The 143,436-nt window shown below is 44.2% G+C and overlaps 5 protein-coding genes and 1 non-coding gene across 8 annotated transcripts; 2 read left to right on the forward strand and 4 right to left on the reverse strand.

Annotated features, from left to right (window-relative positions):
* The first annotated feature begins 8,719 nt into the window (after positions 1 to 8,719).
* ift38 (intraflagellar transport 38) lies at positions 8,720 to 30,953 on the forward strand. Of its 2 annotated transcripts, none has more exons than XM_088936697.1 (13): positions 8,720 to 8,778; positions 9,303 to 9,409; positions 9,565 to 9,676; positions 10,248 to 10,332; positions 13,012 to 13,191; positions 18,325 to 18,420; positions 19,207 to 19,290; positions 20,993 to 21,126; positions 21,515 to 21,656; positions 22,120 to 22,192; positions 24,574 to 24,684; positions 25,507 to 25,562; positions 29,415 to 30,953. In XM_088936697.1, the coding sequence occupies exons 2-13, from the start codon at positions 9,388 to 9,390 to the stop codon at positions 29,598 to 29,600; spliced, it is 1,281 nt and encodes a 426-aa protein (XP_088792823.1). In that variant the 5' UTR covers positions 8,720 to 8,778; positions 9,303 to 9,387; the 3' UTR covers positions 29,601 to 30,953. The 2 variants fall into 2 exon arrangements, with proteins under 2 accessions (XP_088792823.1, XP_088792824.1); XM_088936698.1 differs by having other exon boundaries at positions 8,735 to 8,788.
* nlrc3 (NLR family, CARD domain containing 3) lies at positions 30,897 to 54,699 on the reverse strand. Its single transcript, XM_088936696.1, has 18 exons — positions 54,642 to 54,699; positions 53,752 to 54,012; positions 51,781 to 53,524; positions 50,978 to 51,064; positions 48,422 to 48,505; positions 47,524 to 47,607; positions 46,543 to 46,626; positions 45,904 to 45,987; positions 45,376 to 45,459; positions 44,745 to 44,828; positions 42,765 to 42,848; positions 42,170 to 42,253; positions 38,988 to 39,071; positions 38,461 to 38,544; positions 37,318 to 37,401; positions 35,004 to 35,087; positions 34,726 to 34,809; positions 30,897 to 34,435 (listed from the first exon to the last, which is right to left on the reverse strand). Exons 1-18 carry the CDS (start codon positions 54,652 to 54,654, stop codon positions 34,345 to 34,347), a joined length of 3,288 nt encoding a protein of 1,095 aa, XP_088792822.1. The 5' UTR covers positions 54,655 to 54,699; the 3' UTR covers positions 30,897 to 34,344.
* Positions 54,700 to 68,916: 14,217 nt separating this feature from the next.
* LOC148818594 (uncharacterized) lies at positions 68,917 to 94,719 on the reverse strand. The gene is made up of 12 exons (XM_088936633.1): positions 94,508 to 94,719; positions 91,217 to 92,119; positions 90,506 to 90,734; positions 90,271 to 90,410; positions 79,966 to 80,546; positions 78,709 to 78,985; positions 78,116 to 78,287; positions 77,509 to 77,690; positions 76,664 to 76,774; positions 74,478 to 74,633; positions 73,466 to 73,559; positions 68,917 to 71,543 (listed from the first exon to the last, which is right to left on the reverse strand). The coding sequence occupies exons 2-12, from the start codon at positions 92,043 to 92,045 to the stop codon at positions 71,474 to 71,476; spliced, it is 2,841 nt and encodes a 946-aa protein (XP_088792759.1). The 5' UTR covers positions 92,046 to 92,119; positions 94,508 to 94,719; the 3' UTR covers positions 68,917 to 71,473.
* Positions 94,720 to 95,827: 1,108 nt separating this feature from the next.
* On the reverse strand, positions 95,828 to 102,906 carry LOC148818595 (uncharacterized). Its single transcript, XM_088937001.1, has 3 exons — positions 102,717 to 102,906; positions 100,506 to 100,745; positions 95,828 to 100,370 (listed from the first exon to the last, which is right to left on the reverse strand). Exons 2-3 carry the CDS (start codon positions 100,720 to 100,722, stop codon positions 99,139 to 99,141), a joined length of 1,449 nt encoding a protein of 482 aa, XP_088793127.1. The 5' UTR covers positions 100,723 to 100,745; positions 102,717 to 102,906; the 3' UTR covers positions 95,828 to 99,138.
* Positions 102,907 to 103,385: 479 nt separating this feature from the next.
* Positions 103,386 to 103,458, forward strand: trnak-cuu (transfer RNA lysine (anticodon CUU)). Its single transcript has one exon. It is a non-coding gene; the product is annotated as a tRNA-Lys (tRNA).
* Positions 103,459 to 104,895: 1,437 nt separating this feature from the next.
* On the reverse strand, positions 104,896 to 115,969 carry LOC148818597 (uncharacterized). 2 transcript variants are annotated; one of them, XM_088937003.1, is made up of 5 exons: positions 114,697 to 115,770; positions 110,200 to 110,248; positions 107,734 to 107,821; positions 106,828 to 106,900; positions 104,896 to 105,518 (listed from the first exon to the last, which is right to left on the reverse strand). In XM_088937003.1, the coding sequence occupies exons 1-4, from the start codon at positions 115,096 to 115,098 to the stop codon at positions 106,843 to 106,845; spliced, it is 597 nt and encodes a 198-aa protein (XP_088793129.1). In that variant the 5' UTR covers positions 115,099 to 115,770; the 3' UTR covers positions 104,896 to 105,518; positions 106,828 to 106,842. The 2 variants fall into 2 exon arrangements, 1 of the variants encoding a protein (XP_088793129.1); XR_016094456.1 differs by lacking the exon at positions 104,896 to 105,518 and adding an exon at positions 108,762 to 108,870 and having other exon boundaries at positions 106,850 to 106,900; positions 114,697 to 115,969.
* Between the last annotated feature and the right edge of the window lie 27,467 nt (positions 115,970 to 143,436).

Below are 143,436 nucleotides of genomic sequence, written 5' to 3' on the forward strand. Positions count from 1 at the left end.
ACTGCTGCTGTTCCCATTCAACACGGAAAATGGATTATTCATGCACTGCCCTAATGAATAACCTTGCTCCGATACCTCCTTCGCGAGCTTTTCTTCTGCTCTCCCCCAAAGCCTTGTTTTTTCTTTCATTCTTAATTCCCTTCGATTTCTGCTGCTTGTTAGAAGCTGTGGTTACATGATCAGTTATTATCTCATTTCGGTACCAACAAAAATCAAAAGAAAAGTGCACTTTGATTGTAAAACCTCTCATTTTTTTTCAATTTTTGACCTTTTGTCTCCACCTCGGTAGAAAATCTTTGCCAAGAAAGACGTTCCTTCCAGGAAGGAAGGATCATTAATGGATCTGCAGCTTTTCCTTTACAAAGACGTCTCATGAGGCACGGTTCTCTCCTCTGACGTCTACTCCCTTTCAAAGCAGAGCTTGCAAAACCATTTCAGAAAACTGCCGCTGTCCAGAAGGACAAGATCTTCAGGATGAGCCCAAACTACAGGGGCGGGCGATTGCTGACGACCGATTTCCTGTTAGTATTCTTGAAGAGGAATTGGGAAGATGGCTTGTGGTAACAAACTTACAAAGTTTTTGTAATGGCTCTCAACGGCGTTCAAGTCTCCTTGCTCTGGTTAATGCAATGGTATCGGGGACAGATGCCTGCTCTCGTCAACTTCCTGTTAGCCCAACGGGGCTATTTACACTCAAGGACGTCTTGAATTTAATTTTCCATTAAGGAAAATGACCCCAATCCCATATCCCACGTTATAGTCCACTGTCGTTGTAACAAGGGATAGGTAAGGGAGTATAGATCCTGTGCAGGACTCAGGAGAGGGAGAGAGAGAATGCCAATCAAATTGCTAATTTGGGCAAATTACCTTTTGCCCAAAATCCTGGGCAAAAGGTAATCCAGGAAACAGGCAAAAAGGTCAGCTAATGGTAGAGGCTACTGAAGAGCAACACTATAACAACCCAAGCCAGGGAGAATGCCAGCGTATTAATTCTTAGTGGATTAAACTGGGGTCCCTAGTACTTGTGGCGATTCTGTGTGTAATAGTGCTGAATGAGATTGCGATAGTGCTGTTCGGTACAGAACTTCTAAGAAGGTTCACACCCTCCCCACATAAACACTGGAGCCCTGTCTTTCGGCGCACTGGACCTGCGTAGGCGCCCGAGAGACAGTGGATAGAATCCAAAAGTCAGAACACCCCCCCCTGTCAAAGCAGCAGGGATGTTAAACACACTGCCCTAACGGCCAGCAGCCATATCACCCTGCAATCCCCTGAAGCTCAGCCAGTGTGAGCCTGGTCAGTACCTGAATGGGAGACCTCTTGGGAAGGTCCATGCTAGAAGAGGTGTTAGTAGGGCCAGCAGGGGGCCCTCACCCTGTAGACTGTGTGGGTCTTAATGCCACAGTATAGTGATGGAGACACTGTACTGTAAATAGGAACAGTCCTTCAGATGAGACGCAAAACCAAGGTCCTGATTCTCTGTGGTCAATTAAAATCCCAGGGCGTTTCTCGTAAAGAGTAGGGGTGTTACCCCAGCGTCCAAATTTCCCTCTGGCCTTTGCCAACCATGGCCTCCTAATAATCCCCATCTCTGATCTGGCTTCATCCCTCTGCTCTCCTCCCCACTGAGAGCTGGTGTGTGGGGAGTGTACTGGTGCACTATGGCTGCCGTCACATCATCCAGGTGGGGCTGCACATTGGTGGTGGTAGAGGGGAGTCCCCATTACATGTAAAGTGCTTTGAGTGGAGTGTCCAGAAAAGCGCTACACAAGTGTAAGCAATTATTATTATTATTACTACAATCCCAGTTAAAGCTAAATCTGCTCTAGGAGTTTAATAGTGTTTGTACCACCTACTTTTCTGCTTTGCAGCTGAATGAAAAGAATTCAACAGCCGCGGCTGCTGCTGTAGCGCAGGGATAGGGAAAGTAAGCTTCACCGGAGAAATTATACCCCCCATCTTAATTTTTTCACGAGTTCTCCATTCTGTTCTTTACGTTGTCTCCTATGTGTTCATGGAACGCATCGATGCGGACTGGAGCCACAAACCACCGTGTGTGTCTTGAAATGATGACTGGGTACTGACATGCGGTCCCGCAACAGGCTGCTCCGTAATGAGTTTTTCTTCTTCAAAGCGACATGCAGAGTTGACACGCCAATTTGCAGGACACCTGGGGAGGGACGCCTGGAGCTGAAGCGTCGACTCTCGGCGGTCGATGACAAAAAGCTCGTTTGCGTCGGTCCCGAAGTCCACCCGGTCACTGCTGGGGTGTCACTGTCGCCCACGGCCCACCTGTCACACCTCGTTAGGCCAGCACGCCTTCATGTTTCACACAGGCGAAAGCCCACGCGTGTGGCGCCGCCCTTATTTTCTGAAGGACAGCTGCGTGCGCGAAAAAAGAAAAAGAAAATTCCACGCTACGCGCGACCGCAGGAGAGCGTTCTGAGAGGAAGTCCAAAGACACGCAACAGCATGAAGATTATTACAGAAAATACTGTAAATAATTACGGAAACAAAGAAAAGAGGGTGCATAAAGTCTGCTGGGCATTGTACAGTAGACGACTTTCGTTCAAAACTGTTATTTAATTTAACTGAAGTGTTAGCTGAAGCTTCAGCGCTCGCCACCTATCTACATATACAGTAGTACGGTCTATTGAATGGAAAGTTATTTCAACGTTTAATTTTTACACGGAGTCGCTTTCTGAACTGAAATTTCTGGTAGTGCGGCATAAAACCCCCGTCTAATTTCCAGGCTTCAGGGACACTTCAGACACGAGCAGCGTGTGATACTTGCGGCTGAAAGCAACCTTCTGGCAAATCAATGCGCTGCTGTGCTGCTGCTGCTTTGTGTCAGTGAAACTGAGGAAAGAAAACGAAGCCTTTTTGTTCTTTTCACTACAACAGCAGCCTGCCGTTTGGATCCGGTAGAGCCCCGGCTCTGCACATTTTAGAGCCGTCCTCAAGCAGCTGCCAAAGGCGGTGTTAATTGTGTGTAACTGAGTCTATAATTGCTTAATTAACCAACTGAACCTTATCTGAAAAACAAAACCCCAACAGATCCTGCCGTTGTCCTGGTCCGGGCGTAAAGACACGCGATTTCAAGGAATCCTACCTATCTGACAGCTACACCAATGTGCTGTATAGCTAAGGTTAAAAATAAAAACACCCGGGGGTGCTCTCGGTCCAAACAGAGCGCAATCAAGACAAAAGCTCAAGTAAAGCGGTGATTTTCTTTTAATTACAAAACGTCTCAAGCTACCATCCATTCACTGATTTCCAGAACTGCATTAGCCTTCGAGTCACAGCCTAACCCAGCAGACCCAGCTTGTGAGACGGCACCCCGAACAGGACCTCATCCCATCTCAGGGCTCATACACGTGTGGTGTGCAGTTCCAGAGACACATCCTGAATATCCTGGGCAGCACGTCTTTGGGCTGCGAGAGGAAACCAGCGCATTCCGAGAAATATACGTATATGAGGGGAACATGCAAACTCCACATAGACATCAAACCCTTCCCAGCAACACTGTTATGGCACCACATCTAAACCCACTACTTCTCCAAAAATACTCTTAGCAAGCCCAAACCTTTGATGAAACCATTAACATGTTTTCTTTTTGGGGTTTTGTCTCACCGCAGTTACTGAATGGAGCACGTTTTCCGTGACCCATACTAAATATTATATTCCCGGGAGTGAATGTGTTCACTGAGCGTTTTGAAAGGAAGAATGAGCCGGATCTTCAGCTGGTGTACGGGTGACACCCCCCCCCCCAAAATGAAGCCTTACTGCACCTGAGCCCTTCTCCGTCACTGTTTAACCGGCACAGATACCCGCATCCCCTGCCTGTGGATTTTATTCCAGAGGAGCTCTCGGTTACAAACTGAAACTTGAATTGACCCACTAATATGACCGATCCAGCGTTTGGTTTTCGGTTCCTAGCTGGTTCTAACTACTGCATTTCGTCCGTTTCGTACGATTTCCGACCTGGAATAGAAAAAAAAATAACTTCCAAAGGTTCCAATCAGTTTAATTCAGGATTTAATTGAGTTAAGAGTTCGGCTGGAGCGAGAGCGCACGGGTGTGGGATTAGCGAGATTGCGTACCCTTGTCACAACATCCCAAATGGGTCAATTAAAAAACCCTGAGAACGTCGTAATTAGTACCAATTAAGTCAATAACCTGTTCAATTAACTCATTTAAGGTTGGGAAGAACGAATGCTCCGTTTCTCTACGCGACGCGGAATAAACATTTTTGACAGTTTCTGAAACACAGATTCCGTATCGACATCCGGTACCAACACACATTCTGATGTAAAAACTGAGTGTTACAGACACTCTTTCGGAGACACGGGTTCGGTACCGAAACTCTTTCTGAAACCCAGATTCGTAGCCGGTATTATCAACACTCTTTCGGTAACATAGGTTCGGTACCGACATCCTTACCGAAAGAGAAATACAATAGAAAAAAATCCAAAAGTTGGAGAACGGGAATGCTTAGACTGTCTGGCTCGTTTTTGCACTGTAGGATTCAGTCTTTGTTTATTGACAGGCAGCGCAGGGCTATAGTATTCACACAGTCTTCCCATATATAAAAAATGAACTATGTAAAAAAACGATTTGAGTTTTAATGCCCGATGTTGTTCCTAAAAAAAAAAAACAAGCTTAAATTTGAGAACTATTTGAATACGCTCTCCAGCGCTCTTAAAACAGAAAGCTAAACCGAACCAGCAACAGAGAAGGGTTCGAGCTCGCGACATTGGGCCGAACCTGTAGCTGGCGGCTCATAACACAGACTCTTGCCGACATGCATTGTATCCCGTTATCAACGTGAATTACTAGTCCTTAGATACAGCGATTCCTTACATTAGACCAACAAGAACACGAAGTCTTTTTGGAACAAGAAAGAAAGATACTCACTAACGCAAGGCCCGCAGACAGAAAGCTCCCAGCCCGTTTGTTCCGGCTGCTGGGGGGTTACCGGCGGCTCTCGCTGCTGATCGCCGGTCCTTGCGGTTCCTGCGAACTTCTGCAACTGCTCAGCTGGAGGAGGGCGCGCACCTGCCTGCCGCCGCGGTGGCCGGTCGTCTCCACCAGAGGGCGGGCTAGAGCCGGCGGGACCGGAGAGCTGAACGCCGAGTAAGCTGGACCCGTGTTTAGTAACGCGAATGTGTTGGATCATCATCATCATTATTAATAATAATGATTTCCGGGCGCATTACATAACCATAAACCTCATTAAGATTCGCCCTATCGCAGTTTGATCAACTTTATTGGAAGCACGGTTGTCTAAGATAAACTAGTCAATAACTGCATTGCGGTTAATTGCGTTTTTCTAAGGACTGACTGCATGCGTGCCATTCGGGTGCTGTTACTTCTTACGGTTTTCCAGAGCAGAGATAACCCCAGGTTGCCCGTTAGTTTTGAGGGAAAACAAGAATAACAAGCGAAAATTCGGAAATAACTTGATAAATTTGTGCAATGAAATGCTATTACAGTACGTCGTGCTTTGGTAAAGAATACAAAACTGTCTGGACATGCCACGTAATTCACATTTTCTGCTGCTGAATTTGTGACAGTTCTCCACAGAATTAAGGGGTAGGTTCCGTTACTGGTAGCAAACATGCCAAGTATCTTTGTTATCATAATGTACAGCAAACTGCCAGTAGCAGGGATACTGGCATGAGTACTGGCAGGATTAAAAAAATATATACATAGTATCCTGACATCTTTTAGTCCATTTGCGTCCCGGGATAGTAATTTTATTTTGCTGGGCCGTGTCGTTAGGGAGAAACACGTCAGAAGAATTGCCAGAAACGTCGAGTTTAATTTTAGTAGCGAAGTAACAGGTAAACTCACTGCGAAGTCAGTATTTGTCTTCGTCTCTCGGGCAGGGTAGCGAAAATTGTTTTGGTTAAATCGGGCCCCCCCGCGCTCCTGAACCGGGGAGCTCGGCTCCTGCTTCTAATTATCTAATTAACAGAGACAGATCAGGGAAAGGGCTCTTCTGCACATCACCACAGAACTGCAGAGGTGATATCAAGATTGTTTGACGTAGACAGTCTGACACAGAGCTCACCCCCGCTGAGAAGGCAAAAATAAAATACCCTTGCCCACGCGAAACCGAAGCGGTGTATATTGGTTGGAACTGTTCTGTTGCCCAAGTTAAGAAAGGTCACAGGCACGATCTACAGCTGGATCTCACTGGTCCTACAGCGTCGCAAATCTTTTAAAGTTTTTCCTTTTGTTTCAGTGTACGAGTTCTGTTCTTGTCCGCAAAAACAAAAATGACGGAAGCAAGTTTGCAAGTTAATCTGTTTTATATAGCGCCTCCAACGAGGCATCATCTCAAGTAGGGCTGGCCCTAGCTCCTGAGAGGCCCTAAGATCTTGGAAAGCTTCCCCCCGACATCACAATTTGCGCAAGCACTACTATTATCCGCCCCCACGACAAACTTACAAACTTATTTTACCATTTAAAACAAATACATGAACCATATAACTAGAAATCTTTTATCAACCATCTTTTAAGAACTTGTAAACTAGAACAAGAGGCACGCATTTTACAAATGAAGAGTGAATCTGTGAACTTTTAGTAAAACACCTCAAGCAGTCTGCGTGTCTAGCTAGAAAATGTAGATTGTCCACCGTTCGCTAGTTACTTGAATCTGACGGACTCCAATCCAAACGCATTATTCATTTACATGAATGACTTGATTCGGCGCACCTCTGTTTTGAGGTTGCTTATCCTGCGCTTCTTTACTGTGCCCGATAGGTACGTGCTTTTGCAAGATGATGTGCGTTTCCCAGTTGGAACTACGTGATTTTAATTTGGAACCATTAAGCAAATGGACAGTTTGCAACACAAGTGAAAGGTCACTTGGAATGTCTCATTACATCTTAGATGTAACGAAAGATTAATAAAATTGATCATCACAACATTTACTACTACGAAATTAAACGAACACCATTTGGTGTAAACCGTCTTTCGGAGGAGACGTTAAACCGAGGTCCTGACTCTCAGTGGTCATTAAAGATCCCCCGGGCATTTCTCGAGAAGAGTAGGGAGTTATCTCGGTGTCCGGGGCAAATTTCTCCCCCCGACCTTTACCGTGGCCTCCAAATTGTCCCCATGTGTGATTGGCTTGCACTTGCCCTGCGATGGACTGGCGTCCCGTCCAGGGTGTACCCTGCCTTGCGCTCATTGCTTGCCGAGTAGGCTCCGGCTTCCCGCGACACCGTGTGGTATAAAGCGGTTTGGCAAATAAAATGACCTGACATTTGGTGTAACAGCGGCCGAAACCGCAATGATATTGCCATTTTACAGCGAAGATGAGTCATTTACTACACATTGACAGCAAAATAAACTTCTACCCTTTTATTCATAACTAATAATATTATAAAGTAATTTTATAACTAACAAACTTTAACAGCCCTAGATTAGCACAGCAGCAACAGAAAGAGCCCCTGGAATTTTTCGCTCACATTTGAAAGTGCCGATTAAAAAGGTTGTGATGCACAATGAGGCCCCAGGTAGTCCCATAGTTCGCCTGCGGCTATGGCCGGCACTGAGCTAAAAAAATACAAAATACAAAATACAAAAAAATAATCATCCAAAGCGATAGGTATCCACAGATTATACAGCAGAAAACTAAACAAATAAAAGCTAGACATAATTGTGTAATAGAAGTTATGATAAGAACATATTGTAACGCTTACGGCCGACAGGCACTGTGTAAGAGCCGGCGTACCAGAGCAGGTGATCTCTCTTTGGCTCACCGGGCTGGGTCCCTGCAGAGTGACGCGGGAGTCCCGGGTTCGAGCCCCGGACGGTGCGGGGCCGACCTAATGGGGCAAGGGCGCCCGCCTGAGCCCCCGTTGCGTTACAATATGTATACTAGGATGTAATATACTGTAACGTTGTCTCCCAATAATTAGGTAGTGACTAACTCAGTATTTACTATCTGTATTACCTACCATTTTGCGCAATTAATTATTAATTTGAAATAAGACCTATCGAGACTGTTTCAGGCTGTATCCATCTTGGCATCCGCTCTGTAATAACTATAAACTCAATCTGGGATTCAGACTGTTCTAGTCCAATTTCTTACATATCCCGGCGTCGCTGTGATCCTGGCTGCCCACTGTTAATCCTGACAAGGGCTTCACACAAAGAAACCCAGACTCGAAAGAAAGAAACGCCCTCGTGTGCACAGTTTCTCCCAGGCAGAAGTTACATAGACAAGAAGTTAGCTCGACGGCTGTTTCAAACTGACCCAGTTGCAGCGGCAGCGGTGAAGAGCTTGTCCGCTTGGGAAAACGGACCGGCGCACTAAGTTGGAGGATGGACTGTTGAGGACTGGGTCCACTTCATCAGACTTCAGTCAAGCCAGAATAAAAGGGTAAGGCAAGTTAAAAATAGAATGAAAATGTAGGAAAGTACACTGAGACCAAAACTAGAAAAAAGCACAGAGAGTGACTTATGAGCACAGCAAAACCGAGCTTACAGTGCGATTTCATCATACAAGTATAAGCTGTTGAGGGAGTGGGAGGAAGGACAGCAGCCTGGGCTCCCGTGGGCTTCATTGGCACTGTACACTGCTCTAAAATGTTCCCCGTCTTCTTATTGTGCTCTTATGAATACTGTGTGCACATGGTTGTGTGCTATTGGGGACTCGTTATGAGGTTTGTCCTCTCCACGCTTCCGTAGCGCTGCTTTGTTTTGGATTCCATAGAGACGGGATAAGCGGTGGAGAAGCTCGCAGGCCAGTTATGATCAATTGTAAGTAAAGGTAACGCTAATATTAATTAATTAGCGTCTTTTTTCCTGAAGGATGCCGAAGAGAAACCCGTCTGTTGAAGTATACAAGCTAGGCACAGACTAGACCGTTTACAAGTAGCATGTAATATATAAAAATAGGGAAAACTAAGAACATTTAGGCACTAAGATATATGCGGTACAGTCTGGCCCTTTGAGGCGACTTTGGTATTTTTCGAGTAACAAATGTACTTTTGATTTTGCCTTCGAAACTGACTTTAAGACATAATTAATGGTTCGCTTTATCGGTCTCCTACGTGGGTTATTCTAAAACGGGACTCGAGTTAAGATTACGAAAGACTGCGAGCGAGACGAGATCAATACAAATCTAAATGATAAAAATGTCAGCCTTGTGTTCTTTGCTATGGGTAAATACGTCTAGAACATGGGAATGGATTCAATTTCTTGCGGTTACGGGCTCCTTATTTCCTGTAACACCGAACAGTCTGAAGGGAGATAGAAATCTTGTGCCTCTTTTCGATTCAAAGGGCTCCCGGGAAAGTCAGTCCGGATCAGCCTGCGAAATAAGTACTTGGAGAAGAAAAGAAAGCTGTCTCAACACAACCGCACACCATGTCTTTCAGAGACCTGAGAAGTAAGTGCTGAGCAGAAATTCCACGTGACCAGTTTTCTTGATTTCTTCAAGTAATCCCTATCCCCATCAAACGCTGGCCCATACGACTCATTTGTTGTCCTTTAGCTAACGGGTCCGCGGATTTGTTACTAAGAATCATTTCTTTGTTTTAACAGATTTCACAGAGATGATGCGGGCTTTGGGGTACACTCGTCTCATTTCAATGGAAAACTTCAGGACCCCCAATTTCACCCTGGTGGCAGAGATCTTAATCTGGCTGGTGAAGAGGTTTGTGCCTCTGCACTGTTAACAGTGGATTTTTACTGTCAATCAGAATGGCAGACGAACAGCAATCCAGGAGCCATATTCAATCTAGAATACTTTTCTGTTGTAGTTCAAGCTCTCGAGAGCTGTGATCTTCCTTCCATCTTTCCTTAAATGATTTTGCAGTATGGGAATAATGTGCAATGATTACTTCAGCTAGCTTCTAATTGCTTCAGCTCCTAAAACACACCAGGAATTTAATAATAATAATTGCTTACACTGATATAGCACTTTTCTGGACACCACTCAAAGCGCTTTACAGGTAATGGGGACTCCCCTCCACCACCACCACCAGTGTGCAGCCCCACCTGGATGATGTGACGGCAGCCATAGTGCGCCAGAATGCTCACCACACATCAGCTCTCAGTGGGGAGGAGAGCAGAGTGATAAAGCCAATTCATAGATGGGGATTATTAGGAGGCTATGATTGGTAAAGGCCAATGGGAAATTTGCCATAAGATTGCCTAATTCAATCCCCGTCCATAGTCTCCTCTCCTGCCCTTTAAGTGTTTTTCTGCATATTTCACACCTGCAGATACGAGCCACACATGGATATTCCCACTGATGTGGATACAGAGACAGACCGGGTTTTCTTCATCAAAGCCGTTGCTCAGTTCATGGTAAGTCTAAACCTGTGTTGGTTCTCTTCAAGTAGCCTTTAAGTGCAATGACTGTAACTAAAACCTTAGTTTAACATCTGCTTGTGCTTTCCCTTTCAGATTTTGCTTTCTGTGCATCATCAAATTTACTTTTCTGCTTAACTCATTATCTTGCTATTATCTGTGCTGTGGATCTGACAACGCTTCTAAAAAAATTGCTCATAGCTTGAGTAAAGTATTCTAATGTATGGCAGCAACTTAAGCAAAATGAGTCATTACTTAGAGAAGGCTTGGAGATTAAAAAAATAGTTTTAGGCTGTGATTCCAGGAACATTCCTTAATCCTTATGAATGATTTATTTTTTGTAAACTAGGGGACAGCAGCTTATGCTAGAATAAATACTTTCATTAATTTACTCTTAGTAAACATAACAATAGTACAAAAAAATGATGTTATAAATAACATTAATGCCATCTGTCTGTTCTAACAGACTGGTATTATCACCCCACTGTCTCTGTATGTGAAAGATAAGGTTTCATGGTGAAACCAAGTCCACAGTCTGACATCTCTCACTGAGGTCTTCAGTCTCTGATCTTTCCTTCTAGACAAGGGAGCTGTGTTCTCTGGCTTCAGGTCCACAGCATTAGACTCTCGAGCTGAACACCTAGGAGAGTGTAGGCTGACCAGTCACAATGGACGGAACATCATTCATGGCCATAGTTGCAATCTGTCAGGTTTCATCAAATTAAAGCCATGCGTTTTTATACTGTAATCACACCCCTTATAGAGTGAGAGAGACCCTGCTAGAGTGGAACACTGCCAAGGCAACAAGGCATGAAACCATGCCTTATACACAGTCCAGGGCCACAGACAGCTGTCATGTTGCTGCAGGAAGACTGAGACATCTGTTGTATATGAGCATGTAAATCCTTACTATGTGATTACAGTGCAAAAACATGAGATTAAAAGCTTGTACAGTCAAGGGAGGTAGACTAAAACAGCTGTGGCTTTTTAGATGGCAAGAATGTACAAAGGTTAAAAAGGATGCTCTGTGCTTGACAACTTGTGATGTATAGGAATTAATAGCAGTAGACCTGCCAAGCAAATACAATTACCTTAACTTGTTTTCAAAAGGAGCTGCTTTGACATGCCATAAGTATAATCTCCTAATGTCTGAGGTGCAAAGCCAAATTCAAAGCATGGGAAACAGACCTCAGAGGATAGAATACAGCAAGAAACCAATTCGAAAGATGAGTGGTTTCAAATAAAATTGTATATTTTTTCTGTTTAAAGCACTGCCTGCTTTTGCTCTGCATAATAGTCCCTGGTGCTCAGAATCTATTCAAGATCAGAATGAATATCTTTAGTGCTTGAATGGACAAAAATAACTGTTACACATCCCCATCATTTCTATTGAACAGCGCTAACAATTTGGTGCTGCAGACCTAAAAGCTTAATGCAGTTTGCAAACAAAAGACATTCTTCAAAAATTCGTTTTTCTATAATTTTCCAGTCACTTGCTGTAAGCCCTTAAGGCAGCCTCCCATACTAGTAGCTGAGTCCGCTCCTAGCTTTGTATTAGTGACACCTGGCCAGCCTGACCAGTCATGTCTCTGTGAAGCCACTTACAGTAAGTCAGCCTTCCTTCCCATTGAACAACATACTGATCAAAAGATCTAATCTGCTTCTGCTTGACAGCAATCATGGGATGTGCGGTCTGTCCTACTGCTTTCGAATGCAACACTGAATATTTTGTATCACTGATATTTTGGTAGGGTAGTACAGCTGTACCTCTTTTAATGAATGTTCTGTTTTTTGAAAATTCAATACTACGAAGTATGTGAATTCTTACCCACATTTCAAATAACGAAAGCCAACTCCGAAACTACACAGAAGCAATATGAAGAAAAATTTCGAAACCTCCGCCCTATGTAGAGAGTGAAGGCGTCATACGATGATAAGACTTGATTCATATTGAGTGTTCGCATCACGTTCCACTAACTAGTGTGGGCGAAAGCAAGCACAGAGTCTACAGTGGCAGGAGAGACTTGCGATACAGTTCACACCATCTTGCTTCGTGCGTTGCTCGCTATTGTGTATGCTCTTACTTTTCGTGTAAGAATATTTGTAGTTTAGACCTTATCATGGACCCTAAAGATTCATGTGCTTACTGAACATTACAATACTGTACGTAGATATGATTAATGATGTCTAACTAGGTAAGCAGTGTTTTCTATTACTAAAAACACAAACCACAGTATAAATGTTAGTTATTATAGTTTCTTTTGTAATTTTTTAATAATAATAATTGCTTACACTTATATAGTGCTTTTCTGGACACTCCACTCAAAGCACTTTACAGGTAATGGGGATCCCCTCCAGCACCACCAATGTGCAGCCCCACCTAGTGAAAAAAGTAAAAGCAGGGGTGATATTTTTGGGGTCCGGAATGGATTGTAATTTTCCCCCATAAGAAATAATGGAAATAGTTTTTTCTTTTTACAAATTATTTCTGTACAAAAGGGTTTCTGGGAATGAATTACATACCTAAAATGAGGTAGGTGTTCTGTGATACAGCTTCATTTAGGGGAAAGAAGTTTTTAAATGCCAAGTGATTAAAACACACATACTCCTAGCAGTAATCTGAGCCATCTGAAACCACTAAGAAGAGTCACTGATCTTAATCTGGTTTTATCACAGGCTACGAAGGCTCATGTCAAACTCAACACGAAGAGATTGTACCAGGCGGATGGGTATGCGGTCAAAGAGATGCTGAAGATCACCTCTGTGCTGTACAGCGCCATGAAGACCAAAGGAATGGCCTCCGGAGATCAGCTGGAAGAAGATAGCAGCAAGTTCAAGTTTGACCTGGGATCCAAGGTGAGGGGGGATGGGGCGCATGAGGAAATTCAGGGCACTTATTCATTCAGCATTAGCTGGCAAACAGCACAATTGGGGAATTAGAATCTTTTTGTAAGGCTCACGAAGAATCATGAAGGTCCCGAAGATCTGAAACAGTGTTAGAAAAAAGTTTCGCCACTAGGTGCATGAGTATGTGAACTGCATTGGTGATTTTTTTTTAATTATACGCTTGTGAACTCTCGGCCATGTACCATAACTAAACAGCAGTTTTGTTCTGAGCACGATTTCTGATGTGATTGATTGATTTTAACGAATTTGGGGGATGTGAACTTAACCCACTCTTAATGAAATCTGTTTCCCTAAACACAGTAGAAACTAAGCAGTGAGGAGGTTAGTTCTTGTCTTACCACAAAACAGTAATTCCTTATACCCAGCCAGGTATCTCTCTTGTAACAGTTTTAAAACTTTTGGCCTATCCTTAAAAAATACTTAGGTCCCTGCCTAACAATTAAAAAAACCCCACAAAAGTTAGGAATCTGAATTCTTAACAATTGCACATATAGCCTTTATTGCTACATACACTACTAGACAGAGGATAAAAGAGCAGAAGGGCAAGAAAAAAGTGACAAATGAATCCAGCAACAAAACAGAAACTCAAGAGTGCCATCTTCCACAGGGTGATACATACTGTATAACAGGGAGAAAGAGCTCACCAAACATGTAGCCACCGAGATTTGTAGAAACAAAGTCCAAACTCCTGTTGTTGAAACTTCAGAGTCAGCTCAGTCCTTAGTTCATTTTCTAAAAGTTTTCTAGAGTAATGAAATAGTAGAGGACAGCTTTTTTTCAGGGAACAGCAGTGTTTTAAGAATGTTTCATCTCTTTGCTACCTAAGCCAAACAAAGAGAAAAAGTTGGATTAACAGAAAATAATGCTGCACACCACACACACATAAAATACGCTCATCAACAACTGATTTCTTGAACTTTCTTCTTAATAGTTTCCCGCTGCAGAGATTTAAACAGCTGTGCTCTCCTTCCAGGAAGTAAGCTCTACCCATAATGCTCTAGCTCAGGTATTTTAAAGAGAAAGTCCTGTTTACTTCTTAAAGGTGCAGTAAGTTAAAAAAAATAAATAATAGGACCAACAGAGAAATGTTTTTTAGACACAAACAATTGACAGTCCTAGCCAGGCCATAATGGTGCACAATAATACTGAAGACCACTTATTTTATGTACCTGATGTTACTTTATGACTGGCGTAAGTGTAGAGATGTCTTGTCGCCTAGTGGACTTGACAGTCTGTCAAGGTTTTAATAGGCTTCAATGTGTCCGCTCCAGTTTACAGTGAGACAGGTGCACATTTCTCTGCTCAGAACATAGTCCTAACAGTAAAACATCCTAAATAATTTATCATTATAAGGCAAAAATCCTTATAAAAGAATTCTGTTTTTACTATCAATATTTAGCTTGTAAAAAAGATCTCCCACCCTTATGATATACTGTTATTAAAGTATAAGCACAAATAGCATTCTAATTTGTGAGATATTATATATCTTTTAAGAATGACTTCATTAAAAGATAAGAGTGTTGAATAGTAGCACATACAGAATATTATAGTAATAGAACATCTGTTTCAGTAAAAATAATTGTTTCCATTGCTGCTTGGCTATTTCATAATTTGTTACAGCCCTTTGATTAAAGGGGAGAAGAGGTGTAGCTGTGCAACGCAGTGACTCTGACACTCTGTGACAGAGGGAATTCGCAGTCACAAGTTATTCGGTTACGAAAATCCTGGAATGTCCCTATCCTCATTTTGAAAAAAAAAAAGGGAATAGCAGATCCTAACTGATGAGTTTATTTTGAGGTGTGAACAGCTTTCTATTGGTTATCTCATGTGTTACTTACAGTAACTGGAATTTAATAAAAGGAAGGACAATGGGAGAGGAAAGAAGCCCCAGATGCATTATAAATAAATAACAAACCATAGCAGCATTCATGAAGCTCCTTTAGAAGAGGAAGCAGTGTCACCGAGACCGCTGTTTTGCTCAAACTCTAATAATATGCATGATCATACGCAGAATACTATGACATGAGCCTTGTGCTGCTGCTGCTGTTTGGTAAAGTGGGCTGAAGCACAGTGGCTCCTGAGGTTGTGCACCGTCACAGAAGATTGTGACTGACTGGCTGAGTGTCTCTGTGGCCTGTTCTTCTTCCTAAGGACAACCCAGTTAATACATTTCCTGGCTTTTGTTTAGAAAGGAGGGCTAAAAGTCCATTACAATTTGAATGTAGATCTCGGCAAAAGGCATGGAGCCACTGGAGAAGTTGGCTGGAAAAGCCTGGTATACTACATGTAGACTGGCCCAACTATCAGTGGTGGCCTGATTATATTACACATCAAAGGACTGATCGATTGTCTCAGCCTTTAAAGAATAATAACTAGCGTATTAGATATTCTTTTTTTACAAATATGATTCTTTAAAAAGATAGTAAGAAAATTATTTTAAGACTGTATTTTTGCGCACACATAAAACCTCGCTACCTTCAGTATGTATACAGGAGCAGTTATAAAGGATAAAATGATCTGTCCTGCATTTGTCTGTTGTCCAGCTGAATGGCCACTGGGGTACTGTGTCAAAATAAAGAGTTTATAATGAGAGGGAAAAGCCTGTGACCTCAGACGCTCTTGGTACTGTGCAGCATTTCCACCAGTGGGACTAGTTTTCAGGATACAGGTCTTAAGCCTGCAGTGAAAAAGACAAAAGATATTGGAATAATTCTATTAAAAAATCTCAATTAAAAATCCCGAATAGATAAAAGCTCCCAGTGGCACATTGTTGAAACAGGGCTCAATAGTAGATTTAAAAATGTGTTGCAAGAAGATAAACAGTACTGTCCTCGCTCTCAGAGGAATGGAAATTGGCTTTCAGACTCGGAAGATAAGGACAAGAGAGATAAACTTTGCTTAGCTACAGTCTGAACTCCTGCTGGTCTACCTTTTTTCCTGATCCTTCTCCTCAGGGTAATAAGACAACTGCAGCAATTACTATGTGTGTTTTGTCAGTGGAGAGTAGTTTGTCAAAACTGCAGGCTACCTGTTGCTTAGAGCTGCTGTGACATTATAGATAAGATTGTGCCTAGTTGTTGTATCTGCTATTGTATTGATATGAAGAGTAGAAGGTCTTCTTATTTTCTCTGGGTTTTTGAATTGCTAAATTAGATGGGAAGGGTGGAGAGGCACAGTAGCTGTTTATTCAGTAAACTAAGAAAATAATCTTAGAAAGAATAATAATCATAAGTAAAAGAGGCCAAATATAGCTGTCTAAAACCGGTGTTTTTGGTTAGTATATGAGAAGCTCTTCTGCAGGAAAAAAATGTAAAGACAGCAGTAGCTTCAGACTTCACTCCAGATCAGCAAAATTGAGTTTTCACTGTGTATGGGGCTTCATTTCTCATATAAAACTCCACAGGTCCATTCCCTCTGCTGTAGGTTAACATTCAATTTATTACTGGTGAGAAAGAAGGCCACACTAAGCACTAAGAACCTTCTTTTTAGTTTATTTTAGATTCAGTTAAAGATGTCAGCATGGCAGCTCATACAGTATTGATCTTTTATTTCTTGGACCATACAAACATTTACTCCGGGAAGAATGCAGGAAATGGTCTAAATAACAGGTTGTTGCAAAAAGAATAGCTGTACGCTCTCATTAACCATTCAAAGGTTTTTTTTTTTTTTAAAAAAGTGAATTCTAAAAGTTTTCAAATAAACCAATTCTTTGGAAACCACAAGAGATAATACATCTATTTGAAAATAAAAGAGCAAATTATTAATAACAATTATTTTACGTCAATAGTAGCTTTGCAAGTGTCACACAGGTTAAAAAAAATAGTGTGAGGAGTCTTGTTTTTAAATTTCTATTTGTGGGATTTTTTTGGGGGAAACTCCCAGTACCACAAGCTGTTTAAAATACCTTGAAGACTTCTTTTATGCAGTACTTTTTTTGTCATTCTGAAGAGGATGGATTTGTGGCATAACTGTGTTCTTTGTTAATGTAATAGCCCTGGCATTCTGGTGTGGTGGGTTTTTCTCAGTTTTAACAGACTAAATTAAATTACAAGTTGCAGATGACCGAATTCCATCAATCCCATGCACAGATTGACAGCAGAGTGCACTCAGCAGCAAATGCTTTTATGTCATAATACTCCAGTGCCTGTGACAATGGAAATGTTCAGATATGTACAGGTATTCCAGAATAGAAGATTGGAGCCCGTTAAGTAGCTTTTTAAAAACGTGAGCTTCCTGCTGGATTTTTGCAAAGGTTATCTGTCACAGTTTTCAGATTTTATATTATTGAGAAACATTTTTCTGCCCGTCATCACTGGCTCCTCTTTTTAGAGAAAATCCCAGCGGTGGGTTTTCTAGCCACTGCAGGTGTGGAATTGGCAGGAAGGCGGAGGAGCCATGAGGAGAAAATTTCCAGTCTCCCCCATCTAATAAGAGAGCCATCACGTCAGCATTAAGGTCTTGTGTTCCCAAGGGATTCGGAGCTCAGCAAGGATTTCAGCCGACCCTTCTGTTCTTGCCTCTGCGAGACACTGCGCGGGGCTCACTTTTAACACCCGCATTCCTCAGCCAAGCAGAAGAGAAACGGGATGAAGCCGGAGGAAGCCGGCCATGGGTTCTGCCGCTGTCTTGCTACTTCCCATCGAAGATGAGCGCTCGTGCCAGAATTGTGATTTATCTCGTTAGAAATCCATGGCCTCTGTGAGAACTTGACCCCCTCAAAAATATGAGTTTTTAACAGCCCCAGGAACTGGGGGCTGAAGCTGCAGTGCGCACAGCTGTGGCTTAGGAATTCGATGCATCTTTTCCAGTTTATAGGGGAAAGACAAAATTTAGACAATCTAATGACCATCTAGCTAATTTGCCTGCGCTGTCTCTCAAGCAGCTTGACATTTTCCTGGCACGTGTTTATTGTAATTACTAGAGCGAGCAAGTACAGAAACAGTAGTAAGATCCTATAAAAGAAGAAGCTTGCCACGAGGAGTGCTAGCAATAATACAGGAGAGCAATGGTCATCATCTCTCTTCAATTGTGTATTTTTGTACTGGCCCTGTTGTTTTTATTATTAATAATAATAATTGTTAGATTGCAGATTTAAAAGCCGCGAGACAGCTGGCGTCAGAGATCACATCTAAAGGAGCGTCGCTGTATGACCTGCTGGGGAAGGAAACAGAGCTGAGGGTGAGTGGGAAGGAGGTGCTGGGGAGGGGCTGGCGCCTGACCCCAGGAATACGTTCTGAAACCATTTGCAGCTCTTTTATGTTTGACGTTGCAACCACTTCAGTGACACTAAGTAGTGGACTTTTTCTGTGTCCAGCAGAGCCTTGGAAATCGGAGCCAACAATCATTTTTAAAAAGGGGTCTGCATCGAAGCCTGCACCGAAATCAGAGCAGGCTTCCTTTGTCCATTTAATGATTCTAAAAGCCACATTACCTTGTGCTCTACTGGTTAATTAATGCAAGAAGTCGGTATAGGAATCACAGCCCTTTTTATACATAGTCCCCCCATTTCAGGGAACCAAAAGTAATTGGACAATTGGCTGCTCAGTTGTTTCTCGGCCAGCTGTGATTCCTATATGGTTCACCCTATATCGACGCAAATACCCTCGGAATAAAGCAGACATTCTGCACTTTAACATCATAGGCATTGTTTTATTTCAAATCCAGTGTGCTGGAGTACAGAGCCAAAACAACAAAAATTGTCATTCTCCAAATACATATGGCCTGCACTATATACAGTATAGTACATGGGTCAATATTACAATTACAACAAATATTTGACACTTTCTGGGATTTCAGTACGGTTTTAAATAATTGTAGTTATTTAAATAATTGAATTTCAATTTTAATTTGAACTTCTTACTGTATAAAGTAATTTGAACAGATTGCCATTGAAGGGCTGATTCCTGACTGTGCCTTTGGTACATGTCTGTAACGTCTGCGACGTCTCTTCCTACCTTCCTGCAGGAAGTGCGGACTGCCGCCATCGCGAGGCCCCTGGAAATAAACGAGACAGAGAAGGCCCTGCAAGCCGCGGTCCGGGAGGTCCTGGTGAGTGCCGAGCTCTTCCAGCAAGCCGTCCTTCTCTCCCACCGGCTGTGAACACTCTCCACACCCCAGAGAGACACGACGCTAGGAGACTGGGATACCCAGTGGCAGAGAGATCTGCAGGCTTTCTGCAAGGACAGATCTATCACCTCTCAAAAACAAAGCAGTGTTTTATGAAGGAGCATTTCCAAAAATACAGTTTAATGCGTTGCATTTTTAAGCACGCTAAGACATGCACAACCTGCATTTCACTATCGGACTAATTGTTTTAGTGCTTCTTGGCGTTTGAGAGTAAGGTGCCTTGTGCTGTGGGGATTACAATCATTTTGCAGACACAGAAGATTAATGAAGAGAGGAGTGGATAAGTGATTCCGTCTCGAGATCGGGGGTGTTGAGTGCAGTTCCTGGAGAGCCTAGAATTTCCTTTTTTGTATAGTTCTTGGCCGCGTAGGTAGTCTAATCAAATTAGACTACCTACGCGGCTAATTAGTCTAATTAAATTACAGTGCAAGAATTTAATGCAAAAATATGCATGTAATAAATGTATAATACTGTACCTTTAACAAAGGAGATGTGTTTGAGTAATCAGTTGTGAAAGACCTTAAGAAGACTTCTGTGTGTCTAACTTGGAAAATTATTAGAAGTAGTCAATAACCTGCTTGGGTTGGAGAAAGAAACAGGATGATCTTAGACCCCTAAAAGAATTAAGTTTTGTGACACAAACTGGGGATCAATCAGTGAACTTGAAAGGTAGTTATTTTAAAATAATGTTACATCTTATTATAGTCCTCTCCTTCACTGTAGTTCCTTTCAAACTGTCCTTGGTGGGTAGGCCATTTATCTTTTGCCACACACACAGGTTTTCTCTTAATACAGTCCATTTACTGAATCAGAGGGGCCAGTTTAACATAATGTCAATGCTCTCAATCTCAGTACTGCTGTCTTTGTAGAACCTAGGGAGCCTGTAACTTTAAAATGTGTCCTTGATAGAACAAAGCAGTGTTCAGCAAATGGCAAACATATAAGTGTTTTAGAACAGCATAACAAGAGAAGCTTGTGTGCTGTTCTTTTTTTATCATACAGGTATGGGTATAGCTGACACAAACTCAAATACTGTCAGGAATTAGTATGTGTCAAAACCTTGAAGTCTTTCACATACAGTAGGAATTAGTATCAAAGTAGCAAAAGAACAGGGAGTTACTCAACAAATAGAGATCACAGCAGCAAGACGTCAGGCAGAAGGAATTGCAGCTTGAATTTGGATTGAGCAGAATAGACTTTGAATATGATTTTATGCAAAAGTGATTGAATTTACCTCGTAGAAGCAAATAAAGAAAGATCAACCTTAAAAATTGTTTTGAATTTCCAGAGAGAACAAACAGCTTGTATTAAGTAATCACAGGGGTGTCCACAGAGTAGAATGAAATTCCTTTACAAGCACTGAGACCTGAATTTCAATTCAATTCAATTTATTTTTATATAGTGCCTTTCACAACAAGGTTGCCCCAGGGCTCTTGAATTTGTTATTGGTAGGTAGGCCAACGTTAGATTTAATCAGAGTGCAAAATCGATATCCATGCTGCCCAGAGAGAATCGATTGGCTTCAGCGGGAGGGGTTATTTAATAAGCCGGTGTTTTCCTGACTTTTGATCCTGACTGTTTCTTTTCTGACTCTTTGTCCTGCTTGTTAATGGTCCCGTGTCAGCACCAAGTCCAGAAGACCAAAGACATGCTGAACAATGTGGCCTCAGATGAGGTCAGCCTGGAGGCCAAGATAGAGAAGAAGAAGCAGGAGCTGGAGAGGAATCAGAAGCGGCTGCAGACTCTCCAGAGTGTACGGTGAGAGCCTGTCACTCACGCCGATAGATACACTAGCACATGTTGGGAGCAGGGCTGAAGCTCATACCAGCATACTGTGAGAGACCTGTACCACAGGAACAGATACCAGTTGCATTGGTGGCCTCTTGTAATCATCCGATATTCCGGTTAGACATGATATAATCATGATCTGAAATGGATTCATTCGTTTTCATTTCCGTATTAGTTATTAAAGAAAGATGTCTGTTGCACAACAGATTCCTTTAGCTAACACAACCTAGCAACGAGTAAGCAGGCAAAGAGCGATCTTATTCCCGCATCATGAGCACAGTTCGTACATTAGCTTTCAGATCTTTTAACAATACTCTCTAGGCTAGTGTATATCCAATTTCCCCTCCACCCCCCTCAGGCCAGCCTTCATGGACGAGTATGAGAAGATCGAAGACGACCTCCAGAAACAGTATGAGGTCTACGTGGAGAAGTTCCGCAACCTGAGCTTCCTGGAGCAGCAGCTGGAAGATTACCATAGGCTGGAGCAGGAGAGGTTTGAGGTGAGGTTGAGATGGAAAGCTTCTGGGAGGACAAATCCAGAAGGGCACCTTTGCACACGTTGGCTCTGTTCATCTAGGTTGGAGGAGTGTTGAGAGGAAGAAAGAATGGTACAAGGATGCTTGTGAAATGAATGAAGCAAATTGTTGAAGAAAAGTCAAGTCTAAGGTACCAAGGAAGAACCATCTAAGGACTGGGCTTATGCTTTTCTGTAGCAAGCACTGATGTGCTGCAGTATTAACTATTGTGATTTATTTTGCTCCCACTCCCATGTCTTCTGCGCCTTTATAGACTCATGGCAACAGGAACATTTGAAGACATCGAAGCTTTCCAGATATTTTCGGTCCTTTGTCAGGGTAGTGGGGTCCAACATATTTCAAAAGATTGTAGATTTCTCCATTTTGGCACATAGTGATCTGGCAGTCAGATATAAAAGTTTCAAGATGCATCCCTCTGATTTTGCAGGAGACTGAAAATACACTGAGACTGATGCAGAACAAGCTGAGAGAGGAGGAGAAGAGGCTGATGAAAAGCGGAGGTAGGACACTCTCAGGATGGTACATAAACACCCCTCATACCCTTCTCACAAACTGTCATTCCGATAATGACCCTGAAACTGCCAAAATGATATTTTCTCTTCATTACTGTTTCCCAGCAGAGCTCCTGTCACTAACAGCTATTTCACTGGTGAAAGTTAAATTACAGTTAAATATTAAGGTTTCTATGGTTTTGCCTTCTGTCTTTCCTTTCAGTACAAGGAGCTGGCTTTACTGAGTAAAGGCCAACACTAAATATTTCTTAGAGAAATTGGAATGAATAAAGTTTTGCTAGATTGAAAATGTCTTGCATTTGCTTATGCCCTGTGCAAGGATGGCACATATAGGAGTTCTAATTGTTACATATTAAAGTTTTTTTTAAAAAAGAAGTTACTAAGCTCTTAGCAGGCAGGTACGGTAACCATACAGTATCCATGCAGTACAGGACCTGTACTCAGTCAGACTGTGGCTTGTGAAGCTGAAATAGACCATGACACGGGTTTTGTAGAGAAAAGGTCACAAGGAAAATAAAAGCTTTAAACAATTTTAAATTATTCCAATCTAAGAAAGTACTAAATAAATGGTAATGTTAGTAAAAGTTATGCTGCCTATAAATGACAGGAAGTCCTAATGTTTTTGTAGCTTCTAAGAAGTGCATAAAGCAGAAAAGGGATTAGGTGGGTTAGCAGTAGCCCTACAAAGACTGAATCACTCTGAATCCTAGTTGAGCTCTGAGGCTGACTCAGCAGACTCGACAGAATGGACTCTTGCCATCTTCCTAGTCAGCTATGACTGAAATCCAAGGACTGGCACACAATAGGAACTGCACCACAGAGGGCAGGGCTAGGATTAGTCAGCCAGGGCTCTCTGTTAGCCCTCAAACTAGATTCCTGGACACCTGCAGGTTTGTGGAGATGTAATTGAGGCTTGTGCCACTCATCCAATTAGAGCGATCTCTCCTGTAGGTCACTGTGGAGCCTAAAGTACAGTATGTCAAAGGGCTTGATGAGTAGGCATGTCAGAGGAGAATGTCTGCCCTTCTTCATTCACCCAGGTGTAGCTCAGGTTTCACTGCTGTGAGCCAAGGTATAAAGAGGTAATTGGTCATTCTAGATGAGAAGGATATACAGTATAATAAAAAATGATACATGCAACCTGAGTTCCTGATATCCTTTAGCTTTCAGTGAGCGTTCACATATTGATTTTGTCTCATTTACATATTACCAGTTGTCCTATCAGTATAAAAATTGCTAGGGTTATGAACATTATATAGTATGTGTAGAAAAGGCAATGGCAAATATTTGAGTGGTAAGAGCTGCTTCTACCTGTGTTTGAGAATAAACATGCTTGTAAAAGCCTTTGGGATAAATATATCCCATTTTTCAAATCCTCAGTGAATAAGCAGAGGGGACAGCAACATTACTTTCCTGCTTATCCCTGACCTGTTTATCAATGAATGACTCACTGCTTTCAATAACATAATGTGGATTGAAAATGTGCAGTGTGCAGATTAAAAACATACAGCATATATTGCAGTTATAGGAAGCTGTTACAGCATTTAATAATGGATGAAAACTGTTGAAATCAGATAGGCTTTGCAAACCCTTCATCCTATTAACACTAAACAAGAGTGTGTGACGTTCCTCTATTTTAATGAAAATGCCATACTTTAATAAGCAGGATTCAGATGAAGCCTATCATTTAAATTGGCGAAAGCTACAGTGAAAATGACATGGCAATTAACGGTAGTGACAGGAAAATAATGCTGTTGCAGTGACTAGTGCAACTGTACATTGAGCATTCTGTGACATTAATTTTCTCTATGACCTGGGAGGCCATTGTGTTCAGATCTCTAGGTCTTCCCTATATTCCGTCTAATGGACAGAAATTCTCTAGCACCTGTCAACAGACACTGCCTGATGTTCCACTGCAAAACATTCTGAGGTGAAATGGCTTGTGAGGCTTTTTCTACAGGTATTTGTTTGCTAAGTGCATGTGTGCACGTATTCCATCAGAGTAAAATGCCATTGGCATCCTGTCATTAACGGTAAATGCCCTTAAGAACTCTGAGTTGCTCTTGTAGAACAACCTGTATGTTAAAACATTCCAAGCATTTCCTACTGGGTCATCACCAGTTGGCAAATCAAAAAATGTCAGTAATTTACAAGATTAAAACTTTATCAGGACGCCTATTAATACCCTGTTCACACTTTGCCTAGGCTAGACTCTGCATGTCTGAACCTCAAAGGTCAAACAACAAGAATGGATACCTGGTACATACTCGTGCACTGAAAACAAAGTATGGGGTATTGGAAAAAATGACCATTATCTTATTCTTCTTATGTTCTTACAGTAAGTACCTCTTTTCTGTGTTACAATCCAGGGAAAGATGAAGACTCGGACATTGAGATTCCAGAGGATGATGGATCAGACAGCGACATAGAGGACCGCAGACCCCCCAAGCCCCGTCCGACCAGAGACATACCCATTCCAGGTACCAAGTCTGGCATTTCCTCTGTCGGCATGAATATTCCTCTGTGAGAACGCCCTTTCAGTGTTGACACCAAGCCTTCTTCTCCACTGATTCTGCAAGAACAGGCTATATTCACAATTCCTAATTGAAAATCCCTATATTTCACTTTTACATCCAAAAAATCCCCATTGGCAGATCCACTGAGCACAAAGAAACTTAAGATAAAAAAACATATTAAGATAGTACTGAAAGATGTTTATTTAAAAAGCAAACACAGAATGTTTGTTCCTTAGGCACCAGTATTGTTATTTCAATAAGTTAACAGTGCAGTGGTATGACCTAAACAATCAGTAAAAAGGGTTTTTCAAACAGTTATTTAAATGTTGTATTTTGCTCCATAATTGCTATTCTCTTTCCTATTTTTATCATTTTTATCATTCTTAGTGTGGCATGCTGCTTTCTACAGTTTTTGCTGATGGGGGACTAATTCATATCAAAGTGTTATGAGTTAAGCTGATTGTTAATAGTCCCTTAAAATCCTGTTATTTTCTATTTTTGCTGGATTAAGTGTCTGGAAGGGGAGTTATTCTTTCTATAGCTGGTACTTTTCTCCTCCTGCATTGCAATTAGAGAGTGAGTCATGCTTCAGAAAGGGCACAGTTTCATTCAGTGGAAAAAGAAAATGCATTCATAAAACAACCAGTCGTCATCCTAGCAAAACGTGACTTTCAAACTCCATTGCAGTTACCTTGACAAAGAAATGTAAAAGGAAAGAGGAGATGTGCTGTCAGCTTTAGAAGCAGCTCTTACTAATACTAATAGTGCTGGTTGTAAACCCCACAGGCAGAGCTGGAGCTCGGATCGTGGGGACGATGCAAGGAGGAGACAGCGAAGACGAGGTGAGAGTGACCATATCTAATTTGTTCCCTCGGAGCACATGTTGAGCCCTGTACACCAGGTGTAACTAATTTTGAGTCCTGAGCTGTGATCCGCCGGCTGTAACTAGGAGTTCCCAAGCAGCAGCCTGCGTTTGGCTGAGCGCCACTGGGGCAGCCTGGGTACCACAACAGCAGCTCGTGGGAGCTTGCCGGGACGTCAGCGAGAGGTCCTCTGTCCCTCCAACCATTACACACTCCTCTGTGAAGCACTGCGAAGCTCCCTAACTAGATGGGCGTGTCAGAGGAGCTCATACACATGCCCTCGTTTTCCCCATCTGGTGTACAGGAGTAGAAGAGGCCGGCCAAGTTCATTACCAGTGTTGCAATGAAGCAGATATGAAATAGAAAAGAGCTGTAATTCCAGATTTTTAAAAAAATGTCCTGTACAGATCTCCACTGAGCCACAGTGGTAAAAACATTTAGAATAGTATAACTGCAGAGACTAAAAAGAATCTGAGATTTTGCTTTTCTACCATACTAGAGTACTTAACCTTAGGACCTTGAATTAAGTATGTTATCTTTGAAAAAGCAGGGATTTCTACGGGCTTAGATAATCAGCATTTTTAGAGAGAGGTTTGAGGCAATGCATGCTGTATGCTTATCAGCTATGATAATGACCTCAAATTCCCTTTCCATACTGTAAGTCAGGTTTTCCTGTTAAAGAAATCAGTTTAGGTATTTGTCTAAGAAACAAGTGGATATTTATCATGTAAATCCTTTTCTGAATGCCTCAGCCAGACAAAAATAAATGTATTCTTGCCGTTCAAGTGAAAAAAATAACTTGGACCTATTCAAACTGGTGCAAAGAAGCACTTCAGAAGCACGCCTCTAGCATTAACAAGGTTAATTGGGAATTTCACCTGTTTCGTCTGAAGGCAAGTATGTGTCAATGCTTCAAAGGGATAAGCTGATATTTCTAACAGGTGATATCGCTCTTCACAAACGTATGAAAAGAAAACAAAAGCCTGGTTATGCACCAGATCTGTTCCATTCTTACGATCAACTCCTGTCATCCTCATCTCTCCTGTTCCTTCCTTTTGCACTCAATTTTTTTTCCTCTCTTTCTGCACCTCGGATTTAAAAGCACAAACTGGCTGCAGTCAATGTCATTCCACACACTTCCACACGGAAAAAGAGAAAGGTTGGTTTTCAGCTACAGGTCAGAGCTTCTAAAGGGCTTCAGTTTGTTCTGATTACTGTAGTCTTCTCCAATTGTAGTGGAGATACGTTACCTGTCCTCTACAAGGAATAGTGCATCTACTGGCTTCAGGGATTCTGGTTAGCACAGTTCTAACTTTACTGATCTTAAAAATGTGTCCCCCTTCTTTAATGTGACTTTCACACTCCAGTTTCAAGATTTACTGTACCTCTTCACTGTTTTTGTTATACAGTCTATGTACTGTATAACATAGGAAATGGTTTATGCAGTACAACATTTTGGCTGCGCCGGAGTTTGGGTTTCATTAGTAATGATCCTAACCGAAGGCGAATACTCAACATATTTAAAATTCAAGGAGCAAAAATTGCAGAGGTCTCAGATCTTTCTTCTTAAGTGCATTTGCAAATCTTATGCAGGAAAAAGTATTTTATGTAACCATTTTTTTTCATGAAACAGCTTTTACATTGTAAGGTTAGCATTTTTTTCCTAGAACAAGAAAAGTAATAAAACATTTGAAATTATAAATACTAAAATTTAACAAGCAAGCCATGTTTTCAGACTTGATTTTTTCTGAATCTTGGAAGAATGTAGCTCATGCCAGCAGCACAAGGCTGTATGATGTTCCCATGTCTGTGATGACAAAAGGCTACAGTGAGAGAGCTTTCACATCTGCCTTTTCTCCTCAGAAAGACTGATGCATAACTTGAAAGCACATTAGAGAAAAATAACATGTAAACCTTCTTTAGAGTAGTCTGATTTTAGACATCAGTATGTGGCGAGTGCGTAGCTTGTCCAGTTGTAGATTGCCGTGTATGGAAATCTGTCTGTCTATACCTGTGTTATTGTATTGTCTATAGACCAGTCTGTACCTGTGTTATTATATTGTCTATCTGTCTGGAACTGACTGAAGAATAACAGATTTCTGACACAGAACAACAGAAAGGGCCCGAATGAGAGTAGCTCCTTAATTTTGTATATTTCATGTCATGCTCATGTACAGTAGTTCTGTACTGCTAGTACTGCCTGTAGTGGGAACAACTCCCCAGGGAAAGGGACAATTCCATTGCCAGTCAAGCCACACGGCTTTGGAAAGTTGGAGGAAACCAGCTCGCCTGGAAAAAGCTCAGTGAACAAGGGGGTGTGAACATTCAAATTACACCAAGATACCCAAGCTGGAATAAAACACAGGGGCAGTTAGATAGTGCTACTAGGGAGAGACTGTGAGACTGTGCCCTTCCTGTTACCTGCAGAAAGAGCTCTCCCTTGCTCTACATAAAGGAGAAGGTATCCTTCAAGCAGTGTTTTTTTGACAAGGTAGTCATCTGGAAATCAGACCAGTAGCAGCACACACTGGAGATTTCTCCCCACAGCTCTGCAAATGGGAAATCTTTTCAAGCTAGAGAATAGTCCTATACACTAATGACCATGTTTGTAGAATAATTAGCCTCTGGGGTATATCAGTGGGCCTAAATTTGGACTCTCTATATTTTAAAGTCTTCTTGCGGTGGTAGTTTTTTTTTCAAATGATTTTCACAGCAGTATAAAGCAAGCTAATTAATATATGCTTGCTCCACATACCCTAAATTTAATTATGTAGGTTTTATTTTTTCATTATTGCAAATTAAGCTTGCAAGTACTATTAAACCAAATAGTGGACTGGAAGTTATTATAGGAACAAAAGCTAAAGCTGAATGAAAATCCCTGGGCAAGGACAAATTTCGCACCACACTGGGTTGCTGCTTTTCTCCTGTTGCCTCACCAAGATTGACACTGTGTTGTTGTTTTCACTGTTATCGATACAATGAATACATTTACATCTTGACCGTAAAACAATGCTGCATACACAGGAATGCTATTGAAGGACTGGATGCTACCATTTCTGAAACAGTGGAAGAGATGGGATAGATTCCACAAGGGATTTTCAATCATGGGGCTTAGTTGAGCAGGATTTCCTGAGAAGGGCTTTTTCAGCAAGTAAAGGTTGAATACCCCTGATCTAAATCCTAAATAATAGAATTTTCTCCACTGTATTAACATTAGATGCAGTACTCCGTAACAGTGTTCACAGACGAGACTTTCTTTGGAAGATGTGATGAAATGATTTTTTCAGTGTTAGACCTGTGATCTCTCAGGAGCTTTAGGCTTCACATACCCTTGTCACACCTGCATTGCTGGTCCAGGCCTTATTGCAAAGTATGAATTGTAAACTTTTTGTGTTATTGTGAAAGCACAATTTACCCCTGTGTCCCTGCTACTTCTTACTGTATATTTAGTGAACTGCTATTGCACAGTGCCACCATCTGGTCAATAGTAATTACAACAAAGGTTTTGGATTCGTAAAACTCCTTGCAAAACCTATTTGACACTGACATTAAGACATAACCTGTTTCAATTTATAAAGATGCTGCTTTTAAAAATACTTTTGTAATGGACATTTTAGCATATGGTTACATCTCTGATTATGTGACTGTGGGTTATTGGTCTCTGAATCCACATCGGGCTGCTTTTTGAAAGTTCCCAGTGCACCTCCTACCACAATAAGGCTGGGTAGTGTGGCCCAAACACCCAGAAATCTTTGCGTAGTCTGTAAAAGATGGTCCGTGCTGCACCTCAGTGCTGCTGGTCTGATCCGTGCTTTCTTGATTGCTTGCCAGGATGACTCTGAAGACAGCGAGATCGATGTGGATGACGATGAGGAGGAGGAGGAGGAGGAGGAAGAGAACGAGGACCTTGATGACGAGAATGACAGCTTAGAGGCCCCCCCACCACCCAAACCCTCTCACCCGCCTCGTGGGGCCCGCAGGGCAGAGCTGCTGGATGAGAGCGACAACGATTTCTGAGCCTTGGAGTGCACCTCGATACCTTGCCCCCACTTCAGGAACTTTCTAAAGCAAAAGTTGACCAACCATGATCCTGGAGATAGGTAGTCCGCAAGCTTTACAGGTCTCCTTCATTCCTATTCACCTGAAATGGATACACATTACAATTGAACAGGCAACTCGTGGAGAACATAACATTTAGATGAACTACTATTAATACTCTAAATTATTTTACTTGCATATCATGATAACTAAATGATGTCATTTCACTTGGTCATGTTTACAAAATCTGCATTCTGAGGGGGGGTGGATTTTAAAAATGTAAATTTTCATCTGGCATTTCAGTTTTGCTGAAAAGTACCAAATGTGTCATGAGACATTCACGTGACTGTCCATCCAGTGGACAAGCATACATTAGACAACACTATGTGTTATGTGTAGTGATTGGCACCCCGCTGTTGTCTCTTTTTTATTGAAAGTGTATATCATTCTAAACGGACATATTGGTTGTGTGTGCACTAAAGGTCAGGAGGCCATATCTTATGACAAATGTGTTCCTTTCGGGTACATGCCTATATTTGTTAGGGCTTTGTTCTTTTTGCCATCACACAATAAACCTAATTGATTCAAGCCTTTTTAAAGTTACATCTGCCACCACAATCCATTCCTTGTGAAATGCAATATCGTTTTTAAGATAAGAGGTGTATATAATTAATACATTAAACAGTACGTTATAGAAAAGCAGGACAGTGAATAATAAAAGGGTCAGAATCATCATAGAAAATTCCATCAGTCACATAATAGTGAAACATGATTCTAGGCACCTTTATAGGTGTAAAAGTTGAACAAACAGCTGTGGAAAACTAAGAAAAGCAAGGGAAAGCAAGGCTCAGAAACACTATAGAACATTGAATCCATTGTTCCAGAGCTTGAAAGAATTAGTATTTCAACAACAGGAGTTGTTGAGCAATAATGCTTGCCTACGATGGTGAGGAGTAAGAGTTTTTACATGAGTTTGAGCTGAATATTATTTCCATAAGCAAAGCTTGTCTGCTTTTTGTATCTACGGCTGCTTGTAGATACGGCTGCATCTTTTTAGTTATTCTTACTAGCTGGTGCAGTTTCCATTCTCTTCCCCAGCATTTTAAAAAGTGACTTGGACCAATTAAAAGTTGACCCACATTTAACTTTTTCCATGGTCTGAGAAGTTTATTTCGGTGGGAACTGCTACCGAGAGCATGTTAAACGTCAGGGCCTAATCGCTTCTCCACAGCTCCCTGGGGACACTGGAGAACTGAATTGTCAGAGTCTGTGTAAAGGGATTTTATTTCCTTTTATTTGTCATTAAAATAAAGATACATTTTTTACAGTGCAGTTCATTTTAAACACTTTCCTCTGCTTATGTTTTTGATGAAAGGGTGTCTTTTGGGCTGTAACAGACCAAAGTAAATAACAGAATAATTAAATATTTAATCAAAACACTTTGCAGACATTTAATCTAAAACAGAATATTTACAAATACAGCCATTCTGAAAGTGAATACCAAACCAAGATACACAAGTATCTAGTCTGTCTAGCAAACTGCACTGTCAGCAGCTGTGCTCAAATCAATACAAACATACTAATTGCCTTTTGCAAGAGAACACAAATGCTGCCAAATCAAACTGCTGAAGTTCATTTTGCAATTAAAGTCATTTCCCTGCACAAAAGCATGTCATTTTAGAAAGAGAAATGAGTGGAGTTTTTTTCCTTTTGTCTGTCATAACATTTAAATAAAATAAATATTTCATCACAACCATAGATAAAAAAATGGGAAAAAAAAACCCACAATATGGCCCCTAAAACACCAACCCTGTCACACACTGGCTAGCAGAAAAAAAGAGTAAGGAAACATCCAGCCTGTCTCACTGCTAAATGAATTCATAAACAATTCATAACTGCCACCATAATAAACAGTGCTGGCTTAGCTTCGTATGTCTGTCCTTTAAGCAGTATATTTTTTTACAATTAGGAATGCCCCGTGCTGTGTTTTTAGAAAAATAGATTGAATAATGTGTGTGGGAGAAGTTTGCGTTGTCCCACTGGCCTTCTGCAGCTCAGTGCCCTGTGTGGTTCTGCTGAGTGTGTTTCTGGTTTCGGGTCAGGCGGCTGTCTCTTTCAGTAGTAGTCTCCCCTGTCCGTGCATAGGAGCAACCATGCACTTTAATTCCCATCCACCAACTTAACCCTTCTAATTACCGACTTCTCTGGTTCTGGCTCAGGGTTATATGAGTTGCTACGATGCCAAGGATGGACAATAACCTCCTTTCTCACTTTATCAAGTCCCACTGAGCTGAACAAGGTCCCCCAGCATAGGTAGCTGCAGCAGGCAGCACAGCCTGGCCACACAGCTGGTAGCTGGCTTCAGGCTCCTCCTGGGTTTCATGCACAGTCGAGCCACTATCAAAGTCATCTGCATGGCAAAATACCTGCCCACAGACACTGGGGATTATAACTGTCTTCTGAAAACAGCCAGTGTCATTGCAAGAGGCTCATAATAGACCGAATACCCTTTGACATGGATATCAAGTCTGGTAGACTCTATATTTACAGTACTAATTAAAGAAGTGGAACAATGGGAAACATCCTGGTAGAACTAATTTAACATCCTGGGGTATGCCACTGGGCATTCTCTGCTTTAAAAAAAACACTCTTCCCAAAGGTATCTTTAATACACTGAAAGCATGAAAAAAAACAGAGGAACAGTAAAATGATGTAAACTAGGGTAAATAAAAGGTCAAACTTTGTGGAAGCAACAAACGGCTACTTTTTTTCCTAAAGGATGTTGTTACCACTTGCTCCTCAGAGCAGTTCATAGATCCATGTGCTAAAGTGGTAGACTGGGCAAAGCTGAGCACTCATCCACATGTATTCACCAAGAGAGGCTTTGCAGTGCGCATTGCTGCATAACCTCTTAACTGCAAATACCACCTGCTTTCACAGTGTGACTGCTATTGATGGAGTCTGCTAGCAGAATCTGTGTGTTACTCTGTACCCATATAGTGGTAGGAGCTGTGAACTCCTGCTGAATTCACATGCTAAACTCTCACCTTCACGCTTGCTTGAGCACAGATGCTTCTCCCTCCCATCTTCTGTACTAAACTCCTGACTGGGACAGAATCTTTATACTAAATTCCCTGATAAGAGAAGTTTTAACTGCTTTCTGAGTCCTGGAGTTTCTTGAGAAAGATACCTCAAAGACAGGGGGGTTGAAGAGACAAGTGTATATAAACTGTGGAGAGCAATATTACAAAGACATCAGATTTTTCTTACTTTAGGCCTAAAGGGCTGATCTTTAGCTGTGAAGGATAAAGGCCAAAATGCCAATAGCCTTATTTCCAAATCTCATCAATCAGCAGTTTGTGAACGGATTGGCTTCAGCAGTGACTGAAGTTGCGTCACTCAACTTGTGCCAGTGTCCATTCTCTCAGGCACGAAAGTGCTGCTTTAATACCTGAGAAGAATTTAGTTATCACGTTTTACAATTAAGGAACAGGTTTGTAACGCGAGATGAAGAAAAAGCAGCTAGGTTTCTGAACTGAACTGGTAGGCTGTGGGTTCAAATCCCAGACAAGACACCCCTGAGGTATACTTCAACAAGAAACGTCAGCCAAAATTGCTCCCGTACCATAACCAGGTGTAAAAAACAGAATGTAAATGTAAGTCACTTTGGATAAAGGCATCAGCCAAAAAAAAATTAATGACAATAAAGATTGTGTTGCTACTATAAGCAGATTGTTTGTCTGTTTACCCATGTTTGATCTCTTGTGAGAGAGAGATTTTTCGTCCTAATTCTTCAAAGCATCGCTGAAATCACTGCAGCTGCTTTACCCACGACACACAGCACGTTTCCTCCAAAAGAAACCAGCTTTTCAAGATACGTCTTTCAACTGGAGTCAACAGCTACACCAGAGAGCCAACGAGACCCTTGAACGACTTGTGTACCACGTGCTTTTTGGGGGTTATGGTTTGCTATTTCAATGGAATTCGTCTTCTCTTTGAGTAGAAATACGTGAAAAGAGTTTGTATGTGGGAAGGCATTTTCTTTCACTTCAAGAATGCAAACCTTGACATTAGATTCCCAGCCCACTCCCACCTCCAACCACACACAAACAGGTGCCTCTAAAGATGTGCCTTTGAGTTCCAAGCTCAGTGAGTAACAGGACATTATTCTGAGATCTGTCATCTGTGCGGATTTCAAGGTTCAGGGTCGCAGTCATCTCTCTATGGCGGGATCCGTTTACGGGTCAGCACCTCACAGTGCAGCCAGAACACCTTCCAAGCTCATTTTTGTGAAGACCCAAACTGAAAGGTGGTAGGATTTGCTCCGGATGCAGTTCGTAAATGTCCCGAGGGCACCCTTTTACTTCCCGTGTACAAGGAGGTGAAACCTCGTGAAAAATGGATCTCCCTTCATACTCATCTTCACCCACTTCACTGCAACGTCCCAAAGTCTTTTTTTTTTTGTGATACTGCTCGTGAGGATTTGTATTAGTTGCATTCGTGCTGTGATGGTACTCCACTGTAAGCTAATTAAAAAGGTCATTCCAGGAAACTCACTGAATGGAGGGCCTGACAGGTCCCTTACCTCCGGCGGGTGAACACCTAGAACAACGCAGCTTAGCTGCCTTTAAAACTGGATTAATATCTTCATCCCAATATGGGAGAACGAGAGGCCAGAAACTTCAGTCAAGGGCAAACAAGAGAGCTTGTTGACCAGCCAGGATCAGATCTCCACCACACAGTCAGGAGAGTTGGATTTGATGGCATCAGAAATGACCTTTGCTCCCGATTCACCTATGCGGTTCCCCTGCAGGCTGTAACAAAGAAAGGACGGCATTATTATTTGTTTTTCTGCTTGATCCGTGCCTTTCTGTCGAGAAGAAGCACACACACCCGCCAAAGGAAACAATTCAGTTTCCAATGAGACTGCAGTGCTCTTGATATAACTTAAATGAGAAAGCACAGATCATTTGTAACCAGGGTGTTACTTTCGCTGCCATATTTCTATGAGTTTTTTCTCTGAATGATTGGCACTGGCTCTGTGCACCTGTGTTCGGGCACAGTACCAACAGCCCTGTTCCTCTGATCCAGTCCTGCCACTTACTTGATGTGGGTGAGCTTGTGGTTTCCAGTGAGGGCTGTGGCTATAAAAATAGCCCCGTCCATTCCCAGAGAGTTCTCCTGCAGACTGTGGACACAAGCGCAGGATTAGTGTGTGTGCGCGTTTGTCCCCGGCTGCTATGCTTTTTTTAAAAGAATAACCACAGGTAATTCCGTTCAAAAGCGGGCAATGAGAGCCGTCCGCGGTGAAATTTGCTTACGGAATGAAGTCAGATTCAGATTCATGAGACAGACCAGGCGTCGGGGCTTGAGGGAGCTTACTTTAAAATCCGGAGGCTGGTATTGATTTTCAGAGCGTTGGACAGTGCCTTGGCTCCTTCCATCCCAATCGAGTTCCCTCGCAGGCTGGACAGAATAGGGAAAGAGCGGACATTATGTCATTTAACCAGCTGAAAGAACGAGCAAGATGGACAGGTAGCCCCCAGAAGCTAAGCTGTATATACAGTATATATAGTACAGTCAGTCTGCAGAAGCATCAGGCAGATCTAGGACAGCACCTTATCACTCATCTCCTTTCAGTTTTCACTGCGTTCAAGCCCTCGCGCACAGTACCTACGTCACCTCATTATCTGACGGAAATGTAATAGTGTTGTGTGGCTCTGAGAAATAAAAAGCTTTAAAACACTTGAAGAGTGAATAACGCATGTCCAGCTGGGACAAGAATCAAATCAATTCTGATAAGCCCAATTATAATAAGCTCCGCAGGAACCCCTTTTAACTCCACCAATCTAAAATTGAATTATCTCAACTGTGAAGCACATTAAAATTTAAGTGTGAAGGATTATTATATATGCTTTGTGGGTGTCTGGAATGAGTTATCCAGGCATACCGCTGAAGTGGATTCTGTGAGGTCTCTCACAGAAATGGCTGGGTGATGAATGAACTACTAATGACCACAGCAAGAAAAAATTAGGGCTTCCGTGGTTTGTAGCCTTTCTACTGGCCTTTGTGGTGGAAGCTGAAACTTTTAAAGACGAAAGAGCCTTTAAATGGTAAAGAATGAAAGCAAGAAACAAACATTAAAGTGTTTTTTTTATATGTAGGAATGGTTCTTTTTTTCCCCAGCTCATGAAAACTTCATTCCGTAAAATTTAACATCTAAGAAATGGAAAAGAAATGTCTTATGTACGGTGCAGGAAATCCTTCCGCCCGCAGAACACTGTAATTGTATTGATGGAATTCTCTTTCCATCATACTGCCTGATGCTATATTAACAGTCAGGGGAGGAAGATCATTCTGGCGAAGGTGGTGAAGGGAGAAAGAAAAAAAAAAGTTAATACAGTACAACCACAAGCCACTAATAACTTCTAAATACAGCCTGGCAACCAACAGTCTGGTTATAGCCAGTTCATGCTTATCATGGTTACAAGACTACCGCCCCTGCACAGAGCTGGGGTGTTTAAATGGAGACCAAGGGCATGTTCTGGGAGTTTCTGAGCTTCAAATGTCAAACTGTATGTCTTGTGAAACTACAATGCCCAAAAACATCATGACTGCAAGGGGCAATTTTGAAGCAGTATTAACGAAATATCGAAGAACACCCTGTCTCTGTAATTACAATCAAGCCTGCCACTCCTCAGAGACGGCAGTAGAATACTTGGCATCACTTTGGGTTGGGCAGTCTCAGTGACTTATAATTAATAATAATAATTGCTTACACTTATATAGCGCTTTTCTGGACACTCCACTCAAAGCGCTTTACAGGTAATGGGGACTCCTCTACACCACCACCAGTGTGCAGCCCCACCTGGATGATGCGACGGCAGCCATAGTGTGCCAGAACGCTCACCACACACCAGCTAATATACACACGTCGAGCCCTGTCAGCATGGCACACAAACTGCAGCGTGATGGCAGCAGGCCAGGAAGTCCCCAGGAATACCACGTAACCATGGGGACAAGAGAAACACACTACAACACGCTACACACAACCACAGCCGCGCTGGCAGTTACTGGTTACCACCAGGATGGAGATTTCAGCCAGGTGTTTCTTCTTTTAGCAGTGCTTTTCGATTTAACATGAGAAACACAAGTGCGAAAATCAAGAAAACCAAGAATGAAAACGTGTATTCATGTTTTTGCTACAGCGCTGGAAAATATGATCTGAAACTTCTTAATATCTGACATCAAACATTGTCCAAGCTGACCGGGGGCTGGTATGGCTTGTGAAAGACCTGCTGGGAGCACAGCGCTGTGCTTCTGCATGAGGCAGCACAGTGCTCCAGTGCTGGAGGAGACACCACGCGGGTCTCCAGCACAGACTTCGCACAGTGCAGACCACAGGGGAGGTGACGCGCTGGGCCGCTGCCCTTCTCCCGACTCCAGGTCTCCAGACATTCGTGTGTTTCACACCCAACACAGTACAAAAGCCCACGTCGGGCATGACCTTTAAGAACAGTCATTTGAGCTTTTTCCGTGGGTCACTTGTTTGACCTTTCTTGTTGCTTGCGGCGTGAGACCTGTGGATGGATGGGCTTAGCTGATGGAGAAAACCTGCAGCCCTCACCCACCTTCTGAGTAAAGCAGAGCGAGAGAGACGGGGGGGGGGGGGGGGGGGGCACCGATGGGTACTTACTCCAGCGTGCGCAGAGTCTGGTTGACTTTCAGGGTGTCTGCTAGGGCGATGGCACCAGCTTTGCCAACTGACACTCCCTGCAGACTTGGAACACAGACAGCCAGATCAGCAAGAGCTTCTACAATCGATCAATTCTCACTTTCATCGGTAAAATCCTTTTATCATCAGCCTTTCCTCTTGATTACCAGTCACATATTCAGTCGAAAGCCTTTGGTGCGATTCTAGGTCATCTTTTCCGCATTGCGCTATTCCTGACCATGCCAACTTCAGCAATCCCACGTGAACAGATTGAAAGAAAGTTGAATTGGGAGGAAACAAGATGGGAAAAGTCTGGTGTTTGCCTAGAATGGTCTACCAATGGACTGTAATAGATCTTTAAAGAGTTGCCATTAGCTTATATAAAATACCTAATTCATTGTTATTTCATTTTTCATTGCTTGAACCCCAGCAAGGTTATTAAAAATCAGGCTTTGCACCTCCCGCACTTAGCATTTGGTTCTGAGAACCTTGTCCTCCTGGCTGCTGTTTGTGTGATGTCACTTTTCTGCCAACTGTGATGGATGAGAAAGTGCCTCTATTTCCACAAGAAGCTGCAGTCGCCAGTTCATTAGCTTTGAGAAGGCCACTGCTGCTTCAAATGCAAGCTGATATCTTGAAAGGGGTAACAAGGTCAGTATTAGGGAGACCATTTGGAAGCAACTGCAAATGAAGTAGTTCAGGGGGGTAGCTGCGTCAGCATGCGTAGTCTGCAAAGGAACAGCCGAAACGTTGTGTTTTCTCTCTTCTCTTTTCAGCAAGGAATAAACTGAAAATTAAGCCGACTTCCACCTGTGATGTTCCTACTAGCCCTGGGTGAATGAGGTGCTTCCTTTGAACAGCCAACAGAAGATGCATCATTAATTAATTAATTGCACTGCAGGCTCACAGGACATTTCAAGCCACAATGAGTCGCTGTTGTGTGACAAGCTGGCAGAATTCAACCCAATCCCCGTATAGCTGGGGGCCTGTACTGGAACGGCTCCTGGACCTTAAATGCTCCAAACACGCACTGCTACTGCTTGAGCCACTTGGGATTGCACTGTGCTATTGTGGTATCGCGGGACGGACAGGGCAGATCGAACCAGGACGAGAATGAACACTTACTAGAGGGAGGTGAGAGCCGTGTTGGTCTTCAGGGCTCCAGCTAGCGCAACCATGCCGTCGTCTCCGATGGCGTTTTCCTGCAGGCTGTGGAGACGCACAGAACACGTAGAGAGAAGAGGCACTACGTCAATGACAGAAGACCAGATTCAGAAAGCTGTGTTTCCCCCCCCCCCCCCACCCCACTGGATGAAGATTTCAAACTGCCAATATCTCAGTGGCTGACCTGTAGCAAATATTGATGGGTGTTGTTCTAGTTAATAAATATGGCCACATTAATGGTCATAATAAAGTTCTTCCGAGTTTCATTAAGATGACGATATTGTTTGATTTCCTCTCCGGTGATCAAGCTGTAAAAGGAAATAACTGGGTTGCTGTTTAGTTTAATTGATTTTAATTAAAAGCAACTGAAGAAATCGCAATTGAATCAGTCCAGAACAAAAGCAGCGCTCAGTAGTGCTGGAAAGCAAGGAGGACCCCGAGCTAGCCCTAATCCAACAGCAGTGCAACACAAGGGCGGGAAGACCTACTCCAGACACTGCAGGGTGCTGTTCGACTGTAGTGCTTGAGCCAGAGCCTTGGCAGCTTTGGATTTGATGAAATTCCACTGGAGGCTGGAAAACAGCAAAGGCAAACAGAAACAGCTGGGTTACGACAACCGAGGCCCATCAGATCCAACAACCCCCCTGTAAGTGTCACTGCTTCCACACAATCAACATCACTGGGGTGTGGGATTAAATTCCGATTAGGGTAATAGATTAAGATTGGGTCTAGTGCTGTAAGCAATTGGGTAGTTGTGACTGGGATTGGAGTTAATGGCTCAAGACATTGTAGGTGCAGCTTACACCACACATAAATTAGAATTTCTTTTATGTATTTTTCTCTTAGCAAATCTATTCACTGTTATTTTATTTCCTGGTCACCAGGGTATCTATAAATTACTGCAGTACTGTGTTGCAATCCAGGCGCGTCCCCTTAAATCAATTTGAGGCTACTAGAAGCAACTGGACGTGCTCTTGGAAAGAACTTGCTCATGATCTTTTTACCCATTGTGCAAAATGGAACCATTTGGGACTTTTAAGAATGGGAACATGGCAACAAAATCTGCAAAAAGATCAATCGATGAATTACAAACAGGTATCCTTTGACTGGACCTATTTAAGTCAAAGACTCAATTAAACAGATCTCTGCCAGCTGCAAGGTAAGAGTGATGAGGATTCTCCAAAGGGCAAACACAATTTGCGGAGTTACCAGGGCAGGGTGGGCATTCAGCAGTTGGGATCTTTGTGGCTTTGGGGAAAACAGCCACTCCTGCAAATGTACATGGCGGCCTCAAGCCTGCAGTGACATCGATGAGAGACTCACTGCTCCTCCAATCTGAACTAACTCTCCTGTAAGGCTCTATGGAGCTCGCAGACAATTGCATAAAAAATAACTCTTGACATGTGAGCACATTAGAAGGGTAAGGCATGTCCACTGCTCTTAATTCTCCCCAAGTCAGTATGACAGCTGTAGCCACAAGTTGAGTTGAGTCATTGTCGATTTCAAATTGAGTGGAGATATCATAAAAAATAATTGTCAATTCTAAATTTTATGTAACGCTAATTTAATTAACAAAAAACAATACAATGTTTTGTGCATAGTTTTGTCTCTACGGTAACTGCAAACCACACTATCAAAGAAGCAGAAGCCACAGGAAATGTCAGGCTAAATTGTGAGACAGCCTTTGACAAACCTCTGGCTCAGCTCAGAAAGTGTGAAACCTTTCTGCTTTCACCTTCACCTGGGTCAGCACTTCTTCCTTTTATATTCTTTTGAGGCACTATAGTTCTGTAGTGGAATATGAAAAAGACACTATTGTGAAGAGAGACCTTTTGATGATCATTTGTTCCAGCAAAGAAAACTATGAAAAACAACTAGGAATAAAAAGAAGTTAAAGAGGTAGCTCTATTTAATTTTCAGCTACTGTTGTGGTTGCTAAATGGCAGCCAGGACTTAACTCCCACACTGAATTCATTAACACTGGATTAAATCGTTACCAGCCCACATGCCACACATATTTTCCAGACCTGATGCTTGTTGTTTATATTAGGTAGATGTATGGGGGCTTTAACAAACATAAGGCCACAGCCAAGTAACGCACTTGGAATTTGTGTGTCATGATTTTGATTTAATCCCTCTCTAGGGTTGCTGAGTTCTCAGATGTATCAACAGAATATCATACAGTATTAATTTTAGATTTTTAAGATACTCATGTGATGCCACGGGGGTAGTTGTCTCCAGATTGGGCATGGTCAGGCTCCCATTCACCCCTGTCACGCTCCTTTAGGATCCTTTTCTCATAAAGCTCAGTTTCTTCTGTCAGTCTCCTCGCAAACTGACCTTTTCACTCTTTTCCTCGCAGGCTATTCTTCTCACAATCCCCTCCAGGATTGTCGTTCTTCTCCACCCCCTCACGGGGTTACTACAGCGGCTAATCTGTTCACTTACATGCGGCAGCACGCTCTTCTAACATTGCCCAGACTAGTAGCGTCTCACACCCGCCACTGTCGTCCTTCAGCTCGGCTCTCTCACAGTAGACCCTCCGCATTCGTCCTCTCACCACTGCAGCTACAGCAAGACTGGGGTCCTGCTGGATCTTTCCCTTCCATGAAGTATTCAGGCTAGTTTTAAACCACTCCTACATTCCTACACCTGCCGTTATTTCCACTTATTCATGTCAGGTGTGGTTTCCACGGCAACACGTCACCCTTAACCTGGGGCTCTGCCCCCCACACCAGACACTCCCTGCATTGCACCACATAGTAATATTTTTCTTAATGTATCTCCATCCTATATGGAATTGCTCATTGTTTCTACACAGCTAGATGAGCCCCTCTGCCCCGCCTACCCATCAGGCCGTTCATCACTGACACGCTGCGAGCTTCACAGAGTTGGACAGGCGAGTTAGCACTCATTGGAGGAGCTTCATGCCTCTGAGTGACATCACTGCAGGCTTGCATTCACCCAGGAAGGCAAAGGAGATACTGTTTTGTAGAAAGCAGACAATGCTCAATGTCAAATAATCCCAACCCTATCCATGAACAGAGGGTCAGCAAATTGCATTCATGTTGGAAATCATACTCAGCTTAAACTCAACTCATTACACCAATTTTCCTTTGCGCTCATCCCCAAGGGCCACAGGGGTCTACAAATTATCATGTATTACCTATGCCTAAAAGAGATGGCTATTTCTAGTCTAGAACAGAGAAGACCATGCATTGCAAAACATGCAAAAGCATTGACAAAATCAACCTGATTACCTACTTACAGAATCAACAGTGATACATGAACCAGAGGTCAAAAGGGGAAATTACAGGGAAGCTTTAAAACAAAGAAACTTAGATGAAGTGCACATTAAGACCAAGAACATGAAGTCCATTTGTACACACAGGCTTGTCTCTGTGTGGAACAAGCTAACCAGTGAAATTGCCAAGGCCGATACACTCACTTCTTGCAGAAACTGCTGGTCGAGTTCCTCAGCTCAATGTGAGTTTTTGGTAGTGGTTGGTTCTAATTATGTCATCGAGCTAATACTGGGCAGATTCAATGTTCTTCACAGGTGCTAGGTATGGCAATCACAAGAGTTAGGATATGATGGCCAGTCACAACACACATGATGTGGGGAACCCCGCCAGGGCCTGTGGCTCAGTTTCTTCATCGGGGTACTTACTGCAAGGAGGTTAAGGCATGGTTCCCCTTAATGGCTCCTGCAATGGCTTTGGCACCCTCGTCGTGCAGGAGATTCGCTGTCAAACTAAGAAGACACAGAGAAAAGGTGGGTAAGACAGACACCCACAGCATAGACGCCCACTTGAATCTCCCGGTGTCCTTCTTCCTCCTGCTTAAGAATTGTATTGCCAACAATCGCTTCCAGATTTAAAAAAACCAACAGCAGCTTCATCTTCATCTGCGCATGAGGTCCTCCTTAAGCTCCACAGCCGAGACTGAAACACAACCAGCTGAAGGCCAGGAGGAAATGTTGCGCTTGATTTTCCCAAGACCTGACCGAGCAGCTGCTGAAATCATACATTTCCATCCTTCCCCTGTGCAATACCAGCTATGAGATATGCAAATCAGAAGCTAATTATGTGCTGAGTATCTTCTGTTTTAGTTAAGGTGATAGTCAACAGCAGACAAAGCCCGTAAGCTTGAATCAACTTCTGAAACGAAATAAGTTACACCTTATTGGTAACTGAGTAGTAAATGAATTAACCAGGCAAGTAGGAATGACTATGGAGCCAGCTGCAGTGAACATGCAAACTCACTCCAGGTTTCTCAGTGTGCTGTTCTCTTGTAGTGCGTTGGCAATCTCCTTTGCTCCCTCCACGCCGATGGAGTTCTCCCGAAGGCTGGAATATGAGAGAGGAAGATGGGACAGAAACGTCATCTCAGTTTCACGGCACAATAATAACATACTGAGACAGTCCTCTCCCTTACCTACAGTACTGCAAATGAGCAAGGCAGTAAATATATAATTCACATTCTGCATTATAATGTATAACATTAAATGTCAAACACCTACCTAGTGTTGATATTTGAAGTTTTCAGGAGCTTCAAAGCAAGAAACAAACTGAAGTGTTTACTGTTTATCTTAAATTAGCTGTGAGACACACTGGTCAAAGGAATTGCCTGGTTAATTAGGTTCTGGGTAAATGATGAAGGGTCATCAACAGTCGAGGAACAGATTATCGAACAGGCAGGTAGACAGAAGAGAGCAGCAGGGAGAAAGAGGAAGAAATTGGACAGAAATACACAAGGAGAGAGAAGGGACAATGCCAGGCGAGAGTTTCTTATCCATATCGTCCATAAAGACCAGATTTGAGTTAAATATTTTAAGCTTGTTAACAGAGCTTGCCAGTACATTGTTTTTAGGAAACTCTGATTTCCTGTATACAGAATCCCTAGGTTAAAAATAGCCTTTCCTGGTTAGTAAATGCATTGTTACAGTAGGTTCTGTATTATAGGTCCCCATTCACTTTGTAGCATTCAGATTTATATAGAGAGAAATGTAATTTTAGGTTGTATTCTGTTTGGTGCAGAAGGTAAGTTTCTCTCTCGTTGACCTGTGTAGGTGTTATATCGCATTTGAATACTTGATAGCAGTCTAGGGATTTTCTGGCTGGTCAGGACGTAGGCCCCTTAGCCACTTGTTTGTACTATAAATAGAGTAACTTGTATGTTGTGTGTTGTTGTTGTGTTGCTATTGTTAATAAATATTTGTTTAACTCAGTATGTCTGACTTATTATTTTTTCAACAAAGCTGTGCCAGGGAACAAAGCACTTTGGTGCCCTTAATTAAACGATCCATTTGGGTTTATTATTGGGTTTATTCTAGGCAAAATCTTTACAGTTTGGGGTCATCATTTATTTAATAAATAAAAATTATATTTATAAAAAAATATATATGAACTGGCTTCATCACTCTGCTCTCCTCCCCACTGAGAGCTGGTGTGTGGGGAGCGTTCTGGCGCACTATGGCTGCCGTCGCATCATCCAGGTGGGGCTGCACATTGGTGGTGGTAGAGGGGATCCCCATTCCCTGTAAAGCGCTTTGAGTGGAGTGTCCAGAAAAGCGCTATATAAGTGTAAGCAATTATAATTAATTATTGATTAACCCTGAAAGATCTACAGTATACAGTATGCTGCGAAACTAACTATTGTAGAGGTTTTGATATGTAGTGAACACTGTGACTTCTGGGAAGGAAAGCTCAGGTGACAGAGAAATCAAAGGATGATGAAGGACACTCCTATTGATCAGAGCTACAGACTAGCTTCACATTGGCGCATCTCTGTAGGGCAAGCACAGAATGCGGACTCAGATGTCGATTTCAACTCAGGTAGAGGGGCAGTTTTCAGGAATTTGCCATTTTCTTGTGTTATCAGTCTGCATGTGCATTGTAAAAGAGTCACACTGTTCTTTCATGGCTCCAGCCTAGTGTGCGGTGACATGAAGCCAACAATGACTAAATTAATTAATCAATAAATAATGCAGGGATTGAACTCTAATGCAGCAGCGCACAGCTTAATTTTGAAAATGAGAAAGAAATCTTAATTAAACGAGTTATTCATGCGTTTACGTTTAAGAGTTAAAGAAAATAACAGCAATTATAACAAATTAATTCATTTATGCTATCAGATTTAATTTTCAAGCCATTTAGTCCAGCAAAATGCATTTAGGAGAGTGACAAAGCACAATGAATTAGCATCAGGTGACCTTTGGTAGAGATCATATAATGGGCACTCACTTGAGGTCAGTCAGTCCTCTGTTGTGCTTGAGAGCCCGTGTCAGCGCCGTGACCCCTTTGTTACTAATGGAATTGCTCCGGAGGCTGCAATCATTGAAACAGAAAAGTGATAAGAGCGAGGCAGGCCTAGCCGAGGTGGGTGTATTATGGGATGTAAGGTATGCCTGCCTTTCATGATTCATACTCTTATCTACTGTGAATTATGTTCTTGTACAACATACTGGCTTATCATATTCCTAGTTAATGACAGTGCAGTGTATATTTATGAAAGTTACCCTGAAAGGGCCGATTCATGGTTTTGAGACACACAACATAATATACCCATCTGCATATACAATATACTGTCTTGAAGACACTTTTCAGCAAAGACTTCACCCATGAAAAACATACCAGACCAATTCAGATCAAAACAACATCAGCTTCTGCATACCTTTCTAGTCATTAGCTGTTTGGTTTTCCAGAAAACACTGGAAAAAAAACAAGATTTCACACTGAACAACACTAAGGAAAAGCAACGCCAGGGAAACTGAAGTATTTTTGCTCTGACTTTGGTTTTTTGTCACACTTCATGTTGAATATTCATGTTGAATATCACTTGAAAGGAAGAGAAACAGTAATACTCCAGACTCACTGAAGAGCGACAAGGCTGTGGTTCTCCATCAAAGCCTGGGCCAGCGCAGTGGCCCCCTTGTCACCAAGCTGGTTACTGGACAGACTGAAGGGAGAAAAGAAACAAGTGTTACATAAAGGGCAAAATCTAGCAAAATCATTTACTCTCCTTTTTTCCCTTTCAGAAATAAGCTCCTTAATTTTGTTTTAAAAATCTGATTATCACTAGTGCTATGTACAGATTCCTAAGAGTCCTGTTTAAGTGGTTAACCTTGAATCAAATCAATAAACACAGTGCTGTGGCTTTTTCTGTGAACAGTAACTTTAAAAGGAGCAGATGCCTCTGCTGTGATTCGCTGACAGTGTGAAGACATTGAGCAGAATCTGGTATGTGATTGGTTAAGAAGCAGGATAGGGCGGGACAGAGTAGCTGCCTGTCCTGTAATTGGCTCACACCCAAAGAAGGCTCCACAGCCGAAATGTTGTGTTTCCTTTCTTCTCTTTTCAGCAGGGAATACACCTATTTCTTGTTCCTTTGCCTCTCTCTTACATCAGTTCTTTCAGGCTCCGGTTTTTCTTCAACGCCTCGGCAATCCGCTTGCCTCCCTCTGCAGTGATGGAGTTCTTCTGCAGGCTGCCAGACACAAACAGAGGCTCACTCACCATCCAGGCAGAGTGACACAGAACTGCACTCCGGCCTTATCTGAGACATCAGGAAACAAACCTGTCTTCTGACTTAACACAAGAACTAACCAGGACTGCATAAACATATACAGTGCATCAGTAGAGAAGATGAGATGGATATTAGTACCCCAAGAGGCAAAGACAAATAATGTATTGGTTGGCCGAAAGAGGGTTCCAAACACTGAAGATGTGCATGTAACCTATTACAGACATGTCCCAAAAGCACAATTGTATGAGGATAGCTTTCTCATTCAAGAGTGGAAAGATACTTCCAGCACCTGATGGATGTACACATAAACTTAAGAGCTTTAACAGGGTGTTTTCTCTCTAGAAGTTAAAATATGATAAGCATTGACACTGATCCAACTGTAGCATCCTTTCCAACTAACTGACATCACCTATCTAGGTTCTAGGGAAGGTGGAAAGAGACTGTGGCACAGGGAGGAATAGATCAAGGCTCTGTCTATGTTCCTGACATTACAGGCCACCGACAGGAGAAACTCACTGAAGGGTGACCAGCTTGCGATTTGTCATCAGGATCTCTGCAACGCCCTTGGCTCCCTCTTCCCCGATGAAGTTGTTCTGGAGGCTGGAAGAGAACAGCAGAGTGGTGAAGAGGGACTAAAATATACAGGATATCATCTGCCACTGTGCTCCAGAAGCATCACTGAATATCACACAGACAACACAGGAACAATCTCTAAAGCAGTCAAAACTCTAACAGATGTTTGGGTCACCAAAGTCCTCACACCAATTGTTCCTTCAAATCCTCACCAGTTTTGTCAGTCTTCATTGACTTTGTAAGTACCATAGTACTCACAAAGTATTGACTCACACAATGTCAATGAGAAGAAACACTACAGACTGTCTTCATCACTGTCTTTCTCTTGTAGAAATAGTAGAGTAACTGCTACAGTATCTGCAGAGGTACTCCACATCTAAATTCAGAAGCTGTATTTTTGGTTTGGTTAGATTATTTCGTGACAACAAGTATTAAGCCCATCATTTCCATTTTAGGAGCTTTCTCTGTGGTTACACTAACAACAAAGGGATTTTGACCCGTTTTTAGATTTCTGTAGCTTACCACAATAAGTAACATTTAAGTTACTATGTACCTACTGTGGCAGGATGGTAAGATAAGACAAGATGAAGATCCTTGCCTTGACCACATTTCCCAGAAGGCTGTGGGGAATGCTCTACCACCCTTTGTCACCTGACCATTCAGATGAAGATGATTGGCCAGGTGACTATGAAACACCAGGAAGCAGAGGGTCCTGCTGTCTGGAGACAGAGGGCAGATCCTCTGGAGTGTGTTGCACCAGTTGAGGGAGAGAGGAGAGAGGAGGAGCTACTGCTGCTGACGGAGAGCAAGAGCCTGATTAAGTAAAGCAAACTTTGACACTACCGTATGGATGCCAAGCTGGACAGGGAGTCGGAATAAGATGAAGCTGTGACAGAGCAGCTGCAGGGGAGGACGGAGGCTCACCTGAGAGACACCAGGCCCTGGTTGATCTTGAGCGCTTCTGCCAGGGCTTTGGCTCCTTTGGGCCCGATGTTGTTACTGCGGAGACTGTAAGGACAAGCATGGCAATCAAACTGCGATAGGAGCGGCACGAAAGGACCAGCACCACGAACATCCATCACTAACTGGAAATCTTTTCAACCCTCAGACCAGCAGGGGAGAGGTTCTCTTTTTTTGCAGCCAAGCCCTAGTGCAGAGGTAAGTGTCCTAGGCTGTCTGATACAGCTGTCGCTAAAACACTCCAAGCTTTGTAGGTGCCTAGAAATCTAATAAGAACCTATGTTGCACAGCAAAGTAAGTTGATTTCAAAGGTACCCTGCTGCTAATGAGACTACTGTGTGCTACAGCTTCCACATCAGTATCACAATGGACTACTGACACAGCCTGGAATAGAACCAGCAATTTCTGGACTCTATGTCCTATCCTGCACTTCAAGCAGAGACCTCTACTGGTTGAGGCCCCTCAAGAGCCCCCACAGTCTTTGGATTAAGCTGTGTCCCCACTGATCAGGGAAAGCAATGAGTCTGTCACTCCACAGCAACAAAAACCACAGCTGAGATATCTATATTTATGCCCACTACAGAGCCGATGTCTTCTGCGTGGGCTTTAGGCTTCCTAGGGTGCCAATTCTGTATCGGTTACTAGGTGGTTGAGCAATGTCCACTACTAAAAAAACCTTCCAGAAATATCAAACAATTCCAAAACTTGAATGATGTTAGGTTTTCTAAAAACAAAATGTTTCATGGGTCAGACCAGCAATCTGCATTAGTAACAGTGGGGCGGTGAAGTGAGGTTCAACCATTTAGGAAGCGGTCTGTGCTGATCGTCTGCGTCGCTGGGCTGCATCGTGTGTCGTACTCACTCCAGAGCAGTCAGGCTTCTGTTCACCATGAGGGACCGGCTGATGGCCTTGGCTCCTTTGTTACTGATGGCGTTCTCGGCGAGACTGGGGAAACAGCAGAACACACGAGCAGCAGTTAACACCTGTACTGTATACAGGTTCCTTCATACTAGTAAACCTGTGTTTCATCCTCAAGGCTGCAACTCAGTCTGCACTCAAACCAAGCCGGCTGGAGATAACCTGACTGCACTGCCTTGCAGCGCACAGGTGGGCTGAGTAACCAAACCACAATCTACCAAAAGCTAAACCACTCTGTGCTTAGAAAGTTAAAGCTGTTTCACTCTGTTTTATGTTATTTTAAAATCGGCATCCTGAGACAGGGCATTACTGTATCATGCTCAAGAATGGTTCGGACAGAAATAGCATGACAGCTATTTTGGCTCGACGCCATCAAAACAGACACTGGCTTAGGCATAGAACAGCTGAAAAGGGAAAGTCCAAGACCGGAAAGCGTGGCGAGAGATGGCCTATAGAATCGCCAAGAGTCGGATTCGACTGACTGGATAACATCATCATATTTTGAGAACCTGTAGCTCGATTCAGGGGCCAACTGAGCTGGCTGTGCTACAGAGCTGCACAGGAATGGATTGAAATAGCCTCACACTTGGCTACTGCAAAGTGATTATCCCACTTTTCCACTGGTACCTTGGCGCCACTCAAGGACACTTGGCAAAGTGCCTTGTTATTGTCCATACATAGGCTCAGAGAGCTGGTTCTGCAGGACTCCTGCATACAGTACCAACCAGGCTGGTGGTAGGGTGATGGCATATCAGAGACAAGACAGTGCTTTCTCAAACACAAAATGGGTTTTACTTTCACGAACACAAAACAAGTATTTCAGCATGAAGAAAGACCCTTGTCCTTGGCAGACATGGTTTATTCAAAAGAAAACGCTTTAGTTGAAAGACAGGAAAACTGTAAGAAATAAAGGAACGACACGTCTGGAATCGATCACTTTTCTTCACAATTAGAGTAATCAACCTAAATCCCCCCCCCCCTCCTCCATTGACCTTCTGTCAACATTGAGAGAGAGAGAGAGAAATGTTTCTCTGGAGTCACGTTCTGATCTGTCTTGTTTCGCTAGCGCAAAGTGCAAATGGCAGATAACTGTGCACTTTCTGGATATATTTATTTTGTTGGAGGCATAAACCATCATAGCCCATAGCTTTAAAATGTTAATAACCAATAAAACTGACTTCTTAAAAGCCTAAACACTCTACCTGCTGGCTGCCTACTACTATCTCACAATTTTAAATGCATAACTTTAATGGAAAAATAGTGTTTAAAACATCAATGTTTTATTACAGTTAACTATGCATGAGTCATGCTAGTCTTCTTACCAATTACCTTACAGTAGAAAAACAATTGTTCTAAGTGCGATAGCTGTTTGGTATTTGTTTGTCTAGTAACATTGTTGAAGCAAATCCTGATCAAGGTCACAGCTGTAAAGCACTGAATTCATTTGTCTTGATCTAATGACAAAGTGAATTGTTTACTAGGTTCGTGTGAGAATATATGACGTCCGTGAACAGTTTGCTTTGTAAATAATAGAAAATAAGCAAATGCATTTTGGTCTGGAGGTGATTTTAAAATGTGTGGACGTTTCTGTCCCCTGACTACAACTCATTTCAGACCCGCAAATACAGCTGGAGTGTATTATTACAGTCATTAGAAGAGCACACATAACTCTGTCTACTTTCTCCCCAAGCTTGTATTGGCAGGGCAATGTTTCCTAGCCAGTCGTGCAGAATCGGTCCAAGGCAAATCGATGTTTTGACAAATGGCAGCAAGAATGTCAATCATTTCCTTCCCCGAGCTACGAGAATCGTCACACAGCTGTCACAGTCGCCTTCCCGAACCGCACGGAACAGGCGCTTCTCAAAGCAATGAAGGATAAAAAAAAAAAAAACACAATTACTGTATGTTTCAGGTCGCTGGGTGAGCGAAATAACTATATCTCCATCACAAATATACTGTTAATGAGTCAATTTAACCGACTAGGAAGCAGGGATAATGATGTTAAACAAAGAATGCAGCTGACCCCTGTGCTGCTTTCCTTCAGCCTAGCTGAGAGTAAACAAGGTCGTTATTTTTATTCATCAGAATTGTGACACCAGAGGACTTGTAATAAAAAATACAGAGTCTCAGTGGGAGTGTTTTGGAATTCAAAAATGTTTGAAATGTATGACTTTAGATACCTAGTATACTTTTAAAATATGCCATAAATACTCATGGACAACGAACCATAGATGAGGGACAATAATTTCTTACTTCTTGTCTACACTCCAGGATAAATTCATGTTTCTGAGGAAATATTTGCATTTGAAGAACATAACCTTAAGAGGGACTACTGGACAACATTGTGCCCACTTACACCAGCTGATACAGAAGAGCGATGCCTTTCTCACTAGAAATTAGCCTTTTCTAAAGAGATGGCAGTTCCCTTGTTTAGTGTCAACATCTTCAAGAGACCCCAGTACAAACAGGCAGCTCAAAGCAATGAGGGTGAGCTCTGACCTGATCCTCTGGATGTGACAGTCCTTGGCGCTCAGCAAGCTGCCCAGCAGTTCCATGACATCATCCTTAAACTGGTTATTCTCCAGTCTGGAAAAGGCAACACAAACAGATACCAGAGAAGGTGGTACTTAAAACCAGTTGAGGCCCAGCATCACACTTTCATGAAACATCTCTGTAGCTGCGATAAGTTGAGCACCATTTAAATAATGCACCTCCCTTTCCACAGACAGGTATAGACTGTCTAAAGTCTAATCTTGGCCAAAGGTACTGAATGGCTAAATTTCCATGAGAAGTGTTGAAATTAAAGGTCTTTCCCTGACAGTCCTTCATATTGTGCAGTGTGGTGGCTCTGTGGCTAAGGATATGGATAGGCTGGAAGTTGGCCGGTTCATATCCCGCAGCCGACAGAGGAATCCTACTCCGTTGGGCCCCTGAGCAAGGCCCTTAACCCCAACTGCTCCAGGGGTGCTGTATAAATGGCTGACCCTGTGCTCTGACCCCCAGCTTCTCTCCCTGTCTGTGTGTCTCCCGGAGAGCAAGTTGGGGTATGCGAAAAGACAAATTCCTAATACAAGAAATTGTATATGGCCAATAAAGTGATCTTATCTTAAATTGGGAATATGAATACAGGTGTATATTTATTTGCCAGATCCTTTTGTCCAAAGTGACCTCCAATTACCTCTGGTCAAGTTGCAAGGGTTAAAATGACCATATCAATCAACGAGCTCTGTATTGCACGGGGTGTCTTTTTTGGTATAATATACCCCGTCCTCCCACCCCCTACACCCTGCCCATGGGCTTACTTGAGATTGCTGCAGTAGAGGAGCTGCGGCAGCAGGCTCTTGACGATGCTGTAGTTGAGGCAGCTGGACAGGTTGGTCTCCTCTGCGCACTCCTCCGACACCTGCAGCAGGTAGGCCAGCACCGAGCAGTTGACGGTGTTGAGCTTGCCTGCCAGGCTGCCGTTGCGGAGCGACTCCTCCACGGTCCGGGCCAGCTCCGTGTGCTGCAGCTCCTGGAGGCAGTGCACCATGTTGACGGCCCGCAGGGAGATGGTGCAGCCGGAGCTCAGGCTGCTCTGCAGGAAGGAGATGGCGGGACCTCGGTAGCCGTTGTGCTCGTCCCTAGCCAGCAAGAGCAGTCCAGACAGGGGCTTGATCACCTGGGGGGAGAGCAGGCCGGAGAGAAAGCGGACAAAAACATCCAGCTGTCCATCCTCGGATTGCTGGGACCTCTGGAGAGCATTTTTAAAGTGGTTCTGGAAGCCTATTTTGGGCCAGGACATCCCACTCTCCGTGAACAGATCAAATATAGCGCGCTTCGAGGCCGTGTAGTAGTAGGTGGCCGCCAGGTACTCCTGGAGTGTGAGATGGGCAAAGTAATAGACTGTGGAGACTGGGGAGTCTTCCTTTACTAAGATGCGAGTGCAAAGACTGCCTTGTAAGGAGGGCAGGTCAATCCCATAAGCCTTCATGTCTTGCTCGTAGAAGCTGTACTTCCTCTTGATCAGCCCATAAAAGGCTAATCGCCCCAGGCTGCCCATCAGCTTCCGACTGCTCCCGCTGGCTTGTTCAATCTTTAAGGGCTCCTTGTCCTTGGAATCCCCTTCCACCATCATCTTGAAGAAGTGAGAGTAGAGCTCGGTCCACGTTCTGGGCAAGCCATCCTGCGCGTCATTCCTCAGGAGGTGTCCAAGTGTGGAGGCAATGATCCAACAAACGCAGGGCACATAGGACATCACCAGAAAGATCTTGTTGGAGTTCAGGTGGGACCAAATCTGCGAAGGCAGGTCTCCATCCTGGAAAAGCTGGTGTAGGAAATGCTGGATCTCTTTATGTCCAAAACCTTGGATTTCGGTCAACCTGTCCACTAGGCCCCCAGGGATCTGGGCTGCTACTGTGGGCCGAGAGGTCAGCCAGACAGAAGCCTCAGAGAACAAGTTCCCCCGGATGATGTTGGTGATGAGGTTGTCCACAGGGACCTCCTTCTTGGGATCTGTACAAGCCACAGTGTCCGAGAAATCCAGCGGCCACTTGAACTCATCCAGCCCATCAAAAATCAGGAGGACGCGAGGAGTACCACTGAAGATTTGGCTCATGTCAGTGATGTGGGGAAACGTCTGCTTTATCAAGCGCTCAGCAGATAGTTTCTCATAGGCATTGAGTTCCCAGAAGGTGAAGGGAAAGACAAAGTTCACTTCCTGGTAGATCTCTCCCTTGGCCCAGCGGTGGATAAAGTGTCTCACCAGGTTGGTCTTCCCGATGCCCGCCACGCCCACAGTCAACAGGATCCGAGGGGGCATGCTCACCCTGGTGAGAGGCAGCAGCAGTTTGTCCAGGGCCAGCCTCCTGGCATTGTGTCTCCCGGTTCCTCTGGTGGCCTCGATCTGCATGACGTCGTGCTCCTTTTGCTGGAGGTCCGACAGCCCCTCCACCAGCAGCAGGTTGGTGAAGTTGTCAAGTGAAGGCTTGATCGGCAGCAGGCTCTGCTCCAGCCAGGGCCCGTAGCGGCTCTGCAGCACCTCCACGTGCTTCTGCACCATTGGGTCTGAACACAGAAGAGAAGAGACGTCGGTCAAATCCGACCACATTCTGTCAGAAGGCCGAAACAATCCTTTGTGCTTGCGGAGGAGGGTTGTAAGAAATCGGGACACCCGTTTCTCCAGTGAAGGTCACTGTTCAACAAGAATTCTCCTTTTCTGTTGCTTAAAATATAGCTAAATTGAATACCCCATTGTAACAGAGAGCAAACTCCCCTTTGTGAGCCCCACTCACCGTACAGCGTGATGAGAAGGTAGAGCTGGGAGTTGGTGGTCTCAATGAAGGCCTGCAGCGACTCGGAGCCCTGGGGTCCCTTCAAGGCCAGGATGTCGATGACCGTGCGCACCTTCTCAGACACGTGGCCGGCGGCCTGAATCTGGCAGGCCTCGTCCTTACTCAGGAGCTCCAGCTTCCTCATGTGGCTCACGATGTTCTCCAGGAAGGGCCCCGAGATGGACCTCACCAGCTGCTTCCGGTATCTGTTAATCCAAACACCTGCAGAACGCGAGGGGTCAGGCTGGATTCATTTCAAACACGGTCAATTCCCTGTATCTGCGTGGCGAGCGTCATCTCTCAGCTCTTCTGCGAGGTCAGGTAAAACTTTCTCACAGTCGTTAAAATATGTATTTGTTATGACCTTTGTTATTCTGTATTTCACATGTTAAAGACCTTCTCGAGGTCTCTTAACTGTAGCTGGAAATGATATGCAGTTTCCTTATAAATCACAAATCAACACTCAAAAAGAGATCATGGAATGACTGATTAATGTCATGTCATGTCATGTCATTTACCAAACCGCTTTCTACCATGCGGTGTTGCGGTGAAGCCGGAGTCTACCCAAGCAAGCAACGAGCGCAAGGCAGGGTACACCCCGGACAGGGCGCCAGTCCATTGCAGGGCAAGTGCAAGCCAATCACACATGGGGACAATTTGGAGGCCACAGTAAGGGCCGAGGGGTGGAATTTGGCCCGGACACTGGGATAACTTCCTATTCTTCTCGAGAAATGTCCGGGGATCTTTAATGACCACTGAGAGTCAGGACCTCAGTTTAATATCTCATCTGAAAGACAGGTGACTGATTAATACTGTACTGAAAGTACAGCTGACAATTAATAGAAATTTACCTTCCATTTTCATCTTTGTTTATGGGGAGGGAGTGTCAGATTGAAGCTCCAGGGAATGGCCTTACAGCCATGCTATCTTTGCGCTGTGATCCAAACTGAAGGTTCTTCGCAGTTTCTCAGTCACAACTCCTCGCTTAGCCTACTTCCATCGCACTGAAAACAGACACAAAAGCTTTTAAAGCATTACTAACCCAACTGCATGAGGCTGTGTGTTGGGTGTTCCTGTAAAGAGTAATAAAAAAGGATAACGAATTAATAACAGTGGTAAAAAAGGCATGCAGCAGTAGGATGTATAGCTAAAGTGTAGATTTTAAAGCAAGAAGTGTAAAAAATTGTGAAATGTATTCGTGAATGTATTGTGAAATATCATGCACACTTTTGGTCACCACATTACAAAAGTATATCTTTGCTCTGGGTTAGGTCCTGTTTATATACGAAGATCCTACGCCGATGGGTTAAAAGAAAAGAATGTTCTTGGCCTTTAAAAGAGAAGGCTACGAAATCGCTTTATTCAGGTGTTCAAAATCATCAAAGGCACTGACACAGTCAACCCAATGAACTTCTTGGGGATTAACACTGTATCACGAATGAGAGGCCTGCATTTAAGACTGAGAACAAGAGGCGCTGCTTTACACAAGGAGTTGTGGGGGTGTGGAACAAGCTACCCAGCCATGACATTGAAGCCGATACCCTGGATCCCTTCAAGAACTGGCTAGATGAGGTCCTCAGATCAAATGTCTCTAGCAACCAGTGAAGCTATATGGACTGAATGCCCTCCTCTTACCTTCTTTGTATGTATTTTGCTCTTAAGTTTAAAACAGTTCTCAGCCTTCTATTTTCTTTTTTCTAGTTGAAGGAACCGGTTAAATAAAGTGGACCTTCCTAAATAATTGTCCCTGAAAAGACCCACTTCAATCAGGTTATTGCATCTCAGAAAATAGTCCTGGAGAGCAGTAGCGCTTTTGCCTTGTTAAATAATTAAGAAACACAAGAGATCAACTTGGAAAAAAAAAAAAGATGATGGCCGAAACTGTAAGTCATTCAAAAACATGTGTCATATTGCTTGTTACCTAATGGGACAATTGGCTGAAAGGAATTAACAAAATTGTTTCTTGATAATTGGTTTTTACATTTATTGACATTAAAAAAGAACCTATATATAAATTATGGTGTCTTCTTTGCAAAACTTCAACCATCAGTTCTACAGTCTCTTTTGAAAACATTATATAGTGTCAAATTACGCCAATTCAGAAAAGATCATCTGTGGGTGACAGTGCTGGGACTTACAACATGATCGGAAAATAGAGAATAAAGGTAATTTGGATCATTTAATCAATCAAACCCATTTACAGAGAGACCAGAGCTCAGATATTTAATCTTTCTTAGAAGAGTTAAGAGCTAAGAAGCAGACATTTCTCAGAACCTTACAGTTAGAGGAGTAGAGCTAATCTTTGATCTGAAACATCCATTCAAAGCGAGCTGCTATTCAACACCTAAACAACCGAAAGCTTTTTTTTTTTAAATGTCAAATGTCCTTAGGAACACTTTTGGAAAGCGGGTGTGCACCTGCCACTGCTTTTCCAGAAGATGATCAGTTTGGAGATCGAAAGGCCGTGCATTTGAAATGACAGAGCTCACTCGGACCGAGCTGGTCTCGGCAAGTTGTGCGTGCGGCTGTTTAAGGAAAAAAAATATTTCGTATCCCGTCTATCAAATGACTTACTCAAAAAGGAAAAAAAAAAAAAGGTTGGATTCTCTTCAGGAGATAAGGGATGCAAACCTTATTGTTTGCAATTAGAACAAAGAATGGTAAACTGCACCGTTCTCTTGGTTTACAGATGATCGTCTTTCATTGTAATGAGAACTTCAGAGGAAAGAAACATTTGCTAGCCATGAGGGCTAGCCTGTACACATCCAAGGTGTGAATATCATAACCCTGCAGGACCTTTTTCAAAAGCCCCTGTTGCTTATAAGATAACATTTTCTCACATTGGCCTCTGGAAAATTCCAGTGAATCAGATGACGCACTTATTGGAGGGTTATCTTGACAAGATAACGTGCCTCATCAAAAAGGCAGCAGCACCATTCCCAGCTCAGCGGGCACAACTACAAAAAGCTTCTGACCAGCCTGAGCAGTGGCTGTGTGTTCGGGCAGCTTCCTCCAGAGACCTCTCGCCAAACACAGCACAGAAAAGTCTGATTGTGCACTGATCGCCCAGCTCGCCCCAAACCCACAGGAACAGTGTGCTGCGTCACCACGGGCCCTGGTGTCGCTGCGATGCGATGAGAAATGTGTTGTGAGAAGCTGGACAGGGCCAGGGGCCATCTGCCTCTGCATGCCCTAAGAAATCATTAGCTCAAAACATGTGAGCAACAAATCTGCACGGCTCCTGAAAATCAATCAAATCGATCAAGGCTTATTTATCAATGCACGAACAGTACAGCATACAGCGGTGTTGTCGGCAATGAAATGCTTTGTCAGCGAGCTCGTTAAGAGGGATAGAAGAGTAGAAGGACAGGAATTTATAGGGATTAGATTAACATTAGGATACAATAAATCATCCAATTGCAATTTACAATACAATTTACAGGTTGTGCGAAAGTAACACAAGGGTAGGAGGTATTTGCTACTAGCTATATCAGCAAATGCATAGAAGATGTTGTCCCCAGGATTACTGTCTGCACATACCCACATCAACAACCGTGTGTAAATGCTAGTATGCTACTAGCTACTGTATATCAGGGTAAATGGCGAAGTACGAGCTAAACTGAGAGCCTGAACATCCGCCTTCAACTCTGGAGACAAGGACACGTACTGTACAGAAGCTCCAGATCCGACCTCAGAAAAGCCATCAATTCACAGACAATTCCCGAGCATGCACAGTCGGCATTTTCACTCAAGAGGACGGGCGCCAAAATGTAGCACCGTTTTCAACCCGATCCTCTTCGGTGTTAAATAAGCGTTCCAGTTCTGCACGTATTATTTTTTTTTTTTGTTTGGTATGAACTTTGAAGCCCGTGCGTTAACCCTGCGTCTCAAACCGAAACAAAAGCAAAACCAACCCCCCAGTGCGTGCCTTAAAGCTTTTCTGCTGCTCAGTTACGGCCACTCAACACTCTGGAGGTTGCTTTTTGTACAGGAATACCACACCCTGACGTGCTGAACGTACTGACGCCCTTCTGCACGGCAGCTCCAAGCACGACGGGATCCTTAGACAAGACCGGTGCCGACGGTTATCCTCAAGAGAACCACAACGCAGCCGTGAAGAGTTTTGTTTTGATTTTCGTGCACGTCATCTAAAAAAAAAAAATGCTAACGCCAGGCAAAGATCTAAGAGGCATTCTGAAGAAGATCTGTGTTAAAGGTTATTCAAATTTGCAACTTCAAGCAAATTAGTCTCAGCTAATTTGTACACCCCTGTGTGAGCTGACAGGAGAACCAGAGAGTCATTCACTCCCGTAGAAACCCGAAGCACTCAAAAATTCATTTCCTTAACAGAAAGACCCGTGTGCTATTCAAGACGAGCTTTAATGATCTGCAATGGTTGTTCTGTGTTCTGCCTGGACTCGAGAGATACTAAGATCTCTTCTAAGAGTGTCCTGCTTTCAAGGGGCCAGCGAGTCCAGATGCGTTGCAAAATTGTGTTTTCTGCAATGCTGTTCAGCAGGACAATTCAATACAATCCATACAATCTTCTGCATTACACACTTGTCCAGCGTATTAATTATTTGACTGATTATTAGCTGGATCTATAATATTCTGTATAGCAATAGAGGACTGACTACTTTAAAGAACAGCAATAGAGCAGAATGGAGTTGCTGCAAGTTGACGAGCCCTGCAAAACAGAACGACTGCTGTTCTGGAGGGGTTTTTTCGGCTCCTAACCACATGCCCTCAAAGTCATGCGCTAGGTTTGCTGCAACAGCTAGGCAATGCAGGACAAGGCATTGGGATGGACTGGTACTACAGCACTCAACCTTGAGTCTGCAGGATTCAGCACACATGTAACAAATGCGATGTTGAAAAGGGGGGCAGATCTGCCTATAGGTTTTAAAGAGCATTTATGCGGACATTCAAGAAGCAAAACACGGCGAAACGGACAGGTGAGCCTTCAACACCTCAAACAGCAGCCCAGCGCGCCTGTGAATGACAGGCAGCAGGGGTCATGACCTCGTCCCCCCCCCCCGGTGCCACCGCCAGGCCAGTTCATCCACAGGCTGGCGGGCGGCGGGCACGCCGCGCTCTCCCTCGACACAGGCGCCAGCAGAACGAGGCAGAACAAGCTCTGAGGTTAGAGCCGACCGCGACCGGCGCGTCCCTGCACGCTATGCAGCACTCTGCACAGAGGGAAGGCGCCGCCCCCGGCTCGCTGGCGGCTTGCGTCACCACTTCCTGCCGGGGGTTCGAGCGCAGCAGCAGCAACCCTGCGCTAACCTTTCATGAAGGTGAAGCCTGCAGGGAGCAAGTCCGTTACTACTGGTCATCTATCGCGAAAAATAAAATAATTGTTTTAATATAAATATTTCAGGCCTGAATTTAAAAGTAACAGCAGAGAGGCACAGTCTGTTGCATCTACGGTGCGTGGAGTTTTCCTTTCTTATGCCGGCCGTTTCTGTCAAATTCCCTTTACGCAGAGCGCGTAGAGATGTGGAATAGTTTTTAAAAAATTCAAACATCAAATGTTTCGACAACGGGGGAAATCAAACCAAAGGGAACTGGATTTTTTGCACTGCTGTCTAGCAGCACAGCAAGTAAACTTGTTGATGATCATGATCCACAAGTGCAGAATAAAACCGCAGCACCCACGAAGCCAGTTTTTTTTAATGAAGGGAACCAGCAGCACCATTCTTGTGGAGCCTTAAGAACTGAAAGCTGCCTGGTTGCAGATGATGTCCAAGTAAATTAGTAATAAGCAGTAAGTGTTCAATCGCAGGTGATGAGCTGGAAGATGAGTCAGTTTTCTATGAAAAAAAAGCCGCTGGAATCAAAAACGTCTTTCCTGTAGCGCTGCCTAGCAACCTCCAAGACACTTCCAGTTCTTGACATCAAAACAAAGGCACATGGGTAGGAAGGTGTAATTAACGTATTTAGCACAGGCTACATAACTTTAAACCCCACTCTGCTCCTCAATAAGCAGCACAATGACACTGTGACAAAATATTTCAACTTGGGGAAGTCTGGCAGCTGTATAACACGATCCCGTATGTTGGTCCAACGGCTCATCTCACAGTCCAGTAGAAACATCACGGGCAGAGATGCTGGGCTCTGGTGGCAAAAGTATTGCGAATGATCCGATAGTAAGTGGGTGCTTACAAAACGAAGAAACTGGCACAGCAGGCAAAGTCCTATCAGGCTAAAGGCACCTCTGGCCTGTATTAACTTACAGTTAATATCACCTAGCCTGCTCTGCTGACACACAAACATCATCCTTTGTCTCATTTTCTTCAGATTGTGTGAAGTCTATTCCACTGAACGAAATATGAGGGTCTTAAATGTTCCTTAACACATTTAGTTTAAATATATCTTATTAAATCATCATCTTTTCCAAGTTTCGTAAATACTGAGTCACCCCACCACATAACAGTAAAGATTCCAGTTCCATACAGGAGTCACAGCTAAAAGTTACACAAAGAAACAGCGTTTCCCCAACTGCTGGTCATCAGTGAGAGAGCTCTGCGGAAAAGAGCACATACTGTAGTTATAAATGCAGAGCGCCCTTGGGGACTGGAATACAGATGGCCTTGATGAAACAGAGCTGTGGATCTGCTGAAGGGCTGTGCTATTTCAGCCTCATCACGCTGTGCAGAGAGATCGGCTTCTGCAGTCAAGACTGGAAGAGCCGTGTTTTAAACCTCTCCTCAGCGACCTGAAGTGGTTCAGCCAACAGGCTTCCCTCTGTGAAACACAGACATATTCAAGACCTCCTGGAGGCTGTAGAATAATTGAGAAGCATGTTAATGGGGTGCACGTATTCAGTCACCTCCAATTAAAGTCCATTTGTGGAAGATGATTCATTATTTGTATTGTTGCGACGGTCTTAAACAATACTGTTTCGCATAGTAAAATCTGGAAACCTGTATCTTTGATTTGATTCATTAATCAATATTAGTAATATAAACATACTGTAGTAGCAGCATTCATGGTGCTGTCCCAGATGAATTCCAGTAGGATGCAGAGACAAGAAAAGCCCGTTCTTCCTTTTGACCTAAGCTGTTATGGGCATGTGCTGACTGAGGTTAGAGACGTCAGTCGGAGCCAAGATTGTTAGAACTTTGCTGCAAAAAAACTCTCTTGAACTCTTGTTCAGTCAAACCACGACAACTGTAAGGCTGTATGGGACTGCTAGAACATGCACACTACTTGTTTAGCCATTAATTGTTTTACCACGTGAACATATGCATATACCTGCAGACGGCACAGAACCTGCGTTCTTCAGATCCCAAGAAACCAAGAACGCCATCTCTACAAACACAGTGTAAGGGCACAACTGCAAAATAAGAATGGATGCATTTAGTAAAGGAAGGTAGAATATCTGTCTTTGGCAAAAGGCAAACTTTTCCCAACGAAAAAGGATTCCACAGAAAAGCTTGAATTACAACAGAAAAGGCATACAAACACAGTGTTCGACAGAGGGAATCTGGACGTCCTACTGCTCTTGTAAGTGAACTCAGTCCTCCTCACAGTAAGAATCTGCACATCTGAAATAGGGTTTGAACTATGGCTCATATGTGTTTTTCTCAGCTTTTCAGTGTTACCACGACTGGGTGCTACTTTGGCTAAAGCCCTTTGAGTAAAAATAAATCGGACTATAAAAAAAGATTCTGCATGAAAGTGACTAGAGTGTAGACTCAAAGTGCCTGAGTATGACCAAGAATGCAAACAAAGAGGTGCATATTATTAATACACTTAATATTTCTTAGATTTCTTTGGCCCCCTCATTGGCTCTTGTTGGGGGTTTCAGGTTGAAATCCCCATTGATAATTATATTATATATAATTACTGTAGTTTAACTGAGGGGCAGTGTAAAACATTCTGCAGATCCCTGGCCATCCTGGGGCAGCATGTCTGTCTGGAGAGGAAGAAGAGAGGAGAGCATCTGTGTGATAACTGTATTAGGTTGTTAGGATCCAGTATTGTTGCGCTGTATCCAGAATTCAAAAGGCCAGCTATCCATTTTGCTGCTTCTTTGTAAGTATCGAGAGCCACAGAAAATATGGACTCACTCTGTTGCTGTTCCTGAAGTCTTCAGTTACTCTGCAGCAGGCTGTAGGCACGTTTACTCGTCTCTGCATGCTATCCGGTAGTCTGTGTCTTTGCCAAATTGGATTAGAAACCAGTTTGTGTGCTCAACAATGATGAACTAAGGCTGTGCTTCAGATCGTTTAAAATTAATTTTGAACATGAAATTTAAGATGAAATACAATAAAATTTCTACAATACAATGCACCCTTTGAGGACTGCATTGTCACTTTGAATAACTTGATGCACGGAACTCTCTTTCTGACAATGTGGGTTTTTCTTGGTCTCTCCCTTTACATTACAAGAACATGCACTGGGAGTGTTTTCGATGCGGCAAACTCATGGTGCTGTCCCAGATGAATTCCAGTAGGAATCCAGTAGGAGACAAGAAAAGCTCATTCTTCCGTTTGACCTAAGCTGTTATGGGCATGTGCTGACTGAGGCTAGAGACATCAGTCGGAGCCAAGATTGTTAGAACCTACTTTGCTGCAAAAAAAATATCTTGAACTCTTGTTCAGTCAAACCACGACAATATGTAAGGCTGTATGTGACTTGTTTAGCTATTAATTGTTTTACCACATTAACATATGTATATATCTGCAGACGGCAAAGAACCTGCGTTCTTCAGGTCCAAAAATATACAAGAACGCCATCTCTACAAACACAGTGTAAGGACACCACTAAAAAATATGAATGGATGCATTTAGTCAAGATGCTTTTTATTGAAAGCACCAGCTTTTGTATTGAAGAGGAAAGTGTTGGATTCACTGGTTTCAAACTTCAGGGAAGTGCTGGGCACGATTCGGGCTTTTTCAGCTACAAGCAATGGGATGAGTGAAATGAGATGAAGAGTCACCCTCCTGTTAGCTTAACTTCTTCTTATGTTCCTTACTCCCTGCTGTGCTAGATGAATCCTAACAGGCATTTAAAATCAGGACTTTAACAGTTCAGGTCAGACCATGAATATCATGCCTGAGACGGTTTAATCTGGTCCATTCACTCAGGCTTTCACTACAGTTATTGGAAGAAAAGGCAGTCCTGCCCGTTGAAAGAAGAAACAAGAAGCAACAGTTTAGTTGCTCAAGTACATTTTCAATATAAGCTCCACTGCTGCTGGGCTGCATCCCTTTTCAGTCACAAGCACCAGCAAAAGCAGCAATAAAGCACCTTTTAAAAGATACAATAACATCGTTGTTCTCTTAATCGTCAATGCGCTCAATGTCTACCCATGGATTCCAAAAGCTCACCAGCACGCCAGCTCACCAAAAAAAAAAAGATACGATGCTTACAGAGCAAGGATCTTCATGCCTGATTTCACACACTCTTGGGCATTTCAAGTTTAGCATAAAATGTGCAGCATTGCGTGTCATTTTCTTTCATTCTCAGGAATAATGGACAGCAAATGGGGAAGCTGTCAACTGAACAGGACAGGCAGATGCAAAAACAGAATGAATCAAGTTACTCTTCATTCTCTAATCCAATAGTTCACAACCCACTTCCTGGGTGACCCCTGTGTTTGCTGGCTTTTTCCTGCTTTCAGGCCTAGGTATCAAAAATACCTTAGTGAGAGTGTGTACAGCTGACCCTCGGCCTTCTAATTAAGAACGTTAATTAAATGGTGTTGACTGATGATGAACACACACCAGTGGGAAGGACATTGTATCAGACAACTGCCAGGTGAGCCAGTGTTGTTTTTTTCTTCAATCCAAATAGCTATATTTCAGCTCACACACCTCAATGAGGGCAGCCCTATAACTCACAAATTCGCCGAAGGCTCATTTTTAAGAACTGAAAGCACATTTTTAAGCACTGAAAGCAAATTTCAACAAAGCCTCAAATAAAATAATCAATATACAGCACGTTAGCTAGAGATTAAACTCTTGGCCTGAGCAACAAAAACAGAAGACACAAGTGTTACCCAGGATGCGAACTGAGAGTCGCTGTACTGAGCATTTAGGCCTGAGTGCAGGAAAAAAGCCTAGGCAAGCAAATCAATGCAATTAGCACAGGTGATTAATGCTCCACTTAACGAGCAAACACCAGCTGAGACAGAGGTACTCAAGGACTTGAGAACCACTCCTCTAACCCATCCGCGCAAAATATTTTAACTCGTCCAAAAGAATTATTTCATCTCTGCCATGAAGCTGGAGCTGATCCATGTTCAAGTGTGCAGCAGATCCAAAGGCAATCTATATAACTTCCATTCTCCTTTGTCTTTCCATTCAATCCACACCTCACTTTTCTTTCATTTTCTGAGCCTGAAATAGTATAAATAATAGCTTGAAATACATGGGTTCTTAAAGGCTGGCGAAACGCTCTGGGCAAACCAGATAACAGAATCGACAAACCAGAAAAATTAGGTCAAAGTATTTGTTGCGAGTTCTGCACAAGATGTAGTGAACATAAGTGCTGGAAATTGTGGTTTAGAAGAAAACATACACCTTACATGAAGTAAGGGTAACGTCTGCACATGAGCGCCTGGTTAAGGCAAGCAAGCAGTCAAAAGAACATCAATTAACCCCCTTTATATCTTACAGTTTGTATGACTGACATAACTTTTATGCAAGGAGAGCCGAAGTTATAAGTCTTTTTAAGCCCTTAAGAGAATAGCACTTACCCAAACTACTAAATCTGGAGTCTTGAGCAAATTCCAAGGACGAGTGAGTCTTTAATCAAGCTAGCCAGATTATTCCTAAGAATATCGGTCTAGAATGTTTTAGTTTCCTTTTGCCCGTCTTCTAAAAGTCTTTGCTCAGTTTTGCAGCGTGTCAGTCATCCTTCCTCAAGAACGAAAGAGATCCATCTTTAAGGTCAAGTTAGCTCTGAGCCGTCTTAAAAAGAGGAGGAAAGCCGCACTCCTCAGTAAGACTACAGCCCCGTCAGCTGAAGTTAATTCCACAAAGCGCTCCCACACAGAAACACACCAGCAATGTCTGCATAAAAATGGAACGGCATCAAGATAACTCCTGTTCAGAGCAAGCCCTGCGTCATATCTTTCAAAACTGCACCTCTTCCTGTCTCATTGGTTTCTGCTCTCTTCCTGTCGAGTGTCACGGTCCAGAGATTTGAAATTGAAATACTGTCAGCTACTGAACGCTGTGACCTGTGACTTCAGAGAGCTTTTCCTGCATCACGGTTTCTTAATGTAGCCAACTTCAGAATCGTGGACCAAAAGGAACGTCTAGTTTGGACCCCAACACACCTTGCTCGTCTACCTGATTTCTGCCTCCGATGTCTGTCACAAAACAAACAAAGCGAACCCTCACAGAATGCAGATGTTAAGAAAGAGTTGGAGCACATTGGCTGGTTATCATTGTGTCTATGGTGCTGGGTAGTGAGGGGAAAAAATCATGAACTTTTACTATGGTAACTGTGAGCAGTAATTCTACACACTATCGGAGCTTAACATCCCTGTATAGTACATTTACTGATCCTTACTACCCTAGACTATAATAATGCCATGATTTGCCATCTTCAAAACTACAGACAGCGGTGTTACTCACCCACAGAGGCATGATTTACTGTGTTACCATCTTGTTCCACTGTAGGAAAGTTCAGTGAACGCCTGGTAAATAGACAAAAAGCACAGTGAAAATAATGCAGGAATAAATGACTTTTTACCATTCTAAACTATCTCTGGGGACATTACTGAAGGGGGACCTAAAAAATCACTGGCCACATGGTCTGTCTCATTTTGCTTTGAGTTGTACACAAAAACACAATAATACAGTAGTTTCACCTTGTATAGGGAAAGGAGCTTTCAACGCTAATACAGAGAACACCCTGCATTGTCTTAAGAAACTTTAAACGGCCAATGAGAAAGGACCTTGAAAACTTGCCAGTTTGTACTAATTAAGCAAGTGATTGGTCATTAAGTCCAATGAATAAGTGCATAAGTTCTCAGCAGGAATGAAATCACCAAGCCTCTCCAGTCTACAGCTCTCTGCAGGATCTTGGCCTAGTCCTAAGGGAAGCTCCTTGGGAGCAGCTAGAAAAGGGCACCTATTTCCTATCTGCTGGGATCGGGACAGGGACGGGGACAGGGGGACAACAAGAGAGAAAGACTGAAATCCACACCGAGAGGAAGAGAAAGCACCCAGAGAGACAAACTGAGAAAGATTTCCTGCGAGAGTGATTTACAACCCAAACAACAGCCGACCTGCCCACAGGAAGCAGCAGGGCAGGTACGCCTTTGCCTGCTGCCATTTTGACAGACAGAGACATTCAGGAAGGAAGTGTGGCTGACATGACAGCGTCCTTCTGAGCAAGAGAGGACTTTGTGAAATCGCCCCGCGAAGACAGTGACAAAGGAAGTGCTGCAAGTCAGTAAAGAAGGGACACCTGGCAGAAAGCTGCATTTGCAGGTACAGATCTTGAATCAAGACCTGACGTAGCATGTTGTTTGCCTCAAACATTTATAATGAGATCCAAAGAGAAGCAAATCCTGGTAATGCAACCAAAGCCTTTGACTCTGAAAAACCTCTCCTCCATCTCGTCAGTTCCCAGCTGAGGAAGACTTCTTTTCTGGTCTAGGTATCATCCACAGAAGAGTGACAGGATGAAAGACGTTCTCTGTAGGGGAGAGTTGTGGAGATCTGATCAATGGACGGGATACTATTCTAACAGTGTACCCTTGCAATCGAGCAGCCCAGACTGCTAAATAAAGTTTGCCCAACCACATCTAAATATGGCAATCACAGGCGCGCTGCGGTGCAAGCCCCCACGTCAAAACGTGACCCTATCCGCTTTGCTACGTCCAGTAGATGAAACCAATGTGGGTATATCTGCCGGCCCCCTGTCCCCCCCTACAGACTTCAAAGGCAGTCTGATGATGGCAGGCTCGGCAGGCGCCTGCGTGACCCGCCTCTGTATCCCTGTCTGTGCTGCTCAGAGCACAGCGCTGCGTGGCTTCGGGACACTAGACAGGATGCTGACAAACCGCAGGGGCCTCGTCGTGAAGATCAGAGCAGCGCCTCGCACATCGATCAGGCAGCTTCCTTCCTGCAGCTGAGTTAGAAACCAGAGCTCCTCTGAAATCCACCGGCAGTCAGCGACCCCAGTCAGTCCCCAGAACAGGAGGGGACGGCTGGCGCTCGCTGTTTCTTTCCGTTGCGCTGACAGGCAAGTGCCAGATGTGTAAAAATACGAATCTGGGGGAACTCCCGAGCGGATCAACTAATAAAACTCTTCATTGAGACCAACAGTCCAGATATAACTCAGACGCTAGGCTACATCATTTCCTAATTCTAAGAGGGGTTCTTCAATTGTTAATAAAAAACTGGCAGTCAGTCAGGATATCCTTAATTATCTATTAGACAGCATCCTTTGTGATCGTGCCACTAGTAGGAGCTGTAAAGGCCGGCAGAGTGTGGTATAAACATAGACACACCTTGTGTAGTGTCTGGCCAAACTGACACACAGTACAGCTCATCAGAAAGATGAGGGAAATGGAACTGCTGAAAAGCAAAAGCGCTGTAGTTGTGACTGGTTACTAAAGTTACAATAACTTTTTTTCACATCTTCTACAGCCGAGGGTATGAAGACGCCCACAGCCTTGACTGGCTGCTTTTCAGTAATACGATCGCCCACTATCAGTATGCAGAATCAGAAAAGATAACGTACCTCTTCAAACACGGCATTTTCACCAAAGACTAGGTTCTGATCAGAAGGCCTTCAATCAGGGATGATGCTAATTAAAACTGGGGGTTCTCAGTTCTGTCACACATTCCAGAAACACGCTCTTGCAGCTGGAAAATAAAATACAGAAACAAATAATATAATAATAAACTATTTTATATAGCACCTTAAAGGTGGCTTCTCAAAGCACTTTAGAGAACTACAATAACAGCAATGAAAAAAATACCCAACGTATGCACAATGAGAGGAGACAGTAGATGGGGGTACTGAATACAGTAGGAGCAGAGGGGTAAATAACCAGTTAAGTAAAGGCTGTTCTAAAGAAGGTTTTGAGTCTGGATTTGAAGGAGTTTAGAGAAGGTAGGGTGAGTAGGGTGAGAGAGTAGTAGAGAGTAGGGTGATAGTAGCTCAGACAGGTACTGAGGTGCCAAGCCATGCAGAGCCTTGACGGTGAGCATGAGGATTTTGAAGTTGACACAAAACCTGACAGGAAGCCAGTGCAGGGACTCCAGGATAGGAGTAATGTGATCACTTGCACTAGACCTGGTCAGGATTCTGGCTGCCGAATGTTGGACATACTGGAGTTTGTTCAGTGTGGACTTAGAAACCCCAGTGAGTAGAGCGTTACAGTAGTCAATTCGGGAGAAGACAAAAGTGTTGATCAGCTTTTCAGCCACAGTTAGCGATAACATAGGACAAACAAATTAATGTCTATTTTTTAATCCTATTCAAACAACCGCAACAACCCACATGGTTGCTCCAACACGGCCACAAAGCCTACCAAGAAATGTCACAACATGGCATTTTATTTATTGTGTGGGGTGCAACCATAAAACTGCACTTTCTCTCCACTCTTCCCTTCTCCCGATCAAAGGAAAACTCAGAGAAAGATGGATGGATTTACCTCTCGGACAAAGACTATTGACACTCCTGGCTGATCTCGTCCAGTTCCAGCGGAAAGTTTCTCCCAGGACAGATGTGGACACCAGGCCAGCAGTTGGACGAAAGCAGGAGAGATGTAGGGAAATAGCTGAGACAAGGGAGGATCGGACACCCAGCTCTTCAAACAGCCCTTTCTGTACATGTACATAAGCTATAGTATAAAAAGTTTATCATTTGTGCATTTGTAGGGTGACGGTACATAGCACATTTCAAGAATGCAACACATTATGTGCACACTGAATAAGTTATGATATGTCTCATGGGAGCATTTAGTTAATTTATATAGCATCTACCTGCAATGCAGTATGTTAAGAGGAGATTTTGAAAAAAAAATGCTCAGAGTAAATAAGGAGAACTAACGAGCATTTGTACAAGGAAAGCTTAGCTTGTTGTGTAAAGAATTGCTTGCCTGTAAGGAAAAGGTTGCATCCCAAGATAAAAAAAATACACCCAAGGTAAAAACAAATTCTAACAATGTTTATTTTCTTTAAAGGCCGAAAATAAAGAGTTGCAAATCTTCTCCAAGAACGTACACAGAAGGTAATCACAATCAAAATTAAAAACATTCTTTGTTTTCCCCCTGACGTCGGAGTGAGAGGAGGACAGCTCCTCAGCTAGTTCAAATGCATGTAAAACGTTTTGCAACACCGAACTGCCCCCTCCGAAGAAAAAAAAAAGAACAGCCAGCAGGTCAAAGCATAAGGAGGAGCTTAGCACTACAGTAAGACTCGGTACATGAAATTTAATTGCAATCTGTTGCTTAAAAGTAAACAGTGCTAGTGCAGAAAAAAAATCAAGAAATTGCAACTCTGCAGCCCAGGAGCAAAGCAGCAACATTATTTCCCCGATAAAGTCTGCAGCCGACTTCTCAAAACTCTTCCTCAAAACCGAGTTCATCAACAGCTCTTTCAAAACTTTTTGATTTCCACTGTATATGTTTCAAGCTCAGTGGATGGAGATATAAGCATAATCAGTCTCTCCCAGCAGCCCCTAGACTAAACAACCAGTGCTGATCTTTCATGGTTGCCTATGAATCAAGGCCACGTCAGAAATCACCTGGTTTCACGCACAGCAATTAGTGTTTGCAACCGACACCAGAGACTTTTAACATACACAATGCAGTCTAACTTGACTAAACTTACCATTTAAATGTATGCATCTTTTTAGAAAATGAATAATCTGCATGCTGATTAATTTCTTTGCATTATTCGGATTAGCTGATCATTCATGAATGACTATAGTACACTTGAGGAACCTTGTTGCAGAATCATTAAACCACCATATAAATGAGAAAGGTGATCTGGCACAGGTGATGAAGTGATTTAACCTGCTGAATGTTCTGCCTGGTGAAAATCCAGAAAGAAGATCAATCCACTTGTCGTGATTAAAGGCACAGTGCTGCACTGACCAAGTAGTGGGAACTCACTTGCCGTTAATCTGAATACCTTTTCCTCAGGACAGTGCACAGCCTTGTGCTACTTGTGTAACAATGCCTTTCTTAAGAACGTACAGTAACTTTACAAACGAGAGGAGGCCTTTGAACCTATCTAATAGCCTGCAACATTCTGGAGAGATGTGAACGTGACTTAGTCCCAGTTTAACACCTGTAGGAGGACATGTGGCATCTTGGCATCAGAGACCAGTGAAAAGGTCACAGAACCCCAAAACTGCTTCAAAGATCACTTCCACATGCGTTGCAGCTGTTGATGGAAGTACAGCGTGCTTTCCTTCCGGTGGTAGCCACACGTAGAACGAGCCTGCGCCCTTTCAGAGTAAGATGTTAAACCATGTTGATGACAATTCCAAACTGGCATAATGACCTTGTGTCATGTTTGTATAATGAAAAGGTCAGTGCAACTGCTAAAAAAAAAAAATACAGATCGTAGCAAATTCACAAATTTATCAGGGAAATGACAGCTATGAGTGATATTTCTATTGATGATCAGTACTGTATATATATATGCAAATAATACAGATATGATATTTGCATCAAAGCTTCATATTAGGTATATCCAAACATTATCAGAAAGCGATATTCCTGGTAGGCAGTATCCTGGTACCCATCCAGGAAGTACAGGTATCAAGGAGAGACAGAGTTAATTATATTTGAAATTAAGTTTGTATTTTAAGAATTTGGAAACTGATGTTGATTTCATTTTTGTAAGGATGTCAAAGTCATTTAGTGCTACTGAAATCTCGGGCTTCCCTGACAATTCTTCTACAGCTTGAAGGGTTATTAATTCTTTCTCTGTTTCAGCAAAATGCCAGCTGAAACATTTCACTATCTGCTGCTGATAAGACAAGGGGCCTACAGACACAAAGAATGCTTGTTTTAAGAATTATTTTGTGTAGAAGGCCAATTATAAACTACCTGCTTGAAGTAAACACTGATATAGCTTAGTTATGCAGACATCTTCCGATTGAAGCAGACGCTTGCTTAACCAATAGAAATTAATTAAGACTGAAGTTTTTTTTTTCTTTTTGAGACTTAAGCTCCTTGTATTCCTTATCAAGTTAGTGTATAAAAGGTCAGCGGTAACTTTTCTTTTTGGTATCACCTTCCTTATTGCAAGGGGGGTGCTTCTCTTTGGCAAAATATAATACATGCTTCTGCTCAGCAAACAGGTCTCCAGTGGATTTTTACTCTACATGCTAAAATAAAATCAAGGAATATTAGAGCATCTCACTACCTGCACTGCTCATAAAGCTTTGCAAGAGATCCACACCATCTGCACTCCAGGGGTTTAGGTGAAACAGTGTGGATGGGACTGTAAAGCATGAATGTGAACATGTACAGTATACTGCCAGTCCAGGGGGAGACTCTCCACACAGACACACGTATCCATTTTCGGTGCACATGGATCTCAAGTGGTTCTGTCCACCCCCGTTAGAAACGCTGTTGTAGAGAGGAGAGAGATGTTTCCTTTCCTTTCTGTCCTCAGAGCAGAAATCACAAGGAGTGTCCTGTCCTTCTCCAGTGTGTCTGGGAGAGAGGAAACATCCCAGGATAGACCTAAAGATCAAACTCCCCTTCCCCCTCTGCCTGCTCGCTCAGCTCGATGGTGGAGTAGTTGTGGGGATGCCTGTGGAGGAAAAAGCAAACAGTGGAACACTAACAACTTTTTTTCTGGCAAGAACTTCTAGAGGACTGTGAAGGTTGTCGTTTCATTGTTTTCTGTCTGCGAATAGTCCACCTTTTCTGAAAAAAAAACGCTTTCTTAAAATGCTAGGCACTGTGCCACAAGGCGTTTCTCGGCATGTCAGTGCAGTTCAGATCTGAGCTACCTGTGCCCAATCTGATGCTGTTCACACACCTCCACACGCAAGCCCAGGCCCAGTCAACACAAGGAGGGGCCAGATTGACTCATCCTGGCTCTACAATATTACAGGGTTAGGTGTTTATCCCAGAGTTGAGCATGACCAGCTAACGCTACAGTACATTATCTCAACAGCAAACACAGCAGTCCTAGTAAGAGTTAACATGCTGTTGTTTGAGATACCAATATCCATTATGGCCGACCGATCCTTCTCTGCATGCTGTAGAGAATGTGCTTTTGGAAAGGAGGGTTTTGGTAATGGAGCTGGTAACATCTACTTAACAAAGATGGGACTTTATGACGTTACTCCCGCAAGTACAGCCTCTAAATAGAACGCCATTTGGAATGGCACCTATGATGGCTTCACACAAGCTGGCAGTAAAGAGCCCTCTGGCGTTAGAGAATCACGCACTGGGTACAATTACAATTTTGTGATCTTATGCTACAGTTTGGTATTTGATCTGCATCTATCTGTACACTTGCATGTACTTCAGAAGGCACTGCACTTTTAAAGATGCACGATCCTTTATACCCATACATGCTAGAAAAATGCTGATATGCTGGTACTTTGATAGCAATAGATATGAACGATGAGGCTGAATGTATTAAAAACATGTTGTCTTCATACACTGATACTGTGCCCACGTTTATTTCTTGTATAATTTTTATTCCCATTGGTTTTGCCCTTTAAAGAATTGCCTGACTACAGAACAGAACAAGGCAGAGTCCACTGAAGCTGCAAAATGAAATGAAAGTGTTTCGGTTGTGAAAAGGAGACAGGAGAGACAGCGGGAAGCTGACAGCTGAGGACTGGGGCACCTCTGGCAGCTTTCACTTTTAACCAATTTCTCTCGATATCGCAACTCTGGAATTTCTCAGTCAGCACGGTCAGTGCCAACACGCATCACTTTAAATGTTTTGCGAGGTGGAAACAACCTTTTCGTTTTTGACTCGCCCTGTTTCAGGAGCACATATTCTGACATTTTTAATCAGATCATTTCCACCTGCGTTATACACAGATCTCTACACATGCATAAAACTTTAAAAAAAAGAGAATGGATATTGTATCAATGAGTCACATAGATCCAAATATTGCTAAATTCTCAACCCTGTTCTTGGGCAGGAGTGAGCCTGCCCTGGGGCTGCATATTTTCTTTAAAGAGCTATTAAAAGTACTTTTTTTTTCTAATAAAGATAATGTAGAGTCATCTAGGACTCGCTGCCTTTTTTGAGAATAACCAGAAAGGGTTTGGTGACCTAAATGTTTAAAGGCAAGCTAATGTAACATGTTCCCATGATCCCAGATCAGGAACACCTCTGAGCAATCAGACTGCTCTGTCCCAACAAGATCTAAATGCTAAACCTATTAGACAAATAAAATGACTTGTCTTTGGAAAATAGAAAACCATCAGGGATCTTGCAGAGGAGTAACATCAGTATATACTGTACTCTACAGCCTTGCATGAGTCCTAAAATCTTTATGCTAGTTATTAGGTCACAGAATATGCAGGGGAGTTACACTGGGAGAAAGAGGAGCCACAAAAAGCCATCTCTTGAGGTCAAAGAACGGGTCAGTTACTGTAGGTGCACAAGAGGTCTCTTCTTGTGTCATGGGGCAGGGAACAGTTCTAAAACAAGAAACACTGCAACCAGCTGACATCTGCTGCCACGATGTTGGCTGGACTCACCTCTTTCGGTACCAGTAGGTCCCCAGGGCTGCCCCGAGCCCCAGGGTCAAGAGGACGATTATGATCAGTGCAATCTCCCAGCCCAGCCCGGCCTCTGAAGAGGAAACAGCGCACAAAGGGGTCAGAGCTGTAGTTCTCTGCTCCACCTGATCCTGGGGAGGCTTTCCAACCCAGGCCTTCTGCTCTGAAGGCAAGCAAGAGATCTGCAGGTGTGCCCAAATGCCTGGGATCGCCCCATCAGGGGAATCCTACCATACCCCATCACTCACAGACAGACTCAGGAGGAGTCAAGAACATGACTCACTTGAGCCAGTGCTGTCTGGACTGCAGGGCACTGCTACGAGCACAGTCAGTTGGGCGTCCCGCTTTTACAACATATTTTCAATAGCAGGGTAGCTTTCGCCTTATCCAATGCGAAAGTAGCTCTTCAGTACATGGCTTGAACTTTACTTTTCAATAAAGACAGGTATATTTCAATTAAATAATGTTCTCACTGGGCTAAACAAGGAGAAAAGCCCCTGCATGATTGATCGTGACAACTCTTGTGAGAGCTTGCAGTACCACCTAGTGGATGTCTGTAAGTTACAAAAGAGGAATTCAATTGTTGTGAATAATACCCACTGGGTAGAGTTTATTTATTGTAATGCATGCACAGAAGCACTGTTTACCTACTGCAACACCAGTAGCTCAAATGAAAATCTGTGTTATCCTTTACTATGATTTAGATCAACCAACACTGGAAAAAATGTACAAATAATACCCAAAAATAAATTACGATACGTTGTAAATGAGAAGAAACCATACAGCCATCTTGTTTTGTTGGTAGTAAACCTCTGGATGATATTCTTGGATTAATTAGCTCCTGAAAACCAACCAGGGTAAGTGAGGCTGAACGGCCCTCACTTGTTTGCAACCCTTCTGATCTCATCTGTTTGTCTTCTCATTACTAGAGAGGACCACTCTGGGCAATTCTGACAAACAGGCTCAGGAGGCCAGCGAAGCGATGTCTTACTTCTGGCTTGAAACTTCTCCATGGTGACTTCAGTACAGCTGTCTTTCAGCATCAGAGCGCTAGTGGTCTCAAGGATGAGGTCTCTCTGGTCTGCGGACAGCGCTTGGATTTGTCCACTCACATGTAGCAAGCCGTCTTCACAGGAAATGTTTGTCTCTGTTGGTAAAGAAAGCACGTTTTTTTACCACCTCCGTGTGTCACAAAATAAAATTCATTGTGACTGATGACTTAAAACTACGGTATAAAAAAGAGTACAAACAATGAGTGTTTTTTTGCCAGAATCTCATTTGTGCCCATGTCTTTTCTTGACAGTGTTCCTAAATGTATGCTGTTGTTTTGTGGAAAGAGAATAATAATTCCTTAAACTCCACTCAAAGCACTTTACAGGTAATGGGGACTCCCCTCCACCACCACCAATGTGCAGCCCCACCTGGATGATGCAACAGCAGCCATAGTGCACCAGTACACTCCCCACACACCAGCTCTCAGTCGGGAGGAGAACAGAGTGATGAAGGTAATTCATGGGGATTAGATTATTAGGAGGCCATGATTGGTAAGGGCCAATGGGAAACTTGGCCAAGATGCCGAGGTTACACCCCTACTCTTTTCGAGAAATGCCCTAGGATTTTTAATGACCACAGAGAGTCAGGACCTCGGTTTTACGTCTCATCCGAAGGATGGCACCTTTTTACAGTACAGTGTCCCCGTCACTATACTAGAGCATTAGGACCCACACAGACCGCAGGGTGACCACCCCCTACTGGCCTCACCAATACCTCTTCTTTAAGAAGACTCAAGACCTCAAGCGATCATAAATTTACAAGAATCTCTGTGCCTCACAAAGTGATGCCTTACTGTCCAATGATGAGCGTAATCAAACATTGGATCTTCTCAAATACTTCTGGAACACCCCACCAGGACGCCTTCAGAAGTCACAGAAGCACCACTGGTGCACCTCTGAGACCTTACAGCGCCAATCAGAATGTCACCGACGAGACACACCCGTGTGTAATGACTCCTGCACAAGACTGACGGATCAGGACCTCCGCCATCACACAGCAGCTGCAAAAACAGAATGCCATCTAGCAAAAGACTATCATCACCAGGCTCTGTAAACATTTGTGCCTGGGTTTGACACTTGCCTTTGTTTTAGGAGGTCAGGATGCACAGCTTGAAGACTTGAATGATCTAAGAGTGTGTGCTGTTTTAGGAATACATTGCCCATCACAGATTAAGCTATTGTGTTGCATGTCTTCTGCCCTGTCATCATTCCATGCAGATTCTTTTGGGGTGAACCATAGCAAGGTAAAATAAAATGGGGGAAGCTCATCAAGGTGGGAAACACACTGATGAGTGTTGATCTAGACAAGTTGTTCCCAGTACTGGTCCTGGTGTCCCACACAGGAGCCCTCAGTTACACAATCGAACAATTAATTCACTTCAAGAGGAACTGCAGTCCCAGTTTCTCAGACCAGTTATTAAATCTTGTTAACAAAATAGACGGTATTGCAAAAATGTACAAATTGCAAATTAAGCGCAAAATCGCGAACTTTGTGAAAGTTCTGTGAGTCGCCATGTTGTCACTAACCCCTGGTCTGACCATGGGCCAGAGTGCGAGTTCCCACGAGATGTGATGCAATGTGGCCCTTCCTGCTCACTAGTCACTGTAATGACTAATGTGATCACATGCGTACAGGCTGTGCAGCAGACATTCCACCGCAGAAATGTTCCCACGTGAACCACGTGATTTGTCTCAAAGTCGAGAGCAACATTTCTGTTGCCAAAATATGGCGCAGCCCATACATGGAAATGTAGTCTGTTTTGTGATGTAAATTGGAAGTTTTACAAGTTACTGTGTAAATCATACTTTCATAGCAGTTTGAAATGCATGAATCAATGCTGATTCTTTCTATATAAAAATAGCATAACAGCTCCCCTTTAGTAGTAATGGTAATAAAGAATAATTTAATTGATTTTTTAACATGTCGGAGCTTTAACTGATGTATGGAGAGAAAAAAAAACTCCCAAACTTGTGAGTAGAAAGAAAATGCAAATATTCCAATCAAGCAACTTCAATGATCTAATGAGGGTGGGATGGAATGAAAACTAGCAGGTGGGTGGGTCACCACTACCAGGACTGGGAACCCCTGCTCTAGGCTTTTGGGTGCAGAGCGACGCGTCCTCACCCTGCAGGTACAGGCCTGAGATCCCGCAGTGACAGGACTCCTCCAGGAACTGGGCTATCTCACTCTGCGTTTCCCGGAGGCTCTCGTTCTTCTGCCCTGGAGCAGCACAACCTGCAGAGAAAGAGACAACAGCTCATTGTAGGCCGGCCCTCTGGGGAAGACGTCTGTGCCACTCCGGGTTCAGGAGATCTCACTGAATTACAGGGATTTCATTGCTGGAAATCCAAAAAGGTGACAAAACTCCATATTGTACAACTAATGTTGAGTACGTGATGTGAAACAGGGCAAATGCTTGATCCGTCTTTTGTGGTCAAACACAAGTCAGTCACTGTTAATCTCATGCAAACGAATAACAGGTAAAGACAAAGAGGGAGACGCCCCACAGTGCAAATTAAGTTAGCAGAGGTGTGATTTTGATCAAGAACAAATTCAGCAAAAAAAGAGTCCAATTAAACCATTCAAGATGCAACTACAATGAAAGCCACATCAAATAGCCACTTGGCTAAAAGTTAGTCTATGTACTATATTATGAAGAAGCATCTTCCATCACAAGCTATAACAGCCTGCCTAGGGAAACACCAGTTCACACCAGTTCACACCAGTAAAAATAGGCTGAGATCTATTCACATGCACACAGTTCCTTAGGCCTTGGCCAGCAAGGGGCAGGTGGATTATTGTCCATTATGCATGGTACATTCTTGTTGTGCCACCTGCCAGTTACTCCATTCTGATCTAAGAAAGGACGCAAATAATACAGTTTGTGAACACAATTTGTTTTTGTGTTCCTTCCTGCAATTTATTAAGACCAAAAATATTTCAATTGCCACCTGATCAGCTGTATTTACCTGGTACCTGCTGCCAGAACCTGTTGGTCTTGGGCCCGAGACAGAGGACCAACTCACTGGAGAAGCCAGAGGAAGGACAGTGGTTGACCTGCCCTGGGGTCTGGCCTGAGGCAATCCAAACGTGAGGGTTTCTCGCTTCACAGCAGGAACAGCGGCTCAGAGAGACGGGCTCCTTCATTGAGCTGAGAGGCACAGAGAGGGAGGTTTTGCAAGAGCTAGCCTGGATTGTCTCCAATTCCCAGATTCGCCTTTCTTATGAAATTCCTTCAGCAAGGCCAGATTGGTATCCCACAGAGAGAAAACCTGAATGAGCATGCCTAATAAGCCTGCAACTAACATGAACCTTAAATAAGTCTCCGCTAAATTAGCCGATTAAGGAGTCAAATAAGAACATCTGTATGGAAATAAACCTAGCATGAAATAAAACAATTCATCTTTCCAGTTGCTCCTGCTTTGTTGCCAATAGCTTCAATGTTACCCACTCTGTTTACAAATCAGATTTCTGTTCTTGTTTCAAGCATCATCAGCATTTCTAACTGCTATGCCCCCTTATGAACTTATAAACCTTACTCCCCATATGCTTTTCTACTCTTAAGCCAACACTCACCTGAGCACAGACAACATGTGCTGCCCACTGGTGGTGTTGAGCTTCTCCAGCAGCTCCTGGTCCTCGGCGAGCACCACGGCATCTATTAGGCGCACTCGGGCCGTTTGGAAATAGCCTTGGTACAGCGCCACAGCTCTCCATGCCCTAGAGGGGCTGATGGGAAGGGTCTGATCTGGAGAGAAGAGAAGGGGTTTTATGTTCCCGAAAACCGTCGTTCACTCTCAAGCAGCCCGTTTACCTGCATGATTTTGGGTGAAGGTTGTCATAATATCTGTGGTAGATTTGTATCCCCAACGAGGGCAACAAGTGGAGCATCTGGTCCCCTAGACTGCACTCCGGGTGTCTGTGAGGTTAAGTATGGCTATATCACCTTGTCTATGTCGCCAGGCATGCATGTGGGACAATTCTGCATCTGGTTCAAGGGGGCAATCAGTGGCATGATCGTTTGTGTGCACGTGTATGTGCAGATGGCAGCTTTTATAAACCAGCTGGTTTATAAATCTGATACTATTTGTTGCAGGTAAACTTCAACATAATGGGAGAGTCAACAGGAGGTGCTCGGGTAGACATACTGTACGTGAGTGAGAGTTCACCTGCGTTGCTGGTGTTCCCAAGGACATACAGCCCATCAGAGCTGGCCGACCCCTTCAGAGGGACGGCCAGGGGTTCGCCGTTGTGCCCCTGCTCAAACAGCAGCAGCGTCAGGCCCTGCAGCCTGGCGTGGGGGGTCGCCACCAGCTCCACAAAGGCCTCCTGTTGGCTGCTGTTGGTCCAGCTGGCAGCCACCTCGTTAATGACGACCTGGAGAGGGGGCTCAGGAGTTGTGCCAGACCCACAGGCGTTCTTTTTCAAAGGGGTGAGGGGGGTCACCTAGGAGACACGGAGCAGCAGCTCATCAGCACTGCGCTGAGCAGACCACGGGCCAGGCCAGCTGGGAACTTCCCAGTATCACACCCATTTTCATGACATGCAAGAGCGAGCTGCACCAAACTCACAACTAAACTATTCGGGAGAACCGCATAAACCTTCCACGTTGGGGAAAGGCCCACATACTGTACGATACAGCTTTTTCCAAGTTGCCCAAGAATCCTCTCATCTCCTTCCCTTGTTTTTTCAAATAATAAAGCTCATTTTTATTTTATATGGGAGCTTTAAAAGCAATCATCCCAAAGTGCTTCACAGCACACAACATGAAGGTCATGAAAGAAAAGAAGATTCCAAAGCTAAAAAGGTAGCTGTCAGGAAAAGCTGTATTTTTGGCCAGAGTGAAAAGCATTCTGTATGGTCGAGTGGGCCATGTCTTTTGGGATAGTGTTCCAGAGCTTGAGGCACATCAACAAAAGGCCCTGTCACCCACAGAGTTGATGTAAACGGGGGGAGCACATATACCGAGAGACATTACAAATGCGATCAGTGCTGTTGGTTCCAGGAATGGGCAGCACCTTCGCCGTTCGATGGCTCCTAATTGAGACAGCAGGACAAGGCGTTCACCAGCCTCAGTCCTCAAACCCAGAGGCATCGTTTCATGAAACGCATTGGGAGTTACTTTCCTTTCCCAGGTACCTCTAATATCATCGAGCACCCCGAACAACTCATCTTGCGCTCCGCGCCGGCATGGGGGGTCCGAAACTTTTGGGGCCTCCCTTTCCTCCTAACTCCCCCTGCATTTTGGGGGAACCCGACAGCACCCCTCAAAGGATGGCCTTGCTTGGGTCACTGGGTTATTCCGTCTTTCCTTCTGGACGCAACGAGGGCAGAAATACTTCCATGGAGGTAACGGACAGCTCACAGTCTAATGCCTAAGCCAGGAGCCGAATGGAGAGAGAGAGGGGCTGAGCCGCGAGACTCACCTGGAAGGCGGTAAGGTTTGCAGGCAGCAGGCTGCCACAGCGACTCAGAGACTCATCCTCTGAGCTGAAGTCCGGATCCTCCAGGAGGGGCACCTGCCCAGGAGTCAGCGCGTCCCTCAGATTCTGGGCCTCCTTATCGGACCTCAGCCCACGGTACACGATGGCATCCAGCAGACCCTTAGTGGGGATGGCTCCCCCCTCCTTGGGGACGGGAGGCCCCAGGGGGCTGCGGTACAGGGCCACGGCGTCCGGGCCGTTCTGCACGGTGTTGGGCGGCAGCCGGATGGCGGGCCGGGGGCTCATCTGGTGGCTGCCCAGGAGGAAGTACCCCCGGGCGTCGGTGAAGTAGCCGTGCAGGCTGATCTGCCGGTACGGCTTGTCGTCGTTGCCGTTGAAGAGGAGGAGCCAGATCCCATCCAGGCTGACCCGCCGGCCGGAGGGGTGCCAAATCTCGATGAACTCCTGGTCCTCGGCGGCGCCGGGGGTGTCCGTGTTGACCTCGTTCAGCAGGAAGTCCTGGTAACCGGCGGGGCTGGGGCTGGGGGGCAGCGGCGGAGGCGCCGCTGTACTCTCCGGGACGACTGCGCGGAAAGAGACGGCTGCTGGTTTAGCGCCACAACGGAACCGGGAAGCAAGCCCCTCCCCTCCCGAGCATTCAGAGGTCATCAGGGAGTGAAACGAATCTCAGAGCAGCTGCCAGATTCAGACGGACCCAGTGACTTGCAAACAGGCACTCTCTCATATCGTACTGCATTCTGCAACGGTTCACTTCAATTTAAGAAACGCCCGTCACCTCAGAGTACCATCCCAGGTGCCAGGAAGTAATCTCTGCCTCAGTAATACTGATGCTCAACCTTTCCCTGTAAAGGAAATAACTAGATTCCCTAGCAGTTGTATGATGGATTACCTTAAACATAGCTCCTGACAGGGGTTTCACAAAACCTTTACCCTTCTAAAGAGGCTTATTTCTGGTGGTGCGTGTTCTCCGCGATGCTCGTTTTTATTGCCTTCGAACCGTTTGCTTTGTTGATTGACGGCCACCAATGTGAGATCCTAGTTTTTTCATGCTTACACAATCCAAACTCTCCGATTAAAAGAAACAAACAATGACGTCCGCCTTTGAGGACTTCCCTAGTGGTTCTTATACTGTAGCTGTTTTATATAACACCTGATGCCACTCCCTTATTGCAAAATTCGCTGAAGTAATTTTAAAAATACTGCAATGACATGACACACTGTGGCCATAGTGCGTTCTCGGACATTCTGAGTGGACTATAGGTTCTGGGCATAACTCCACATACTGACCTCCTTCCAAAACTACATGGGATGCAGCAGCAAGCCACACGCACCCTTACAAATAAAATCCTCAATAATAAGTCACTGGGTAAAACATTAGGAATGACATCAGTGTTTCTCAGCCCTGGTCCTGGAGGAACGCTGTCTTCTAGTTCGCTAGTAAAAGCTGTTGAGTCAGAAATAATGGCCATTAAGATGAGGATTTGCTGCAAAAAGGTCTGTGTGCTGAAGTTAATGGAAACAGCACCCTTCACGTTAGGTGTTTTAGGGAATTAAATTAAATAAAAGTCTAAACAACCGAGCAGATCATTTAAGTCATAAATAAGCACTAGAGATTTAGAGCTCAGCAGAATTGAAAACCACCAGACACTGTTCTACTAGGACCAGGGCTGGAAGCCACTGAGCATCCTAAGTACAGTACACATCAAACTTTTTTTCTAGAATTCGAGTATCGGCATGACTGTGTAGCGGCGAGGCTTAATAATAAGGCAGAATTAAGTGTTTCTGAGCTTCCCAAATGAGGCCCCATTTCTCTGTTCATCTCTGTGGTGCAGCCACAGAGAAACTATTCATGCAAGATGATTTAAGGTTTCCTAGGACAGCTCCCAAAGGGGGATGCACTTAGCTAAGTCTGGCTATCATGATCAATGGTCATCCACTGGCGCCTATCAGTCTAGGGAGTGCCGGATGGACATCTGGACTGCATTACTAAGTGTCAGGACTAAGTGACTCATATCTCACCTTGATCAACCAATCAGGGACTGGTAGGGCTGAGTAACCCACGTGGGACTCTGATGCCCATGGAACTTTCAGCCAATCAACGAGCTGAAGTTCCTCCAGGTAAAAACAGGCAACACAGAGAGCCTGAAAGATTCAACAAGATTCAGATTCGGGAGATTCAGTAAGATTCTGGAGAGGATTCTGTGGACTGTTCTAAAGGGAATTCAAAGGAGAATTCCAGGGCAGGACGGCCCAGGAGCAGAAGGCTCCCAAGGGCAGGACATTCTCGCAGCGCGCCTCCTGACCATCCCGAGACTCAGCCCGGACAACCACGGAACGGCCAGTGTGTCCGAGTGCCAGAACTTTCCTTTGTTCTAAGAGTCTAGAGTGGAGGTTGCCAGAGAGTAACCAGCAGCAGGCCTCGTGAACAGGTCAGAACTGTGGACAGCTGAATCACCATTCAGAACTAGCTCTTCATCAGGAACGAACCAGTCCTCTTCCTGACTTGCTGGGACCCACAGTCATCTTTTCTCCTGTGCACAAACTTTGCTAGTTAAAGCCAACACTAACTAGCCGGTCAGTGAGCATCTGCAGCGCACCGTCGCAAGCCGCACAGCACAGCCTGGCACGGAGCCAGAGAGCGCGGATTGGACAGCAACAAGCCTGCAGCTGATTGTTTGTGCCTGCAGGAGATCTGAATCCCCAGAAATTGGATGAGTATTCAACTTCAATGCATTACAGCTCGAGAATTCAATTGTTATCCCAACCAGTTGATATCAATTTAATTCCTAAGAGTTATGTACTTGTTTTGAGTATCTAATGTAGAAGTTGTAACCAAGTTCATTTACGAAACGGTCTTAATGAATGATATACTGAACGTATGTCCTCTTGATATGTGTAACACTTCGTAACTGATTGAATATATATCTTTTGTATTCTGATAACCCTCTCGATAAGATCTGTTAGGTTTAAGGCATACTCTATGTATTAATAAATGTATCCTCGTGTATTAGTACCTGTGTGTGTGCGTTGTTTGAGTTATATCGCATGGTTGGATTCTAAAGCCATCAAAAGAATCAACTTTGTGATTTACTGCTACAATTAATAATTGTCTCAGTAAATGCCCAAACCCTACAGAACTGGTGCCTTCAGAGAGCCACTATGATTATTTATTTGGCGTCCCTGAACGGCTATGAAACACTACATTTATGGCGTCCCTGGACCGGCGTGGCAAGACTGAAATGAATCAACCAAGCGGAATAATTCATATAAAACGCCGCGGGTTTCATACACGACAATACAGTGTGCTGAAAGCCGAAAGGAAAAAAGTTCCCCTTGCTCTTTAAGCAGTGCTTGATTGTTTTGTGATCTTTTGCAATCTACCAGGTTGATTGCATACCTGATCTTGTGGTTTTCTGTGGTAAAACTGTGATTTCGTACTTAAAAGTAATACTCTTTAAGTTTAACGATGGTTGCTAAAAGGTCTGAATTCGAGTCGCTTTTAAGCACTCTCTCTAGCAGCGACAAGTCTGACCACGATCTCTTCCATATCTCCGTCAGCGGAGAAGCTAGAAGAATAAATCTCCATTCTCTGAGAGAGCTAGCGAAGGACATAGAGAGATTTGACCCCGCAGTGTCAGAGAATAATATCGAGAGTTATATTCAAGACCTCAGGTATAACCTGCAGTTCCTGCCAAACGCCACAGAACAGGAGAAAGTGTTTCTGGTCAGGAAAACTACCAGCAGAGCTGTACATGAGTGGATGGCTAGGCAGATGAAAGAAGTCTGTAATGACTTTGAGCAGCTATGTCAAGCACTTATCGAAGAATACAGTGCGTTTATTGACCCGACTGCCGCGATAGCCGCCGCCCTTAACATTAAGCACGAGAGAACAGAGTCCCCTCGCGAATATTACGAGAGACTTAGACGAACTTATTTTGCAGGGCGAAATGATGAGGGTTGCGAAGAGAACACACATTTCAAGGGTTTATTCATTGCGAATCTCCACCCGTCAGTCAGAAAGATGATCTTAATGCATACAGATGCACAGACCATGAAAATGACTGATATTAAGAGATTCGCGCAGAAAGCCTGGGAGTATGATGTCCAAAGTCGCTCTGAGCAAAAAGCTGCTAAAGCGACTGTGTTCGCTGTCAGAGCCAGCAGGGTTAATTCCCCCCTGCTCGAAGGAGCACAGGCTCCTGAGCTGGCTAAGCCCCGTTCCAAAGCACTCACACAGGACCGCACCCAGCGTCCTAAGTGCCATGAGAACACCGGGGAAGGGAAAGGGCTAGAAAAGGCTGAACAAAAGGATTCAGTAGCCGCCCGCCTGGCCAGGCTTGAACAAGCTTTATTAGGACAGGGACAACCGCTCCCCAAGGCTGCCGGAAGCGTGAATGAGCTGATACTCTCCACTGGAGGAGGCGGAGACCCGCCCCCTCTCCCTCCCTCAGTCTATCTGATTGAGCGGAAGGGTTCCTGCCTGGATGAGGTCAGCCACTCCCAAGCGAGTGCTGACTCCACCCCTGAAGTCACAGAGCAGGCAGTAAAACACAGAGGAAAAGCATGAAGCTTTTACCTCAAGGCTGCCATGGGAGATGTCTTACCCAGTGAGACACTGATTGACACTGAGGTTGAAAGGTGTTTGATGTCACACGGCAAGCTCAAACGGGTAGAAAAAGAAAAGGGTATGCGACTCAGAGTGGAACCTTTGGTGGATCACCAGAAAGGCAAAGTGTGGAAACAGGTCAAGGCTCCTAAGCCTTCTGTACAGAAGGAAAGGGGGGCCAAGAGGCAGACTGTGCTCACACAGTGCCCACCGAACACAGAAGCCTATGTGGAGATTCCTTCTGTTCCCTCTGGACAAGAAATAAAAATATTTTCTTGTTCCCCGGATATACAGGGAAGTCGTGCCCTGGCCAAGGTCCCAACAGCCTCCATGCCACAGGAGCGGTGCTCCGAGCAGCCGCCTGATCCACCAGGTAAAGCACACACCTTTTACATCCCTAAAGAGGAGCAGATCTCCCCACCTGGCGATGAAAAGGAGCTTTCCCTGTGCACCCTGGCACCCAAGAGGGGTCAGGACCACCACCCTGCAGTGGTGGAAGGGATCCAGATGGCAGGAGAGCAGGTTGGTGATGTAGCCCTCACCCTTAGCCCTGAGAGGTCCTCTATTAGTGAGGATCGGCTTGAGCAGCTGTCACAGGGCCACCGCCAGGTGCCCCTGGTGCAACATTCACAGGTTAGACAGGAGGTCCAGCTGGACGCTGAGACTACTGCGCTGTGGACACACCTGATCCCAGATGCCGATTCCCTCTGCTGTGACCCAGGGAACCTGCAGTCAGGTAACATTATTTCTCACAACTACCAGGTAGTGAGTGAGACTGACCTGATTGTTCCTGCCTCGACAGCAGGGTTGCCAACACACCCAGTCCCCCAGAAGGGACAGGGAATGAAAGCCGAGCCGGTTTTCTTACAGCCACCAGCTCAGTCTGTCAGTCTGAGTCTGACCAACAGTGGTTCAGCCAGACTGGAGCTGGATGGTCAAGTCACCCGCCTGCCAGTGCAGGACATCGCAAAGAGGGGTGTCAGAATCCCCGCCTGCACTGACATGGGCCTGGTGGGTGATAGCGAGTTCGAAGACAGTGAACTAGCTATCCCAGTGCTGGGGCAGCTCCCTGAACCCCTAGCGAGGGAAGGGGGGAGCGAGCAGGTGTCCTACACCCACGCCCAGCGAACGATTGTAAACATGCCGATAGAGGGATTCCTCAATCAGGAAGTGTGCAGGGTGGACCTGAACAGTGAGAATGGGATAACAATCTCAGATCACTCAGGTGCTCCAGATGACCACTCAGCCGAGGGTCAGGCATGCTCCACCGCTGCACCGCCCCCTGCAGGGTTCCTAGAGCACAGGCATGAACAAATCGAAAAAGCAGATGCCCTGGAAAAGGAGGAGCAGCATCAGCAGCTGCGTCAGATCTCCTCAGATTTCCAGGATGTTGGTGCCCAAGATGCCACATGGCATACTGAGAAAGACACCATGTACACGCTGCGCCAGCTTAGAAAGGCGACAGTCACTCAGAAGGAGATGACTGGGATCAGCCACCCGAAAAGACTTTTGGGAGGACTGATCGCTGCCGCCACTGTTGCACGTTTGCTTTTTCTGGTAGGTTTGTGTGCTACTGGCACTCTCACCCTGACTGCCCCAAGAAGGCAGGTGTCAGAGAGGCCAGAGGGTAGTGACAGACTGTATCGACAGCAGCAAAAGTTGGAAAGCTTAGGGAAAATCCTACAGGCAACTTCCTATGCAACAGGGTTAAACCTTATTCCCCAAACAGTGGACATGATTGTTGGTGTTATACAGTGGGTTTATGCTTGTGTGCAACAGGCCAGAATGTTGACACAAGACCTGTTAAGGGAGTTTAGTGCCACTGTAGCCAGTCTAGCCACGGCACAATTCCCAACCCACTTGATTCCACTCTTCTCAGTAGAGGAGTATGTGACATTAACCCCATTGCTCATAGCTCACCCAGAAGGCAATCCAAGATTGAATTCGTTTCCAAATCTTGAGATGGGTATGGCTACCAAAGCTATCCATTGGCTGTGTCTAAACGATTCACCAATGAAGGGTGTAAAGCTACTAATGGGCAGAGGGAGGTTAATGAACCCCATGAAGAGCAGGTGGGACGTAAATGGCTGGTCAGCACACCACGTTTAACTGACACTGTGACTTGTGACAGGCATGATGCAGCTACCTAATAAAACAGTTCCTTTAAGTTCCTGAGGAGGCCATAGTACAGCATGGTAACTTAACACTGTACGGTCTAGAACCAGACAACATAAGACCAAACTTGAGGTCATGGATGCCTTCAGGTGCCACACTAAGGAATTGGATAGAAATCCAAGAAACAGTAAGCCCTGAAGAGGTACAGGTAGTTAGTTTGCTTTAATGGAACAAACCTCCAAACCACCCTAGCAGATACCCAACACAGGTGTTCTGGTTTATCGGGGGGCTGGGAACAGGAACTGGTGTTATTGTAACACTGCTGCCGGGTAGCTGGATCATGACTGACAGTGTACTCTGAATGATGTACTCTTACATCAAGATGTACTCCGGGTAGCATGAATGAGTCAAAGGTAGCATGCCAAAAGAAAGGAAGTGACTTCTCCCCAAATATCTACCACAGAGGTATCAGATATTGACAGTGAACTTCCTGATGTGTAATTCCTAGACTTAGATAATGTCTCCTACCGTGTTTATACATACTCCAGATGTTATTCATCCTGTTTGTATCCAATGCTGGTTCCGGTATGAATTCTCGAGGAGTAATGTAGACATTTAAGATTAATGTTCTAATGGCAAGGGACATCACTTAACTCTGTTTTGTTTTGAAGGCAACAACGCCTCAGGACCTCGTGACCTTCAAAAAGGGGGGATATGTAGCGGCGAGGCTTAATAATAAGGCAGAATTAAGTGTTTCTGAGCTTCCCAAATGAGGCCCCATTTCTCTGTTCATCTCTGTGGTGCAGCCACAGAGAAACTATTCATGCAAGATGATTTAAGGTTTCCTAGGACAGCTCCCAAAGGGGGATGCACTTAGCTAAGTCTGGCTATCATGATCAATGGTCATCCACTGGCGCCTATCAGTCTAGGGAGTGCCGGATGGACATCTGGACTGCATTACTAAGTGTCAGGACTAAGTGACTCATATCTCACCTTGATCAACCAATCAGGGACTGGTAGGGCTGAGTAACCCACGTGGGACTCTGATGCCCATGGAACTTTCAGCCAATCAACGAGCTGAAGTTCCTCCAGGTAAAAACAGGCAACACAGAGAGCCTGAAAGATTCAACAAGATTCAGATTCGGGAGATTCAGTAAGATTCTGCAGAGGATTCTGTGGACTGTTCTAAAGGGAATTCAAAGGAGAATTCCAGGGCAGGACGGCCCAGGAGCAGAAGGCTCCCAAGGGCAGGACATTCTCGCAGCGCGCCTCCTGACCATCCCGAGACTCAGCCCGGACAACCACGGAACGGCCAGTGTGTCCGAGTGCCAGAACTTTCCTTTGTTCTAAGAGTCTAGAGTGGAGGTTGCCAGAGAGTAACCAGCAGCAGGCCTCGTGAACAGGTCAGAACTGTGGACAGCTGAATCACCATTCAGAACTAGCTCTTCATCAGGAACGAACCAGTCCTCTTCCTGACTTGCTGGGACCCACAGTCATCTTTTCTCCTGTGCACAAACTTTGCTAGTTAAAGCCAACACTAACTAGCCGGTCAGTGAGCATCTGCAGCGCACCGTCGCAAGCCGCACAGCACAGCCTGGCACGGAGCCAGAGAGCGCGGATTGGACAGCAACAAGCCTGCAGCTGATTGTTTGTGCCTGCAGGAGATCTGAATCCCCAGAAATTGGATGAGTATTCAACTTCAATGCATTACAGCTCGAGAATTCAATTGTTATCCCAACCAGTTGATATCAATTTAATTCCTAAGAGTTATGTACTTGTTTTGAGTATCTAATGTAGAAGTTGTAACCAAGTTCATTTACGAAACGGTCTTAATGAATGATATACTGAACGTATGTCCTCTTGATATGTGTAACACTTCGTAACTGATTGAATATATATCTTTTGTATTCTGATAACCCTCTCGATAAGATCTGTTAGGTTTAAGGCATACTCTATGTATTAATAAATGTATCCTCGTGTATTAGTACCTGTGTGTGTGCGTTGTTTGAGTTATATCGCATGGTTGGATTCTAAAGCCATCAAAAGAATCAACTTTGTGATTTACTGCTACAATTAATAATTGTCTCAGTAAATGCCCAAACCCTACAGAACTGGTGCCTTCAGAGAGCCACTATGATTATTTATTTGGCGTCCCTGAACGGCTATGAAACACTACAACTGGTTGCTGCCGATTTCCCGGGTCTGATTTCTAACACGAAACTCACCTCTTTGCGCATCTGCTACTTACGCACCAGTGAGGTCAAGTCTGCTACAGCAGCAGCTTTTATGTGGGTGGAAACGTCTCCTGTCATTCTAACACTGCACTGTCTTCCTTCAGCAAGGTGACAGGAGCTTGCAGTGGAGAAGGGTCTCAATTTCCAGCTGCAGTTTCATTGCAAGTCATGTTACAGGCACCAAAATATTAGGAACCCCCTGCTCCTGTTTGTGGTAACAGGCAATAATTGGATGTCTCAACTGGTCTGAACAATGCCCTGATCCCAGTACTGCTGAAATATGGAGGAGTGTGCTCTCTCCCTTACCAGTAGCCCGGGTAAAGGTGATCCTGGTGGGAGAATGAGGTGGGAATTGGGCTACATATTTTGTCCAAAACTGCTCTTGCTGTCCACAGAAAACCCGGATCATTAAAGTCAGTGGGGGGGGGGGCCCTGAGTGTATAATCTCTGCATACAATTTGAATCGCTGAGCACCAACCTTCTGATACCTTAACCCCCTTAGGCTTCCCATCATTTCATTGATGCCAGCTGTACTCCACCCTTAATTCTGCAAGAGGTCCCGTGACTTATAGATCAGACACAGGCATGACATGCCTGAGCAGGCTAAGTTAAAACGTGTTCCTACGCATCTTTCAGTTACAACAACAAAGCACAATAATCACTTCAACATCACTGAACGTATTTATTTAAATTGCTAGTTTTAAGTCACTAGAAAGATTACATGTGTCTTAATTTCTAAAAAAAAACATCTTCACTATATCCAATCTAGATTAGTTTAAAACGTTTCGTTTACTATCTGAAGCACATCTCGCAGCAAAGTGGAGTTATAACATCAGTCAAATCCTATGTGGAGTAAAAACCAGATACTCAATATAAAGGCAATACCATGACAAAGCCTATCCATGGCTTTACTGTACATTTCAGTTTACTTTCACCAGGGTACATCATAGCAAACTTTCTAAGAGTGATACGGTCTCCTATCTCACTCAAGTTGCAGAAAGTCTTCATTTCTCTGAATCCCACATTGAGTCTCCCCATCAGGTGGTTCCTGAGAGTTTTCAAAGGCTCTCAACACACAGGGTGCTTGCAATGAAGCCCCGAAATCTCTATTTTGTGCAAGAAAGATCAATGGCATGATATGAGCTCTACATATAGAAGTTGCTGCTTCACCCACTAATACTTAGCTGCATTAAACAGCCTTTTCTGGCAGCTTTTTATAGCCTCATCTGATTGATAATAGTTGTGTAAAAGCGGACTACAGAATACATCAATCCTTCTTGACCAAGAACAGGTACAGCCTGCAGCAAAGGGCTCTTGGCTACAGTCACTCACCTACATTGTGTGGACATGACTCCACCCCCGAGCACTGATTGGCCTGCCCTGGAGTGGGAGGGGCTTCAACAAAGAGATCCGTGTCCCTGCTCCAAACCGCCGCACCACAGCGGCTCAGGGACACGCCCCCTCCTAGGGACCTGAGCAAACAGAGCGAGCGTCAGGGCGACAAACGAGCGGGATGGGTGGATTCACACCAGTAATGGACACACGCACTCGCGTGTAGGCCGACTACCTGCTGGTGAGAAGGAAGGCCTGTCTGCCAGGGATGAGAGTCTCGATGAAGCTGGCACCCTGCTCGCCTCCCTCTCCCAGGAAAACGAACGCGTCGATCGGCTGCCTCGGGCTGAGGGGCGCCCCATGAGGGAAATCGGCGGCCGTCCCGCTGTAGAGCGCCACCGCCCCCGACAGCGACCCCTGCTGCTTCAACACAGACTCGGCTTTGGGGGGCAATACCACAGCATCTGAAACCGTCCAAGATACTCCAGTCACCTTAGTGATGCAATCATTCCCTGCATAATGAAACTACCAGACTGAAAAGTGAGCCAGCTGTTTTTTCAGCATTGCAGGAATATTGAAAAACATATTATGACTAAGATGATCCCTGGTCTATTCATCTCCATTCACTTGATCTGTGAATTAACCATGCAGCAAATTACAGAACATATTAAAATCCATGATACGTGGCAAACATGTGATTCAATCAACCATAAAGCCTTTGTATCCTGCCAAGCAATGTCAATGCAAAAACAACACTTGTGAGCAGCCTGGTGTCTGTGGGCATGGAACAGAATGACCGGAAAGCAGGGTGTGAATTGTGGCACCGTGCGTTTGGCCGGCATATTGAAATTAAAATAACCTAAAGCTGACTGGATGAAATCCAAGTCGTTTAACATCATCGATGGCAAAAATCCGTAACCTGGAGGTTGTGATTCACAAGGCCTACCTTCCTGAGAGCATCCGGATGGGCTCATCAGAAGCAGCCCGGCTCTGGAGGCATTGATGTCCATGCTGAACTCCACCGCCTCTGTTGTCCCGTTCAGGAGCACTAGGACCAGGGCGCTGGGAGGCTGGGGGACGCTCAGCTCCAGATAGACGCCTTCCCCCAGGCTGAGTTCACTGATCTGTGCCTCCTGCGCTCGTCCCGTGAGGCAGGGGTTCTTGCGGCCCGGGGACGGAGGACCCGTCTGGAAGGTCCAGTTGGTCGCAAACAGCCAGCAGCGCTCCATGGACTCATCCTGCGGGTACAGGGACTCGTCTTCCAGGAAGACCGGCAAACCGGGCGTCAGGACCTCGGCGAGGAATTCCGCCTCCCCGCCCGGCCGGGACCTGTACACGATCGCGTCCACCAGGCCCTCCGCGGTCACGTTCATCTTCTCGGCGTAGCGCGCCCCGCCGTGGTACAGCGCGATGCCGTCCGGCCCGTTCTGCACGGTGTTGGGCGGCAAGACGACGGAGGGCGGCGGCTTGACGCCGGCCGAGCCCACGAGGAAAAATCCCTGCTCGTCCGTGGTGTTGCCTTCCAGATTCAGGACCTTGTAGGCCAGGTTGCCATTCCCGTTGTAGAAGACCAGGGTGTAGCCATCCAGGCTGGTTCTGCGCCCACTGGTGTGGTAGAGCTCCACAAACTCAGTGGAGTCGTAGCTTGGGTTGTCAGCGTTGACCTCGCTGATGAGGAGGCAGCTCTCGCCGGCTGCCCCCTGTACCGCCGTTGCCACCAGGAGGCCCAGGAAGCACCGCCACAGCTCCCGGGGAACGGGAGGACGCGGACTCATCGCTCTGGCTCTTCTGCTCCCAGCGGGGGTGCCGCTCGGGTCAGTCCTCGGCCCACGAAACGGAGCTCCGCTTCCTGTGGGTTTAGAGGAGAAATCATTCAGACTTGGGGGACGCCACACGCTTGAGACGCAGAAGAAAGGCTGAGGTGTGGAACTCTTCCACTACAGCAGCGGTCCTCCCGGTTTTGAGGGGCCACTGCCCCAATTCCTCTGTAGCCGAAGGCCTGGCAACCTGCAGTATTTCTGACCAATAAGGTCAGTACTAACATTAAATTTGAACTTTGGCAAAATGATTGGCAGAAGACCACTGAGCTGTGCGTGAGGCCCAAGAGTGAAATATGTTTTGGACCAGTCCAGCTTTTCACTCTCAGGCTAAGTCATAACACGCTGACTTGTCTTAAATGCCCAGATGTTAAATCTGGGTGTGCTAAGCATTCCCCAAAAAAGTGCAAGTGCTATCGTTGTGACACATTTCTCTCTTTTTCAACACAGTAACTTTCTTAGAAGTAGCACTGGGCATACGTTCTCCCTGCGCTTCGAAGAGTTCCCAGAACAGAGCTATGAGTCAGTGTGCGGCCACGAACTCTGGCCCACAAGTCAGGCCGCTCCTCTCCACATGACAAGGGGGGGAAGGCCAGCTTGGACTGCCGTAGTGTCTCATCGCCAGCAGCAGCAGCAGCAGCAGTTGTGCTGGGCAGAACAACCAACTCTTTCATTCAATATGTCATTCGTTTCGGAAGGAAGTAATGACACAAATACTCGACTTCACCTCATGGCTGCACCTCCAACGTTGCGTGTGGCAAATGAGTCCAGAATTGTTCAAGCCGAGGAGTTCTTTATAAACTTGGCCGAGCAATCAACACCATAATAGTTTGTTCGAGAGTTAGATGTGAGCTTACACAGTCTTAAACAATAATGCTAGTGATTACAATCTTTGCTGTATGTAAAAGACACAAAATTCACAAGCGCTTGCAAACTAAATGCACCTTTACTAAGCAATTTTGATCAATTCCTGCCCACAAACCTGTCTTTCCACATAAGTTACCATCACATTTTAATCACTAGATTCACCACAAAACCGCAACATTGACTCATCCTGTCTCTCAGTTGTAACCACACTCACAACCCCACCCTCTGGATTTCTCCACTTTCTGTTTTTTTAGCCACGGTTACAGTTCGTACAACTTGAGGAAAAGTCGGGTCTCTGTTTATAAATTTCCTAGAATATGGAGATGACACGTGCGTTTGCGTGAACTTCACAGAGCAGACTGTATCTGCCCAAACGTATCAGCTGTCTGGTGACAAACACGTTAACTATGATTGCTGACAGAAAGGAACGATGCCCATGTATGTAACATTTCAACAGAAAGCATGATTCAGAAACTACTCATTTCTCTGCTAAATCTGTGAGAATATCCACTAGTGTCTCCTAATCAGGATCAAATGTAATTCCCTTTCAACTGCATTTGATCACACTGCCAAACCAGATGCACTAAACTGCCTAATTAAGAGAGGACAATTAAGGCACCTGTGAATTATTCAAACATCCTATCAAGATGCACAGACAGTACATGAATCTATTAATGAACATATCCTGTAATTGAGGTCATACACAGTATTACAGTTTGCAATGCAAAAGACGTTTTGTCTTCTCAAACTGGTAGGCTACGCCATCAAGAGCAGAGCCCAACACTCAGGTACTGGTTTTAGGTTTGTTGATGGTTCCTCACCTCCTAAACTCTAACCACCTCGAGTCCCTGACTGCTGTGCACAAACCTTTTGAATTACACATCCTGGACCACAGTTTTATTAAAGTTCATGTGGACGGTTGTGTTAGAACAAAACTGCATCTATATCGTCCCGGAGAGAACCGTTATATACTGTAGTTTGCCATGATATAATTCGCCTTTTGTAATGGTTTTACCATGATTTTACTCAGCCTTGCAGGGGTCGCTGTGGTGTGTACCATGATTTCACTGTAATACAACATTGTGGTACTGCGTTACCATAGTGCGTCACAGTAAACGTTTTGAACGTGTACTTCGGTAGCCGTGCACGATTCTTAAATCTTAGTGCGCTTCAAAAATAGTGCTGACAAAACTACGCAGAAGAGAAAAAGAACTAGGTGCCAGTTGCGCAAAACGAAAAAGTACAGAAACTGCAGAAGTGAACAAAATATAACCACGTCATGGTTAGCAGGGGGCATTTACGATTATTCAGTAAACGCATCATTTTAAGCTTTTGAAATTTCAAAAGTACTACCTCGCAACAGCAACGTTAATATTAATGATAACGCAGATCTACTGTATGAAAAGATTTTTGTTTTAATATTTATTTATACGCGTTTGTCTGTGTTGAAAATTAAACTGGGAGCTAAAACGTACAAGCGTAAGCGATAGCCTCAATCAGTAATTCGGCACAAATTCGTATAGAAATGCGTAGAAAACGTTTTTAAAGCTTACCTAGAGCACCAAACGTTTGGCTTTGTCCACATCACAGTTAAATGGAACAATGTTACTCCTGGCTCATCTCCCCTGCTAAAACAGCTCACTTGCACAGTATCAAACCCCTTTGAGCTCCCGGAAACGCGTCTCCTCTCATCCCGAAACCTCAAAATGCACTTTTTTTTCCCTGCACTGCAACTTTTGCTGTCCCCTCCTTTTTCTCTTTCTGCAAATGGAAAAGGCATTTCCTGCGAGCAGGCTCCGAGTGGCCCAACCATCTACTGGAATGATGCTGAACAGTCGCGCCGCCTTCTTCCGAGAAAAATCACGACCGTCCTGAAAGGTCAACGCGGGTGTTCGGGCTGTAGAAAGCTTGACGAGAAACTGCTGTAAAACGCTTGTGATGGCCGAACCTTGACCCTTTTTTTTCTTATTTTAAGTGTCTTACCACGACATTGCGTATCCTGCCTTGCTCCCGACATCTGCCTGTTTGGCACCGGCACATCGCGACCCGGTATTGGACTAAGCGGTAACTAACAAGGGATGGATGGAATTTGGTTTTCGTTTCTTATGAACCAGTAACGTAGAAAACTGCAGCACGTCTCCCGAGTTTTACAACTGCTGGATATGCGTTTTTCCGAGACAACAATTACCATACTGCTTTGGATGAAATAGCTACTGTAATTACTCACTTAAAACCAGAGGATAGTTGGAGGAATGCAGTTCTGGACTCTCCGGTATTTCTCAGAAATCGTCTACATTTTTATCACAGTTAGATGGGTTTCATCGCCCCCTCTCTCATCCATCCTGAATGACTTTCAAACGTAAAGACTTGTGAACTGCAGACTACACAGCCCTCCCTTTCAGCATGTATGGCTCCAGAGATCACTTTTCATTGCGGTTTTCCTTCAGCAGGTTAACAAAATCTTCAGCGTCTTCGTATCATGATTAAAACTAAACTTCAAATGACCAGACGCCAATCTCAGACCGTTTCTTTGATGGTGGCTATCCTATATTGGGTCGTTTGTTTAAGTCAGATAAGGACTGGTGATCAAATCCAAGCTGCCATGAATGGTGCAGTGTGAAACAGGCTGGTGGTGCTCAAATTCTGGATTCAATTCTGGACTGGGGTGCCTTCTGTGTGGAGTTTGCATGGTCTCTCTGCTCTTGCACAGGTTTCCTCCCATCAGGATGGGTTATCTGTTGTACATTGTCCTTGTGGGCCCTGCTCTGGTCCTGGCTTGAGCTCCATGGTGCTATCTAGTCATGACCCTTACCAAGAACAAGTGGTTTTGTGGTGATAGATCGGTCACAGTTAATCAAGACTCCACTACTGTTTCACAACTGTGTTGTTTATTATTGTATGAATACAGGAATGCGCAACAAGTGTTTTCCAGGGGGGGAAAAAAAGGCAGTGAGGCAAAAAGCAGATCTGCTGTGAATTCCTTGGGGAACATTCTTCCCCTTCAACAGAAAGTGGCTGAACACTTCTTGAGACATTCTCCTTACATGGAAGAGCTACTGAGAAAGCTCAATATTTAGAGGAAGAATCTACAGCCATGAGCAGACCTTGTCTTATATGTTAAAATACTGAACAAAACTCAAAAGTTAGCCACTGAAGCAAAGCTGCAGCTCTAGTATGTTTTTCCCAACATTGAAAATGCTCCGTTTTCCTTTTCAGTAAAAATATGATCTTCAAACAACCTCAACTTGGCAAGAATAAAACAGGAGGACTGCAAATCCACACACTCAGTATGCAGGAAACTAGCTGCATTTGGGTTAAGAAAAGACGTTACAAGTGACTGTTAAGGGAGCGTGTTTTTCCATATATGGTATTTTAACTATTGCAATTCGAACTATTGCTCTGACATATCTTGAGAAGTGGTTTGTACATCATTAAAGGGTAACTGTACTCCACATTTCTCAGACCAAATCTCAGTAAACAAATGAATTGACAGTATTGCAAAACTATAGTCACCCTGCTTGTCATAGTCAGCTGATGGTCCCCATTTCTGATGCATGCCACACTCACTGAACAGAGGAGATAAGAAGGTTACTGGCTCAAACTTTCTCCATCCCCATCTACCACAAACAAATCCACACCAAATTCCACTTGTAATAAATATACTGATGGAAAAAAGAAACACAACATTTTCTGGAATGAGAATACTATAGTTGTAGCTTATGTACTTTCACAAAAAGTTGTCAATTTGTTTTAAGCCCTCTGACCAGCAATAGAGCTTGTGCAGTTGAGGCATTGCAACTTGCCAATCACATGACAGCTCGTTAGGTGCACTTTAACCCAACGAGGTCCAGGTGGAACAATGCCTGTTCAGGTCACCTTTAAAAAGACCTTAATTCAAAGCTTATGTTATTGCAAGAAAAAGGCCACACTGAGTCAGTTTTCTGTGCATTCCATAATGCCTCGAATGTCACCAGAAGCAAGGGAGAGGGCCACTGGTATGGTGCAGGCAGGCATGTCATGTGCCAGCGTTGCAAGACACTATGGAGTAAGCCGCTCCACTGTGTCCCGACTGCAGAGAAGGTTTCAGCGGACCGGACGGACAGATGACCGTCCAAGATCCGGTCGCCCTCGAGTGACCACACCAGAGCAGGACCAACACATCAGACTGGTCCATCTGAGAGATCGTTTCGGATCTGCCACCTGTACTGCTGCTGAAACTGCCGGTAGACACAATACCTGCGTCAGTGACAGGACAGTGAGGCTCCAGGCTGCTGGCCTTAGAGCAAGGTGACCTGTCAGAGGCCATCTGCTCACACCTCCTAGACGTCACACCCGACTGGCTTGGGCCAGACAGAGGCTGCGATGGACTGGTCAGCAGTGGCATCAGGTCCTCTTCACGGATGAGTCACTCTTCAGCCTGTTCCACACAGACGGGAGGGCCAGAGTGTGGAGGAGGAGGTGTTGCGTTTCTTTGTTCCAGTATACAATTCTACAGTTGTGGCAGCAGTTTAAGTGAAGAACAATTTCATTACACCTGCCTTGTTCTGAACAAGCCAAGTCATACACCTAAACCGTATTTTATGTTAAATAAATGGAGAGCCATTTAAGGTTTAACAACCGTTTTATCTTAAGAATTTGTTCTCCACCCAAACAGATCAGACCTACAGTATCTACTATCCTGGTATATCCTCCCTGTAGTGTGTACAATATATCCCACATCCTCCCACTGCTACACATACTGCTTATACAAACAGGGCACTAGAACAGAAAAGACCAAGAAGACAACCTGCTCCACAGAAAGTCTGGGAATGTGCAGTGCTGGATTTGTCTTTGGGATTTTTGGGGGACTCGCATTTGAAGCGAGATCTGATCTGTACTGTATGTCCATCTGAATTTCCGTACTTCAGAAAAAAAGGACTGTGGTAATTTTAAAAAAGGATCATTCGAGTTATGTTGCGTCTACAGTAGTTCTGTAAAAATAAAAGCTGCCTTTGCACTCACCTGCAGTTCATGCTTAATTACTGTGATAAAATAGTTATGTTTCCTCCAACAGAATGTAACAAGATCTCCTTAACTTGAAGAGAAAGCTTAATTGCAATGCAGCAGCTCGGCAGGAAACTCTGGCAACAAGATATACTGTACAACCAGCAGGAGCAGCCACATGATGTTCTGAAGATTAGACCTCCTTGAATAAGACAAAGCTCAGATTTGTGTTTCTTTTATCAATACTAATGTTTGCTCAAGTTTGCTTCAAGGTTTTGACAGAGAAAAACAAGATCTTATTTTTGTACATTTCACAAAAATAGCCTTTTTTTTCCCTTGAAATTCACTGCAACGCTGAGTGTATCGAACATATGGGCTGGCCAGTCAGGAGTGTGGACCTTAATCTCTTCTGACTCAGTGGAATGTGGCTTCTCAATTTCATTACCAGGTTTTAAAAGGAAACAAACAAAGATGAGACAAACGGTTATTTCAAATAAGTGCCACCGGGCAGTGTTGTTAGATACTACCTGGAATTTGTTTAAAACCTATCTCACACCGACATTACACAAACGGCAGAAAATCTCACGGCCCTCATCTTGAAAAGATGCAGAGCAGACCCTTGTTCGCAGAAGAGAAGCCGGGTTCTAATGAAATTCGGGAAACAACAAGTCATGGCAGGAGTCTGTAGAAAAAGGTGGAAGTGGATTTTACAAACGAAGAGCTGAAAAAAGGAATTGGCAGACAGGTTCCGGACATCAGGTAGGAGGCACTTGTTGTCATCCTGGAAATGGGCAAATAATCGGAAAAGGGACACTTTCTGTCAAAGCAGACACCCCCAGAGCAGTTTGGGATCCAGCCTCAAATCTCTCATGCCAACCTTCAGTGCTTTGAAGCCTCAGAGTATTATTGCTCCCACAGGCCTCTGGAAGCCAGTGAAATAGCAGTTATGTAGTCTTCTTTTTTCCTTTCGGCAATACTAGAAAAGTGCATGTGGTTGAGTAATTTCTCACATTTTTACATTATTTTTTACTTCGCTTTGACCTCACCCTTTTGATTCACAAACACTGGGTTCTCTCTTCCTAAATGAGATGGTAAAACCCAGGTAAATGTACACATACCGTCCAGCATATACAGTACAAGACGGGCGAGTTTCAGAAAGTACCTGTGACCCCCCCCGCCCCCTCATTCCGGCCGTCTCTGCTCACACCTGGCAGGCGTGCGTGCGGAGTTTGTAGGAGTAGGTGAAGCTGTTGCCGCACCTGGAGCAGTGGTACGGCCGCTCGCCGGTGTGGGTGCGCTGGTGGGTCTTGAGGGCGGCCAGCCAGCCGAAACTCTTCCCGCACTCCGAGCAGTGGAAGGGCGTCTCCCCGGTGTGGATGCGCTGGTGGGCCTTCAGGTTGCCCTTGTTCTTGAAGCTCTTCCCGCACTCGGAGCACTGGAAGGGGGTCTCTCCGGTGTGGATGCGGAGATGGGCCTTGAGGTTGCCCAGCTGGCTGAAGCTCTTCCCGCACTCGGTGCAGGGGTAAGGCGTCTCGCCGGTGTGCGTCCGCCGGTGCCTCTTGAGGTTCTCCAGCTGGCTGAAGCTCTTCTCGCAGAAGTTGCAGTGGTAGGGCGTCTCGCCGGTGTGGCTGCGCTGGTGGAGCTTGAGGGAGCCCAGCTGGCTGAAGCTCTTGTCGCAGTCGGCGCAGTGGTAAGGCGTCTCGCCCGTGTGGATCCGCTGGTGCCTCTGCAGGTTGCCCGACTGCCGGAAGCTCTTCCCGCAGTCCGTGCAGATGTAGAGGGTCGCGCCGCTGTGGGCGCGCTCGTGCTCGTGCAGGCCGCGCAGCTGCCGGAACGCCCTGCCGCAGTCCGCGCAGTGGTAGGCCCGCGGCTCGGCGTGGAGGAGCTGGTGCTTCTTCAGGGTCCGCAGCTGCCGGAAGCTCTTCCCGCAGCCGCTGCAGTGATGGGGGGGCTCGCCCGAGTGGCTCTTCTGGTGGAGCTTCAGGGAGCCCAGCTGGCTGAAGCTCCTGCTGCAGACGGAGCAGGCGTAGGGCGCGTCTCCCGTGTGCGTCCTGTGGTGAACCTTCAGCTCTCCCCTGTGCCTGAAAGTCTTCCCGCATCTCACGCAGTGGCGGAGGGTCTCCGCCGCCTCTGCCGGACCCTCGCGGCCGGCCACGACCCCCTGCTGCCCTTCCAGGCTGTGTGCGCACGGGAAACTCCGCTGGCATTCCGGGCAGTGGTGGAACGTCAGGAGGCTCTCCCCATCTCCGGGCTTGCTGGGAGACGGCGGAGGGAGAGCTGTGCTGACGACGGGCAAGCTCAGAGAAAGACCCATCGCTCCGTCCTCTGCCTCGGCATGGCCCCCATGTTGGGACAGCACGTGCTTCTCCAGGGTCTTCTGCTCCATGCAGGAAGGGCTACACTGCGGGAACTGGCAGCGATCCGTTTCCAGATCTACAGGGACACAGACAGAGAGACGCAGGGGAAGGGTAAGTAGCAGGATCCCAGATAACACGAAGTAACAGGCAAGAAACAGCCGCACAGCAGTGTGTTATCAAGCGAGCGCTCTCTCATTCTCTTGGTACTCGCCTGCGTTGCAGGAACGGATCGACGAGGGTCTTTCAGAAATGCGACAGGTGCCCCCCAGGTCATCCTTGATCGTGACGCACTCCATCTCCGGGAAGCCCTCGTCGCCCATGGCGGCATCTTCACGGAACGACGTCTCGGAACTCTCCTCATCCACCACCTCCTCTTTGATCCGCACGACTTCCATCTTGAAATCGCTCGCTGCGTCTGCATCCATCATTTCCAGACCTCCAACACTCCCTTCTGTAAACGGAAAAACAATATAGAACTCTGCCTGACGCATATTCTAACGCAGTTTACCCATTTCATATCACATATATTTCAGTGTGGCAGGAAATAGACAAGGACACCTGCTTCGGACAGATGCATTTGCAATCAGAGAAAATAATCGGTTTTGTTTTACGGTGTAAACAATTAGGGGCCTTGATGTTGTTGGGGGCCTCAGGAGAGGTGATTGCACTGCAGATGAGAGGCGAGTATTCGATCCCTCTTGCTCATTTGAAATTTGCTAATACCTTATTGATCCAAGGACCTTATCCTGCATTTTCTTGAAGAATCCCAGGGAACCAACCTCAACATGGGTAATTTGTTCCACTCCTCTGCAACTGTTTGTGTACAGACATGCTTTCTTAACTTCAATAAATGGAACCTCACCTAAATGCCCTAAACGCACTCAGGGTTTTGGGTCCTAATTTTATTATGGTTTGAAAGTATAGATCTGCATAGAATTTGTCAATATGTTTCAAGATTTAACCACTTTCATTAGATTCTCCTCTGTTCAAGACTAAAGAAACTGAATTTCTTTTATCTGTCTGCAGACAACATTCCTTAAAGGATAATTCCTAAATGGAATTAATGTCCATTTTGCCACCCTTTAACCAAAACTGCTTGCCATCTTTAATGTTGCTTAAAATAAAAGCATTTTAAGATTGACCACCTGCCAAAAAAGCATCTATAATAAACCAGATTTTGACAGAAACCAGTCTGCACGTTTCACTTAATCTTTTACTGAAAAGAAGTGATCACTACCTCTGCAGGGTACAAACGTAACCATATTTCTGCACATTTTAATGCACAGTTACTATTTATTTGCTGAATTTAACAGATTGAAAAAAATAAAACTATGAAAGTGGCATGTACAAAAGTTTTGGTCAGTTCTTAGTAACACCTCCTTAGGCAGAAATCACAGCTTCCAAACATTTCTTGTAGCCAGCTAAGAGTCTTTCTATTTTTGCTTTAGGAATCTCTTAATTCCTATTATTTAATTCCCATTATAGTAAAAAAATAACAGAAGTATTGCTGCTCCAATTACACTTTCTCCAAGAATTTACATTTTTTCTTATGAAAAGTCCCCGAATATAAAACACCAGAAAAGGCTTTGGCAAAACGCTGAAGACGAATGTGCTGTTACCGTGGTTAGCATGGCAGACAGTTACTAAGTTACTTAAAAACCAAAAGCAAATATTATGAAGCCACTATAAGCCCCACATATTTAAGACCTCTATTGGTTCGGGTTAGTCCTGCACAAAGACGAGCGCCCTTTCGTCAACTGCAAGAAGTTTAAAACGAGAAACTCTACTCTTTGTCAACATTGCGGGAGATGGAGGTTAGCGGCATGTTTAATATCATTGCAGTTGCCCTCATTAAAGGGAGGTACACGCCTTTACAGTCATCAACGGTGTTACGTTGCCAGTTCACGATGGCAACTCTTTAAAAAAAACAATTTTATACACAAAGACAAACTACGGAAACCATAGGTGGTTCGTTTGGCGTGAAATTACGTAATTCTTAGATAAGGTTTGTTTAGGGATTTCATATATATATAATGTACACAGAAACTTAACTGCATGTTTTTCTGAACTCAATAGGGCTGTAAAACGAGCGACCGGGCAAGTGGTGTTGCTCTAGCTACGACGAGGCTCTTAAGTCTCAACAGTAATAAAAACTGCACTTGAGGGGCGCCATTGGGGTGCTCCCTAAAACCCCACTTCTCAGGAGCCGAGCCGGCGATCTGGGGCAGCGCGGCCTGCAGTGAGAGACTCCGACACCCGAAAGCCGTTTCACGATTCACTTCGTAACCAGGCAACACGCACCCTGCGCGCTACGGTCTTGGCACTTTTCGGCTTTTACACGCACTTTCTCACCGTCTTTGTCCACGTTTTATTTTTTCCAGCTCAATTTACAACCCCCTTCATCCGCCCCCCTCACAACCACCTTTTAATCAATGACGTGACGTATTTGAGCTCCTTTTAAGCACCGGGCCGTCCAGTTGTCTGCAGACCAGTTGGGGGGCCGAGGTCTTCGCCCCAAACCCTGCCGGCTCCCTGTCGCTGCGCCTCGGCTTCAGTCCCACAGAAGGCGGGCTGCTCTCCTTCCCTTCCACTTGTCCGTGTAATGGCTGCGTAACCACATCGCAGGTTACACAGTTTTAATAGCACTGCCATCTACCGCTAGATCCAAATTCTTCACATTTTTTTTCAATCCCCCGCAACAAAGCCGACATTCTCCGACTTTACGTAACACTCGCCATAGTTCCTCCTCAACATGTACACCGCCGCGATTTCCAACCTCCTGCACGGCTCTGCAAGCAGAAGGTTGTCGGAGCTTCTGTGAAATATGCATTAAACGTCCTATTTTTTCTCAAGAGTGAATTACATTTTTAGAAACAAAAATGCATCTGCAATCTGCAAATCAGGCTATTGCTAATCAAAAAGAAGCACTGCTAATAACCCCTTGAAGCTTAGCATACATTTGGGGGTATTGTTTGAGAAATTAAAGAATGCGGTTTTGCACGTCAAATTCTTTGCTAAAATGATCGAATTATGTCATCCCCAATACTGAGTCAAGCAAAAGGCGACGTCAAGCGAGACTGTTCGCAGAAGCGCCCGGCTAGCTCAGTCGGTAGAGCATGAGACTCTTAATCTCAGGGTCGTGGGTTCGAGCCCCACGTTGGGCGATTCCGTTTTTTTTAAAATATAAATGGGAAAAAAAAATCTAGAAACTGTATTTGACACTTTACAACCCAGAATAAAAAAAATACCTATACCGCAATTTTTGTTTGTTTTACTTAAAAGACTGAGAAAGTCGTGCAGTTCAATGTCTTTAGATGAAGCGGAACACGGTGCTGTTAAATGTTGCTCGTTACTGTTCAGCAGACACAGTGGCTTAATGTTCTATCGTACTTTGAAAGCGCACAGTAATTTAATTTATATCGTTGGGCAAATGCTGAGGAGATATTCGTGCAAATGTGATTGTTAACACGTGATGTATTATTTGTAGTTTGTCACTCTGCTTTTTGGACGTCCGAGACGTGGAGCTCGCTGCAGAGCGGTTTATCTCGTTATAACGTTCTGTCTGCGAAAGAAGAGGTTCCTCTAAAAAAGATTGTTTTTCCAGAATAGTTTAATGATGATGGCAAAACCACTTTTGAAAAATTAAAACTCCGAAATCTGTGGGGATTTACTGAAAGAATAAGAAAACAGTGGCGCGCTTTGTCCACTGGAGGGAGCAGTTGAGACCACATTGTCAAAAACGCCACCTATTGAAATACGATACAAGCATCCCTGGCTGTATCCCTTCCATGAAAACTGTTCGTAAGGACAAGTTTTTAAATAAAAAAAAATAATTCCCACAAGAATATATGTAAATCCCTCCCATCGGTTCACCAGAAATCCCAGAAATATCCACACATTTTCAAAATTTTGCGCAGTGCGAAATCATTACAGTGACGACAGTATTACTTTATGTATATATATTTTTATATATAATTTTATATAAAATAAAATATTTTATATATTTATAAATATATATAATTTATATATAAATAAATATATATATAAAATAATTATATATTTATATATATATATTACTTTATATATATTAAATGTTTTTAGCTTGAACAGAACACTCACAATAAATCTGACATCACAGAAATAGGATGCTCGATATGGTAAGAACTAATAAGAAAATACGTCTGAATATTCAAAAAACGTCTGAATTTGCAGGCGTCGTCGTAGTGGACAACGTAGTGTTTGAGCTTACACTACGCACAGAAGTGTATTCCTCCACATGGAGTAGGATCAACGTAGAAATTCTGCTCGTTATAGCAAAACATAGGTTCATATTTCGTAAAATATATAAAGTGTTAATTTGCACACTTTGTCACAGCTGAATTCTTAATACGGTCGTAGCGGACGACCTATGATGCTTGGACCTATGCTACGCACAGAGATGTATTCCTCCGCCTACGGCAGGACGTGTATCAACGCAGGAGTTCGTTAGAGCAAAAACGGTCGATTTTTGAAAAATGGCAAAAATATACACAACACTACTTTATAGTGAAAATTCGTAAATGGGGGGTGCCTGTTTATAATCTATAATAATGACAAAACCCTTTTATTAGAATGTTTTATTTTTTACAGTAAGTGTTAACATCATCATTGTATAGCAAACCATACTAACCCTTTTAGCAAACGCGGCACATAATAAATTAAATGCAAGTACTTGTCATGAAGGATATTTGAACAGTTCACAATGAATTCCACAGGCTGTTATTACCTTTAAAACCTTATCATATGTCCAATAGGTTGTTTTTTTAAAAGTTCATTTATTTAAAGCAATTAACCATATTACACAAGAATGTTAGCCTTGTCAGTTCAAGAATTGAGAAATTGAAGGGCATGTATAGCCATTAGATTCTGTAATGGGTACACAGCAGGGGACGATACGGATATGAGGGCTTAACTTTTTACAAAATTAAAGGTTAAAAACCACAATTTTAACCATTGCTTCTAAAAGTCTAGAAAATCAACGAAGCGTTAAAGCCAGAAAAAAAAAAGACTATTCAAATGGATTTCACTATATTCTTAAGACGATTGTCTGTGCTTTTCTTTCTCTAAATGTCTTCTGAGGCTGTGCTCTCAGTTTTACAGCTAAGGTGTTCACATCTTCGGGGCTGAAGATCGTACTCCCCTTTGATCGGTCTGCTCTTCCCAGAGACAAAGTGTCTCGGTTCATCTGTAAAACAGACAATAAAAAAGGTTTTGGACACTTTCTACATTTCTAATGTACCTGAATATGATTTATAACTATATATATATGATACTTTAAGAATTCTATTCTTACAAGGTAGGTTTCTTTACAAGGTCTTGCTGAGACCGCATTCATTGAACTGATTAAATCTGCAATTTGCATTGTACAGTCCCTGGACAAGAAATTTAGGAAAGTCCATCACAGATGGGTGGGGTTGAGGGAGGTGCAACATGGGTGTCAATAGGGTAGCCAGCGAGGCCTCAAGTGGTCTCTGATGGCAACCATACATAGACCATAAATGGAAGAGGGTTCCCAGAATGCCATGTTTGCCCCCTAAAGTCATTTATTGTAGAGCAACAAGCAGGGTCATAGAGAGGGGTCTCCAGCTATCGGACTCTGATCCCATTAATGTAGCATGCCATGCTGGAAAGGCACCACCCAAGTGCATTCTTTGTGGCAAAACAAGGTTTTGCGAAATAACACCACAGGTAATGGTACTGGAAATCCGACTCCATGCTCCTAAAGGCAATCTTGCTATGCCTGCTGCTGAGAGCCTCTCCTCGTACTTTGGTCCCTTGGCATTCAAGACATGTCCTTTTACACCAACCCAACCCTGTGCTGCATAGCCACAGTTCTGCAGCTTTTACATGTCTCTCAATATCAACCACTAATGTTGTGAAGCCAATTGCATTTTTATACAATCATTTATATAATGTAGAACGAAAACATTTAAGTCAACTTATATGTGAAGTGCTTGGATCAGGCAGAACTGGAAGTCCACCACAGATCTCCACATCCAAGAAAGGTAAAACCATAGAACTACTCTATATTCCTACAGGGCAAATAATATGGTCTGTAACGCTAATAGCTCTTCAATGATAAATTGATGTCAAGTTCCAAACTTTGTGTTATTCAAAACCGACAATCCCTGCTAATAAAACACTAGTTTTACAAACGTTACATGCAGGGAAAGACGAAAAATCAGAGACTGAACAAACATTCCATTACATTACAGATGTAATGTACAGTATTAGATGTCCTGTATTAGATTTACAACCTGCAGGGTTTTGAATAAGAGTCATTGCCAAGAATTGGATGTTTAAATCTTTGGATATGGGATCTTCTTTTTCTTTTTTGAGTCAGTTTGTGTAATACAGTATAAGCGTTTCAACTTCTTAAGCACAATTTGTGTTGGGGCAGTCGTCCTGCGTGAGTTCATAATGGATCCTATTGCTGTGAAATGGGAGCTTCACTGTTGTCCATGAAAGGTAAAGTACTATCTATATCAGCTCACCATCTTCTCATCCGATCATGGTGAGGACTGACTGCCTCTCTCTCCAGGAAATTCTGAGCTCGACGTCTCGGTTCTACAGATAAAACAAAAATAAGACGGGGAAAAAAAAAACGTTCTCAACACCGTGAAGAATCTCGTATGATTCCAACCAGAGATTGCGGATGTTTTGCACCGAATTTCAATCGTGTCTCTTTGTCAACACACAGACAGGGAGAGTCCACGGATGAATGAAAGACAAATGACAACCGGTTTTAGGAAGATAAAAGGCATGATTAGTTTAAGACAGTCAAGTTAACCCAGTGAAGGTGTCAGCAGACAAATGCAGCACATCCTGTAGGCATGGCATTTGACAAGTCTTTGAAAAAAGAATATTGTGTAACAAAACAGCAGTGTGCGAGATGTAGAACCATGATAAGCTGCACTTTCATACAATACCTAGGGGACAGCATGATCTCTCAGAAGAGCAGGTGTTTGGTAAGGATTTACTTTCTCTGCAGGTAATCGGGAAATTTGGACAATCTGCACAGCCTGGCATTAATCCTCTTTCCTGATAAGGTTCTGTGAAGATTGTAGGTTTTCAAATTCAAAGCTAGCTACACCGATGTAGGCTTCATTTAGGAAAGAGCATTACTACAACATTCAATTCGGAAGAATTTAAGGGGATGGCACTCAATACAATTGTTTCTGACAGAGTGAGATACAAAATTAAGACAGTCAGAGTTTACAGGTTCAAAGGCCGTTAAGCTACCAGCAGCCAAAAGAAAGGCCGAATGGCTTCATCTTGTTTGTCACCTCTCTCTTTTTAGTTACACTGTTTCGTAATAAACATCTTGCAGCTCCTTTGACAGATGGAACTTTTGTTAGCTTGGTTAACTCTGGAGTCATTAACAAAGGGACTCTCCTCACCTTGTATCAGTATGAGTGGTCATATGCTGCCTCCTCCTGGTTCTTCTCATAAGCTCTTCAGGCTCCACTGTCTCCTGCACTGCTTGCTCTGGAGTTAGTATTGGGAGATGAAGTAAACACATTCGTCAGTCATTCACTTACTTTTACTTCCTGAGAATCAGATTTCTTAATAGTTCAATGATTCTTATTTTGCAGTGCAGCTCCAGGCAGCTCCCTGAATACGTAGTGTAGCAGGATGAAGATGGGAATCAGAATCCCAAGGCACAGCAGCTCAAGGCAGTTTTAGGTTTTTTTTATGAGCTGCAGTCTCACTGTGTGGGTGTTTTCAGCACCGCAGGACAGACTTTCCTCCCCTTCGCTGGTTTGAAGAAACCCCAGATCCCAACCCAAAACCATGACCCCACCCAACCATCTCAGCCACAAACTCTCCCCTGCACTTTGGCAAATGGTACTGCACCATTGGGGCGGAGCGGTGGCTCTGTGGCTAAAGATCTGCGCCTGTGGCTGGAAGGTTGCTGGTTCGTATCCTGCAGCCGGCAGAGGAATCCTACTCCGTTGGGCCCCTGAGCAAGGCCCTTAACTCCAACTGCTCCAGGGACACCATATTAATGGCTGACCCTGCGCTCTGACCCCAAGCTTCTCTCCCTGTCTGTGTGTCTCATGGAGAGCAAGCTGGGGTATGTGAAAAGACAAATTCCTAATGCAAGAAATTGTATATGGCTAATAAAGTGATCTTATCTTAAAGCAAGGACGACTAGACTTAAGAACAGCTTCTATCCCACTGCAGTACACAACCTCAACAGCTAACACAGCTGCACTCACACGTTTTGCATAGTCTACCATGGTTTTTCTTTGTGTCTCACTACTACATGTTTATTGTTCGACAGCATATTGAATGTTCCTGTTGTCTACATGGTGCGGTGGTGTCTGCTGTACTGCGCTTGTACCCAGAGATCAGCGCGATTAAGAATTCCAATGTACATGTGACAATAGACTCGACTCTACCAAAGGAGAAAATGTCTACATGCCTTTGACCTCGTCTCAGGCTTTGCTGAAGCCAGTCCTGGAAGAAGGGGGTGGATCGGGCTTCAGATGTTTCAGAATTTCACGGGCCTGTCCAAGCAGTTCTTACTGGAACTAGAGGGCATTACATTCATTCAATCGCAAGACTTTAAAGGAATGGGACCTTTTGGATCAGTGACTGTTTTGGGGGTCTTGGATATTTCATACCTTATATTATATTAGGGGCAGAGGGGAGGCACTGTGACTAAGGATCTGCGCCTGTGGCTGGAAGGTTGCTGGTTCAAGTCCCACGGGTGGCAGAGGAATCCTCCTCCGTTGGGCCCCTGAGCAAGGCCCTTAACCCCAGCTGCTCCAGGGGCGCTGTACAAAAGCTGACCCTGCGCTCTGACCCCAAGCTTCTCTCCCTGTCTGTGTGTCTCAGGGGTATGCGAAAAGTTGAATTTCCTAATGCGAGCAATTGTATATGGCTAATAAAGTGATCTTATCTTATCTAAAATCAATTTACGGTGAGATATGAAACCTTAAAAAATAAATGTGGTTTTCTGCCTGCTCAGTTTTGTGGCAGAGTCTCCCACTCAGAAAACCTCAAATGTTTCCAGTATCTGTGGAATGGGCCTTTGTTTACACCACTTACTAATCATCTGTGTGCTCCCCACCTCCCGGCAACCAAATTAAAACGCTTTTGAATTTTTCTATGCTTGGAAACGGGGCCTGGCGGTTTCCATTTGTCCTATATTTCAATGGTCTTGCCCAAGGACACGGCATGGGGGACATGCAAATTGGCACAATGTTCTGGAGGGGCCGCTCTGTCTCCATTCTAAAGTACCTAGGATCATTGTTGAATCTGCAGAGAGCTTTATGTAAAAGTGTCATGTTAATTAATTATGCTCTAGGAATTGCAAATTGCCGTCTATTGAGCAGCATTCAATAAGAATGCACGCATTACAGGAACTGAGGTACAATGCCTAGATCAGAAATTCTAAATACAGAAAACACTGCACTAGTTTTTCATACAGTAAGACCTCGTTGTAGTATGGAATGGAATTATGGATGGAATCAAAATCAATATGAACATTGTCCTTACAGAGACTTTGCCGAAACTGAAGTAGCTCAAGTAGGTATCTGCGTCAGCATGCGTAGGCTGCAAAGGAACAAGTAAAGTCCCAAATTCACACCAGAAAAAGGCTCCACAGCCGAAACGTTGTTTCTTTTCTTCTCTTTTCAGCATGGAATAAACCTTAACTTGTTCCTTTGCCATAACTGTATGTGCATGACTCAATCCTGCCGGTCAGCACTGATCAAGACAATCCCATCTTCCTGTACCCTGTGGTAGTCATGAGAAAAGACTCATTTTGTTGTTTATGTGACTTCAGCTGTTCACGCACAGCTATGGAATTCCTCCAGGAGTATACGTGCATTGATGACAGGATTCTAAAAACTCACCGATCTCGGAGAGGATGTGCTCAAACTCCTGGGGCTGCTTTGCACTCACCTAGGAAAAACCAAACCAGAACACCAGTCACCCCATCTGGTCCATCTGGGTTATTTATCTGCTTCCAAAGACTCATCAGATGCCTTTGATAGTTATATATCTAACCATCAAGTCTTAGCAGTCCCATCATGGGCTGGTTGTAGAACAGTAAAGCCACTTATATGTGAAAGTCCAATTAAATCCAATTATTATATGATTACATATAATTGGAAAACACTGTAGACAAATGTTATTTTCCTAAAAAAAACATTTTAATGGAATTTCATTTAGGACATTTAACCTTCTTCCATTGTGCTGGTATTTATGTATTGGCTCCTTCTGTTCAGTACTGTAGTATAACAGAAACCCGAGTGCAGTGTCTATGAATTTAGGGCACATGTGCTGGGTGTGTGGCTTTCTAAACCAAACCTGGCATCCTGCTGCTGCCTGACCAGTTTAACAGCTGTCAGACCGGACAAGTTCACAGAGAAATACAGGAGCTGTGATGTTTTCAGAATGTGAAATCGAACTCTTTTTAAAGATCAGGGGTGGAGGTCTCTCAAGGTGCTAGGTCAGTTCCTGCAAATAAACTTTTCTGTTAACGGCAGGGCGGACACGCGACGTCAGTGCAGAGGGAGGGGGCCGGCGGCGGTATATCGTGTCACCTCACATTTTCCCCAGGTCCCGGAGGTAACTAGAAACCGCCTCTCTTTGGGGCAGGAGGAGGAGGTGTCTGAGAAATCCCGGCCTGTGCTGGAAACCAAAAAACCCATCCAAACTTCGCTGTCCTGTCTAACGCGTCGGCCAGCCATTTGGAACTTTATATGCTGTCCGTGAAGAACATCCGATGCTAACGGTGGCTCTGTGGCGAAGGATCTGCACCTGTGGCTGGAAGGTTTGCCGGTTCGTATCCCGCGGCCAGCAGAGGAATCCTACTCCGCCGGGCCCCTGAGCAAGGCCCTTAACCCCAGCTGCTCCAGGGGCGCTGTATAAATGGCTGACCCTGCGCTCTGACCCCCAGCTTCTCTCCCTGTCTGTGTGTCTCATGGAGAGCAAGCTGGGGTATGTAAAAAGATGAATTCCTAATGCAAGAAATTGTATAGGGCCGATAAAGTGATGTTATGTTAACACTGTCTCGAAATCCATAATTATTCAATCCTTTGATTGAAAAAGCCAGTGTTGCTTTTAACCTGTTGAGTGAATGAAGGTCAACATGGATTGACTAGGATCCTTCCCTGAAAATATTTTGGGGAGAATTGCAGGTATCTGCCCCATACATAAGCCCATATTAGTAATAGCCCAACTAGTAATAACAGTATCCTCTGTCATGTCTGCTTAACAACGCCAGTCATGGTTCCAATATACAACTAAAATAAAATCATACATTGTATTCCTTGAAAAGTATAGCTTCTGTCACTCTATTTGAGAGCCTAGTTCAAACTTCTGCTAACATTACATGTCGTAGAAATTCCTTGTGTCATAGAAAGCCATCTTAAGCAAACCTGTATTCATTTCACACTGTTGCTTTTGCTCAGATGTTTGGGGGTGATTTGCATTGTTCTGAGTACTACTGGACAACACCCCCACCCCCCAAATTAGGTTCTCTTACAAATAATGCCACATGAGTTTTGGGACCTTTTGGGTTGTTAACCTGGGGCAGCCTCTGCACTGTGATCCGAGTTTGACTAATGGACAGGCCAGCTGTCGCCTTTAAGACGGCGCTGTTGCTTCAGAGAGTGTCAGCACCCCCGTCCTGCTGCACATCAGTATTTCAAAACACACCGTGCCTTGCAGGACTATCTAAAAATGACTCCCTCCATCCCATGATTCCTGGCCACTGGGGTGGGGGGGGACTTTGAAACACAACACTTTCCTGGCAGGCTTAGTCACGAATGTCAGCTCATTGGCTGTTCTCAAGTCAGCGTCTCCGATTTGGGTACTGAGCTTTAAGTCAGTTTAACCCCAGATCATCCTGTTTGCTAACCATTTAGCTTCTTGTAGGTGGCCGCTGTCAACATGTTTCACAGCCCATCATGCCCTATGCCTTGGAACTAACTTTAGAGGGTCTGGACTAGCAGGACTCGGACTGCAATTCTCTCCCTCCCTAGCTCATGGGACACCTATACCCAGGACAGTGCTCTGAGGGCATCCACTGACAGACTGGCTGCCTTTGCCAGCATCAGCCTTATGGGTCCTCTGTCTTGGGGGGTTTACAATGCTCTACAAGCAACCTTCCATCTCAACTGGGCACAAAAAAAAACACTACTGGTACAGCAGCTTTGAGAGCTGAGAAATCCCACTTTTAAAAACGAGAAAGAAAGAGTTCTAGGGGCTGAGGGATTTAGGCATGCCTGCACATTTCATTAAAAAAAAAAGAGATCCAATTAACACGAACATGTTCGGAGAAATTTCCAAACACACGAATTTGTACAGAAGGCTCCTTCCTTGACTTGAACTTTAATGGATAGAATTTGCATGGTTTCAAGACGGTCACATGTGCAGCCCTGCATTACGTCTCTAATATTATGATGAATAACTGGAAACGTTCTGGTAATATTAAATTATGGAACTTGCATCGGGTCGATACGTGCACTAATGTATTTCAATGAAAAGATAATAGACTCTTGCAATTCTGAGCGCTTTGTGAGAGTGAAATTGAGTGATATAAATCCCTGTATTAAATTATGTCTTTTTAACTTCATGTCAGAGAAACAGCTTCTCTCTCTCTTAGTGTGATCACGGGCATAATTGCAAATTTTGACCTTTTGTTATGTGCCATTGTCATCTGCAGTTACCTCACAGCCCTGCCATACAAATGATTTTCTGTTTTAACGAATCCCTAGTTCTTTCAAGAACACCCTTTCATTTACGAGTCTCTTTTCTGTTTGTAGGTTTAGATTTATGTTATACCAGAATTCGAATATTGCAAGAAGTACAGTATGCATACACAGTAAAGGTCTCCATTGTGAAAGACAACAGCAGACAGTCGAACTGATCGGAAGGGTGAATTGACACTCGCTGAAGCTTTTATATCCTCCCTTTAACTGGAACAACCCCCCTTGGAATGTGCAAGAGATGAAGGCTTCAGTTCTCCGCCAGTAAATATCCCAATACTGCCATCGGTCAGCTGTTTATTTTCAGGCAACAAGGAGGCTGAGAAAAAAGGCTTTTCTCGACACTGCGCCTTCTGAAGGGGGAAGAGAAACTGCCACGTCGGATATATCTCCAGTTGTTCTCTTCAGTGAGGTTTTGATATTGTTTTGCAAAAGCGATCATAGCGGATCAGTAAGCTGAACTAGACCTGCCCAATCTGAAGCCTGTTCACGTCCAACTCATACCCTGTCTGTACACATGGAGAAAGACGAAACAACACCCCTGTTCCACCCATTGTAAAATCCCGGAGACAGAAGTCATGTCTTTTGCAAGTCGCTTAGCTGTATCTGCCTGCTGTAAAACTATTGGAGGGAAAAAAAGCCTCTTTCAAAGTCATCATCTGAGAAATAGCAAATTGGCAACAAATGGAAGCAGAAACACTGTAAAATTCTCACAATCACAGTTGTAGCTGTGCACACTGCTGCCCCGTATCTAAAACAAGTTAAATCATCCCAGTTGGGAAGAACAGCATTTTGTTAAGCTCTTTCTCTGTGATAACACCTATTAACAGCTCATCTATCCAAGTAAGCAGTAGTTAAGATGTTCTAGTGAATTAGTTACAGATGCAAGATAACAGTACTCCTGTGTGTGGCTGTTATGCAAGAAGGTGACTCGGGTCTGTCACACTCCAGAACCCCAGCGAGATCAGAGACCCTGTCTCCCTCCATCACCTACGTGCTGGAGTCCCTCACAGACTCCCTGTGGCGTTTTACACTGATGAATGTGTCGTTTGCTCTTGCTTTGCCATTTTAATATTTCCCATCATTCCTTACCACACCTCCCTTGTGAAACGATTATTCCTTTACTTGGATGTCACAGTCCTTTCTGTCACTACACTATTCTCTACCATTCAATACTCCGGTAAACTTTCAAGAGGGAATCAGATGCTAATTATCGCATAATTATAGATAATTATTAGACTTTCAGGGTCTTAGAAGGCCATTCTCTGCAGTTAACAACCACTTGTCCTAGAAAACAGAGCAACTGTTCTACACGCCTCTTCCACAACACATAATATACTCATGCACAGAGACTGAGTGCCCCAAACGGACTTTTTAACTGGTATACAAACCGATCACTAGTTATCTGAAAGGGTCTAGCCAAATAATTAAACCCTGGCCAAGTCTTCATTTCCCAGGATTCTTCCCTTCTCTGGGTGTTTTCTGGAATGTTTTTGCGCAGAATTCGTTATCCTCGCTACAGCTCACGGTTGTCAGGCGCGATGATTTGTAACCTGTGGACTTGGCCGTTTTATCCGCCGAAAAGGAGGATCAGGGCAAACGTCGGGAACAGCTGCCCTAAGAAAATGGGGGTACCTCTGACTTGGCCGGGGCTGGTTGCCAGCGTCCGCTCTCCGGGCCTCCGGGGGACGACACGTAGACATGGGACCTGTGGATGGAAGGGGCTGGCTGCTGCCAGAGCTCATCCTGGACCCTGGTCCTGTACGGGTCCCCTCTGGGCCCCTCGTCGCCCGCGAACACCACCCCCGTCAGGCGAGCCATGCACCTATCCAGCTCGTCAGGGGAAAATTCCAGACTCCTTCCCCCACCCCCACCACCGCTGCTGCCACTGCTGCTGCCGGAGAGGGCGGAGGACTCCTGGGACTCCTTCGGTTTGGCCACCTCCTCTTCGGTGTCCTTCCTCCGGAGCGAGAGAATGGTCACCACGATGGCCAACATGCTCAGGAACACGGAGACGATCCAGACGGCGTCCACCATGGTGGGGGGGGGGGGTGTGGGCTTGTGCTTTTCAAAGTTGCAAGGGAGGAAAAACTAAATGTGTTGTTCCGCTGTTGGGAGCGGAGCCCTTCGGTGTGGCACAAGGCTGAAGCCGAGCGAGGCTTTGAAAATGCACGTCCGATGACGCAAGGCTCGCTCAAAACCGGAGGCTGAAACCGGGGCTCTGGGATTAAACCAGCTGCACAAATCGCACTTTTCAAATCGATTCTGAAAACAACGGAGTTGCAGATCTGCTTTCACTGCCCCTGATCTTCTTAAAAAGTCCTCAACAACTCAACTCCCTTTCCTCCCTTGAACTAAAAAGGGCTTCCAAAGTAGCATAACCTTGAAAAAAAAAACCAGCCGACGGGAAAGAGAGGTGTGATCTTCCAGGGACAATCGCAGAAGAGGCTCTTTTGGCAGAGCTGAAAAGGGAGAATCGCTTAGCTGTGCTGTTTTGGTTGTCCCTGTTCTGTTTAAAAAAAAAAAAAGCTTCAAAAGCCAGCTTTCATCTGGAGTCTCTGTTTTTTCCCTGTCAGGTTGGAAAGAAACAGTCTTCAGTTAACAGCACCGACGCTGTGACCGATTTCCACTGAGTTAAGTTACCATAGAAAATGAAGCCCAGCCTTATCCAGGAGTTCTATTTAAATCGCATTGAAATGGAGAGGGTTTCTTTGGCACTTTGTAGCATCTTTATACGCAGGGCCAGACAGACGTAGCCTATAATAGATTTTGTCACCAGGGCCAGAGAGTCCAAAAGGGGAGCGAACACTATACTGTATCTCACTCTCCTCTAGGTGAATCACAAACCCAAATTTCACATTTGTACACAGTATGCTGAGTAACCGATGGCGTTTAACCTGTCTCATTACTGCTCCCAGATACTGGCCAGTTACGTCACCCTCTTCTGAGGCACTGAAATGGTGGTCTACTCACTTGCCCAACTCACCAGGAGCGATTAACATCTCACCGCTTTTAAACGAAGCAGAGTCTGGTTAGTAGAGGGAGGGGCTGGAACTCTCTCTCTGATTAGAGTCCAACCGATCTTTACGACACCCGAAGGTGCCACAGCGGGGGCTCCTACAGCTCTCGATCACAGCTAGTGAGGCTTCAGATGGCAGCTGACGCGGTCCTCAGCCAGGATTCGATGCAGCGATGCCCATATCTCGGGGCTCATCCTTCTGTTGTGCCAGTGGCAGTTTACCAGCCATGCCAGTCAGGAATGATGCCGGACTGACCTCGCATTTTGTACTGCAGAGTCTTGGTTTTCAGTCTTCCAACCAGCTCAAGACTTTTCAGTTCCTTTTGCTTTTTCACCCTTTGGTTAGAGCCCTAGGCAAGAATCAATGAAGAACAACCAATCAAGCCTTTTGGGGGGCATTTCTGCTTGTTTAAAAACAGGCTGTCAGAGGTTTTCGTAGACTGATGTGGACAGACTGATGCGGTTAGTCTTAACAGTGTCAGACCGATGTGGTTTTCGGTATTGCTTTTCAAAGGCAAACCTCCCAAGGTTACAGTGGTAGTCTCTTGTTTTAAAAAAAGTATGTTTCATGCATGAAATTTAACAGGCACAATTCAAGGGAAAGTCGAGAGTCTGATGCTGTTATATTAAAAAAAAAAAGTTGAAAAACAAAAGGCCGAACCATGTTACTTGAAAGGCTTGGCAAGTTACTGGGGAAGAGCTGCCAGATTTTCTCTTTCAAGAGAGAAAACCTGAGACAAAAATGACAGTGCCAGCTCTTCCCACACGTGTTCTTCAGAGCAAGAGCTGTTTCTGAAGCCCCACGAAGGAAAGGAACCATGTTAAAAAGAATTACGCTGCCATAAATCTTGCCTGACTGAACATGCCTTTGATTCTGTTCCCCCCACAGTAAACCATCTAAATCATCGAGTGTTTCTAACCTCCCGGAAGGAGTCACCTTAGCTTTAACAACCTTTTGAGTATCATTGATCTTAAGCAGAGTGCTTCACAAACATTTCGAGAATTTGACCTCGCTTTGCTTAATTAGAAACCACATAAAGCCCTTCACCAAGAACAACAAAGCAGTCAAAATTTGACAAGTGCTTTCTAAGAAACCAGCATCATTACGAGTGACCTATGGATTTTTTTTTTTACCTGGGCGCTCGCTCGTTGCCGATCAGCGCGGAAAGCAGGAGCTGCAGTACAGATCATGTCCAGTAGGTGGCAGCAGTTTCCCATTGCAAAATGATTCTTGTTTTGGAACTCGTTTCTCACGTGTCCCTGCTTTGCTGCTCTTCTGCGATTTTTATTTTGAACAAAGAAATCCCACTTTCGTCTTTAAGATGCATCTTTGCTGCTTTGCCGATGACAATAAATGTGTTTGAATATCTTGAACCCTGCAATAGATCTTGACAGTGATAATTATAAAGTATCTGTCTCATTGCACTTCACATGATTGATTATATATACAGTATTATGTAATTAATACAGTAAGGAAAAAATGAAGGACTTCAACACGGAAAATAGAACCGAGATCAAGTGTATGATAGCTCTCAGGGGGCCTTTAGGATGCAGTCCAGTCTTCTCTGCCCGTCTGTTGACCTTCTATAGCCACAGTATTAATAATGCAACTCAAATACTTAATATCCTTCCTATATATACAGGGTGGCCCACACCACACAGCTAATTAAAAAATGGTCTCTTTGCTCTTTCATACCACTACGTAGAACTAAAAAAAACACTCAGTTACATGGGACAGCAGATACCCCACATTTATAGGCAATATTTCTATTTTGCTGCAGAATGGTCCCATGCATTATGGTAACCATAGTCTTCAGCGCGTGTCCTGCTCTGGAGTCCTCCATTCCTGTAGGTTTTATTGGGAACAGGACCCGTGTGCAGTGAACTCTGCTCTGTGTACCGTACAGTGTGTGGAGCAAGCCACACCACAGCAGTGTCCTGAACTGACCCCTCCACTCTGGGCACAGTGATCAGCTGGGACAGGGCCCAGAGATTCGGCCAGTTTGCAACTCCACTTTCCGTACATCCAGGTCCCCTGGAGGAATAGTTTACTATACCCTCAAGTGCTTAAAAAAAACCTCAAAAGCAACAGAAACGAAATTAGTTCAAGTAGGTGGCTGTGTCTGCATGCGTAGGCTGCAAAGGAGCACATCAAGGTTTATTCCCTGCCGAAGAGAGAAGAAAAGAAACAACGTTTCGGCTGTGGAGCCTGCTGTGGGTCACTATGCCTTCTGCTAAATCTTTTTCTAGCTCTCTTCCTCCCTGGGCTACTTGCGCCCTTCTCTCATCAAACCAGCAGTCCGTCTCCTCACAGCGATCTGTTCCAAGACCAGGCTTTCCAACCACCTCTTATTCCTTTACAGATGTCGTCGTTATAATATCATTCCTAAAGGATCGACCCAAAGACGGCTCCGCAGCCGAAACGTTGTGTGTCTTTCCAGCATGGAATAAACAAGCAATATTAGACCTTTTTCCTCTTGACCTGTTAGTAGCTTATTGAGCTAAGAATCCTGTCCAGACCAGGGATTCCGGGAAATCGGGTTCACCCACATAACTGTGTGCAACACCCACCACTCTTTGCGTAAAAAAAAAGTGTTTCTGGGATTCAGGCCTAGAGTACCCACCTGACTTGCAGAAGTGACAGGTAATTTTAGAAGAAATGTGTTTGCAGCTCAGCACATTGACACTTGCAAGAAAGACCCTGATTAACATATTGTCATTAGGGTCTCAGCATCTGTGTTCTCTGTCCATTTACAGACTGATGACCAGCCAACAACAGCAACAGTGACAGGGAAACAGAGGTAATTGGGACCACTATGGGTCTTTTTTGTATTTGGAAATAAAGGAATTCTAAAATCCCAATAAGGCAAACAGTCTCCTAGTTTTCTTCCAAATACTGTAGGTGTTGCTCACACATCAAACTTTCACAGAAGTAGAAACCGTTAACAATTTTGTTTGCTTAAGTAATAACAATGCAATTGGAAATACTGAAGGAAAATGATTATCTCTGTTGGCCCCATTGAAAAATCTCAAGGCTCTGACTGAATAAGTGAAGCATAAGAGACACAATACCTCCAGTTCAGCAGACAATACAGATATTCATTAGTTTCCTTTTTTGAAATAAAAAAAGAGATACATGTGCTCTAATCCTGGCAATAAATTATATGTCTCTCCTCACATAACCTTCCTCCATTCAGGCTGTTTTCAGTGCTTGTTTGTGTTTTTTTCTCTTCCCTCCATGACTCACTTTATAAGGGAGCAAAGAAGTGAGAAATGACAGCTATTTTTTTACCCCTGGTGAGAGAGAGCACATCTTCCAGGAAATTGCCTTTTTTTCCAGCAGACTAGCTAGCGTGAGTAATTTATTTTCTGTACATATATTTCTAAAAATGTAGTGCCAAGAAATAGGTCAGCCCTTCTTTGAGATAAATTTTACAAACACCTCTACTGTGGTGTATCACTGATGCATGAACTTTTAAAATTACTGCAGTTGGGGCCTCATTTAGTTTATCCATATTGCTTTCTTGATATTCAGTACTTTAGAATGATCTGACAGGTCTGTTAGGAAAGGGGCTAGTTGTCACGATCGTAATCCCTCCTCTTAAGGGCGCTCCGGCTCTTTCTTATTTCGCTGATGACGTGCACCTGCCCCCAATCCTGCCCCTCCTTAAAAGCCAGACGCTCACTCTATTCCTGGCTCTGCATTGGGAGATGGACGCCCAGAAGCCCGCCTGCCTGCGGGTCCAGGAGAGACCCGAAAGGTACAGGCTTCATCACGGCGTCCTGACCATCTGAGTCCGGGGCTCGGAGCGCCTGGCCTCGTCATCCTGGTGTTATTCCCCGTCCCTGTACCGGATCCAGTTCCGGTTTTTCACCTTGTCTTGTTTCATCCTGGATGGATCACCTAGTTTTGGACCTTGGACTTCCCCCCTGGACTCCTTGGACTTGTCTGCCTTGTCCACACCCCCCGAGCACCAGTTCACTGTCTTTACACTCCCCTGTTTGTCAACCTGCCCCGATCCTTGTCGTTTCCTCCAGTTGTCCTACTACACTTACTTCCAGATAATACCGTCTGCATAGGGTCCTGAACTACACTTCACGGGAGCCTGGACTGGCTCCCCTTACACTACTTTTGCCAGCCTTTAGAAAGAAATTGCATACTCTAATGCAAAAAGGTTTTACTCCAATAGAACAAGCACTCCAGTTTAGTTCTCAATTGTTTCCGTTTTTTACCCAGTCCGGTCTCAGATCACCAGTTGTCAATCAGCCCTGCTTCCTGCTACATCCTGGTGTCAGCATGTTAAGGCTGGGCACTGGTGGTGACTCTTGCTGACAACACTGATCTTACATGTTTTTGGCACTTTCCTCCACAGTGAGCTGTGGGGGTGGTATCACAGGGACACCCTAGCTGTTTCAATATGCATCCAGCCCTGGGTGCGCCACTTGAGGATTGCTGTGCACAGTTGGCTATCAACCCAGCCCAGCTTGTAAACGGTGACGGTTGGACTATAGGCCTCAACCTTCATTTTAAACAGCTGCCTTTACTAGTTGAACCTCTGAGGTTTGCCCCCAGATGACATCATCCTGAAATCCATTCATACTGGATCAAAGCCACAACCAGAGTGACTGGTGGGGGCAGCTCTGTCTGGTTCTGGGCAGCTCTGTCTTTGACAGTGTATCTGTTCAGTACTGAGTTTATTCTACAATAGGACTACTCAACTTGCAGCTCATCCAACCAGCTGCACTGCAGTGATCTCTGGCAACAATTTTTGTATTCATCTGGGAGTACAAAAAAGACACATAAATATGCTAATCAGACACACCCACATGTAGAGCTCACTTTAATACCATTTATTTTTGACTGACACAAAACAACTTTCATTTGTACCATTTTACACAGCTAAGCATATTACTGGTGCATAGTACCTTGCTCTAGGTTACAAACATAGCATCCCAACCTGGGATTTGAACCTACAACCTTCTAGTTATAAGGTCAGAGCCCTAACCCTAATACGAAATGTCACTAATCCAAACACGAAGAATTTTTACCTTGTAATTCGTCATAAGAATGAAATTTTGCTAATCCAAGTTCGAAAATGACCGATTTTGGCCGAAAATCGTCTGCGAACATGTGGATTCAGTGCCACAGAACAGCTGTTTGTGTAAGGCATTGTGGTTAAGGATGCTGTGAAGCAGCAGCGCTTGGTTTACAATCACAGCGAAAGCTTGTGCTCTCATTTTCAAAGTGTTTTTTTTTGTGTTTGCTTTGTAGTTGCTGTTATTATGGGCCCTAAAGAAGACTTTGCTTGTTTGTTTGCTTGTTTCACACATTTTATTTAATTCTGACTAGGTTTTTAAAAAATAATTTCTTAGTCAATTTTTTTAGTGTAATAGTCAACAGTATGCACATCGTTCTAGCCGTTCGCTTGGATAGCGATCTATTCCTGTAAATATGATATCACTTAATATTTCACATCTATAGTTGGCTTATTTGAGTGCAACTGCATTGCTCACCAAGCTTGCTATAATGGTCTGCATGGTATTACACATTTAGTGTGGTTTTTGTGTGACCTTGTCTTTGGTTCGGAATGGGGTGGAATTTTCCCTAAAAGAAATAACGGAATTTGTATTTTCGATTTACGATCTCATGCCTTCCGAGCAGATTTTCAGGAACGAATTAGGGTCGGATACAAGTACTACGAGCGTACCGAACAGATAATTACCTCACATCCCATCAGCCCTTCTATCAGCACTGGAGAGATGCAGCCCACTTCTTTCTTTTCACAGTGCCTATAGCAGATCTAAGGCCTGGGTTTGGGAAGGGGGAGCAGGGTGTTACAACCACGCACTGCACTCATTCCCGCTAATTGCACCTACAGTATTAACTAATTTTCCAATCACGCTCCATTTCCTCCACTATTTAAACCTCCAGCTCCCACACTGGGTATTGGAGTCACTAGCTTGTCAGCTTGCTCGGTTTTCTCTCACTGCGCTATTCTCAACATTTTTCTCTTGCGGATTTAGTCTCTCGCCTTTGCATGTCTCGGACACTTCAACTTGGATTTACCTCTTGCTAGTCGCATAGGGTCCAGCTACTTACAGAGCTATATGCGTAACACAGGGGACAGCCGTCCATGCCAATGCTGACTTGACAGGCTTCCTGCTGGTCAGAGGGGTCATTACCGCTTGGCCAGGACAGTGATCAGCCCCCCGTGATGGAGGGGCATCGTCACAGGTGGCCATCGACAGAGCCCAGATTTGAACCAGCAATATCTGGGCCCAGGTGTTGTTTACAAGGCATTTGAAGGTTTGTAATTACCCCCAAAAGGGAGATTTTAGCACCGCTTATGCTGTAATTCATCTGTTGAAGCGTAATTGCTGAAGCCCTGCAACTAATGAAGAGAGAAGCTGCGCGGTTGCACCATGACAACTCCCCCCCCCCCCCAGCTTCACAGCTGTGAAAGATTTGCCGTTTGCGCTACTGCGTCTCAATTTGAAACGAGTCGCAGCATCCCAGCGCGTTCCCACAGGTACTGCTCACTTTCACGGCCAGGCGCCTTCCGGGTCTGGCGCTTTGGAGTGGTTAATTGACGTCCCTTTCAAGGGGTCGTTGCTTTAAAGCTCTGGCAGGCAGGGCTGCCAGCACGTCATATCGCAGCGAGCAGAGGGACTTTAGCATTGCGTCGGGCCAGGTTCGTGAAGCTCCCTCATTCCACTAATCGCTGGGGTGTAACTGGAGACAGCCCACCCCAGGAGGAAGGGAAATGGAGCATCTAAGGATACTGCACACAAACTTGAGCAAACATATCTTAAGTAGAGCAGAAGAGAATCACCTTTCCCCTCCCTTTCTTTAGGGATCTACCCAAGAGTTAAATAAAGATCCACTTCCTGAACTAACCTTTAAGTACCAAGCCCACAGTGTCTTTTCCATGAATTCAACCCTTGTATAACCTGTGTGGAACCCATGCAAAGCAAACAAAAAAATTTCCCCCCGGAGCAAGAGGGCTGGTGGAGGAGTCTTCCACAGTGACCGCGACTTTCTCAAACACCGGAACGATCAGGAAACTGCTAGTTAATGTTCACCCAACCTGACGGAGGCCGAGGTTTGCTTTTGGAATACGGAAGCAGAGTTCAGGACAGCACACGAGATGAGGCACAGGACTCTCCTGATTCACCGATAGAGGTTTTCACGTGAAACATCCACAGGACTGCACACAGAAGGCAATTCTTCAGGATCGCGGAGCATAGCGGCGGGAGCCAATGGCCTGGGATTCTGGCACAGTTGGCCACATGAAATTTTGGGATCACATAGCAACTAGAAATCATGGCCCCCAAATGGCATCGGCCCATTCCATGAGCCTTCTATTCTCTTACAGATTATCATGTGACATTGGCTGTCTCCTGATACACACCTCACTTCAGTGGAGATCGACAAATCACTTCCTGAGATCGCCAACGAGAATCAGAACTGAACAGCGCTGACAGTTCGCATAAAAACAGCAGAAAGAGTACAAATGAGAGGACGCCGACTGGCCTGTTGTTCTCATTTGGTCTCTAATAGCTAACTGCCATTTCATGCAAGATCCCAGCGACTCAGATCCAACAACGGCTTTGGACAGCTGTAATGAAAATAGTGTTTAAATCTGTCGTCATTACCAAACGAGCAAAGGCTTTGATTCTAGAACACTTCATTTTCATTGAACAAGGGGTAGATTTTTTAGAATCATTTTTTATCTTAGACGTAGCAAAAGCCTCATCGTTTTGTAATTGGATTTGGAAAGCAGTATACAAAAGCAACCACGTTAAAGTGGTTTGTATGAGGCGAACCTGTTCATTTTGTCCTACAAAGTAGCAAACTGAAGGAAGGCAGGCATTTAATATTCACAGGAGTCAGTCTCACTGATACCTTATCTCAATCACTAAATTTCCCCAGAGGCAAACATCTACATCTCCTGGGGATAGACACAAAGTAAAAATTAGAGCTGGATTGATAGTTATCTGGGTGTTGCCACCTTAAGACATGAAGCTTTTAGCAAATTGTAGCTTCTTGCATGTGCAAAATGCTCTCAATGTGCAACTGCTTTGAGTCCAACAAATGGGGAAAGTGTATTACTTGGAACAGTTTATTTTAGGTTATGACAAGAAGCCTACTGAGGTTTTAAGCTTTGTACAGCTAGCTTTGTACCCCGGATAGTAGAGGAGAAAGTCAAAGAAAAGAGGCTGTGGAGCCTCCTTCAGGTGTGGTTCTCTTTTCAGCGTGGAATAAACCTTTACTTGTTCCTTTGCAGCCTACGCCTGCTGACGCAGCTCCCCACCTGAACTACTCCCCTGGATAGTGGCTGCAAATTAGGGAATGGCGCATAATTAAAGAAAATGGCAAGGGTGTGCATCAGAAATTGCCAGCTGAAAATGGTCATAGTCATTATGAAACCATTAAGAAGCAAATTCAACTACCAAGCCAAGGATATGCAAGTCAATCCTGGAGGTGTAAAACAAATCCACTTGAAAGGTTTTTAACTGGATTTTTTCTGCATCCGGCAAGTAAATTGAAAGCAGTTTCGAAAAGGATAAAACATTCACCACAAAACACACTAACAAGGACATTTCCATTTCAATAACCAGTTGTTGTGGTTTTTTTAACCAATAAAATGCCTCCAGCCCCGAATGACTTAATTCACTTACAAGCCCGCCTGACTTTGCAGCAGAAGCAAAGCTGGAACAAAAAAACACCATCGGAATTGAAGGCTCAACATAATTACCCAGGGCTCCTTTCCTCATGAATATTCAAGGTGTGCTTTGAGTTTCATCCTTTCTTTCTTGCTGTGCACCTCCGTTGCTGTGAGCTACAGTGAGCCCAGACTTGATGCAGTTAATTCACCAGCTTGCAGCTTATTGTCATCGAATCTCAGAAGCCTGAGAAAACAAAAACAAAACTTGAAAACAAGTCGGAGGCTGGTCAGTACTGGAGATGTTACAAATGGTGCTGGTGGACTAATAGGTTTTCCCCTCCTATATCTGAAGGGCTTTAGGGTCCTTAGGGAAGAAAACCAACACATGAGAACATAAAGGCAACTTTAGGTGACTCAGCAATTATTTAAGAGAAGATCACTTTATCAGCCATATACAATTTCTTGCATTAGGAATTTGTCTTTTCGCATACCCCAGCTTGCTCTCCATGAGACACACAGACAGGGAGAGAAAGCTTGGGGTCAGAGCACAGGGTCAGCCATTTATACAGCACCCCTGGAGCAGCTGGGGTTAAGGGCCTTGCTCAGGGGCCCAACAGAGTAGGATTCCTCTGCGGACCGCAGGATACAAACCGGCAACCTTCCAGCCACAGGCGCAGATCCTTAGCCACAGAGCCAACGCTCACATTCAGCAATTTAATGACAGAATCCAGCTGTACATATAAGAAAAATTGAATTCTTATGATTTGTTTTAAATATCTCTGTTTACATTAAAGGGCAACACAGTGGCACAATGGTTAGCATTGCTTCCTCACAGCTCTAAAAGCTGGTTTCAATTCCAGTCCCGGGGTGCTATCTGCATGGGGTTTGCATGTTCTGTCCTGGTTTGCTTGGGTTTTTTCTGGGTGCTACGGTTTCCTCCCACAGTCCAAAGACACTGGTAGGTTAACTGGGCTCTTGGGGAAGCTGGCGCTGGCGTGAGTCTGTTCTGAGATGGACTGGCGTCCCATCCAGGGCATATCCCACCTTGTGCCCGTTAGAAAATGGACAGTTGCTTACATTAACATGCAAATTTTGCGGATGGTTCAGCACGGGCCCTTGATCATTTTCCCTTGATGAACTTTGTTAATTGTGACACCCAGGAAACCCTGAGCCACCCCTTCATGAAAGAGTGTAGAAAACGCAAATATTTAAACTGACTTCATTTCAGCTGCAGCCTTGTCTGGCACTGCAATCCTGTAGGGACTGAAATGAGTCCTCATTTTACCTGTGCCTATTTGACTTTTTAATGGAGACAAGCTCCAGTAGACAGTGTTAAACCTCCACTCTTTCACCTCCAAAAACCTTCACATCCTTTCCTGAAGAATTATTGGCTTTTCTGGTAGAGAGGGCTCCACTGGGCCCACAGTACATGATAAAGCCATTAAGATGCTGATAGTTGATTAGACAGGCTAACTCCCCTTGACAGGAAAATTGTCAGAAAGTAGTTGCAGGCTTTGATTTCAAGCAGAGCCAAAGCTCCTCGGTCTCTGCATCTCCTCCTAGGTCCCGCTACAGCAGAAGATAATTAAGACAAGCTGACACCTGGATCCTAGCTATGCACGATTCCCTTAGCAACCTCCGCACATCTGAATTCATTTTATTTGACTGCAGATGCAGATTCCATTTGCATTTACAACACTGTGCCTTTCAAGTCAAAGCTGCTTTGGGAATCTGAATGACAGGCCAAGCCTGCCATCGTCCGCTTAATTTGAAGATTTTGGGGTCACTTTGAGGGGCTCACACCTCGTAGAGCCCGACGGCATGGAAAACTGTTTCAGTCACATGGACTGAGCCGCTTAATTGCCAAATTCATCCCGTTTAATGAAGTACTAATGAACAAAAAGATTGATCTGGGGGGGGGGGAGGGGGGGAGCATTCATTTTAAAGAAATGATGCAGTATGCTGGTCTTATTTTGGTGATCTGTTAAATGATAAATAAAAGTTCACGCAGCCTGTGCGCATACGGAATGCTGGGCCTAATTGATGGGAGCAGTCAAGATAAAAGACACTAAGGAGGAAAGCATGAGAAACGTATCCATGTTGATCATTTTCACGAAATCTCTGGAATTACATAATCATCACCACATGCCAGCTGTGTCTTCTGCTCCCGCTGAACAGCCCAGGCTTCAAGATTCAGGATTCAGACTTCTGTACTGCACTACTTAACTACCCATCTTCATGAGGACTAACAGCCGCAAACAGACCGATCGTGGCATCTTGGCAGGGACAAGCACACACACACACACACACACACACACACACACACACACACACACACACACTACCAGGACATGACCTGAATCATGATCAAGCAGGCAGTAGTCCTTTTGAGGCAGAAAGCAGAGCTCACGTGCGATGAACAGAGCCAGGCTTCTCCCACTTCTCTGTAACTGCCATTTATCACTGTCAGCCAACTGATGTGTGCATTAATAACTTCCGCGCAGCCAAGTAGTTGTGGAAGTAGTTCACTCCCGGGGGAGTTACACTTGGTACGTTTACTAAGCCTCTCACTTCTCCCAGCTGAGCAATCCCAAAAGAGACTGGGAATGAACAGCTGGCATGTGAACTGCCCCACCTACTGTAGATGAAGTGGTTTATTCCTATTCAAAACCCTCCTCATTAGAACACCCTCTCCACTCCCCACATTCCTGTCTCCTCTCCTTTCACCACACTGAGACCCCATAAGTAACATGAATACAATGTGTTATTGCATTTGTAACTGGGTCACTGTTCAGTTGTGGTATCTTAGAGCACGTAGTTAAAAGGTATGAAAAAGGAGGACATTGGTGCAGGACCACTGAATTCTGGAAAGACAGCAGAAGGTCAGAGGTGCACATGCCATTGGGAGAGGTAAAACAACCACTTCAGTGTCAGAGTTTCTTTTAATAGTAAATCAGAGTAGACTATTACTTTGTCTGCTCTGTGGTGGACTACTCAGTGTTCTGAGGCACTGCAAGTATTTGATGTGAATGAATATCATTCAGTGATATTCAGTGATATACAGTATATTGTGACAGCATGACAACATACAGTGTGGAATGCCATAATGGGGTCTTTTAAATAGGTCAGAGCCACATACTGTACATGCAGCACAGCTGTAAGGTTAAAAAAAAAACAGACCACTTTATTTTACAGTGAGGGAAATATCCCTCATCAACAGACCTAAACAAAACTTAAGCTCCACTTGAGCTACTGGCTAACCTCCTCTCTAACTGTCATACTGGGTAGCTAAGCTGCTTACTGGCTTCAAAACAAAATTCATTTAGTTTCTTCCAGACTCTTCACATAGCTCAGTTCTAGTCTGACCCTGAGACTTCAATAAATTCCATAAAACAAAGTTTCTCATCTCTCTTTAAGAGACTCTTCACATTGCGCTTACAAAATGCTCAAAGCTCATAAAACTTCCTTTGTGCTTTAGCCAGTCTCCTCTTTCTCCCAGCCCTCTGCTGAGTGTGCCCTACAGAGGCACTGCACCACACTTCCATAGAGCAATTTGACCATCTCAGAAAGCCTCCACTTCCAGGTGTTTAAACAGCTACCTGACCAATTGTCTTCCAGCAACAGATCAGGTGATAGAGCAGCAGCTCATTCCCCCAGAGGATTCTGGGGAATGTGGTTCAGATAAGGCTGCACTCTCCCAATATAGAAAGGCAAAGCCATGAAGCAACGTAAAAGATCTAGGTCACCACATCTAGACGTATTTACATCTCTATTTACCATATTTAAAACCTCCATAGTAATCAACTTTATTTGATATAGTGCTTTCAAAAGGGATCTTTTAAAGGCACTATATCAAATAAAGTTTATATCATATTGAGGACCTCAGTAATAATAAACTTTTTTTGATATAATGTCTTTAAAAGTAGCTTCTCAGGGCACTTCACAGTACAAAAAAAAATGATAGTAGATGAAAGAGTACAATTAAAAAACAAGAGTTCTAGTAAGTAGACATCACAAAGTTTAAGCTTTGTCAAAATTCCTCTGCAGAATGGAGGTCACCTGTTGCTTTTTCCTTAAGGTGTCTAGGCTTAAACACATTTAGAAAACCCATAGAGAGAGAGAGTTGTTTAACAGGTTAATGAATGATAATTAGATTTGAGCAGTGCAGTTCAGGATGCTGGTTTACGGGGTGACTTGGAGGCCACAAAGAATTTAGTTCCCATGGCAACCCTATTAACAAGTTTCCACCCGAGACATACAGTATATACATTTACATAAATCCACGATTCGTACAAATAAGCACATACATCCACATTGTTGTTCTTTACTGTATCTAATTTTTAGTTGTTAGCCCAGCAACAGGCTTAGTTCCATACATTAATTGCCTGCCATAGCAGGGAGCTCACACCCTCAGTGCTGGAGTTAATGATTCCTCAGGGTGATGTAGGATAGAAAAAAAAAAACTTCTTTTCATATAAAAGCAGTGGTTTCCATTTAAACTCCCTTTCAAAATCTATGCTATATTTTTTAGCAATAACTTTCTCCACAGTGTTAATATTTCATGCCTGGATTGTTTTACTATTAAGACTGGCAGTGATCAAGAATGTATTATTAATGTTACAATTATGACTACTTACAAAATGTCTCTAGAAGATTCATTAAGAAAAGCCTGCCAGACACGTACCAGGACACTAGTCTCATTTATTCCCAAACTGCCTGTTTATTCTTTCTCATGGATCCATTACAGGGAACAAATTGTATGTCTATAGGAGTTCACGGGTCATTCTGAAGTACTCTTGTGGAATTGAGTGTTATTAACAAGAGAGAAAGAGACAATAGTGTGTGTATTCTATTTTCTAAAGCTTAGAAATACAAGATTTCATATGGTATGGTGCCCTGTTTCCATTCCAGGAGTTTCAGGTTTGGTTTCCTTGAGAATGGACAAACAGACATTCTTTTTTATTGACCAAGTACAGAAACAACAGAACTATGTAATCGGTGGTCTTCTGCCAACCAGCAGTAACTCAAAGGATGGGATAAACATACTGGGCCAGAATGCAGGAAACACTGCAGAATAAAAGACAATGAAGCAATGTCCTCACTAGAGCGATTCATGTACATATTCATGAGGAAACTGATTCAATTTCACCACCGTTTTCCAAAATTGAAAACCAAAACAAATTGTGGATCAAATCAAGGCCTTTTTTAAGACTATTGAGAAAAACCTCTCTTATGCAAGGGTGACTTGGAAAAAGAACCAAGGCCACTCTAAGCAAATGCCCTTGCTCAAAAGGTAAAACCCAAAGCATAATTTAAACCTGCAACCCCCCAGTATAAGGTTCAGAGCCCTAATCACTACTTCACTCTGCCACTATAGCAAGCACAACACCTGCTGATCTACTCTTAAGAAAATACCCTAAGTACCCTATTGTTTCACATGCAATTTCCGGGATTGAGTATTAAGACTTGAGGAGAAAAATAAAGGTTCTTTTTATAAGTATGTGTGCAAACACTTACGCACGTATCTTCATTTAGACATGAGCAAAATTTCATGTCTAAGCACAAGTCTGTTAATTTAATAATGAAACCTGTGAGCCCAAAGAGCTTGCATGAATTTATACCACGCCTCTGCCAAAACAACAAGGGAAAAAGGCAGTTTGCGTTCACTTAACTCAAACAACAAAATGCACTGGATTTGAAGCTTGGAATTGTAGGACAAAAAGATCCTTTTCTAAATGATTAAATGTGACCAAATTATTCAATCTGTGCTGTGTGCACTTGGCTAGTACAGTCTGCTGTTCTGTGCCAGGATAGTACATGCTAACAAAATTGTCATCAAGTAACATGAGGAAACTCAATAGCATCAACATGAAGAGGCTTCTCTGACCAGATTTCCTTGTCTCTCAGAAATATTTTTCCCAGTCTGTGGTGGTCACAAGCGAAAGTCATAGTTCCAATGATTTACATGCATTAGAAGTGCTTTGCTTTAAGAATGGGGGGTGTATCCATTTACAGTTGCAGAAAAAGGCTGGCTTATTTTGATGAATTTACATTTGCCTCCATTTATACAGGTGGAAAATTTACAGTGGTGTAAAGTAACTTGTGCAAGGGTACATCAACAGTAGAGCGCATGGGATTTTAACCCACAAGTTTCTAGACATAAGGCAAGAACTGGAACTATTGTTCCACACATCTTGAACCATCAGAGTACTGTACACTGTTTTTTTTTGTCCCAGGTGACAGTTTTGCAGCAACCAAAGCTGTAAACGGACTTGGGTTCTCCTTTAAATCAAGGCTTAGATGCTCTCCAATTTTCTACCGCCGCCAACAAAGCACAGAAAACCATGGCCCTTAATTCTGATTCTGTGGGAGAGGTGTGTAAACATCGGAAATTGGCACGGTCCCCGCCGTCTGGAGGTCGTGTTAATCATGAATGAAAACCATCAGAAATCCAGGCCACAGAATCGAAGAGAAAAGTGTTTCGTGCTTCATAACCCGATTAACATAGCTCGCTGCATATTTTATGACCTAGTTTGTTCCATTCTAAGTCATTGAAACATGGAAAGATTAAGAAACTGAAATCAGTGATTGACCTAGGCAGACATACATCAACTCTGTTCGTCTTCCATTCAGGAAGTCGTTCTTTTTCTTCCAGTTAGCTATCCTTTTCCCTCATACACCCCCCAATTTCTTAGGGCCACAATCCCATATTCTGGAACGATCTCTCTTTTTTTCCCCCTCTTTCTCTTTCATCAAAGGCTGACGGGCCGCGCCGGGGCGGGAATGCTGGGTAATAAATCTAATTGCTGTCCCGAAGAGGTGACCCCTGGGATAGGCGGGCTGTGGCTGTCCCAGTTCAGAGGGCTGAAAATAGCTGCGCTGGTAAAGAGAAAGTGGGCCACTGAAGGGCGGACACAGCCTGCCAGGGGGCTACGGAGCCAGAGATCCAAGAAGAGAGCACCAGCCTGTGGGATGTGAGCGCTGGCCTTGCACGACAGAAATCCAGCTCCAGCTAAAGCAGGCCGAAAAGTGTGAGGGCTAAAAAAGGAGCAAATACCGAGAGACCCAAAACAAGATACTTTTAAATAACTGAAATGGTCAAAGATTTCAAATAAGGGGAGGCTTGTGGTTACTAGGAAGTAACTACGTGGCTGGTCATTGTGTTCCTCACCGTGTCCTGATCTCGGCCCAAAATACACCTCCTCACGATGTCCACTTGTAGCCTCCATGTCAATAGCAAGGTTGATTACCTTAATTAATCTGTGCTGCAGGGTGAAAGCAGAAAATCAAAAGCAGCATTGATGTGCGTCACAGCTGGGTGAGGTTCCTTTGACCAAGCTGTGTGCGTGAGGCGCACAAGAGTTTCAAACAGCTCGTCGCAGTGGCAAATCGAATCCCGCACAGCAGGGAAGTGCCCAGAAAAATCTCAGACTGTACAGCAGGGCCCTTGGCTGCGTTTTTCTTCTTTCTCCAATTTTGCTTCAGTGACAGTCGAGAACTGAGCATGATGTGCACCGAAACGTTTTCCTTGTTGCTGAAATGACAACAGTTTTCGGTGGCTCTCGTCCCAGTCCTGCAACACCACGCCTACATACAATTGGAAAGTACATTGGCAGGTTTGTACGGGACTGCACAGGCTTATTTGAGTTGTGGAGTGTGCGATGTCGTGGGTTGTTAGAATACACCATCACAAGTTTTGGAACAGTGAGAGGTTATGTGGTTTATGATATAGTAACATGTCAAAATGGGACAATATCGATTAATCTACACCACTAGTAACCACTCCCCGATTATCTCTACAATAACCCTCCAAAAACTCCCATTACTCTCTGACACAGGACATAGACACTTTTAAACAAGGTTCTCCCACAGTTTTGCTTGTTTGTACAGTATATGAGTCTAAAGCAAACAAAGGACCTGTCCATCATACTCCTAATAGGTACTTTGCCAGTAAGACAGACATAGCTTTCGATGAGGATATGCTTGTGTAAGAATATGTAGGTGTTAATATTGGTTATTTATTACAATCAATTACTGTAATCAATAATAATTCCTTACATTTATATGGCGCTTTTCTGGACACTTCACTCAAAGCTCTTTACAGGTAATGGGGACTCCCCTCCACCACCACCAGTGTGCAGCCCCACCTGGATGATGCGACGGCAGCCATAGTGCACCAGTACGCTCACCACACACCAGCTCTCAGTGGGGAGGAGAACAGAGTGATGGGTCTTAGATGGGGATTATTAGGAGGCCATGATAGGTAACGGACAATGGGAATTGGGATTTTTAATGACCATAGAAAGTCAGGACCTCGGTTTTACATCTCATCTGAAGGACGGCACCTTTTTACAGTACAGTGTCCCATTCTCAGTAGGGTGTCCCTGTCACTACACTGGGGCATTAGGACCCACATAGGCCACAGGGTGAGCACCCCCTGGCCCCACTAACACCTCTTCCAGCAGCAACCTTAGTTTTTCCCAGGAGGTCTCCCATCCAGGTACTGGCCAGGCTCACACCTGCTGAGCTTCAGAGGGCTGGCAGTTTTGAATGACAGGGTGATATGTCTGCTGGCGATATGTACTGTATGTGCCTTCCTTCCATAATACACACGACGACATGGCACAGCATAGAAAACCAGGTCAGAATGTATTTGTTTGGTCTGCATGATTGTCATTACAGAGTGCTTCATGAAAAGGCTGTGAGGACATTTGTACAGTCAATGTTTCCTGGAAATGAACCCCAACCTGGCCTAAGAGCTGCCTTTCGGAGTGGCCTTCAGGAGTTAAACTTTAGTTCAAAACAATGGCCAGGATGACTGTTCTTTAAGGAAGGTCTGAGATACCTGGGCTGGGAAAGGACTTTAATAAGACTTAAACCCCAAACTTAACAGTAGGTCTTTGCCTTTAGAGGTTCTGGTTAACAGGGAAGACCTACTGGTCCGCTCTCCCCACATTCAATACTTCACTGCCTTGTTCAGCCCAGATTGTAATGTTCTATAACTCCAGTATATTCCAACAGACATCTTTGAGTTTGTAACTCATATTTAATACTTAAAAAAGAAGTGGTGGGCTCTTGCATTATGCTGCCGAATTTTCCGACTGCAACCGTTCAAAGCAACCTCCCAGGACACAATTCCTCATCCATCCCACTTGCATGCAGCAGGCTGAAGAGACACCAGCTCCAATTACTTTCTTCATGAAGCCAGTCATCCTCTCCATCCAACACTTCTTCCTGAATTTGAGTGGAATCATATAGATATTTTAAATGTCACATTCCAAAAAGGAAAGGACAGTGCAGACTCTCATTCGAAGGGGATTTGTACCTAATCAGCACGTGGGACTGCCACCTGGTTTTCAGTGGGAAAGTGGATTCAATGAGATTGAAATGTCCACATTTATTCTGAAGAGCTTCTTCAATAGACCGAAACCTTAACTATCACCTCTGCTTGTTTCCTATAAGCCTCACATTCTGTATATCTTACATTCTGGTATCTTTGCATTATCCATTGAATGCAGTAACACCTTTACGGCCCCGTGTTCATTTGCACACAAAGTAAACAGTGGATGCCATGAACAAAAGGGAGTCAATTTCAGGCGAAGCTCAAGTGATCTGAGATTGCTTATGCTGGGGCAGGGAGGTGAAATCTCTCTTCACAGCTTCGCCGTCACAAAGCCTTTTCATTTTCGCTGAAGACGTTCAAGAAACAGACAGGATGTACAATCAAGCAGCACTGCTCGCGGCTCATTCTGGTCCCAACACATGAATAATGAAAAGGATTGCTTAAAAATGGATGGCGCCTCTATTTAAACACTCCGAATAAAATGAAATTTAATATCCTCAGGGAGGCTAGCGCATACTAAGGGAGACTTGAATGTTAAAGACATGCATCTGATGTCATCTAAGGATGATCTGGAAGAGGGAGAATGTTTTTTGCTAGTCACCTCGGTTATCAGGCAGATGCAGCAAAATTCTGGACATTAATACTCTGAGACACTGGACTCAATTTGCAAAAATCTGCATCAGAATAAATGCAGATCCACTTTTTCCCGTCTCCCGGGGAAACCTGACCCTGCAAAAGTTGCAGGCCTGAGCTTAACTAATTCAGTTTTTTTTTGCACAATTGAATTTGTAACACGATATAATATACTGCCAGGTCAGGAGAACCCAACCCCAGCCTCAAGGTTATGTGCTTGCTTTGGTTAAAGCCAAACGTGGATCCATTGCTTGAATCAAGAAAGGAGGCATTTTCCCAACTTGCTTTTCTTCTGCCGTGGCAATCCAGAGATAGATAAAGACCCTTTGCGTGACGGTATATAATCCGGAAACGTCTGGAGACGCACGTCAGGGAAGACGCAGCAAGGTTGGGTCGGGTCGACAGACAGGGGGCGGTGACGGTGGTGATCCGGTGCACGGGGAAAGGCCGAGGTGACGAATCCAATAAAGTCCGAAGGGGCAGTTAGAGTGTAGTCCAATGTCCAATGCCAGGAGGTCCATCCGGGACGAAAAGAGTTAAAAACAGGAAACGGGGAACTAGGAACACGGAAGGTTACAACCCCAACGGGTTTACAATGAGGGTTATCTGCTTCACCCTGCGCCTGGATTCAGCTCACTACCGCAGACCACTGCACGGAGTTCAGGTAAGAGCAGCACTATCACCAGCTGCTTGCAAATGGATACGAGTATTACAGGAAAATGCCCTTTGGCGTGTTCATTTTTGTTCTCCAAATTTTCACGGCAAATTACAGCTCATTTTGCCGAGCTGCGCAGTTACATGTCAAGGCTTTACACAATGTAGCAGGAAGAGGTTCAGAGAGTCGCTGAGGGAGCCAGTGGCAGAACCCATGCCTAATATGACAACAACTCATTCACTGTAATTGCCGGACCTTCTATCTACCCGTGTCACTGACCAAGCTGTCATAAACGGTAACATTGTAATTTATAGATTTCATTTTTGGGACACCTGCTACTAGTAATATGTACTTCTATTCTCCATCCAGTTTGTTCCCTGCTGGTGCTTTGTGATCAGTAAGTTCTTCTGTGAAAGGCAGCTGTTTTGCTGGATTTGAGAGAGCTCTCCTGTGTGGACAGGAGTTGGATATTTATCCCAGGACAACCCAAGATGGTGTGGCTGAGATGATGCAATTGAAATTTGGGGTGCCTTCTTATCCTTACACAATTCCACCTTTAAACACACCATATGTCACCCTGCCATTTCAACATAAAGACCTTTTGTGTTTTATAAACACCACTATTTTGAAATTAATTGAAACATTTCCATAGCATCGATTCATGTTGAATAAAAGTATAGAATTGTCATCTTTTGCATAGCAGCTGTGTACAGTATACTATATATGCAGCCCTATTGTAATTTTCAGGTGGGTAGACCCAGCAAAATGTTCCATTTGTCATATCCTTTATTGTTTGAAGCTGCTTTTTGCAAGAGTCTCACCAGCTGTCTGGCCACAGCATGATATGTCTGCTAAATATTTCACATTAACTGCTTTCATTGCAAGAAATACCTGCAACAGCAACTAGGTTCAGAGGCAGGAATCACAGGCAAAAGCCTATTGATGGCTTCAGCGTCTACAAATGAGTTAAAAGGGAATCAGAAATATATCCCTTTAAGAATTCTGCACCTGAAAGCCCCAAAATAACCCTTCCAATTGAGATCAGCGCTGTCAAGTGGACATTGAGTACCTAGCAAATTGCAGATTGGTTTTCAGTATGAAATTACCGAGAAGGAAGGTTTTCTGAGTGCATCTTGAGAGGAAACTGATTAACAAAAACCAAGTGGAGGTAATGTTTATTGAGGAAAAAATAGCACATCTGTTCAATTGTAACTGAGCTGCTTCCCTGCCTCCTTTGGTACACAGTTCCTTTCTGATCAACTGAAAATCAACTCCAGTTTTGGGATTACTCAGTATTTGTTTCTCATACCCTTCCAGTTTGGAATCCTGAACTGTTCATCAACTTGGTTCACTGCTGCTGCAGCCCTTTTTTGGGGGGTGGGGGGGCAGCCCAGCTTGGGGGCAGGCGGTGGACTGAGAACTGGACACTCGCTGTCCTCCAGACGCACACTTGTCATGTCCACTCCGTATTCTGCAGGCTGGAAGCTCCACAGAAGCTTACTGGAACGCGACGATCAAATTGGTCAAGTGATGGATGTCTCAGTGACCAGCACTGAAAGCTCACAGACATCTACTGTAGGAAGACGTGGAACTTGCTTGTGCTCAGAAACCTAGGAAATACCCTGGTCAGCAAGCCTGGACGACACCTGGCAGTGCTCAGCCATTTGTGTGTCTGCAGCTTGGGGAACGCCAGCCGCGGCTGTCCAGCTGTCTCATAACACAACCTAAGACTGAAATGGACTTTTCTGGGCTACAGGGCTTAGCCTGGGCTCCAAACCAGCGTCTTCACTGGCAGTCCCAAGTTGTAACACAGACTTGGCCAGTCCGATCAAGCAGTCAAAGGATGAACCGGAAAAGCAATGAGGCGCTTTGCTTCCCCCGAAGGTCGAAATGAGGGATTAACAATGGAACGGGCGGTGATGTGTGAGGCAGGGTCTTTGTGACGAGGCTTGTGTTGTGAGGGGAAGTGGTCGTCCAGTCGTAACAAAGAACAGGTGACTACCTGCACAATTCCCTAAGAGTGGTTGTGCAGTTCTCCGGGCTGTGCGTTAGTTTATTGTTAGTTGTAAAGGACTATGGGAGAGGTGGAGACTACAGGTGGCTGCACACACAAGAGAGGGAGAAACAGAAACAGGTCATCTCTGCTGTATATTATAGATATATAATATATGTACACACACACATACATACATTGTGACTGCAGATCCAATTTCAAGTATCTGAAGAATAGGCTCTCTCAGCCCTTGGAATCAGGCTGGTTGATATGAAGTAACTTATAGGTTTCTGTGTTAACATTAATTCTCTAGGTTCATAGGGAACAGCCATAGGTATTTCTCCTACGTGGGATTATAGCTGAAGCTCACTGGGAAGGGGATAGATTAAATGTATCATTATTATTGCCCTCATCAATAAAACTCATTGCTAGTTTTGCAGCAGTGACCACAATATATAATGGACAAAAAGCCTCAGAACATCTACGTATTTTTCCTATTCTACATCCACATTTCCAGCACTTTCTAGGTTCAATAGAAGAAAACCAAGCTGGTCAATAGTGGGGTTAACCCAAGCACCTACTGTAAGTAGCAGTTCAAATCAGTTACTCTTTCATTCAGTTTAGCTGTGATTGAAATGCGTACACGCTGCTGTGGGTTTCATGCAGAATTTTTGCCCCCTACTCCACTTGTATTTTTAATTTTCCAGACTAAGAGCACATGCAAATTGTGGAAACACTTAACAGTTGAATATGGGGGAAATCACAAAACACAGTTCCTTTTCGATCAACTGGTGGGGAGGCAGATTTGGTTTGCAATGCACCACAATTTGACAGCGAAGACCTACTTTCCCAGTGAGCTGAAACAGCCTTTGGTTGTATTGGCTCAGCAATTACTTGAACTTTTATTTAGATAAATGCAGAATCACACACGGACAACATTAATACAATGAATTACTTAAAAAATGTTCCGTTCAAGATCCTTATTGGAATGAACTGCTTTGTTATCCACGAACTTCACGATCTGTTGCTTGATGATGTTTGCTGCCAGCTACACAGTTCATCACAGTTTGAGTAAATTCAATCAGGAATCAGGAAAGCAATCAGGAGTTGATGATCAGTTCAGATTGCTATTCATCTTGTTGGCAGGTCTTAAAAAAAAAAACAAAGGATTTTCCAAAACACAGCCAAGATAAAAGTTTCAACACCCATTTCCGATCCTATCAAATTGTATTAATTACAACTGACTTAAACTTCACTTTATCTAAATCAATGACAGCTAAGACAGGTATTGATCTGCTTTTTTTGAAGCCGTTCGGCTCACCAGTAGCATGTGCACCCTCAGTGCAAAATCAGATCCTGATCACGCCTCATACTTGCTGATAGGTTTATTGCAGTCTTGTGGGACAACTTACTTTACCCACTTTTTTAATTAGGTAAATGTAAGGTTAATTTGTTAAATGTTCTGCTGGATTAGATGTCATTATTGCAGAAATGGCAATTTTGTTTTTGAGACAGGTAATAGTCTTTTTCAACTGTAATCCGCTGCTTGCCACACTCTCGGAAAAGCTCTTGTGGTTTGAAGAACATGTGACGGATATTATTTTGCTACAGAGTGAGAACTCAAACTCAAAGTACAAAACAGGACGCATGCAAGATTTACATCAAAAGAAACAGTAAGTCTACAGAAGCACAAACCTGCAAGAAATTAAAGAGATAATAGTCTTTTTTTTTTTTAATCACTGCATTTGGGTCTGCGCGTAGGAATTCAGTGGGCCATATCAACTGCAACAGGATTGCGCCTTGCTGAACACGTACATCATTGACGCTCTCCATTCCATTCAGTGAGGAAAGTCCAACTTGTTCTGAAGCCCATGGGTGTGCATAGCTGCTCGAGATCTGCGGTATCTGAACCCACAGGGGAGTTCTAAGAAAGCAAGGAGATTCATAGCCACAGACAGGCTGCTCTAGCATTTTGGGTGAAAAAATATCTGTTTACCCAAGCATGCTTTTTGTAATGAACATCAATAAATAATAATAAAAACAAGGGGAGTACAGTGGCTCTGCAGCTAAGGATCTGCGCCTGTGGCTGGAAGGTTGCCGGCTCGTATCCCGCGGCCGGCAGAGGAATCCTACTCCGTTGGGCCCCTGAGCAAGGCCCTTAACCCCAGCTGCTCCAGGGGTGCCGTATAAATGGCTGACCCTGCGCTCTGACCCCAAGCTTCTCTCCCTGTCTGTGTGTGTCTCATGGAGAGCAAGCTGGGGTATGCGAAAAGACAAATTCCTAATACAAGAAATTGTATAAGGCCAATAAAGTGATCTTATCTAAACTGACTTTTTTTCCTTTTGACAATTAAGAGGCCACTTTTTATGCTAAAGTTAGACTTTCTTCCTAAAGGAATAATGTGCTATAATGCACCCTTACAAATATTTGGGCAGGTCCATAATACCCTTATCATCACATTAACATGTGTTGATAGCATGGAAATTATACACATATTACAGCTACAACCTCTTTACCTCTGTGGCACCAATTGGAAAGGTGATATGCATGGCTTGGCTGTTTATTTACTACACATTTGGACCTCAGAAATGAACCACCAAGTGTAGATTTTGTAGACAACAGTGTTCAGTATGTTCCTCCTGAGCAAATATGCAATCAACTGTTCTTCAGCTACCACCGTCACGAGAGATATTTTTTCGAAAACCTGTTCCTTAGCTTTTCCGGGTGTTTATTCAAAGAGTCTGCTCGGCAGAGTACGTGACTTTGTTTGTCTTTTTGGAGGACTCCCGAAGCATAGCGATTGCAGGCTGGGACTGTCGAGTGGGTCTAACGTCATCTGGAAGCTAATGTTCCTCTCCCTCTCTCCCTGTGCAAGCCGGAAGGGGTAACGGTGAGATTCAAAGAGACGGCTCAGAGGCTCCCCTCGGGCAAATCTAACCCTGATCGTTTTTGAATTCCCCATAACACGATAAATAATTCACGCTGCGCGTTTAGACCTTACAGGAAGCAAAGAGAAACAGACAGGGCAGCCACACCAGCTGAGGGCCCAGACAGCTCTCATTAAGTCTCGCTAGCCGAATGCGAATACAGACAAGCAGTGATACAAAAATACACACAAGTGCTCACAAGGCTGAAAGGACTGGAGATCGCGGTCTTTCGAAGTTCACCGCAAAGTATGCTTTAAAGATGCCAGGACCATGTCTAGATTTTTTAGAGGTTTCAAGCTAGGATTTTATGGCTTTAAAGTTTTCATTTTTTGGGGACCTACTTTGATGTAAGTTTAGAGTTCTAGATTCCATCAAATGTTTTCTTTGTGAATGTAAAAAAAAAACTAAAAAAAATGAATACCCTGAATGTCATTTCCACTTCTTTGACACACGAGCTTACCCTTATCTTGTTCTAAAACCCTAGGAAGACCCCGGGGCCAGAAGCCATATCACCCTGCAACTCACAGCTGGCAGCCCACTGAAGCTCAGCAGGTGTGAGCCTGGCTAGTACCTGGATGGGAGACCTCCTGGGAAAAACTAAGGTTGCTGCTGGAAGAAGTGTTAGTGGGGCCAGCAGGCTCACCCTGTGGTCTCTGTGGGTCCTGATGCCCCAGTATAGTGACGGGGACACTATAGTGTAAAATAAAAAAAAAAAAAAGGGCACTGTTCTTTCGGATGAAACATAACACTGAGGTCCTGACTCTCTGCAGTCATTAAAAATTCCAGGGAGTTTCTTGAAAAGAGTAGGGGTGGCCAAATTTCCCAATGGCCCTTACCAATCATGGCCTCCTAATAATCCCCATTATTTGGGTTGGTCTGGGTCAAAGCTTGATGAATCCCTCGGGATTTGTACTGTTCTTGTGGAAGAGCTGAATCCTCTTGCACTGGGAGATCCTGACTTTTGGCGTAGCAGGATTCTCTGCTGTCCGGGAGGCCACGATTAAGTGCTGGAAAGGGACAGTGCCACAGTCATCACACGGCTTCCACAATTTCCCTTGAGTTACGGTACGTAGGCAATCACTTTTACTTTAACACATGTATGACACTACTATGAGTAGCGTTTGCCTTATGTCCCAGTGACACGAAATGCCTGTCTCACAAAGACATCTGTGTAGCAGAAGTGTAATAGGTCAACCAGCTGTGCTTCAGATGACAACATCATGCAATGATCCAGGTAGCTTTAAAACAACAAGACTCTCAATCAATGAGCCAAAAGAAAGTTATTTTCTTATATATTTTCTTACATCAATAGGTTCATAGATCAGCAGATCACTCTGCTGGGCTGTGCAACTTATGGTTAACTGTGAAATTGGGATGAATAAAGCAATCATGGTCTGTACAATGAAGTGTGTCACCTTGGTTACAGGCATCTACTTAGCAGTAATAACCAGACAGGCCTGGCAATCAGCGAACGGACTCTCACAATTTCTGCTGGGTTGGAATCCCACAAGGGAACGAAATTATCCTTTAGCACTTCGCGTGTGCCTGGCAAATGCAACAATTAGAATCGGAAGAGACCATGAAGTCCTCTTTAAAAGCTATTTCCCCGGTGCTCATGGGAAGGAGTGGCCATTTTAAAAGGCTCCCATTTCAGGCACCCATGCTTCCTGGAACTGAGGCACTTCGATTTGTAAATGATGTTCCTAACGAGCACTTCAGCTTCGCGCGGATTTCATGCTGCGGCAGTAACTGTGCCCCCGTGTCCTCCCCCCCCCCCACAAGACGCTCCATGTGGAAAAACCCAGCAAAGAGGTTTTTTTTTTTCTTGCTGCATAAGCAGGTTCTTTTTTTCCCTCTCTCCTCTCTGTCTAGGGAACAATAAATGAATTTAAAAAAATGCAAATGTCTAGAAAGAAGGCACAAGACCTACTTAGAGTCACTCGTTGCTTTTTGCTCGGGGCACAGTAAAAGGAAAAAGGATTAGGCTGAAGGGATGTCCGGGCGCCTCTATTTATCATGAGGTCTTTGCACTCTCTTTTTCTCTTGAATTACCTGCCAAGACCATCTTTCGCAGCCTATGCAAGTCGCATTGTGTCCTTTCAACATTTTCATTACTCGAGAGTTCTGAAAGCCCTGCAGAAAAATGCACCCAGCGTACCATATTTCATGCTAAATTTTCCTCCTTCCACCATGAAACTATCAGGTATATACTGCATCGCAAGTGCTTTCTGAGTAATTGGGACACACCCCATCTTTTAACTAGTAATTTGTCCATATCAGTGGAACTCGAGTCACCAGACATCTGCGTTGCAAATTGCGGTGTGCGCATCTCAGGTGTGTGCCCAGAGTAATGCGAGGCTACTGTGCAGCTTTCAGTGGTTGTCAAAGGAAAAGCACTTTTATAATTTTTGAGATGCGGGTGGGTTCGAGCTGTACACACGGTGACGGCTTTGGTTACTGACAGTGAATCAGTTTTGACTGCCCAAAAAAAAAAAGTGTTGCACTAAGGGATATTGAAGGTAAAAATAAAAGCAGGATAGACAAAAAAAACTGAAGTCCATGTACACTGAAACACTGAAAACAGCCATTCAGGGCAACCCAACAGCCTTCCATCAGGTCCGAAAGGTTATTACTGTATAAAACCACACCATTTAACAGCAAGCAAACGCCAGAGACTGGTGAGTTTAAAGCCTGCATGCAGGTCTAGTGAGGCAGAGCGTAGATGATGGAGCAGCAAACAGTATTCCAAAATAAAAAGGGCACAAGATAGTAGAGCCTGGAGGTCAGATTAAACGTTTCAGCACATTGGGACACACAAAGTCAAGCTCTCTCCTCACTGAAACCACACTGCAGCACTCAAGTTTACAGACTAAATTTTTAATGATCTTCCCCAAGAGGGGCCTTCGCCTTTTCTCCAAGAACCATCTACACAGGGAAGAAAAATGTGCAAAACTTGGATGTCAAACCGCGGGGTATTGCTAGTTAGCTGGGCTTTTCCTGTCTTGTCGTCCTTGAGCATTTTGGTACAAAATGGAGGTCTCGTGCTTTTTTTGTGATTTACAGGGCAAAACACCTACTTTGGTTCTCCAAAATAATGTTCTCCTCAAAGTTGCTGGTCTCCTTGTGTCTTTTAAT

This window comes from Atractosteus spatula, chromosome 18 (assembly GCF_055471065.1).
Source record: "Atractosteus spatula isolate fAtrSpa1 chromosome 18, fAtrSpa1.hap1, whole genome shotgun sequence".
In the NCBI taxonomy this organism is placed as follows: Eukaryota; Metazoa; Chordata; class Actinopteri; order Semionotiformes; family Lepisosteidae; genus Atractosteus; species Atractosteus spatula.

Excerpts from the sequence above, each read along its gene's own strand:
- nlrc3 (XM_088936696.1), bottom strand. Across the intron at positions 38,545-38,987 it reads AGCACCCTGCAGTGTCTGGA|CCTGCAGGAAAACGCCATCG; the intron begins GTAGGTCTTCCC and ends GCGTCTCCACAG. Across the intron at positions 37,402-38,460 it reads ACGGCTCTCACCTCCCTCTA|TCTGCAGGGAGTGTCAGTTG; the intron begins GTAAGTGTTCAT and ends CTGTGTTCCAAG.
- LOC148818594 (XM_088936633.1), bottom strand. The coding sequence starts at position 92,045 with ATGAGTCCGCGTCCTCCCGTTCCCCGGGAGCTGTGGCGGTGCTTCCTG. Across the intron at positions 76,775-77,508 it reads GTTCTGGCAGCAGGTACCAG|GTTGTGCTGCTCCAGGGCAG; the intron begins GTAAATACAGCT and ends CTTTCTCTGCAG. Across the intron at positions 71,544-73,465 it reads ACCTACTGGTACCGAAAGAG|GCATCCCCACAACTACTCCA; the intron begins GTGAGTCCAGCC and ends TTTCCTCCACAG.
- LOC148818595 (XM_088937001.1), bottom strand. The coding sequence starts at position 100,722 with ATGATGGATGCAGACGCAGCGAGCGATTTCAAGATGGAAGTCGTGCGG. Across the intron at positions 100,371-100,505 it reads GATCCGTTCCTGCAACGCAG|ATCTGGAAACGGATCGCTGC; the intron begins GCGAGTACCAAG and ends GTGTCCCTGTAG.
- ift38 (XM_088936697.1), top strand. The coding sequence starts at position 9,388 with ATGTCTTTCAGAGACCTGAGAA. Across the intron at positions 18,421-19,206 it reads GGAAGGAAACAGAGCTGAGG|GAAGTGCGGACTGCCGCCAT; the intron begins GTGAGTGGGAAG and ends ACCTTCCTGCAG. Across the intron at positions 21,657-22,119 it reads TGGAGCAGGAGAGGTTTGAG|GAGACTGAAAATACACTGAG; the intron begins GTGAGGTTGAGA and ends CTGATTTTGCAG.
- LOC148818597 (XM_088937003.1), bottom strand. The coding sequence starts at position 115,098 with ATGGTGGACGCCGTCTGGATCGTCTCCGTGTTCCTGAGCATGTTGGCC. Across the intron at positions 107,822-110,199 it reads GCACATCCTCTCCGAGATCG|AGCAAGCAGTGCAGGAGACA; the intron begins GTGAGTTTTTAG and ends TACTAACTCCAG. Across the intron at positions 106,901-107,733 it reads ACCACTCATACTGATACAAG|AACCGAGACGTCGAGCTCAG; the intron begins GTGAGGAGAGTC and ends TTTTATCTGTAG.